General features: G+C 40.6%; 1 protein-coding gene and 2 pseudogenes across 3 annotated transcripts; 2 read left to right on the forward strand and 1 right to left on the reverse strand.

The window, feature by feature from the left end:
• Positions 1-15,186: 15,186 nt before the first annotated feature.
• CD28 (CD28 molecule) lies at positions 15,187-96,085 on the reverse strand. 3 transcript variants are annotated; one of them, XM_074399205.1, is made up of 4 exons: positions 93,977-96,085; positions 27,198-27,554; positions 25,097-25,221; positions 15,187-20,109 (listed from the first exon to the last, which is right to left on the reverse strand). In XM_074399205.1, exons 2-4 carry the CDS (start codon positions 27,523-27,525, stop codon positions 19,981-19,983), a joined length of 582 nt encoding a protein of 193 aa, XP_074255306.1. In that variant the 5' UTR covers positions 27,526-27,554; positions 93,977-96,085; the 3' UTR covers positions 15,187-19,980. The 3 variants fall into 3 exon arrangements, with proteins under 3 accessions (XP_074255306.1, XP_074255308.1, XP_003925679.1); XM_074399207.1 differs by lacking the exon at positions 93,977-96,085 and adding an exon at positions 50,625-51,209; XM_003925630.4 differs by lacking the exon at positions 93,977-96,085 and adding an exon at positions 50,494-50,646.
• Positions 57,685-65,016, forward strand: LOC141584687 (keratin, type II cytoskeletal 8 pseudogene; annotated as a pseudogene).
• Positions 96,086-127,492: 31,407 nt separating the features above from the next.
• On the forward strand, positions 127,493-129,206 carry LOC101043940 (BUB3-interacting and GLEBS motif-containing protein ZNF207-like; annotated as a pseudogene).
• Positions 129,207-144,179: the final 14,973 nt, after the last annotated feature.

The following is a 144,179-nucleotide window of genomic DNA, read 5'->3' on the forward strand; positions in this document are numbered from 1 at the left end:
CAGTGCCTGGTTTTATCATCATATCAAGGAAAGGGACACTGAAGAAGGTAATAAAGACAGTCTTGAATCACTGACACCACCCTTCCCCCATAGTCTGGCAGCATCAGAGAGAACATTTGTGTGCTTGAGGACAGTGAGTGCAGTGATTGCAGGACTTTACGTTGGAACTCAGTGCTGTTCTGTCACAGCAGAAAGCAACACAGGGCAGAATTCGGCCTGAACCCACAGAGGGAGCATTTAGGCATACCCTCGCCAGAGAATTACCCATCCCAGTGGTCAAAGCCTGAGTTCCAGCAAGCCCCAGCACTTCAGGCTAAAGCACTCTAGGATCCTAAATAAACTTGAAAAGCAGTCTAGGCCACAAGGACTGCAATTCCTAAGCAAGTACTGATGCCATGTGGCTTGAAGCCAGTGGGCTTGAGGGACATGCGAGCTAGTGAGATACCAGCAAGAGCAGCTAGGAGTTTGTTTGCATCACCTCTTCTCCAGCCCAAGGCAGCGCAGCTCACAGCCTCAGGAGAGGCTCCTTCCTTCTGTTTGAGGAGAGCAGAGGGGCGAGTAAAGAGGATCTTTTCTTGCAGCTTGGATACCAGCTCAGCCACAGTAGGCTAGGACAGCAGGCAGAGTCCTGAGGCCCCCCATTCCAGGCTCTACCTCCTGAAAAATGTTTCTAGACACATCTTGGGCCAGAACGGACCCCACTGCCTTGAAGGGAAGGACCCAGTCCTGGCAGGATTCATCGCCTGCTGACTAAAGAGCCCTTGGGCCTTGAATCAACATCAGTGGGAGCCAGGCAGTACTTGCCATGGGTCATGGGTGACACTCAGAGCCATGCTGGCTTCTGGTGTGACTCATTGCATTCCAAGCTATGGTGGCCACAGGGAACGAACGACTATTTCTGCTTAAGGAAAGGTGAAGAAAAAATTTTTATATGCTTTAAGTTCTGGGGTACATGTGCAAAACGTGCAGGTTTGTTACATAGGTATACACGTGCCATGGTGGTTTGCTGCATCCATCCCCCTGTCATCTACATTAGGTATTTCTCCTAATGCTGTCCCTCCCCACTCCCCCGATCCCTTGCTATTCATCCTCATCCCCTAGTTCCCCACCCCCCGATAAGCCCCAGGGTGTGATGTTCCCCAAGGAGAGGGAAAATTAAAGGGGACTTTGTCTTGCAGCTTGAAGACCTGCTCAGCTGCAGTGGGGTAAAGTACTGAGCAGGCTCTGGGGGTCCTAGATTCCAGGCCTTAGCTCCCGAAAGGCATTTCTAGACCTGCCGTAGGCTAGAGGGGAGCCCAGTGCCCTGAAAGGAGAGACTTGACCACGGTAGCATTCACCGCAAGCTGACTGAAAAGCCTTAGGCTTTGAGTGAATATCAGCCATAGCCTGACAGTATTTTGTTATGGGCCTGGGGCAGTGGTGGCCAGGGAGAGAGATTCCTTCTGCATAAGGAAAGGAAAGGGAAGAATGGGAAAGATTTTGTCTTGTGGCTTGAGTGCCAGATCAGCTGCAGTAGGATAGAGCACCAAGTAGATTCCTGAGGTTCCAGACTCCAGGCCCTGGGGACGGGATGGCATTTCTGGACCTGCCCTGGGCCAGGAGGAGCTCACCATCCTGAAGAAAAAGACACAAGCCTGGATGGATTCACTACCTGCTGACTGAAGAGCCCTTGGCCTTGAGAGAACATTAGCAGTAGCCAGGCAGTAGTCACTGCAGGCCTTATGTAAGACTCAGCACTGTGCTGGCTTTGGGTCTGACTCAGTGTAGTCCCAGTGCTGATGGCCACAACTGCTTCCCCAACTCCAGGCAGCTCAGCATGGAGAGTGGGACTTCATTTGTTTAGGGGAAAGTAAGGGAAGAGAACAAGAGTCTCTGTCTGGTAATCTAGGTATTCTTTTGGATCTTATCCAAGACCACCAAGATGGTACCTCTATGAGTCTGCAAGAGCCACAGCATTACTGAGCTTAGGGTGCCTGCTAATGCAGGTATGGTTATGATAAACAAAGATTTAAATCACGACACTCAATTTAAATCACAACATACCAAAATCTGTGGGATACAGCAAAAGCAGTACTAAAAGGAAAGTTTATAACAATAAACATCTACATCAAAAAGTAGAAAAACTTCAAAAACACAACCTAATAATACATGTTACAGAACTAGAAAAGTAAGAGCACACCAAACCCAAAATTAGCTGAAAAAAAAAAAAAAAAAAAAAAGAAACAATGAAGATCAGAGCAGACACAAATGTAGTTAAAACAAAAAAAATACAAAAGATCACTGAAATGAATAGTTGGTTTTTTGAAAAGATAAACAATATTGACAAATCTTTAGTGATACTAAGAAGAAAAGAAAGAAGACCCAAATAAATAAAATCAGAGATTAAAAAGGAAACATTACAACAGATACTGCAGAAATTCAAAGGCTCATTGGAGATTGCTATGAGCAACTATATGTCAATAAATTGGAAAAGCTAGAATAAATGAATAAATTTCTAGACACATACAACCTACAAGGACTGAACCATGAAGAAATCCAAAACCTGAATAGACCAATAAGTAGTAAGGAGATCGAAGTCATAATAAAAAAAACTCCCAGCAAAGAAAAGCCCAAGACCTAATGGTTTCATTGCTGAATTTTATCAAACATTTAAACAAGAACTAATACCAATCCTACTTAACTTTGAAACTCATACTACTAGGCCAGTATTACCCTGATACCAAAACCAGACAAAGACACATCAAAAAGGAAAACTACAGGCCAATATCCTTGATAAATATTAATGTAAAAATCCTCAACAAAATAGTAGCAAACAATTCAACAACATATTTAAAAAATCATTCATCATGACCAACTAGGATTCCTCCCAGGAATGCAAGGATGGTTCAGCATATGCAAATCAATCAATGTGATACATTGTATCAACAGAATAAAGAACAAAAACCAGATAATTTCATTTGATGCTGAAAAAAGCATTTGATATAATTCAACATCCCTTTATGATAAAAACTAAAAAAACTGAGGATAGTAGGAACATATTTCAACACAGTATGTTCAACATGTATCTCAACATATATATGGCATGCCCACAACTACTATCATACTGAATGGGGAAAAACTGAAAGCCTTTCCTCTAAGACCTGAAACACAACAAGGATGCCCACTTTCCCTACTGTTACTCAACACAGTACTGGAACTTTTAGCTAGAGCAAACAGACAAAAGAAAGAAAGAAAGGGGATCCAAATTAAAAATGAAAAGGTCCAGTTATTCTTGTTTGCAAATGATATGATTTTATATTTAGAAAAGCCTAAAGACTCTACCAAGAAAACTATTTGAATTGATAAACAAAATTCAGTAAAGTTGCAGGATACAAAATCAACATACAAAACTCAGCATTTCTATATACCAAGAGCAAGCAATCTGAAAAAGAAATTTTTTAAATTTCCATTGACAATAGCTACAAATATTAATAAAACAAGGTATCTAGGAATAAATTTAGAAATCACAGTGAAAAATTTCTACCATAAAAACTATAAAACATTGATGCAAGAAATTGAAGAGGACAGGAAAAAATGAACAGATATTCCTTGTTTATGAATTGGAAGAACATGTCTTGTTAAAACGTCCATACTACTCAAGCAATCTTATGCTTTCTGTTCAGTTTTACAGAGAATCTAAAACTGCTCTAAAATTGTCTTCTTATTATTATTATTTTAGCAACAGGGTCTCACTAGGTTGCTCAGGCTGGTCTCAAACTCCCGGCCACAAGCTACCCCCTCTTACCTCATCCTCCAGAGTTTCTGAGTTTATAGGACTGAACCACCACACCCTCTATTAATTTTTAAGGGTCAGAGATCAGCAGTTTCACATGGTTTGACCTAATGGTTCTACTCCCCTCTTCTCCAGCAGCTCCTTGAAGTACTCCTCAGGTTGACCTCCCTCAGTCCCTTACTTAGATGGTATTCTCCAGGGCCCTATGTTTTCTTCTCACTCTGAACACTCCTCATAGGAAAAATGCTTCTGTCTGTAGAATCCTGCACATTAGTTCCAGGAAATGTCTTTCACATCTCTTCTCCTATGACCTCAAAGTAATGGGTAACTACCTTCAAATACCATGAAGGTTGTAGGCTGTACCTACCAATTTCAGACACAGACACTGCTTCCAAGTTGAGGAAGATTGAGTGGCAACAAATTTTCATCAAGGGAAAAGAAAAATTAACCTTTTAATTCTTCCTCTCAAGTAGCATGAATGCAATAGATTCTTGTACAAGATACTACTTCCCACTACTGCTAAACATTCTTTTTCTTGCTTCTCTTTGAGCTCTAATTTGTGGTTCCAATTTCAAGTGCTCACAAATTAGCACGGTGTTTGCAACAGTTCCATGTGATATTTGGAACATTTTGCAATGTTACATAATTTAAATGACTCCAAAATTTGCATAAATGTAAGCATAGATACAATATGTAGGAAAATTGATGCCTATTCATTACTATTGGAGGCTAGATTCCCTGGAAACAGACTCTGAGACTCTGAAATTTATTAGAGTTTTTACAGAAAATACTCAGAGGGAAGGTGCAGTGAGACTAATGGATTAGGCAGAGGAGGGAATTGGACCATGATGCATTTGCAGTTAAAACAGAATCCTCAGTCACTACCACTGGGAACTCTGGAGCAGGTATGGATGTCCCTTCTGAATTGTCCTAATGGAGTCACCTCCAAATTGACCATCCATTGGACAAAGCCTTCTGAGGGAGAAGGCATAACCTTGGGTGAGGCAGCTTCCTTCAGCAGAGGCCAATCCCTGGGAAGTTACTCACTTGTGAGCTATTAGAAGCAAATCACTCCAGCCATTGCAGGAATGAGTGCCTTGGTCCTGCAAGAGATCTAGAGGGCACAGCTTAGCGTCCATTACATTTCCATTGAAAATTAAGTGGACATTAAGTGGTGGAATTACAAGTTGTTTTTATATAATATTAATATAATTATTTTCTTAAATTAAAATATTTTATATATTATTATCATTTATTTAAATCTTCAAAAATTAAAACAATTTTATTTTAATGTTTTTTTTTAGTTGGAGTCTCACTCTATCACCCAAGCTGGAGTGCAGTGGAACCATCTCAGCTCACTGCTACCTCTGCCTCCCGGGTTCAAGTGGTTCTCCTACCTCAGCCTCCCAAGTATTCGGAAATACAGGTGCCCGACACCGTGCCCAGAAATTTTTTGTATTTTTAGTAGAGATGGGGTTTCACCATGTTAGCCAGGCTGGTCTTGAACTCCTGACCTCAGTTGATCCACCCACCTCGTCCTCCCAAAGTGCTGGGATTACAGGCATAAACCACTGCACCTGGCTTCTAATTTTTTTTTTTTTAATTATCAAAGGAAAGCCTATGAGAATGGCATTACCATGGTTGGAAAGAATGTACATAACAATGTACATAAGTCAGAATTTTGGCCAAAGATACAGAAGCCACATATGATTCATCATTTGTATTTGGCACTAGGAGACATGACTTCAAATATGCTGATAATGACAATGTTCTTTAAAAAATTCAAAGATTACGCAAAATATTTTATAAATCTGCCAACAGATAAAAATCTTGATGAAACACATCAAATTTGACCTTTCAACTGCTTTTTGAAAACATGACTGTTTTGCATCCCACAAAATTCGTATGTTGAAACCCTAACCCCCAGTGGAGTGCCATTAGGAGGTGGGGATTTTAGGAGGTAGGTACGTCATTTGGGTGAGGCTCTGATGATGAAATTAAAGAGACTCAAAAGGGCTTGCTTCCTCTCTCTGTTTCATATCCTATAGAGGTACAAGAAGACAACCATCTGCAAACCAGGAAGCAGGTCCTCACTAGACACTGGACCTGGGACTTCCCAGCCTCCAAAACTATGAGAAATGAATCTGTTGCTTAATCCACTAGTGTATGGTAATTTGTTATGGCAACCCAAACTAAGACAGATGGGAATGCCAACTAAATACTATTAAAGCAATTAGATTTAACTTAGACAAGATATAGAATACATTAGCAGAGATAGGTAAAACAACAGAAGATCCTCAAAGAACAAATCGCAGTCATTGTCAGAAAGTGAAATTACTTCTATATTACTTTTAGTTCTGGTTATTTGCTATGAATTGTTACTATTTATTACAAAAAGAAACAAATCTAAATGTGGATATTTTATTTTAAAAAGAAATTTAATTTTTTTTAGAGTGAATGAGTTTTCTGCATAAAAAGAAACTACATGTAAAAAAATGCAACTGAAGTGTCATTTCAAAAAAACACAAAGAAATTAGAACAAAACATGAACCAATTTGCATGCATATGAAGGAGAAGATTCACCTATAAATTATCTTGAAACTAATTTCTCTAGACTATTTTGTGGTTGTTTGAGGTAAAGGAACAATCTCGATTGAGACTAATAACTACAATGAACTAAGAAAACTTGTCTAATTTATAACATTAAGTCAATAATACAGAAATTACATGAAAAGTCTTGATGACAACACATTTATGCTGAAATAAAGGCAAGAAAAATAAATTTTATGGGCCAGGCACTGTGGTTCACACCTGGAATCCCAGCACTTTGGGAGGCCGAGGTGGGTGGATTACCTGAGGTCAGGAGTTGGAGACCAGCCTGACCAACACATCGCGTCTTTACTAAAAAAATACAAAATTAGATGGGCATGGTGGCGGGCACCTGTAATCCCAGCTACTCAGGAGGCTGAGGCAGGATAATTGCTTGAACCTGAGAGGCAGAATATGCAGTGAACCGAGATCATGCCACTGCACTCCAGCCTGGTCAACAAGAGTGAAACTCTGTCTCAAAAAAATAAATAAATTTTATGACATAAGTATTTGATAAATTCTTTAAATCTTCTGCTATGGGATAGTAAATACAGAAAAGTAGACAAGTCATACATATACAGCCCAGAAAATTTCCAGAGTAAATAGTAATCAGCACACAGATCAAGAAACTGAATATTTTATCTGACTTAATTTTATTGCTCATCTAGTCATCTTAACCCATTAACAGAAGACCCGGACGTGTGTGATAATCACCAAATTCAGTTGTCATTGATATTTTGCCAACTTTCAGTTTTACTTTATGTATATTTTTCTATATGTCATCATAAAGGTGTATTTGTCAAGATAGAGGGATAGAACGTATGTAATAACACTTAGTTGTCTTGATTGATGATGTCTAGCTATTTAGTGGGTGTCTGTTGACTGTACTTTATCCTATATTTCTCCAACCAAGTAGTAAATTGCTAAGCTCAAAACTATGTCAAATATTTTTCTGTCCTCAGTGCCTATCACTAGACGGAACACATGTGTGGCCAGTTTGTGTTCTTTTCATAGGACACAAGCAGGAAATCCTCAAGCCATTCTAGAAGCTAATGTGTTATCCCAGGACCCCCAGAGAAGACTAATGTTGCATGAGGTGCCACTGCCAGAATCAAAGACAGACTGAAAGGATGAAGATCCAGGCCGAGTACATCTTTGATCTTATAACATTTCATTAGAAGAAGATTTTAAATATAAGTATACTTTGAATTTTTAAAGATAATATATTAAAATATTATTTTACAACTACAAAGACCAATCTCCTCTACAGGCCCCTGGAGTTTAGGCCAGCATTAGGTAACACAGGGGTAGAAAGAGACCACTGAACTAGGAGAATCACAGAAGATTTTACTGCTATGTTGTATTTTATATTACCAGAAAGTGAGCCAATGTTCTCATTTTTTCACACACGTACTTCAATTCAAAATACAAATCTTGGCCGGGCTCTGTGGCTCACACCTGTAATCCCAGCACTTTGGAAGTCATGTTGTATTTTATATTACCAGGAAGTGAGCCAGTGTTCTCATTTTTTCACATAGATACTTTAATTCAAAATACAAATACTGGTCGGGCTCTGTGGCTCACACCTATAATCCCAGTACTTTGGAAGTCTGAAGTGCAAGGATCACTTGAGGTCAGGAATTCGAGACCAGCCTGGCCAACATGGTGGAACCCCATCTCTACTGAAAAAATACAAAATTAGCTAGGCATGGTGGTGGGCACCTGTAATCCCAGATGCTCAGGAGGCTAAGGCAGGAGAATTGCTTGAACCTGAAAGGCAGAAGTTGCAGTAAGCAAAGATGGCACCATGTCACTCCAGCCTGGATGACAGAATGAGAACAGGTCTCAAAACAAAAAACAAAATACAAATACTTTGGTTCCTTCTTGGAGGTGTTCCTTCTCAGCAATGTGTATGACAAAAGGAAGGGAAGAAGAAAGTCTTGATGGCCTCTTGTGGGGGTCTTTGTATTCTCTGCTGTTCTGTGACTTATAATTCTTCCCAAAGAAGCAAACTGCCCAAATTTCGTCTGTCAGTGGAGGTGGATAGTGTGTTATATGTGATAATCAGGGTTATCAGCAATTAATAATTGAATATGTCAATAGAACAAGATACTATTGAGTCAAGTTCTTTGTGTCCCCAAATAATAGAATATATTAGCATTTATACACATCAATAAAAATGAAGGCGTTATCAGATAGAATACTCTAAACTTCATGCAGTAGAAAATCCAACTCAAAAGGGCTTAAACAGTCTCACATGACAAGAACTGGAAGGAAGGATAGTTTCAAGTTGGCTCAATCTGCAGCTCAATAATATCACCAAGATCCAGGTTCCTCCCCTGTTTCTGTTCTACTTGCCTCAGCATGTTCTCAGGCCAATTCCTCTCCTAGTCCCAAAGAGGTTCTATCAGATGCTGCTTGCAGACACAACATTCTATAACAGAAAGAAAACTGTTTATTTCCAAACATCTTTTTTAAAGAGCAAGGAGAGGCCAAGCACGGTGGCTCACGCCTGCAATCCCAGCAATTTGGGAGGCCGAGGCAGGTGGATCACTTGAGGTTAGGAGTTCGAGACCAACCTGGCCAAGATGGTGAAACCCTGTCTCTACTAAAAATATAAAAATTAGCCAGGCATGGTGGTGCATGGCTATAGTCCCAGCTACTTGGGAGGCTAAGGCACAAGAATTGCTTGAACCCAGGAAGCTGGAGGTTGCAATGAGGTTGCAGTGAGCCGAGAAGGCCCTACTGCACTCCAGCCTGGGCAACAGAGTGAGACTGTCTCAAAAAAAAAAAAAAAAAAAAAAAAAAAAAAAAGAGCAAGAAGAAAGTTTATCAGAAGCCCGTCAGGCAATTGGTCAGAATTTTATCATGTGTCCATGCCTAAACCAATCACTAATGAGAATGCTAGCACTACTAGTCTGGCTTAAACCAATCCTTATCCACTCCCTGAAACTCCCCAGAAGCACATGGAAAGTAGATAACTGAACACAATTAGAGTTCTCTTTGTTGCCAAGGAAGGATAAACAGTTTTTGCTTCTAAATGTCTAAACAATGTCTTAAAATGCATATTAATGAATACATTTCAACAATTTTAAAAAATAGAAATTTCCCAAGTCTTTTCATAGTATCTAGTTTACTGATTTGTCCTCAATTTTCCAAAGTCTTTTCATAATACTTATTTCATCTAATTTGTCAAAAACCAAAATAACTTGCAAATATTTATCAAATGAAAGATAGTCATTCATTTATCCATCCATCCACTGATTCACTCCGTTAAGATATTTTGAGCACCCATCATATGCAAGATGTAGTTTACTATGAAGACTTCAATAATGTATAAGAAGTTTATTTGGAAAATGCTAAGCTTTAAAAAATGATGTAAACGATTACGTCATTCTTATGCTATAATGTGAAGGTGCCTTTCAAATGAAATCCACAGAAAAAAAAAAATCCACAAATCCCACTAAGTTTTCAGTGCTTCTAGCCTAAACTTTAAAATTCATTATTTTCTCAAGAATAAGTGATGGAAACAATTTTGGTAAATTAGTAAACATAACAGTTATAGAAAAACTACAGATTTATTCAAATAATCCTGATTGACAAATCTCAAACATAAAATATTTATATCCATAGGACTTAGAGATATGATTGATGGTGGAGAAACAATGGTATTCATCCTGGGAAGATAATTCTAGAAGAGTTATAATATGGAGTCTGAAAACAATTATAGGAATGAGCCCTGAGATTATTTAGTCTGGCTCCCTCGTGTCCTGATAACTAGGAAATAAGAGTAGACTGCATTAACTGAAGGGTTCTAGGTACATCCCCAAAACTAACCCCAAACCCAGTGTCTTAGTCCATTTGCATTGCTATAAAGGAATACCTAAAGCTGGGTAATTTATAACAAAAGGGAGTTTATTTGGAACATGGTTCTGCAGGCCGTATACACATGTACCCCAAAACCTAAAATGCAATTTAAAAAAAAAAATCATCTGTGAAGCTGGAAAAAAAAAAAAAAAGAACCATAGCACTCGTTTCTGCTTATGGCAGGGACTGCAGGAAGCTTCCGGTAATGGCAGAAGGGGAAAGGGTAGCTGATGTATCAAGATCACATGGCAGGAAGTGAGAGAGAGAGTGAGAAGGAGAAAGAAATAGGCAGGGGAGAACGGAGGCACTGAATAAGATGCCAGACTCTTTTTGACAACCAGATCTCCCAGAAACTAAGAGTAAGAACTCACTCAATCCCGTAAGAATGGCACCAAGCCATTCATGAGGGATCCACCCCTATGACCCAAACACCTTCCACTAGACTCCATCTCCAACATTGAGGATCAAATTTTAAAATGAGATTTGGAGGGGACAAATATCCAAGCTATATCACCTAGCATTCTTGAGGTCACAAAAACATTTTCTGTTTTTCTTCTAAGAGCCCAACTAGGATACAAACTAGGAAGTTTCTTCTCTTATTACTTCCCAAAGACAAACGCACACAATGTAAGTCAAGAAAAGCCAACCAGCTAAAGTAGAGCATGTAGAGATTAGGTGAAGGAAAGACTAAAGAAGGGACCGAGGAGAGAAAATTTTGTGATATTTAGAACCCTTCCATTTTTGGGGGGAGGGGTAGTATTATTTGGTTTTAATTATTGCTCATCCTAGGAAATTCCTGCTTTGAGGATGGGGATATAACTTCTTCAATAAAGCTGAGCAACCAAGTGGCAGAAAGGCTAGCATTCCATCAGGGCCTCAATAGCTCATACATGAGGGCATTAGAGAAGATGCCCTCTCCTTTATTAAGCAGGTGCAGACCTTGATAAGGGGAGCTTGACTAGATTTCAGCCCCCTCCCTTCCCTTCACCTAAGGATCTTTGTGCACGGCACACAATGCCTAAGTGTACACAGTAGCCTTACTTTCTAGAGTAGAAAAATCTTGGGATTTCCCAAAGCTGTTCATCCCAACTCAGAACTGAAACACCATGTGCAAAGTCAGGAGACTTCATTCTGCCAGAAGCATTTTTCATTATGACATCCTAGACTGTTGGCACAATAATCTTAATCATATGACCTTTTAGAGGCAATTTCCTGATCTTGGCTGGACAGACCAGGCTAAATGCTCCATTTGGTCCTATTTTTAAATTGCCCAGATGGTGTGAATGGGTGTGTGGCTCAGGGTGCCCCCATATGCTGGGCTGCTTCCAGGAACAATTTGTACCTTGGGTATAACAAGCAGCTGTAGATGGGACAAGGGATGGGGCAAGGGATGGTAAGGGTTAAGTCGGTGCCTTTCTGATCTGAGTAACACTGATTTCATCAGCTACTTGCAAAATGCTGAGCCTTAATGTAGATTCATGAGGGGTTACTCTTAGTCACCCATAAATGGCAGCCAAGTGCAGATTGAAAAAATGAGATAGGTAGAAAGTAGGAGGCCAATTCTGAGACAGCTGCTTCTGATCTCTTCTCCACCCACCCGGAGTTGGATTTGGGTGTACTATGTAGGGAAGAATTGGCAGGGAAGTCAAGCCTGCTCATCACACAGAACACAGACATTTTCTGCCCCTTTCCTTCTTTGCATAGAAATTTGTTTCTTTGGAGATTACAAGGATCTGATGCCTAGAAAAGAGGGAAGAGTAGAAAGGACTTGAGAGAAAAGTGACAACAGTTCCCAAGACATTTAGGCTTTCATCAATAATATAGGCTGGGCATAGTGGCTCATGCCTGTAATCCCAGCACTTTGGGAGGCCAAGGTGGGTGGATCATTTAAGGCCAAGAGTTCGAGACCGGCCTGGCCAACATGGTGAAACCCCATCTCTACCAAAAAAAAAAAATACAAAAATTAGCTGAGAGTGGTGGCGTGTGCCTGTCGTCCAAGCTACTCAGGAGACTGAGGCATGAGAATTGCTTATGTCTGAGAGACAGAGGGTGCAGTAAGCTCAGATCATGCTACTGTACTCCAGCCTGGGCAACAGAGCAAGACTCTATCAAAATTAATAATAATAATAATAATAATAGAGAAGACTCTGTCATCCTGAAACAACTTCTCATACCCTTTACTTATAACTTCCCATTTCTTCCACCTCAAATGGCTTTCCTTAGATGAAAGGTCTTCCTTCCTTCTTCTTTATTGATCTATGTCCTTCTTTCAAAAGAGATACTAGACACTCATCACTTCCAAGAAGCCCTTACACACATTCAAACAGATCCCGTCTGGCCCTAAAAATGTAGAAGGTGGCTGGAACTCAAAAATAAGCTTATAGCTAAGGTTGCAGCTTAGATCTAAGTCAAAGATCAGCAAACCGTTGCCCAAAGGCCATGTCCAGCCCACCATCTGCCTTTGTACAGTCCATGAGCTAAAAATGGATTTTCCATGTATAAATGGTTGGGGGGAAAAAAATAAAGGGATAATAATATGAAAATCATACAAACGTCACATATAAATATCCATAAATAAAGGTTTATTGGAATGCAGCCTTGCTCATTTGTTTATATACTGTTTATGGCTGCTTTCACACTACAATGGCAAAATTGATTATCTAAAGAAGACAGTATAGTCACAAAGCCTAAATTATTTACTATCTGGCCCTTAACAGAAAAAAATTTGCCGATTCCTGGTCTACAACATTGAAAGAGTTAGAGATGTTAAATAGGAACATGTCAAAGAAATCAATCAGGCAAACCAACAAAGGCTATCAAGTAGCCATATTAAGTCCCACAATCAAGACTAAGCAGTTACTCCGAGGAGCGGGAAAAGAAAAAAAAAATGAAGGATTATACACTCTACACTTGGTAAGTGTAGAGGTAATATCTGTGCTGCTCACTGCCACATCCCTCCCTGTATCTAGCCTACTTCTTAGTACTGGGCAGGTGCCCCTTAACTAGTTCTAGAATGAATGAAGTGGAAGAGAGGAAGGAGAAACATAAAGGAAGTGAAACAAGCATTGCATAGGTTTGAGGGTAAGAGGCTGGCTCCCCAACAACAACCTAAAGTTTGTCTGCCCTGTGTAATATGTCCAGGTCTCAAAAGTTAGCAGAAATCCCCACTTGGGAAGCTAAGTGTGTGCCCAAGAGATTAAGGAAATGACTAAATAACTATGGTAGCCTGATACCCATTTAAGATCACCTTTTCCACCCCTTCCTCAGTCACCAGACACAAACATATTTAGTCCAGAAACTAACTTCAGACATGGAGATTAGCAAGGGGAAGGAAATCAAATATAACGCTCATGAAATAAACAGCACCACTTGTCACTGTTGATCTTTGATTAACTGGCTCTTCTTTCCGAAACAGGGCCTCCTTTTCTTCTTCCTCTCTCTCTCTCTCTTTCTCTTTGTTTCAGGTGACACCCACACATATCCTTCAGTGTTGGCAGAGATGCTCACTGAGATAACAACTGGAGTTCATGCTGCACATTTTCATCTTCGTGTGTCATCATCACCATGTAAAACCACAACTCTAGGAAAACAAAGCTGTTTGCTGCTCTTTTCAACTGACATTTCCACTCAGCTCATGATTTGTTCTTTGGAGCCAGAGGATAGTTTCAATCTATCATTGAAATAGCTCTGCCTGATTAAGTGTAAAATCCAGTCCACTCCCACCCTGGAATCCATTCACCTTTCTTCAATTTTTTGTCCCTTCAAATTCCCAGCATCCAAGGGCCTTTCAGATCTTTCAACAGGCAAATCAGATAGGAAAATGGGCTTTAAGAAGCACGCATTCTGGCCCTGAGAGCTGCACCAAGAATGAGGTCAGCTTGGAAGAGCTGATATATTCTTTGATCATCCAAATTTCATCTCAAGCAATTTTCAAGTGTTTGACCCAGTGTCAACATCCTGAAATGGACAAAAGTCACTCTGAGAAAATGTGTCACCTTCTGTTCTAGTCAGTGGCCTGAGTTTCTAAGTGCTAGGATCCTGTGAATCTTCAAAGAGAAACCACGTATTTCTTCTGAGAGGCCAAATCAGAGAAAGCTGAGAGGCCCCACCATTCACATGTGTTCTTGAAGGGGTACGATCCCAGTTCACTGCAGCTTCAGCCTCCTAAATAGCTGGGACTACAGGCCTGCGCCATCCCATTTGGCTAATTTTTTAAAAAAATAGAGACAGGGTCTCCCTATGTTGTCCAGGCTGGTCTTAAACTCCTAGACTCAAGTGATCCCCCTGCCTCAGCCTCCCAAAGTGCTGAGATTACAGGCGAGAGTGACCATGTCCAGCCCCAAACTTTCTTATGAGTGCCACTCTCAAAAAGTCAAGAGTTGGGCCTCAGTTTAAGAAACACAAATAGATGTTAGAAGCAAAGTTACCAGACAAGGTTCCGGTCTCCTGTCCAGACCATCCCACTTGCTGCTGCACAGTGTGGTGGTCAGGTCCCCATTACAATGGATCCAGAAGCTTCTTTAATTTTTTCTTACCTGTCCATTGTCTCTGATCCAGACAAGATAGGAGAGAAGAAAGGGTACTGCTTTAAAAAGGAATCAATCTGTTTTATCATACTGGAAGGAAAAAGTGAATTCAGGGTTATGGGCAATTGCAATATTCACCCAGTTACACAAGCTACAATGTGGTGGAGGTGTTAGGTGAGGTGAAGTTTGCATTTTACTTTGTTTTGAACTTGAGTTTCAAGGTACTAGAACCTTTTTACAGAACTTGGTTACACTATTTTTAATAGCACAGTAAAGGAGTGCTTATTGAGCAGATTCGTTTAATGGCTGCCTTTTTTTTTTTACCCATCTTGTTCCTTTCCAATTGATTTGATTTGTCCTATTGAGCTATCCATAAGTAACTAGCTGAGTTCAGTCTTTCTTAGAGTAAGTAGTAAGAGACATGTAAGCTCATTTTTTTCAAGTTTAATTACCTTTATTAAGTTTAATAAGCTTCATTTCAACAAAGAAAAGAATCAGTTGGGAGATGAACTCATTGCACACCCATTTAATTGACTCTGGGTCACCTTCAGAGTAAAATGTACAGCAAAGGAAACAGAAGATGTTACGTGGATTATTAGACCAGCTCCATGCCTGTTGTTTAAGTGCCTTTCCCTTCCCCTATTCACAAGATGCTGTGCATGTACGTGTGTGCGTGTGTGTGTGTGTGTGTGTGTGTGTGTGTGTGCTATTAGAGTATTCAGCTATAATATGAGCATGACAGGTGAAGAAGCTGAATTTTCTGTTCCCAGCATTTCAATTTGGAGTTCTTTTTGAATCAAAGCCAGAGAAGGCATTTACAGAATTTGTTGGGGGTAAAATCACCTCAGAAAAAAAGAGCAGCAGGTCAGTAGTAGGATGGGATTTCAACTACAAAGACAACTTTTCAGAAGTCTTAAACTAAAGATATGTTTAAAACACAGCCAGTACTCCATTAAGAGAGAATCTGGGAATTTCAATGGAAAATCAACTTACTCCTGACAGTCACTTAGTTGGCATGACTTTTCTCACAGTATTGGTTTTCCTCACTGCACAAAAATTTCCAAAATATAAATGAATTTATATTCATCAGATTTTCTTTCACCAGATTTGGTTATATGTATTTTTTACCTCCTGTTTTTTTTAATAAAATGTTTTTGAACTTCTTAACAGGAAAGTAGAAAATAGAACTGGCCCTCTCCCTCTCAAAGTATGATTATAACCCTTAGACTGATTGTTAATTCATAGGCCATGTAAAACTCATTCACTCAGTCAATAAATGTTTATTATATGCCAGGCACTGCTCTGGGCACTGGAGATACAGCAAGAAACAAAGCAAAGTTATTTCCCTCATGGAGCTTATAAACCATAAATAAATAAGTAAAATGTCTCATGTAAGAGATGGTAAAATGCTATGGAGAAAAATAAGGGAAGCGGACAGGGTGTAGGGGAGTTTATCTAGGGAGAAGATGACACTTGAGCAAAGACCTGAAGGGTGACGAAGCAAGCCAGGTCATCTACGGAAGGGCATTCCAGACAGAGGAAATAGGACATGTTAAGGTCCTGAGGTAGGAAAATGCCTGTGATGTTTGAGTAGGAATATGTCAGAAAGTACGCATATAGCTTAGGAAAGAGAGACTTCCTGAGCCTCAAATGGCCTTCCAGATAACACAGACTCCATCACCCCAGATCTTGAGAGAGTCTATGTCACTGTCTTTGATCTGGGTTAGTAATAAATCTATGGAAGTCGTGATCCTGGCTCTGGGTCCATTATTGGCACCATCTCCAATCCCCAGCATGTAGTTGAATTGAACACTTTGGAGTCAGTATCCAGGTCTGGTAGAGTTCCCATCTGGCAGTGCAAATGGCTGAGATGAGGATGAGACATCCATTTGACCACCAACAGCCTCATTAGAATAGCCATGTGGACTGGTGGCTCAGTTAGTTAACTTGAGGGACTGATGAGGTCAAGGCTGAAGTTGGATCTCTCTCAAACTTGAGAGCATTCACATCACACAGAATACATAGGTAAGCCTAGCCTGATATCTCAAAGAGGTCAACCATTGGTCTGATAAGAAATTGTGACTAAAGTCAAGCAAATAAACCAGAAATGTACCCTGCTTGAAGTGAAATTAGTATTCGAAAGTCTAGCTTTTTAAAAAAAGTCTAAACAGGAGATTTATACAAGGATTTACCCCACAGTTCTTTTAAATAGCAAATTCTCTCCAGATTCATTGTCAAAGCAAAGCATATCTAGTCTGAAAGCATATTTTTCTTAATACTGAAAGACAATATTAAAGTACAAATTTAAAACAGTCATATAGTAGTTTAGTAATTTTATCACTGAATATATAGAACATAATGTACACTTGGTGTCTTTAAATTGGCATGCTTAGCCCAAATAGGTGAGCTCACAATCAAAAATTACAGGAATACCATTAATTTATAAGACTCTTACAATAATAGCAGCAAATGACATTGTTTTCTTCATAACTACCATATCTGAAACTATAAAAGCGTTGCTCCAACCACTGTTTTTGAACCATTTCTTGGTTCATACTAATAGTGAAAACAGACTTCCTTGTATAACATTTCTTCTCTGTTTCTGTTCAGAGTGAGTAAGAAACATCTCAAGTGTGATTCATCTTTAGTAGGCCTACTTTTCCAGTCAGAAAACAAAATCATTTATTACCATTGATCAAGTCTTTCCATTTTAAAAAAATGTATTTATATATTTGCCACTGCCATTTCTAAACACTTTGCAGCTCTGTCATTTTCAAATACAATCTGATAACTTGGATTGAAGAACTCTGTATGCCCAAGAAGCTGGCAAGTGGCACAGGTGCCAGGGTAAATTCAACAGTTCTTCATCACCCAAGTGCTGCTGGGTTTGATCTTCTTGGGACTGATTAAATTCATGAAAGGGAAGCCCATTTTAAAAATCAACCAAAGTACAGTATTTTCTATCTGGAATCTCAAGATTCCTACTCCACCCCTCCTTCCCACAATGAAAAAAAATTTAAAGACCTCTTTCTATACATAAAAGTGAGGGGTGCCCTACATTTCATTACAAGATAAACTATTTCAAGAAACAGGAAAATGATGGAAGTTAAGAGGTCCTCATATTATAGCACCTCATCCCTGCATAGTGGGTTTAAATTTGCATTACAATATTCCCCTTTTCTTAGGCTATTCCCCTGTTTAATTTTTGTACATAATTTATCTACATGGCAATAATGCCAATAGCTAACGTTATATGTTAGGCATGCTACTAAGTGTCAGGGACAGGCAGAGACCAAGACAGACTTGGGCCATGCCCTCATGGAGATTATAGTATAGGAAGGGACATTTGTGAACATTATCTCCATTTTATAGTTGAAAAACTATCGTCTTAGGTGGGCAGTGACTTGCCTGAGGCTATTCAACTAGTTACGAGACTTGAACCAAGTCTATGTGCCTCTAAAACCTAAAGTCCTCCAACACTTGAATTAACTGAAGCACGAACAAATGGTGAGGGCCACCAAAGGGCCATTCTTCAAGGTCCCCAGGCATATTCTAGTTGACTCAAACTGGAGGCAGAAAAATATCCATGGTCATTCCAGGATCAGGCCCTACCCAGTCCCGCAAGAACTTTGATGATCTCAAAAGATACGCTCCAAAATACCTTCCCATGTGAATGGACCTCCAATGTACAGGAGCAGCTGAGTCCAGAGTTTTGGAACTCTGAACCCTAAACCACATAAAGTCCCTGTAAAGGAGCTCTCACCAAGACTCCTTCTGCCTGACATCTTCTGGAAGATTGTCACCCAATGATGGCCACCTCCTCAGCACATGGCAAGTATTCCATCATTCCATTCTGTTCTTCCTCCTTCTGGAGAAGATTCTTGGGACTCATCCCTCACACTCTAATGAATGCTAACATCCCTTCGTCACAGTATTCTCACTTCTCCTACGAACACTCTTTTCTCGTCCCACTTTGGATCTCCACACAAACAATAAAGAGACCAACTATGCAATCCTGAAGTATATGAAACAGGAAAGCTTCTGCCTGCTCTGATTGGAATGAGCTCTTAGACAAATAATCCTTCATAGTACTTCAATAACTCTGCAGTTTTGTTGTTGTTGTCATCATTTGAGCCAGAGTCTCACTCTATGGCCCAGGCTGGAGTGAAGTGGAGTGATCTCAGCTCACTGCAGCCTCTGCCTCCCAGGTTCAAGCAATTCTCATGCCTCAGCCTCCTGAGTAGCTGTGATTACAGGTGCCCGCCACCAGGCCCAGCTAATTTTTGTATTTTTAGTATAGACAGGGTTTCACCATCTTGAACAGGCTAGGCCTGGCCTCAAGTGATCTGCCCACCTCAGCCTCCCAAAGTGCTGGGATTACAGGTGCGAGCCACTGCACCAGGTCCCATGGTACTGAAATAATTTTGACGTAAAGTGACCTTATTTCCTGACAGATTCTTTCTTGGAGTAGGAGAACTATTTTATTATTTCGAAAGTACATTGTGAACATTAACACTGAAGTCCCAAACAAGGAGTGAAGAAAGCAAGTTGGTTTACCTGACATTACTTTGAGGGAATCTCTCATTTGACAAAATCCCTTATTTGGTCAAAATGACTAAATATGGTCAGAATTCATATACTAAAAGGAAATTCATAAACTAAAAGGAAAACAGCATTAAATAGGAACTAAGTGGCTCATTTCACGAGTGGGAGACAGTGTTTTAATGTTTTTTAAATATTTGTCTTCCTATCCCTCCCCTAATCTAACTTACCCCATCTAACCCACAGATTACACCCATTTAGCCTAAACACCTATTTAACCAAAAGAAATGATTTCCTAGCCTTTCTTCTCCAATTAAAATGTCCGTGGATACCACACTTTTCTTGACTGAGAGGTACAGGTGAGAAAGGAAAGAGGCTCCCAGAATCCACTCCCTTTTTGTTTTCTACCCCAACTTCTCAGTCAAGTCAATAAATACATAGTAAGTTTGGATGTGGGTCATCGCATGGTAAGACCTGGCCTGCCACAGGAAATCTCTTTTACTTCATTTCAGAGTCTCAAATGATCTTGATATTTGGTCTAGTCACTCAAGAAAAATCGGCATTGGTGGCTTAACAGGGGCCTGAGGTGGCCGGCTGGAGATGAGGCGGTCATTTCCTATCCAGAGCAGTGATGTTGAGCAGGTGGGGGCTGCCAGCCGGCTGGCTTCTGGATAGGCGTCCGTGTCAGGAGCGATAGGCTGCGAAGTCACGCGGCGGGGCGTAGGGCTGGTAGTGCCTGCGGGTAGGCCCGGGGCGGCGGGGAGTCATGTTCATGTAGTCACTGTGCAGAAGCCTGCTCCTTCTACTCCTCATCTGCAGCAAAGAGAAGTGTCAGTGTGGAGGAACAATGTCAGGGAAGGAGTTCTAAGACTTTGGGGACAACTATGATATTAACTGTCAAATGACAAACACTAACATTTTTTGAGTACTTTGGACTTGGGTAATGACTGATCAAACCTAACTACTGACTTCAAAATGAACTTGAACTTGAAAAATCTCAATGAAAGTATTTTAGAGAAATGCATCCCTGTTACTTTCAGTGCTGTCATTTGACCTGAATTCAAAATGCATACTAATTAACATATCCACTGTTGATATTTAATACACTCGAAGGCCCTTCTTCCTTTGACTGGGTTAAGCCTAACCCCCATTGCAATCTTCTTACATTAGCATTTGCTTAGCAAGCTGTGTTTTCATAAGTAACCAAAGAAGACCTTCAGCCCCTCCAGAGTCTGGAATAATCACAAATTTGTAAAGATGGAGTCCATACTAATGGCCATTTACAGTTCTAGACAACCAGTACATTCCTATTTCTTTAGGGGTATGTATTGCTATAAAGACAATAGCGTCACTCCTCTTTCTTCCATAGGCTTGGCTCCCTCAGGATGAATTCCCACCAGGAGTGAGGGAAGTAAGAGCAATAGTTTCACCCACCATGAATCTGAGCAAAGTTTTTGACTAAGGGTTAGGAGCATCATTTCTGGATCAATGTGATAGTAAATTTTACATTTTTTATAAATGACCCAGAAAACATCAAAAAACAGAAAGCCATCAGATTTCTGGATTCAGAATTCTCTATTATGAAAAAAGTACCTAATTCCTGGCACATAGGATTGATACCTAAGTAGATATGCTGTACATGAATGACATGATACCTGAATGAATAAATAAGTGAATGATTTCAGCCCTGGTTTTGTTTCCATACCCTCCTGCCTGAGCACTTCACACCTTCCTTGTCAAAGGGGCATGAGTAAGCGCTAAAGAAAGGTTTGAAAAACACTGACCCCATGTTACTAAACACAGCTAACGTGTTTTAAGTCCTCATCTTCAACTCTCAGCAGCATTCATACTATTGATAACTCTCTTCTTTTTATGATACTGTTTCTCTTTGTTATCTATGACATCCCAGCTTTTATCCTACCTGTCTGGCTGCTCCTTCCCTGCCTCCTTTGCAAGCTCATCCTTCTCTAACCAGAGGTTGGAATTTCTCACTGCTTAGTCCTAGGCCTTCTTCTCTACTCTATCCTCTTTTCCTAGGCAACCTCATTCACATTCACAGCTTCAATTATCACCTACTCACCCAAATTTATATCTTTGCACTAAACCTCAAAGGCACTCTAAACTCAACAGGTCTAAAATAAAACTCAAGAGTTCCCCCAAGTGCTGTTTTTTCACCAGTGTTTCTCATCTGAGTGAATGACACTACCATATATACAGTTACCCAAGACAGGCCTCCTAACCTCATCCTTGACACCTCAAGATCCCTTAGTCCCTGTCCCAGGGGACATTTGGTGAAGTCTGAAGACTTTGGATCTTCACAGCGCAGAGGGATGCTACTGGCATCTACAGGGTAGAGGTCAGAGATGCTGCTAAACATCCTATATTGCACAGTACAGTCCTCTGCAACAAAGAATTGTCTTGGTTCTACATCCTTTCTGTAAATGAAAGACTACAGCTGTCTTGAGCACAAGATCATAGCAGGGTTGAGGCCAAGGAAATGTCTATCCCCAGATGAGTGTAGAAAACAGCTAGTGATAACCTGGGAAGCCTATTTAGTACTTACTCCAACCATGATGACTCTCTTTGCCAAACCTCCAAGTGTCAGCCTTTGCCTCCGGACACTCAAACCAAACCACAGCTGGAAGAGAGGCCCCAGTAATAAAGGTGTCTTTACTCTCAGGTTCTTCACGTTGCACACAAAGATAACGAAAGGTCTATTGCAGTCAGCTCCCATGCTTATCCCCAAGTGATTGTCAAATGGCGGACTTACTTATTATCACACTAACTCTAAACACAGCAGTGGGATGAAAATGACAAATGCATGGCTGGGAACAAACACCAAGCAGAACCCACAGCGCCCATGTGCATCTAGCATGTGTGCATATGTGTGCAGGAAGTACCTACCCTATGTGTCTGTGCCATCTCCTTCAACAGTGAATGTCAGCTAATGATATGCAATTTCCGAACCACTCCTCCTTTACCCTTCTCCCCATACCACCCTTACCCCCTTGTCTCCTGGGAATAGCAGAGCACAGGGCATATGCAAGGTAGTCTACTTAAGTACATGGTCATCAAAAATCTAGTGGATTATTATAAAAAGCAGACACTACCTGTCCACATACTATTCACATTCCTCACATTGTGATCTGCAGTGGGAAACATAATGTTTTTAAAAATATTCCTTTAGACTAGGAAAAGGGGCAGCTTTACCAGCATAGCTGCCTAAGTGGAGAATTGAAAGACAGTGGCAGGTGCTGGTCTGTGGCAGCTTGACCAAAGGGAGTTCTTTATTTATTCAAATGTCAACATCAGGTCAAGAACTGAGATAGAATCTGCAGCTGCTCCCAGAAACCCACGCAGCCTAGAAACCCACTCAACCTAGAACTGCCTACAGTAGCATATCGTAGGCCCTCAGGAAGTTCCGGAAAACAGCAACTTTCATCAAGGCACGCTGCAGACCAGCCAAAAATAGGATCTCAGAAAATTACTGAGGAAATAGCTAAACTCCAGGGATCCATAATGGTCTAGATGCCCAGCTCAGCAATGTACTTGTTGCTTAAACAGCAACAGCAGAAAAAGATGACCCCAGAGTAAAAATACTATGTTGTTCAATGAAACATAAACAAACTTGTACTTATACTCTTTTGATAAGAGATTACAAAGACCCAGGTGTGAGATGCAGATAAATGGCGTTCTTACTGGGTAACCGAACTGACTGCAAGAGGCCACAAATGACAAGACTTCCCAATTCACAGGGAGTCTGTAAGACAAAGTAAAACAAAATAATTTTTTTAAGACAAAGCAAGATGAACCTCACTAGGAATTATTAGTGCTGACAAGGAGAAAACCCCAGAGTGTCCATGGTGTGTCTGAGTTGAAAGTGAACTGTGTAAACTCACTGAAAGTGAGAAGCTGCTTTTGCCCCTTTGGGTGACTCAAGTCACTCAGTAAATTGATGTCTCATACTAACTGACATTTTAATGCATATTTAGAATAAGTTTTCAATAATGAGCAGTGTCCCCTGGTCACTGAAGGTTAAAGTAGTTCCCAAAACTACTTTCTGCAGAGCTAGTAAATTACCTTAACCTAGGTCAGCATGTCACAGGGGAGTGCCTTTCCTGGAGGGGTACCCAAAGGGCCACTACACCTGGCCTTTAAGTTAGGAAGTTGAGATTCCCAATGAGAGAACTGAAAAGCCATATGGTAGGCATAAAAGCCAATGGCCAGAGACTAAGAAGAAACAAGAACTAAGAATTCTAAAAATTCTAAAATTATCAGCAAATACCACAGAGGATCAAAGCTAGAAGATAAATTGGATGAAGACACCAAGATCTGGAAAGATGAAAGTCAACTAGCATCAGAGGCAGAATTCGGGCAATGTTTACAATACCAATCCCCACCTCCAGGGTTGGGCTACTTGCAGAAGGCAAGCCAGGCAGATTCCTAAGATGATACCTTGTATGAGGAATTTCCAGGAACAAGCAACCACTTTGTGTTCTACCCTGCAGCAAGTACAGATTAGGCAACAGGCAGCCTGACAAATGTCCATCTGAGCCCTAAGGTCTTCTGAACTACAAGGACCATGTGGGGAACAATTGAAACTTCAGCAATAGACCAAGAAAAGTCTAAAAGAATCTAAGACTGGATAATGGGAAGCCATAACTATGGAGCCAGGTCTGTACCCCCAGTCATCAAGCTGACAGTAAACAGGATGGCTTCACATGGTATGGCTTTCAGAAATCACTGACCCATCTACGAATTAGGTAAATACATGGATTATGCCTTAAAGATGCTTATCATACTTCATGCAGATTCATTTAAATCCTTAATCTGACCTATCTGGAGGTTATCAATTCATCAATCCAATAAGCATTCATTAGCACCAAATGTACTTAATATCAAATGGAGAATATCAAGAGAAATAGTCTTTTATCCTCGAAGAGAATATGTTTTTCATTGAATAAGTGACTCATACATGCATGTAACTTCTAGAAAAAAATTCAAAGACAACATGGAATTCATACATGAGGTATTCTCTACCACACTGTGTGCATAAGAAGTTTCCCAGTAAGAAAAACATTGTCACTCAGGGATCCATTCTTAACTGTAGACACTTTCATCAAAATGTGTTCAAACCTAGGCCAAAAACTCAATGTTGAGGAAAGCAAAGAAAAATACACCACATTTATTACGTAAACATTTGCAAAAGTTGGTACTTCAATTCAGTGGTGAGAGCTCAGAAAATTCTAACTCCCATTATAGTTTCATAATGACAGCACCATACTCACACAATTCAACTACTTCAGAAGAGAAAAAAAATATGACTCAGATAAACAGATGTAGTTTCTTTGCTAGGTTTGAATACACGATTAGTAGCCAAGTTTCTCATGATTTTTGATCAAGCCAACATTGTACATTGGCTTTAGTTGCCTAGCTTCCCAAGTTGCCTAGCTGTTTATACATGCATACGCATTAACACTGTTTTATGTGTCATAATTACATCGCAAAATGGGAAGAAGAAAGATAACTACTCCTAATCCCCCCACCCTAATTTGCCCATTTAGCTTCTTATTCTGCCTGGCCACCTACTCAGTGCCTTCTGGGAAAATTAACTCATAACAGATTTTTAGCTCAGATAAAGTTGAACAGGCTAAAAGAAAACCTACTCATGCATGGGGAAAAGAAAATAATCATCATCATATATTAAACAGAAAATAAACCACATAGGCAAACTTCTTGAATATGTTCAGATTGCACGTGCAGTGGAAATGTTACATAAAAGCAGTGCTTCTTCTCTTACCCAGAAAACACTAAGGGCCACTGTTACTAGCAAGCTGTAGGAAGCCAGGACTCCACCAACCACTGCCAGTGCCCAGAAGGGCTGAGAAGGTCCAGAAAATGGGGGACCTGGACAAAGGTGTTTCCCTGAAAAATAAAATAGAGTGGATTAAATGATACAGGAATTGCAATTGAGTATATTTCCCTCCTTGCGAACGTCAGAGAAAAATGTGAAAGAAATACAAATATTTAAAATACCATCAGCTTAGAGTATATAGATTTCCGCTTTGAGACTCACCCAACCCCACCACTGACCATGACCTGGTCAGTTTTCATGACTACAGTTGAAAGCCATTACTTTAGGATAGTACCCTGGAGACTTGTGTTCACTTGACTCTGTGGAATCTACGGTGTGATTCAAAATGGTAACTTCCAATGGCCTTAACCTAACTTCACTCCTTTCTTCTATCAGAAGATAGTTAATCAGGACCCGAAACTGCATCCTTGGAATAAGTTGAATAAAATACATGTTTTCAAGCCTTAAAAAAATCATCAGCCTAATATGGTAGTAGAACACTGCACTGGTAATCAGAGGATAAATTTCTAGCTCCAAGTCCATCTAATAGATTATATGATGATGAACAAGTAGCTTTATATCTTTGGGAATCAAAAGGGAATGAGAAGGAACCTGTAGAGTTCTATTCAAAATTACAGAAAATTAGAACTAGAAAGCATACCAATAATCCTCTAGTCCATTGATTTTCAATTCTAGCTGCACATTAAATTATCTGAGAAAGTTTGAAAATATAACAATGTCCAGCACCCTTTCCTCAACCCATATCAATAACACCAGAATCTCAATGTCTGGAACTAGGCATTGATATTTCTTTTAAAACCTACTCAAAAGTATAATATGCAGACAGGATTGAAAATTACTAAGTACAGGATCATTGGTGTCCTTCCCAGTTCTACTATAAATGACATTTTATGTGTATATGTGTGTATTCATATATGTAAAATACTATCCTAAAGTAGTAGTATCATTCATATAGGAAAAAATATTTCACTCTTAACTACAAGCAAAATAGCATAATTGTTTAACCTTTGACCTGATACATTAAAATATTCTGCTTGGACATTGTAGATATTAGAAATCTAAATAGAATTTAGTAAACAAAATATTCACACATTAATTGTCTCTATTTTGCTAGAACACAAAAGCTAATCTGCCACAATAAGTTAATGGTTCTTTCCTTATTTAGTATCCTATTTTTCATCAGCACAGCTCTGTTCCAGCACAGAAGAAAAACCATTAATTGGCATTATGCTAGGATTCGATATAAAAAAAACATATATTTTTCTTATCATTCCACAAAAGGGAAAAGCTATGACGTATACACAATGTATGCCAAAAAAATCAAATTTTACTTGTTGCTGTCAATAAACTATATTCTTTTGAGTTGGGAATCATAATTTTTCTCCCCACCATTTAGAGAGAACATAACATCAACAAAAGCTCAGTAGACTTATGTTTACTAATTCACCAATATTGCTTAATAATTGTATTGAGTTTTTGACTATGAAACAGTTAGGTGACTTATCCAAGATTGCAGAGTTGATTAATAGCAAATTTCATGTCCCCTGGTTTTGAACATACAAAGTTCAGCATTCTTTGTATGTTTAAGAAAATGGAAAGGTACTTTTACAGAGGAAAATTATGGACCCCCAAAAAAGAATTACTTAGAAATAGAACTGAGTCTTCCTGAGTCTTAACCCATTAGATCCAGCTGTTACTTGAGGGCACCTGGGCTTACATTTTAATGGTAACCTTTTTTCTGCCATGACCCACTCAAATGGAGAAAAATGAATGATCTAGTCCCACATGCTGCAACTTTATCACTTACTCTCCCACTCAATGTCAGCAAAGGAAAATAAAGATATTCAAAATATAACCTTGAAACTCTACAGTAAAAGGAAAAAACTTTCTGAAAACATTATTTGTCTTTGTTAGTATCAAATCACTTAGGCCTTATTCAACCCTACCACTGACCAAGACCTAGTTTTCTGGACTGCATTTGAAAACCATCACTTTAGGGTGGTATATTAGTGAAGTTATATGTTACCTTTCACGTGGATAATGGTTCCATTGCTCTTCTCGCTGTCTAGGTAAGGAGGAGGATACATGAGTTCAATTTTGCAGAAGTAAATATCTGTTTGGTTAACATACAAATTCTGGAGGTAGAATGTCACTGATTCATTCCCCAATTTCCCATCACAGTTGAACCCCGTTGCTGAGTTAACCTGAAGCAACTGGGAGTAATTCCCATGCACAGCACAGACTTGCACGGCACTATCCACTCCTTTATGAAGGGATGCCTGGAACTGCCTTGAGAAGAGATTGCAGGAATACTTGCAGGTGAGGTTGACCGAGTTGTCATACGCCTCAAGCATGGGCGACTGCTTCACCAAAATCTTGTTTCCTGGGGGAAAAATTATTTGCTTACAACAAGAATATAAGGATAATTTTTACTCCTGAAAGCAAAATGTATTAATTAACTAAATGAACAGATCTCCAGCAAAGGTTTTCTCTTGGGAGAAAATGTAGGACCTCTTGGGGGGATAATTATACTGAGAGTTCAAAAGTTAACATTTTGATATTATTTTCGTCCTCTTTTGAATGGAACAATGGAGCATGTTTTCACCTGGAAGACAGCACATGACTTTCTTTTGGCAATGAGCACCACAGCCATGCACTCACAATTTTTGAATCTATTCCTGAGACATTAATATTAATTATGCATTGGGCCGATTTCCTGATAGAGTGATATACTTGGAGGTAATTTTATTGCCTGACAGACACGCAGATAGATTTGTTTGTTTGGTTGGTTGGTTGGTTGGTTGGTTTTTGAGACAGTCTTGCTCTATTACCCAGGCTGGAGTGCAGTGGTGCAATCTTGGCTCACTGCAACCTCCACCACCCAAATTCAAACAATTCTCCTGCCTCAGCCTCCTGAGTAGCTGGGATTACAGGCATGCACCACTACGCCTGGCTAATTTTTATATTTTTTTAGTATAGGCAGGGTTTCACCATGTTAGCTAGGCTGGTCTCAAACTCCTAGCATCAAGTGATCTACCTGCCTCAGCCTCCCAAAGTGCTGGGATTATAGGTATAAGCCGCCATGCCCAGTCTACAAATAGATTTGTTTTTAAGTTGTGATACGGGATTTTGTAAAGGAATTAAAATATTTTGAAAATATTTCATCCCATTCCAAGAATGGGATGAAGAGATAGGAAAAAATGTAACCCAAAAGTTTGCTTTAATTTGTTTTCCACACCAAATTCATAGAATAGCCTCCTCAAGAAATTCATAGATTTATGCCCTTAAATCATAAAAGGTGAAAGAGTCTTACAGGAGTTATCTCTCTGGTCCATCATCTACCTTTGCTCCTATCCCAATAAAACATCAAAGAACCTGGAGATTATTTAGTTCAATCTTTAAAAGCACGGAAACTGAAACTAGGTTATCAACTCCATAAGAGAAGAGAACACATTGTCTCATTTCCCATGGTATCCCCATTGCTGGCACATGACAGTATTATTTCTTTTTTTTCTTTTTCCTAATGGCTATATAAGGCCTAGAAACATTAGCTGGTTTGTCTAAAGTCACCAAACAAATGGTGAGCAAAGCCAGAACTAAAACCCAAGTTGTCTACAACCACCTGAGAAATAGAACACTGCAGCACTGAGAATCAACTTTGCAACCAAGAGAACTTCCAAAATGTTTCTACAACAAACCACTTTGTGTCTTTGATTCAAATTTCAACACAAACAAAAGCATTTTTTTGCTCTTGTTTGGGTTATGCTAATAATTATTTACCTACTTGCATTTTCTTTATTTGAAACAACATCCCATATACCCACACCAAAGAGCCAAATAGAATCAGATTCATTTTTAAATGAAATTTACAATTTCACTGAATTTGAATTCATACACACAGGTGTTTTGTTTTTGTTTTGCCAAGAAGGGACTGGCAGAGAACTAAATTAATAGTAGCTTTTTGTCTCCTACATAATCAACAATGCTGGTGGGCATGATGGCTCACACCTTTGTGATCCTAGCACTTTGGTAGGCCAAGGTGGGAAGATTGCTTGAATCCAGGAGTTCAACACCAGACTGGGCAACATAGCAAGACCCCATCTCTACAAAATTCTTTGTTAAAAAATCAGTGCTGTTTATATCAAGAACTTTAAAATGAAAAAATATCTGTGCTTAGGTCCTCCCACTTCTGGAAATTCTGATTTAATTGGTCTAGGCTGGGGAGACAGGAGGAGAAGGATTAAATTTTTTTCTTTATTTTAAATAATAACTTGATCGAGGTATAATTCAGTCACTATAAAGTTTGCTGTCTTAAAGTGTAAAATCCAGAGATTTTTTTAACATATTCACAAAGTTATGAATGAATCACCACTATCTGATTCCAGAATATTTTCATTACTTCAAAAAGAAATACTATGTCATTTACCATCACCCCTCTTCCTCCCTCCCTTAAGTCCCTGGAAACCACTAATCTACTTTGCTTCTATGAATTTGCCTACTCTGGACCTTTTTAATAAATAGAATCATACAATATATGGCTTTTTGTGTCTAGATTCTTTCACTTAGCATAATGTTTTCAAGGTTCATCCATGTTGTAACATGCATCAGAACTTTATCACTCTTTATGGCCAAATAATATTCCATTGTATTTTCCATTTGTTTTTCCATTCATCACTTTTCGGCTACTATGAATAATGCTGCTGTGAGCATTTGCATACAGATTTTTATGTGGACATACGTTTTCAACTCTCTTAGATATTTAGCAGGAGTGAAATTGCTGGATCATATGGTAACTCTGTTTAACTTTTTGAGCAATTGTTAAACTGTTTCCAAAGCAACTGCACCATCATACATTGTCATTAGCAGTGAATGAGGGCTCCACTTTATGCTTATCCTTGTCCACACTTGTTATTGTCCATCTTTTCTATTATAGCCATCCTGGTGGGCATGAAGTGATATCTCATCATGGTTTGATTTGCATTACTCTAATAACTAATGGTATTATTTATCTTTTCATGTGTTTATTAGCCATTGGTCTATTCTTTTTAGAGAAATGTCTATTCAGATCATTTGCCCATTTACTAACTAGTTATTTATCTTTTTCTTATTGAATTATAGAGTTATTTATACATTTTTTATCCTCTTTTTTTTTTTTTTTAACATAGTCTCATTCTGTCACCTAGGCTGGAGTGCAGTGGCACGATCTTGGCTCACTGCAACCTCTGCTGCCTGGGATCAAGCAATTTTCCTGCCTCAGCCTCCCGAGTAGCTAGAATTGGAGGTGCCCACCACCACCCTTACTAATTTTTTTATTTTTAGTAGAGATGGGATTTCTCCAAGTAGGCCAGGCTGGTCTCGAACTTTCGACCTCAGGTGATCCTCCTGTCTCAGACTTGATACAAGTTTCTTATCAGATATGTAATATGCAAATATTTTCTCTCATTCTGTGAATTGTCTTTCACATTGTCTTTCATATTGTCTTAAAAGTTCCCCCACTTGATTCTAATATTCTACTGGGTTAAAAGTCACTATGGCCTAGTGGAAATCTAAAAGCCTTCAGTTTTCCACGGCTAATTAAATCAGGTATAGGACTTGGGTATAGGACCCAGGCATCCATTCATTTTCCTTTTTTTTTAAGTTTATCTAGTAATTCTAGAGATGGCAGTCAAGTTTAAGAACCAGTGGTGTAACAGAGGAAAACTAACTTCTTATCCTCAAATAGGCCTCCACAGGCTTTTCCAACATCATTTCCTCAAAGCAAAACCCTCCTAATTAGGCAGATCATTTAAGCCAATATCCTAGGAACACACTGTGAGCATTCCTACCTCTGAGCGTTGTCTACTAACTCCTTGGCACAGAGCACCACTCCCTTCCCAGGTCTCAAAATGATTACTGTCAATATCGCTCACTTGACAGTTGGTCGAGTTCTCCCTTTTGAACAACTCTTGTTTCACATGCTTCAATTTGCTTAGCTTTGAATTCATGTGCATTTCCCCTAGGCCCCTGGTTTCCAGCCTCTTGACAGAAAAGACCACATATTATGCCTCTTTACCTAACACAGTATGACTAATAGACTCTCATTAAATAATTGTTAGAGTGAAAGATGGTTGATCCGACTGTACTATTGTCATCGGCAGCTAGGTCTGACTACCATCTCATTAAATCCTTTTTCAAAACCTATGTCAACAACTTTAACATCACGTATGATTTGTTCCACAAATATTTTGCAAAAGCACTGAAAAGTAAACATGCTAAGAATCAAAAATTCAACCTATCTTAATACAAACATCCAATTTGTATGTTGTTGTTGTTGCTTTTGATTTAGTTTGTTTCCTTTTTTTACTTAGAAGGAGTCATTGTCAGTTCTGATTGGAAGAGCAACCAACTCCAGCAAGAAATGCCAGTACCTCCCCTCCTTTTCAGAGAGTGCAGGTTAGGCATTTGTATTTCTGCTTGCTCACCAAACCCCCCAATTGTGTTTCTGTTGCTAATTATTCGGCTTCTGTTTTAATGCATATTCAAATTCTTCCTGATCTGCCTTTGTGAGCTGATATAAAGAAAAAGATGAGAATGAGAATAGGACTTCTTTATGGGGATAAAAAAGCAAGTGTGGGCTGGAGAGAAACCCCAGATGACTCCCCAGTTTGACTCCCTCTCCCAGCACCCACAGTGAGGTGGAGAGAAGAAAGGGAGAGGGAGGAAGGAAGAAAAGCTACGGCATCTTGAGTCCAGCGGTTTGCTGAATATGTCTTGTCTAACTTAGAGTGTGACATGCTCCTAAGATGCACATAGGAGAGAAGAATTGATTTCCCAAAAATGAATGGCACTCAGTTCCTGTCCCTGGACAGCTCACGATCTAGTGGGGAAGAAAGATATAAATAGACCCTACTTTAAACACAGTGACACCGTGATCTGCACAAAGCTTCTGGGGACAACTGGGAAACCAGCTAACGGATCTCCAGAGATGACTGTTGACCTGAGTCCTGAAGGATTATACATACATGGATTTGACCAACTTTTACTAAGTAAAAGTTAGCAGGGCTAAGATGTGTCTTTGTACTGGGGACTGGAGTAGGGTGGGAGAGTGTGGGTTTGGGCTGAGGATGAGTTAGGGAACTGTGGGGAGGATAAGACAAAGAGAGAATAAGGACAGTCTGGGCAATGGAGATGAGGAGGGTAAGAAAGAGTGTGGCAGACGTGGGGGATTACGGCTACCTCCTTTTTGCTGGTCCAAGAGTTATGAAAGACAAGATTGTCAAAGCAAGTATAGTTCATGCCATTAGAGAGCTTGAGCTGTCTTCTGCAGGTGACAAAGATCTAATGAAGGCTTTTAGGCAGAAAAGTGATGCGCATGAATTTTCATTTTATATAGATCACTTTAGCAACAACGTGGAAGGTAACTTTGAAGGATGCAAGAGTGAACACATGTAGACCAGTTAGGATACAGTTGCGGTAGTCTAGCCAAGAGGTGATAAGAGACTTGGCTATGGTTTGAAAGAAGTGAATAAACTCGGGAAATATTTACAGGCTACACTTTGAAAAACTCAACATTGGCTTAGATGTGGTAAGTGACGAAGGAGGAGTTAAAAATGGCTGTCCTTAGGCCACACAGACCAAACAGCAACTGTTTTCCCTTTGCCCTAAATCTCTTTTCACTCATCTCTTCTTCATTACAAGACCACAATAGGCAGCTCGGAAATCGAGGTGCACTTTGGACATCTGGGACGTGAAGAAGACATTCTTCCAAACTGAGTTATCATTGCAAAGAAAATACAAATTAGTTCAAAGTTTACTGAGAACACAGTGGACTCTTAAGAGCTTATTTCAGTATTTGTTGTTTTTCAGAAGGCAGAAGCAGCAATCCTTCTCTCCTGAAACTATTTTTCCTTCACAAGGCATAATTTAGTGAGACAACTAGATGATAGATTTTCCTTCTGTCCATAATGGGGACTCCAAATTTCAGCCTCAGCATTGTTCAGACTGATTGGATTTCTCTTGAACCTATTCTACTTCAGCACTACAGATTGAGCACTTCCTCAGGGAGGAGCAGTGCAAGGCCCCATTGTCTAGGCTGGCTGCTACATATTCAATATTCTCTTGGTTGATGGCATGTCCAGCAACTGAGCAAGGAAACAAAAAATGCTTTACTTTGTGACTCTTTGTCCTAAGATTTTGCTGGAAAAGAGCTTGAAAACCATGGGTTTTCATTAAGGCCATTTGATGAAAAGCCATCCAATTTATCGATTATGTTTACTTTCCTCCCTCTTCTGTGTCAACATAGATTATTTTTTAATTAGCTGGCTCTCAAACATAGATACTATGCTTGAAATAGTTTGCTTACTATGTGTTAATATGTAGCTAACAGCCTCCCAGTTTAGAGTTAAAGCTGAGTTCAAGGTGGCTGATAAAATCTCTTGTTTATCAATATTTATATCCTTATAGCATTTGGTCCCACCTTGGTTCACGTTAACAATTCAGACAAGCCCAAATGGGAAACTATCACATAGAACCTCAAAATCTATTTTTGCTTTGTGAGACACTAAATGAAAGAAATTTACTTTTGCTGCTGGAAAAAGATAACCAGTGACTCTAAGTGATACTGAGTATGTGTGATTCTTATGACTTCAAGTAAACACAGTAATTCTGATTTCTCTTATTTTCTTTTAAAATGGGGCATGTGTGAAAATGCACACCCCTTGCTCTATGACAGTGAAGTCAAAACATGGAGAACTCAAAGTAGCTGATAATCAGAATATCGGATGACATTTGGCTTTGTTATGTATTTTGGTTCTCTGACTTTTTGAAAATCCATAGTACTTCAAATAATGTAAGGACATATTATAAATGTAAGGACATATCACAAATGTAAGGACGTATCTAAACTCAGAAGAAACCCAAATATTTAGCTCCCTCATCATAACTTCTGTTTGATCCAGTTCATGCTAGCAGTGGAAAGCATTCTTCTTAGGCTGCTTGGATGTTAGCAGACCCTAGCCCTTTCCCTATGAATATTTGATTTTCCTTCTTGTGAGTATTCAAGTAAGGTCTACCTAGGTCAAACCTACTAGGTTAGAAGAAACATTGTCAACCCATCCATTTTCTTTGCTTACGTTATCAAAAGATTGGCCTGACTGACATGTCTCTAGCTGAATTAAGTTGTTTTGATGATGAATTTAGTGCTTTGCTTTTCAAAGCCTTTCCTAGCAGCTAAACCAGCTAAAGGTGTGGAGACAGGAAGCACTAACCTCAAACCTCTTTCCCTCACAGGTCCTGCTTAACAGGCAGCATGAAGAGTGAGATCGGAGGTGAGAAGGTGCTCATCTGCTGCTGTGAGCAAGGCAGTGAGAGCTAAAAGATTTCCCACAGATAATTTGTGAACCTTGTGATACAGCCGGCTTCGGGAAAATTGAAACTTGCTTGAACTTCCATGAAAATGGCAGTGGGTGGTGGGGAAGCTTGGTTTCAAAAACAACAACAACAAAACAAAACAAAACAAAAAACTTGCTGCTTACACCTCGTATAAACGGATCAATTACCATACTTAGTAACCAGGTCAACCCTCTGCACAGATGGGGTAGTAACCATCTCTAAGGTGTGGCTCCCAGCAACAAAGAACCCTGACCTTAAAAGGACCCTCCCACCAGCTCAGTTAATGCTTAGATTTCCGAAGAAAATGAAGCCTAAAATGCAATATGGGAAACACATTGGCTTAAATGAGTAACTATGGCTTACATTCACAGGGCTATAAAATGGTCTCTATTATTTTATCTCATCTGAACTCTGTATTCAACTGTGAAGTAAATAGACAGGACAGTCATCTTTATGCCTGTTTTACAGATGGGGAAACTGAGGTCAAAGAGGTAGGTGAGTTGTCCAAAGTTACAGGAAACATATATGATCCTTGAGATTAAAGCTCACCCCTCATGATTTCTAATCTATGGTTCACTTCCCTCTGCCATGTTGCATCAAAATTTCAACACAGTTTCAGTGGTTGGTTCTAGATCCTCTCAAAGTTGGACTTGATAGGGAGGATGCTACTAGATGTCTGGAGTAAGGGTTAGGGAAGAGATTACCATTAAGCAGGGGAGTGAATTGAATGGGAAGAGAACTAGAACAAAATAAATGTCATTTTCCCCACTGTTTTATTAGAGTCTTATCCTGGAAAAAAAAAAAAAAAAAACTCAACTGGAAGGAAACTTGAAGATGATCTATGCCAATCCCTTATTTTATAGAACAGGCCATTGGGGTGGGGATGAGGAAAAAGAAGGAAATGACTTTTCAAACAAGGTCACACAATTTATTTATTTAGGCACCTAGGAATAATGTTTTAAATCATAAATGGACAGAAACACAACTTCGTTCATTCAGCAAGACTGAATTTATTTCACGTTCATATCTAGAAAAAGTATGTTTCTGAACTTTTTTTGCATCTAATGCTCATATAGAAAACATTTTGCTTATAATTTCAAAGACTTCCTGAAGGTCATAGATGGATCCCAGATAAGGCCTGCAGAAAATATGATCACATCAAATGCATCTTACAAATTATTACTGAGTCACAAGTAATAATTGTAGCATTGAGATCCTCCATTCTAGCTTACCCAAGTGTACAAAAGGGATTGAGCATAGACATAAGTCAACACATAAAGTCACTTTTCAGTCTGGACTTCGCTAGGAAAATCCTTAACTTTAGGGCTTTGTGAATTACATTTGTTTGTCATGTTTAAGTTGATAATACTCTTATCTTTCCTTTTTTTAATCATAGCACCATAGAGAAATAAAATGGCACATAGGCACTAGTGAAACAGAGAGTAAAATCAGCAGCACTCAAGACTGGAATATGTACTGGGAAGCTAAAGAAGCAGAGAGCTGGAATGCACGTTTAATTAGCGATGTGATTTTCCTCCAGAACTTTTAAGAACTTTATCAGGTTCCATTTATGCACATCATAGACTTTCTTTTGCAGTTGAAAAATCAGGTTGTAAGATCCTAATCATCTCGTTTCCTTTTTAAAATTCTGACTGAACAGAATTTAACGTAAGAACTGAAAAAAAATGAAAGCTTTTATTTTCAGCCATCTTGCCCTATGATATTTGTGAGCAAACTGTGTGAAGGTGACGCTGATTTCCCTGGCACAGAAAAGCACCTCCCTCCTGACCACAGAGCTTGTTAAGTTACTGTAACTTTCCTTTGAGTACGTTTCCTGTTCAGGCCGAGGGTACCCTTCAACACGTGACCATCTGACCACTGGCTCCTTTTCTGGCTCTGGAAGGGGAAGTTTCCCCTACAAGATAACCCGCTGGTTGCTCAGGAAACTGTGAGACAAACTGTGCTCCCTGAGAAGAAAGGGGGACTCAATGGTCTATGGCTCCGATAACCTTAGCTGGTGGCCTGGCTTCCTTCTGATAAGAGAAAGAGGAGTACGAAACATTCACCAGACTGTAGCACCTTTCACCATCCTCTTTGAGCTTCATGAGCTACCATGCTTTGAATGGACCCAGCCTTTCTTTCCCAGAAATTCATGTTAAAATGAAAAAAATGGCTGGGAATGGTGGCTCACACTTATAATCCCAGCACTTTGGGAGGCCAAGGTGGGAGGATCACTTAAGTTTGAGACAGGCCTGGCCAACATGGTAAAACCCCATCTCTACTAAAAATACAAAAATCAGCCAGGCATGGTGGCAGGTGCCTGTAATCCCAGCTACTCAGGAGGCTGAGGCAGGAAAATCACTTGAACCAAGGAAGTGGAGGTTGCAGTGAGCTGAGATCACAGCACTGCACTCCAGCCTGGGTGACAGAGCAAGACTCCATATCAAAAAAAAAAAAAAAAAAGAAAGAAAAAATGGTAATAATAATGTTAATAATGCAGGTTATGGTTTAAAAATAATTCTGTGGTCAATTCACCAGTTTTCTGTTGACTGTTATCTTGGAACTCTGCCCATTTTCACAAGAAATGAAGATGTAAGGAAAGTCTCTCCCAAAAAAAAAAATGTGGGGGGCTTTGAATAAGCATGATAAACATGCATATTTAGCTGTCCTCTGGTATCTATGGGGGATTGGTTCCAGGACCCCTGCAGATACCACAATCCATGGATGCTCAAGTCATGCAGTTGTTGGTTTTCTTTATCCATAGATTCTGCATCCCACAAATACTGTTTTTGATCCATGTTTGATTGAATCCACAGATGTATAACCCATAGATACGGAGGACCAACTATACGTTGTCTTGTTCGAGATCCCAAATGAAAACAGACGGCACACACAAATTTGGGCAAGAGTAGAGGGTCGTTTATGAAAGGACTGTTAGCAAAAGTGTGGTGACAGCAGAACCAAAAAGAGTAGTGCCAGAGCCTGTGACCTGAAGCAGCAGAATTGTGACCACCATGAGGTCTAAAGAAGCCAGGGGAGGGTAAAATTACCGGAATCTGAAGGAAAGAGAGTTGTGTAGAGCAGGCCACCATGACAGAAGCAATGACTTCCATCAAGGGAAGCAGACCAAGCAACCAGCCTTGGCCAAGACTGTGTATGTCACAACTACCAGTTCTATCAAGCACATCAACTCCTCTTGACAGAAAGCATGGTTTATTAAAACAAAATCTAAAGAGGTTTTAGTTTGAACAAGGAAAAATGATTATAGGTAACAACAGAAATAGAATCCTGATTAATAAATTTACTAAAGGCCTGACACAATGGATCACACCTGTAATCCCAGCACTGTGAAAGGCTGATGCAGGTGAATCGCTTGAGCCCAGGAGTTGGAGACTAGCTTGGGAAACATGATCAGACCCCATCTCTACAAAAAATACAAAAATTAGCTGGGTGTAGGCGTACCTGGGTGTGGTGGCATGTGCCTGTAGTCCCAGCTACTTGGGAGGCTGAGGTGGGAGAATCACTTGAGCCCAGGAGGTCAAGGCTGCAGTGAGTGGTGATCGCACCACTGCACTCCAGTCTGAGCAACAAAGTGAGACCCCATCTCAAATAAATAAATAATTTACTAAACAAGTTGCTTTTCATCAGCACTAATCTAGGCCCACCTTTACCCTTTACCCTTTGTGTTCTTACACAGGCAGACACTATAATGTAGAGGACACTTGTCCTTGTCCTTTTAAAAAAATTATTGTGGGCTGGGTGTGGTGGCTTATGCCGGTAATCCCAGCACTTTGGGAGTCCAAGGGGGGTGGATCAAGGAGGTCAGGAGTTCAAGACAAGCCTGGCCAAGATGATGAAATCCTGTCTCTACTAAAAATACAAAAATTAGTTGGGCATGGTGGCGGCCACCTGTGATCTCAGCTAGTTGGGAGGCTGAGACAGAGAACTGCATAAACCTGGAAGGCAGAGGTTGCAGTGAGCCGAGATTGTGCGACTGCACTCCAGCCTGTGCACAGAGTGAGACTCCATTTCAAATAATAATAATAATAATGTGCTACATGTAACTGTCAGAAAGTAACTCAAAGGTCAGATAGTTCAGTAGCAAAAAGTTCCATCTGAGTACCAAGACCTAAGGTGTTCATTTTTGAGAGGGGAAACTTATCAAAAACAATCAATGAGTACTTTCTGAAAAGAAATTTTGATGTATCAGAGAATTGTTCTTCGGTAGTCTGACTTCTGCTGTGACAGTGTCATTCATTCATTGATTCATCAAATAAGTAAGGGACCTAATGTACTTGGTTCTTAGGAGATGGGAAAATGTAAAAGACAGAGCTGTGTTTTATCCTAATGTTTCATCCTAGGAGAAATCCTAAGGCAGGTACACAATCACCTACTCTCCAAAGCCATCTGTGGTACATGAACCCTATAAAGGGTCATTGATAGTCACATGAAAGAGGTTTTTTTTCCAGACAAGACGATTCTGTAGGCTTTTATTGAGACTTGGCATTTAGCTGGGACACAAGGTCTGGGGGAAATTTAGACAGGTTAAGATTTGAGGGTTTAGCCGGGCACGGTGGCTCAAGCCTGTAATCCCAGCACTTTGGGAGGCCGAGGCGGGTGGATCACAAGGTCAAGAGATTGAGACCATCCTGGTCAACATGGTGAAACCCGTCTCTACCAAAAATACAAAAAAATTAGCTGGGCATGGTGGCGCATGCCTGTAATCCCAGCTACTCAGGAGGCTGAGGCAGGAGAATTGCCTGAACCCAGGGGGCGGAGGTTGTGGTGAGCCGAGATCGCGCCATTGCACTCCAGCCTGGGTGACAAGAGCGAAACTCCGTCTCACAAAAAAAAAAAAAAAAAGAGATTTGAGGGTTTATTGGGGACTGGCAGAGCATTCTGTTTATGTAGGAGGGAAACAGGTGAAGATGGCTGATACCAGTCATGGGGAGCCTTAAATGCCAAGAAAAGGCATATGGATTTTACCAGAAAGGCCATGGGAGATGCTGAAGATGTCTGAGTTGAGAATGATGTGGTACATGCTGCTTTGGGAAGGTTAGCACAGCCTTGAGGAGTGCAGCAAGCAATCTTGGCTGCCCTTGGCTTTGAGCAAGGGCAGAGCTGAGGCAGAGACCAATCAGGAGGCTGATGCAATAGCACTGATGTAAGTTCATAAGGCCTGAACTGCAGAGGTGGAAGCTGGTATGAAAGAGCTGGACAAGCTATTGGTGCTTAGTTTCACAGACTGATGGTGAAAAGGAATGGAAACTGACATGGAGTTCATGCACTGGGTAAGAGTATGAGTGGAGGTATCATTGACAAAATGAAGTAAGTTAAGAGGAAATTTGTTCACCCTGAAGGAAAGATCCAGAAGGAGTTAGAAGTATAGGACTAGAGTTCGAGGAAGCCAGTCAGGGACAGAAATGCATATTGGGAAGTTCATTTGTGTTAGGATGACAGTTAATATTAAAATTGCTAAAAACCATCACCTGCGCTGTAATCCACCCTTACCACTCAGAGACACCACCCAGCAATGCAGGATGTGAGTGCTCTGGGACCAAAACTTTCTAAACTCAAAGCAACATAAACTCAGGTGCAGCGTGACCCAGTCCCTACCGTTCACAGGTCAGGTCTGCAATTTTCCTCTGATCTCCTAATGGTAAAAGGAAAATCGAAGGGGACAACATAGGAAGAGCACCTTAACTTACATGAAAGTGGAACCGATACCAAGAGCCACCATACAACTCCCCAAAATCAAGTCTTACTGTCCTAAAATGTTGCCTATAGTCCAAATAGGAAGTAACCAGGGAATTATGGCTTTCTGTACATATATATTATTATAGTAATTCAGTTAATGGATCAAAAGAAAACCCACAGGTATAAAGAGACTTCCTTTATTAATGTATTGTTTTCTAAATATGCTTTAGTCTAGTAACCAAATTTGAGAACCATATTTTCCTCCTGTGCCTCATTCAAAACAACTCTGTAATGAAGACAACAGTATATTTTTCCTGTCTGTTCTATTCTGCCTAAATCACCTACCTCTGAAGAGTCTGCTCAGGACCACCTTGTCATATACAGAACCTCCCAGGTAAATGTCATGGCCCAGAAGTTTGAGTAATTACTGTGTTGGACCTTAACATTGCATAGGAAAATAGGAGACAGCAAAAGCAGCATTGCCCCCTCAAAGTCCAGCAGTCATTTCTAAACACATTAGCGTCTAGGATCCTAGTTAGCAACTTCTGCAAGAGATTTCAGAGATGATTGGTTTGTAATTTCTTGTATTTGTTGTCAGGTCATGAGAACATCCACATAGGGATGGGGTGGTTGAGTCACCTTGTTAGAGCTGATGAAAGTTAGATTTTTTTTTAAATTCCGCTTCAGAAGCATTTTTAAGTCAGAAAGTAGACCTGAGATATCCTCCAGCCCAAACCTTTCATGTATCAGATGAAGAAACCAACACCTAGAAAAGTTCTGTTGAAATGTGACAGACTAATACTCCTAATCATATCCCCCATCTTGAGAAATCCTTGGGATTAGTTTTCAAGTTTGAAAAAAGAGAGAGTAAAAGAATAGCAGACTGGCCTCCCAAAACCCAAGGTCAAGCAACCATATCCTTGTTCCAAAACACACAGGGAGATGCTAAGATTAACATCCCTGACTGGAAACTGGAGCCCTGCCCATAATGTTGGGCAGGGTTGGTTTGAACCCTGTGACCCTGTGATCTCAGCCATGAGCTGAGGTCAAGCCTAGCCATAATGCGCATTGTTGAGGACTCAAGCAAGAATTTAAAGTACACATGGTCTAAGTCTTCAGAGTCAAGGTGTATATTACCCAGGTGCCCTTACTGATATAAGTTTAACATTATGACCTACTCTGAGAGGTTTGTTTTTAATCTCAGGTTTACTAGTATAGAATCACTCATCTACCCTAGCTTCATTCTAATTTATCTCTGCCCCAATAAATCTCTTCTCTTCCTCCTCATCTTAGAGATTTGTCCTCCTCTCTCTAATACGCCCATCTCCCATGCAACAAATTTCCCTCCCCATCTCCTTAAGAAAACTGCCCTTACCCTCTTTTTGCCCTTTCACTCCTCCTCCTTTCTTTGTTAATAACAGCCTTCTTGGCCGGGTGCGGTGGCTCACGCTGTAATCCCAGCACTTTGGGGGGTCGAGGAGGGCGGATCACGAAGTCAAGAGATCAAGACCATCCCGGGCAACATCATCTCCACTAAAAAATGCAAAAATTAGCTGGGCATGGTGGCACGCACCTGTATTCCCAGCTACTTGGGAGGCTGAGGCAGGAGAATTGCTTGAACCTGGGAGGTGGAGGCTGCAGTGAGCCAAAATTGCGCCACTGCACTCCAGCCTGGCGCCTGGCAACAGAACAAGACTCTGTCTCAAAAAAAAAAGAAAAAAGAGACTTCTTTACCCTCCAGCCCTGCAATACTACCCTCACCACACACACACACACACACACACACACACACACACACACTCAGGGTCACTTGGCTCCTTCCACATGTCAAACATACTTAAGTCACTCAGCCATTTGCAAACATTTATTATTACATGCACAAAATACCATAGTAGACATTTTAGGTGATGTAAGTTCCTAATTGTCTTCACCTTATCTACTTCCTCTCCTTTTCACTGTCTCTGTTTTGCCCCCCTCCACTTTTTCTTAACCCTGTCTTTCTTCTCCATATCTCTGCCTAAATTCAAAAGTCCCACCTGGCCTCCTTTCAGCCAAATCCCAAGCCGTTATTCTCTCCTCTTTCCCTCCTACATTTAATGCTATTAGCCACTACCTCTTTGAAACTCTTTCCCCTGTTGGCTTTAGCGATGCTCCACTAGCCTCACTACCCCCGTCCCCCACCTCTCTAACCACTTTCTCTCTCTCCTTCACTAGCTAATCATCCTTTTCAGCTGACTCCCATCACAGCCAGTTTCCAGATTCAGCTCCACCCTCTGCTTGCCTACCATTATGCTCTCTCCTTTTGACTCACCATCCATTCCCATAATTTTAGCTTCATTCCAAGGATAAGGATTCCGAAATATTTTCTTCTTACCCAGCCCATTACCCCAAAATTACTTGAAAATAAAGTTTGAACTTCTGAGATCAGTATTCAATCATTTGCTTAACTGGATTCTCCCCTACTTCTCCATGCCCTCACACATTCAGACTTGCATCTGTTCCAAGAGCATGAACCAGAACTCCTGGTTTAACTTCTAAATTAATCCAGTTTTTCTTTCCTGAAACAACACAGCATTAGTAAGAACAATGAACCCTGGAGTAAGGCCATCAGGATTTACATACTTAGTAGCTTTGTGACCATAACAAGATGCTCTACTGGCTCTGTGCTTCAGTTTCCCCATCTATGAAATAGTATAATCATAGTGATCCAATCATAGTAACTACCTCATAGGACTTGGGGGAAGATTAGATGATTTAATATAGGGAAAGCCAGGCAGAATAGTACCTGGCACATTATAAGTGCAAAATAAATGTTAGCTAGCAATTATTATTAACAGCAACATTCATTCAAATCTTGTCTACTGTCCAGTCTAATTCCCAACACTTCATAAAGGCTTATCTTTCTACATTAATCTTACCAGATTTATTTTATGTATTTATATATTTATTTTATGCTTCCTCATTTTGTTACTAATTCATTCATTTCCTTCTTCAACAAATATTTATTGAGTAACTACATGCTTATAGCATTGTGCCTAATACAGAGGTTATAAGAATGAATAAGACATGATTCTGCCCTGAAGGAGTTCATAGTCTAGTGGAAAAGAAAATAGATGTGTCAATATACAATAATAATCTGGAGAACTTGAGAGGGAAAGAAGTCCCTTTCTTTGCCATGTAGGATCTCAGAGAAGGCTTCTTCAGGTAAGAGGTGTAGAGAACATTTCAGATTATAAAAATAATATATGCAAAGTAAGTCATTAAGCCATCAAATAGTATGATGAGGTAGGAATTGCAAAGTGTTATCATTTATCTATTTCCAGATGTTACATCCTCCTGTTACATATAATCTGCTCGACTAAATCACAGAGGCTGTAAAAGCAGAAAGAACTAAATTAACTACATAGTTACTTGTACTACATAATACTTGTGTACTGCCTTTATTTTTCTTTTATTTATGTTTGTTTGTTTGTTTGTTTGTTTCGATGGAATCTCGCTCTGTCACCCAGGCTGGAGTCCATTGGCACAATCTCCACTCACTGCAACCTCCACCTCCTGGGTTCAAGCAATTCTCCTGCCTTAGCCTCCCAAGTAGCTGGGACTACAGGCATGCGCCACCACGCCCAACTAATTTTCGTATTTTTAGTAGAGATGGGGTTTCACCATGTTGGCCAGGCTGGTCTCAAACTCCTGACCTCAGGTGATCCATCTGCCTTGGCCTCCAAAGTGCTGAGATTACAGGCATGAGCCACCATGCCCGGCCTGTATTTCTTTTTATATTCTCTCAGACTCCAGTGGAAATTAAAATATGAGAAGTTTAATAAATATTTGTTAAGTTAAGCTACACCTCTATCAGAACTCCTCTTCCAAGACCAAAATAAAGGCTGAAGTATCCAGGAGACGCTTCTTCAAGGAGGTGGAACTTTCACCAAAAGTCTAAAGTGAAAGATGAGCAGGTACATGGTGGAATGTGAGCCAATGAGGTGATTCAGATGCTGCAGAAATGAGCTCACAATTAGATCAAAGGTCAAAGTGAACTATGATTGAGTAATTCTGAATGACACCATCAGGAACCATTAACCTAGTTATATTGTCAGCCAGAGTCCCCAAGACGATGAAGATGATGACAAAGAAAAAGATGACAGTAATGGTGATGCAGAGATAAGAGAGCAGCTCAAAGTTAAGAAATTCTTCACCACCTCGAAGGTTCTCTTCCAGCAATGAAAACAGAAGCATATATAACCTGCATGATGACACCAGACTACAAAAACATGCCTTTGAAATTAACATTGAAATAATGAGGTCAAAGAAGTCTAAACTCTATTTCCAAGCCTCTACCAAATGACTGAGTAGTTCTTGATTCTATCCAATGCACCTCTCCTCTAGTGTTTGGAGCCATCGAAATGAGATTAACAAGGAAAAAGTTAGACCCTTGCATGCAACCACCTCTCTGTGGGGCCTGGGTTACCTTGCCCCAGCTTCAGGCACCAATTCTCATGCCATAATTATGAGTCTCAAAGCTCCTAGTGAATTGTCTTGTTTTTTGTTTTTGTGTGTGTGTGTGTGTGTGTGTTTTGTTTTTTTTTTTTTTTTTTTTTTTTTTTTGGTGCTAACACCCTGTCATTGTTCAAAAGCAGTTACAGAAATCACTGTAAAAGAGACACACTGTAACACACCTTAACCAGAGACCCGTTCAGTCAGTCACAAAACCACCCTGATGTCATTTTTCCAGATGCTCAGCTAAACTATCTACTGACAAGAAAAGTTCCAGCTTCTGTGCTGTTGCATAAATAATAAATTTCTTGAAGAAAAAGGCAAACAAAAATTTAACCAACATGAAAAAGAGAAAAAGAGTCTATCCCTTGCCATGAGCTGCTGGAAAACAATTATGCTTTGAAGATGTGTCTGTCCTCTGATTTTCAGACAACAAAGTCTGAAATGAATTGTATCTCCTCATCAGTGCCTAGACTAGTGACTAAAGGGCTTTTGTGCTAGAGATGATAAACCACAAACAAAATTTTCTTCTGGGATGTTGGTGGCAATAAAAATTTTCATTTTGTAAATGTCAGCACACTGAATTCAGGAAATACTTGGAGGAAGATATCCACACAAGATAAAAGCCAAATGGTAATCATATGGCATTTCTCCACCTTGCAAAAAAAGAATAAAGATGTTAAAAACGAGGAGGATCTATGTCTTAAAGAAGGGAAGGCAGAGAGATCCTCTCCCCACCCATAGTAAAAGTTTGAATGTGAGAGCTTTGGAGTTAAAATCACAGATTCATTTCTATTTCTAATCTAACTGTAGCAATGACTCACTTCATTTCCTGGTATTGAGATATTGATATTAATTTTACAGTCCTTGCTGTAAATGACCTTGCTGGATGATTGCCTTAAAAAAATACATTGTGAAAAAAAATGGAGACATGAAAAAAATGATGGAAGAAAATAACAAACAAGGAGCCAACCAATATTTCATTTAAACCTGTAAGTAGGTATGATGTGGTACTGATAAGAGTGTGTATTTTGTGTATTTAAAGTGAAGAGTTCTAGAAATGTTAATTAAGTTTACTTGTTCCAGATCTGAGTTCAAGTCCTGGATATCGTTGTTAATTTTCTGTCTTATTGATCCGTCTAATATTAATGTTGAAATCTCCCACTATATTGTGTGGGAGTCTAGGTATCTTTATAAGACATATATCTGGGTATTCGTGTAGTGGGTGCATATATATTTAGGATCTTTAGCTCTTCTTGTTGTTGCATTGATCCTTTTATCATTTATAATGTCTTTCTTTGCTTCTTTTGATCTTTGTTGTTTTAAAGTCTATTTTATCAGAGGCAAAAATTGTAACATCTGCTTTTTTTTCATTATAAAGCACAATTATAGGCATACCTATTTTTAGACTGCATTCTAGCCCAGGCAATAAAGCAACACCCCCATTCTCTCTCCCTCTTCCTCTTTCTCTTTCTTCCTCTTCTTTATTCTTTCTTTTTTTATTATTCTTTTTTTTCTTTCCTTCTCTCTTTCTTTCTTTAAAGAAAAGAAAGAAAAGAAAAGGAAAGAAAAAAAAGAATTGAGGTATACATACACCATGGAATATTATGCAGCCATTAAAATGAGTGAGATAGCATACTTTCCAGCAAAAACAACAAAACAAAACAAAAAAACCACAGTGTGTTGACTGGGCGCAGTGGCTCATGCCTATAATTCCAGAACTTTGGGAGGCCAAGGTGGGCATATCACTTGAGGTCAGGAGTTCGAGACAAGCCTAGCTAACATAGTGAAACCCCGTCTCTACTAAAAATAATAATAATAAAAAATAATTAGCCATTCCTGGTGGTAGGTGCCTGTAATCCCAGCTACTCAGGAGGCTGTGGCAGGAGAATTGCTTGAACCCTGGAGGCAGAGGTTGCAATGAGCCAAGATTGCACCACTACACTCCAGCCTGGGTGACAGAGTGAGACACATCTCACACACACACACACACACACACACACACACCCCACAGTGTGTTAACTGGGCATGGTAGTAGAAAAAAAAACAAATCCTTAAGCAATGTCTATATCTTTGAAATATTAATCAAATTTACTTGAAATGACAAAAACATCCAATTTCTTTTAACAGAAAAACTGGCCACAGTGCATTGGAAATCATGTAAATATGGCATTCTGTTGATTTTTTTTTTTTTTTTTTTTTGATGTTTGTTTTTTCACCTTGCTTTCCCAAGCCCAGCCTTGGAGCAACACTTAACTGTGAGAATCAATCCAGTGGAATTGTAAAAGAAAAATTAAATTAAAAAGTTTAAAAGAGAGAGAGACTGTGAGAAACAAATTACTTCTTTCTGTATACAACTAGCTCAGGGGAGTCATTTGCTGAAGACTAAAAATAAAGTTTTTAATTACTTTGCTTTGCTGATGACTTTTTATTAAATGTCAGTTATTTTCCTGCCTTCTGTGCCTCTCTCAGAAAAATAAGAGCTGAGGGGAAGGCATTGGAGAAATTAGCTGTGTCCAAACTGGCAATTTTTACAGTTTTTTGCCAAAGTTTTGGAGAAATGAAAATGAATGACCTCATGGAAAAATAAGTGGTGTTATGCCAATTTTCCTCTTGATGCTGGATGATTAGGCTTGTTAAAAAGTAGTCAACATATCCTGAAACATGTGGCCGATGCCATGTATTTTGTGCATATTATCCTTCTATCATCAATCCCAGATCATTTCCCTTTTAAGGGTCTGTAGTTTTGGGCTGGACTCATATCCGAAAGTCCAGCAAAATCCTCTCTGTGGATCTCAGTTGCACAGTTATCCAAGTCTAGTAGAAAACATGCAAAGGGCTTGTCTAAGTTAAGGTTTCCTCACTCTTCCTAAATCATACTTCTTTAATTTAGCTATAAGTATCTCTCTACACTATCATCCAAATCATAGGGAATCAGGTTAGACTTAACCTTTATAGAATAAATATTTTAAGCTATGTTATGAACAAATAAGTTACATTATTAAATTAATGGAAAAAGAAAAACTATTCTTTATATACATGTAGGCACACAGGCGCGCAAACAGTCACACATCTCAACACAGGCATAACAGTGGTTCTCAGACCTAGGCAGGACAATTACACTTTGACCAGAGAATTTCCTTATCTATAATTTCTTAATGGAAGGTAAATACAGAGAAAGAGAAAGCACACAAGAAGCTTTGCACCATTTGATTAGAACGGATCATAATTTTTTTTTTTCTCTTTTGCCCAGGCTGGAGTGCAGGGGTGCCATCTCAGCTCACCGCAACCTCTGCTTCCCAGGTTCAAGCAATTCTCCTGCCTCAGCCTCCCAAGTAGCTGGGATTACAGTCGTGTGCCACCACATTATTTTGCATTTTTAGTAGACACAGGGTTTCACCATGTTGGCCCGGCTGGTCTCCAACTCCTGACTTCAAGTGATCCACCCGTCTCGCCCTCCCAGAGTGCTGGGATTACAGGCGTAAGCCACCATGCCTGGCCGGATCATACATTTTTGGTGTTATCATTATTTTCTTGCTCAAAAGTTTTCTTACTGGAAAAGACTGTGTAAAAGTGTTCCCTTCACTCCCATCCCTTTCCTTCTTTATTAGATAGCTACTCAGTATCTAATGCTAAAAGGTATTGGGAAAGTGAATTGGCATTTGAAAAGTCAATCTATTTCAAAGTGAAAAACAAAGACCCTACGTTTGTGAACTCTCCAACCGCTTAGCTAGCTAGCCCCCTTTTAGTAAACTTTCTAAAGAAAACATACAAAGCTTTGAGTCTTACCAAAACCTTTTCAAAAGAGAGTGAAAAAGTGGATGACAGGTAAGTGTTCCCAAAGCACGTCAGAAAAGTATTTAGTGTACCAGTACCATTGTTAAATAGTTTTCGGTCAGGGTAGCCTTCCCTTGACTGTCTAACAAATTAAGAAATTTCAACTATTTACTTTAAAATAAGTTTGAGGGGTCTCTGGGGAATGGAGGCAGCAAACCACCATGGCATGTGTGTACCTATGCAACAATCCTGCAAGATCTGCACATGTACTACAGAATATAAAGTACAAAACTAAAATAAATAAATAAATAAAATAAAAACAAAACTAAAATAAATAAATAATAAAATAAAAAATAAGGTTTAGACCTTTTTAAAATAAATTTTAAAGACTCCTAAGAATATATCTGGTAGCTGTAAATGCTTGGTACCGGATAAGAGAATACCTTATCTCATTGCCAACTCATGTCTTTCATTATATCAACACGTTTTATAAATATACGCAATTTTTGCTCACTGGTACATCAGGCCATAAAATAAATGGGTATATATGTAACTACTGTACCAAGAGATTGGGGAATCATACTCTTTGGGCTATATACACTTAATGTTTAAGAATAACACCAAATACAGCAGTGCAGGAACTGCCACAATAAATAACAAAGAAAACTGAAGATACTGGCTTTTCAATGTATCTTTCAGGGAAAAATAATTGTCCTTATTTAAGCAGGACTGTTGACCCCTATCAGTCCAGTTGTTGAGCCACGTGGGGACCTTTTTCTAACTCTGAGAACAAGTTGAAAGAACATCTTACTCCAGCCCACCAAAGTAACAAGTTCTTTCTGTTAGGAATTGCGATTGTGATTTTCTGAAAATTTAATCGTGGATTTACCTGGGTCCATGAAATTACAAATCACAGCATGTTAGATGAAACAGCATAATAATCAACAACACCGGCTCTGGAGTCAGACTAAGGTAATCCAGACCCTGTCTCCAAGAGCTGCCACCTGTACATCCCTGGGCAAATTCCCTTAGCATGCCCACCCCTTAGTCTCTTCAGCTGAAATGAAGTTAACTGCAATATCTACCTCCTAGTTATGAGAACTGTGTGCTGCTCAAAGTGCAAGATATATTATCCTCCTCATCATCTTCATTGGGAACTTAAAGAACTTTAATCTAAGAAAATAGATTTTGGCCGATTATAAAAGAAAACTAATTTATTAATATTGGTATTGTAGCAGCTTCTGTGGTGACTCCAGGATTCACTTTGGAACTCATTCAGTTAAGGTAGCTAGAGTAATTACAATTCGCATTTATCTTGAGAGCCAAGCACTGACTGAGCTAATCCATTCACATGGATTATTTCATTTTATCCTCACAATGACTTTGAGGTGAGGTTTATTATCATTCCACTTTACCGATAAGGAAACTGAGGTTTAGAGAGTTTAAATTGTAGCCTAAGTTTAGCTAGTGAGAATTGGACCTGTGGTAGGAACACAGGCAGCCAAAATCCAAATCTTCCAGAACCAATCAATTTATGGCAGCTCTCTTAAATTAAAAAAAAAGAAGAAGAAAGAAACTATACATAAGTTAAAAAATTCTTGGCTGGGTGTGGTGGCTCATGCCTGTAATCCCAGTACTTTGGGAGGCAGAGGCAGATGGATTGCTTGAGCTCAGGAGTTCAAGACCAGCCTGGGCAACATAGTGAAACCCCGTCTCAATGTAAAAAATAATAATAATAATAAATTCTTGGGACACTATGAACTAATAGCTAGAAAAACATCATTTATTTCCAAGGGACTTTTGTTAAGAGACTATATTGTAGTCTGAGAATCAGTGAGTTTCAAAATAACACATTGCCATATTACAGCAAAACTACACTTCAAATGTTCAAATTTCACACATTATTAGAAGTTTAAAATAAACCAAGCCTACTGCAAAACCTCAAAAAAAATTTTTAGAGAAGGAAAGAAATTAAAATTGTTTACCTGTTGCTTGAATTGAGGGGAATAAGTTGAGAACCAAGAGCAGCCTGAGCATCTTTGTCCTGACGATGGGCTAGGATTCCAGCTCCTCCTCCTTGAGGAACCTGCAGTGTGAGGGGAACTGAAAGACGCACCTGCCAAGGCCTGACAGTCTCCGTCATCCACGGCCACCACCACTGCCACCATCCCCTTAAGGCACATGATCAGGGGACTCAAACCACAAGGCATCCTGACTGCAGCATTTCACACAGGATATAACATTGTTTGATGACTTTAGACTTTTACTTCTGTTTATAAAGACCTTTCTATTCTGTCACTGAAAAATTGTGGGTAATTACATGATGGGCTCATGGGAATTATTCTTTGTTAATGGATATCAGAGTTGTGGAAAAGGAGTGCTTGAAATCCAGGAGAGATTAAAGGGGAGACAAAGCGTTCTTAAGATAGAATAGGCTGGGAGCGGTGGCTCATGCCTGTAATCCCAGCAATTTGGAGGCCAAAGTGGGTGGATCACTTGAGGCCAGGAGCTTGAGACCAACCTGGCCAACCTGGTGAAACCCCGTCTCCACTAAAAATGTAAAAAATTAGCCAGGCATGGTGGCAGGTGCCTGTAATCCCAGCTACTAAGGAGGCTGAGGCAGGAGAATCACTAGAACACAGGACATGGAAGTTGCCATGAGCCGAGATCATGCCACTGCACTCCAGCCAGGGTGACAGAATGAAACATCTCAAAAAAAAAAAAAATGAACGAATGAAGTCTCTCACAGAGGAGAGATTTTCATAGGATGGGGACAGGTTGTGTAGAAAAGACAATGGTAAGAACTCTATTGAGGAATTGGGAAACGTCTGGATAAATGTTTAAAGAAGTTATAAATATTAGGAATGTAACATTTGTATGGGACATAAGGTAGCCCTCTGGAGCTTTTGGCACACAGTGCTTGATTTATGTCAAGCTTCCTCTAACTCACTTCTAGGAACTTTGCAAAATCCATCCCACTTGCAAGCAACCAGCCAGCTGAGTATCTGGCGGAGGTTCCCTAAGCTAAGGGAAAGTCAAAACAACACTGTGTGTTCTTAGCAGGACGGTAAGGCAACCAAAAGTCCCTTGGCAGCTCATGCTCTGTATGTCCCTCAAGGTTAAGTAACAGGGCACAAAAGGAGGCGGCTCCGTGGCAGGATTTCTGAGACTCATAACCACTCCTCTGCACTCTGCTTCAACTCCCAGGCCCTTTGCAGAGAAAGTTATTCCACCAGCATGGCCAACTGCTCTCCTCTTGTGGTACTCAATAACTTCCTCAAGAGTTTTCCAGTAATTTTTTTTTCTTCTTTCTTGATAATCTAAGCTTTGTGTAACTACTCCAGCTGGGGGTTTTGTGTATGTGGGTTTGTGGTTTGTTTTTTGTTTGTTTGTTTTTTGTTTTTTTTTTGTTTGTTTGTTTGTTTTTTTTGAGATAACTTGTGGCTAGGCGCGGTGGCTCATGCCTGTAATCCCCAGCACTTTGGGAGGCCAAGGTGGGTGGATCACGAGATCAAGAAATCGAGACCATCCTGGCCAACATGCTGAAACCCCGTCTCTACTAAAAATACAAAAATTAGCTGGGTGTGGTGGCACGCGCCTCTGGCCCCAGCTACTCGAGAGGCTCAGGCAGAAGAATCACTTGAAACCAGGAGGCGGAGGTTGCAGTGAGCCGAGATTGGACACTGCACTCCAGCCTGGCGACAGAGCAAGACTCCATCTCAAAAAAAAAAAAAAAAAAAAAAAAAGATAACTTGAATTGCTTTTTATTCTGACTATAAAATTAAGACATCTTTCATAGAGAATGTTTAGAAAAATTATAAACATTAAAACAAGATTCATCCATAATCTTACCACCCTAATATAGATAATGCTAATATTCTAGTCCACTGCCTTGCATCTGTCTATTAAGATTTTTACATATTTAATATCATATTTTGCTTATAATTTTCAACAGATATGTACTATTATCTGTTATATCTTGAACATTTTCTCATGTCATTTAAGTATTCTTTATAAACATCATTTGTAATTGATACATCATATTCCATTCTATAATTCCATTCTATAATTATATCACAAATTCTTTAACAAACCCCTAGTGTTGTTACCTTTTTTTCTTTGCTATTTTAAAGTGCTATAGTCAAACTCTCTGATGACCTAGTTGTAAGAGGAGGCAGGCTTCACATCCTTCTCTCCTGATCTGATAAATGACAGATCAAAACTATTTCCTCTCCTGGTAGACCTTCTTTGTTCACAGTTCAATTTTCTCACAGACACAGTCTTTGTGAACCTCCCTAACACATCTTTCTGCCCTTTGGAGAAATTTGTCCTTGGAATGATTCACTCACACTTCTGAACTGTAGGTAAGTGACAAAACCATGCTCCAAGTCCTGGAGGAGATTCATTTCTAAAATTCTACTCAGCTATTCTGGCTCTGACCCTCCATCCAGTTAGGGGAATCCATGCCTTACCCAGGGCCTGATGTCTATCTGGGGAAAATTTACAGATGGCAAGGTGACCTTTTCTAAAAGGTCATCCCCATTCCAGAGCCAACAGCCTTCCTAGATCTTAGAACAAGAGGCTCTGAGACTCATTATACAGGCTGAGAATAGATGTAGTAGAAACAAAGATGCCCAGTAGTTTTCTACGACCAACAACAAAAGACTAAGGAGTAAGTTAATAACTGTCTTCAAGCATATTAAAGATGACTATATAGCATCTAGTTAATATTACATAAATAGTAGTAATCAGGTGAAACTTAGCTGAAAAGAAACAGTTCACTCATTTGGTCTGCCTTATCTTGCAAACAAGGAAGCTGCAGTCCAGAGAGGTCAGTTGACTTACATGAATTCACAAAACAATAATTAAGTATAGTTGGCCTTATTATTTGACCAGCCATATTTGATTTTCATTCCATAGAATAAAAAGAAACACAAACTTTGACAGTTGCCTTCCTTTGTTTTAACATGTATGACCCTAAAGAGGCAAATCTTTATACATTTGCTTGTGAAATCCAATGGCATTCACATATACCAAGAGTAAGAAATGACAGGGATAAAATAAGAACCTTAAGCCCATCAATATACAGGATACAGAGACCCTACTACATTTTTAGTAAAAATAATAGCTAGCATTTCCATACCAAGAACTTTACATTCCAGATCTCATTTAATACACAACCTGTGAGGAAGATTATTATTATTATTATCCTATTTTACATATGAGAAAACTGATCTGAGGAAGGGTTAAGTATTATCAGAACAAAATAATATCATTTTTCACAGAATTAGAAAAAGCAATCTTAAAACTCTTATGAAACCAAAAAGAGCCTGAATAGCCAAAGCAATCCTAAGCAAAAATAACAAAGCTTGAAGCATCACATTACCTAACTACAAATTAATGATAAGACTATAGTAACCCAAACAGCATGGTACTGGTATAAAAATAAGAAAAAAAAATAGATACATAGAATAATGGAACAGAATGAGAACACAAAGATAATGCCACATACGTACAACCAACTGATCTTCAATAAAGTCAACAAAAACATATGCTGGGGAAAGGACTCTCTATTCAATGAATGGTGCTGAGAAAATTGGCTAGCCATAGGCAGAAGAAAGAAACTGGGTACATACCTCCCACCATATACAAAAATTAACTCAATATGCATTAAAGCCCTAAATGTAAGACCTGAAACTATAAAAATCCCAGCCACCTTTTTTTCAGTTGAACAGGCCACTCTGTCTCCCAGATGTTCCAGTCACCAGTTGAAATGATGCCCGGATTTGTGTGAGTTTTTGTGTGGAAACCTGCTGCACTGGCTGAAACAGCTGTGCTGGAGACTCGTGGCACATTTCTGGAAAAAAAGGCTGCTGAAACAGGGAGCCAGCTGATCTGGCTCAGCTGGTCCCACCCCCCACAAAGACCAGCAATCTGAAACACTCTGGATTGAGAGTTTCACAGCAAGTACAGCTAGACCCAGGACAGTCCAGGTCTGTCGGGGGGAAGGGCAACACTGCCACTACCAAGGCAGTCTGCCATTACTGAGGCAGTCCACCATTACTGAGGCAGTCAACCATTATTGAGGCAGTCTGCCATTAATGAGGCAGTCCGCCACTACAGACATTCTGCCATTACAGAGGCAGATCACCATTACCAAGGCAGTTCTAACTATACCCCTATAAATAAAACTGCAAGGAAGTTCACACAGCAGTTGGGCAGAGCCCATGGCAGCTCAGCAACACCTCTGCTGGCAGACTGTGACTAGGCTACCTCCTCTCTGGGCAGGGCATCTCTGAAAAAAGGCAGCAGAATGACAGGACCTTATAAGTAAAGCCCCACCTTCCCAGGACAGAACACCCAGGAAAAAAAGGTAGTTATGAGTTCTGCTGCAGCAGACTTAAACATACCTGCCCAGCAACTCTGAACAGAACAACAGAGCTCACAGCTCAGCACTTGAGCTCCTATGAGGGACATACTGTCTCCTCAAGCAGCTCTCCAACCCCCGTATAACCAAAGAGACACCTCATAAAGGAGAGCTCAGTATGACATCTGGTGGGTATCCTTCTGGGACAAAGATAACAGAAGAAGAAACTGGCAGCAACCCTTACTGTTCTGTAGCTGCGGTAGGTGATCCCCAGGCAAGCAGGGTCTGAAGTGGACCTCCAGCAGTCCTACAGCAGGGGGGCCTGACTGTTAGAAGGAAAACTAAGAAATAGAAAGAAATAACTTCATCAGCAACAAAAAGGATGTCCACTCAGAAACCCCATCTGAAAGTTACCAGTCACACAGACCACAGGTAGATAAATCCACAAGGATGGGAAGAAACCAGTGCAAACAGGATGAAAATACCCAAAATCAGAATACCTCTCCTTCTCCAAAAGATCACTACTCCTCATCAGCAAGGGAACAAGGCTGGATGGAGAATGAGTCTGATGAATTGACAGAAACAGGCTTCAGAAGGTGGATAATAACAAATTTCTCTGAGCTAAAAGATCATGTTCTAAGCCAATGCAAAGAAACTAAGAACGTTGAAAAGAGGTTTGATGAAACGCTAATGAGCATAAACAACTTAGAGAGGAATATAAATGAATCAATGGAGCTGCAAAACACAAGAACTTCACGAAGCATACACAAGTTTCAATAGCCAAATCAACCAAGCAGAAGAAAGGATATCACGGATTGAAGATCAACTCAATGAAATAAAATGAGAAGGCAAGATTAGAGAAAAAAGAGTAAAAAGAAATGAACAAAGCCTCCAAGAAATAGGGGATTATGTGGAAAGACCTAATCTACATTGGATAAGTATATCTGAATGTGACGGAGAGAATGAATCCAAGCTGGAAAACACTCTTCAGGATATTATCCAGGAGAACTTCCCCAACCTAGCAAGGCAGGCCAACATTCAAGTCCAGGAAACACAGAGAACACCACAGAGATATTCCTCAAGAAGAGCAACCCCAAGGCATGTAATCATCAGATCACCAGGGTTGAAATGAAGGAATAAATGCTAAAGGAAGTTAGAGAGAAAGGTCAGGTTACCCACAAAGGAAAGCTCATCAAACTCACAGCAGATCTCTCAGCAGAAACCCTACAATCCAGAAGAGAGTGGGGGCCAATAATCAACATCCTTAAAGAAAAGAACTTTCAACCTAGAATTTCATATTCAGCCAAACTAAGCTTCATAAGCAAAGGAGAAATAAAATCCTTTATGAACAAGCAATTGCTCAGAGATTTCATCACCACTAGGCCTGCTTTACAAGAGCTCCTGAAAGAAACACTAAACATAGAAAGGAGCAACCAGTGCCAGCCACTCCAAGAACGTACCAAATGGTAAAGAGCACAGACACAATGAAGAAATTACATCAACTAATGGGCAAAACAACCAGCTAGCATCAAAATGGCAGGATCAAATTCACACATAACAATATTAACCCTAAATGTTAATGGGTTAAATGCCCCCATCAAAACACACACACTGGCAAATTGGATAAAAAGTCAAAACTCATCAATGTACTGTATCCAGGAAACTCATCTCACATGCAAGGATACACATAAGCTCAAAATAAAGGGATGGAGGAAGATCTACCAAGCAAATGGAGAGCAAAAGAAAAGCAGGAGTTGCAATCCTAGTCTCATAAAATAGACTTTAAACCAACAAAGGTCAAAAGAGACAAAGAAGGGCATTTCATAATGGTAAAAGGATCAATGCAACAAGAACTAACAATCCTAAATATATACACACCCAATACGGGAGCACCCAGATACATAAAGCAAGTTCTTAGTGACCTACAAAGAGACTTAAACTCCCACACAATAATAGTGGGAGACTTTAACACTCGACTGTCAGTATTAAACAGATCAACAAGACAGAAAATTGACAAGGATATCCAGGACTTGAACTCAGGCCTGTACCAAGCAAACATAATAGACATTTAAAGAACTCTCCACCCCAAATCCACAGAATATATTCTTCTCAGCACCGCATCACACTTACTCTAAAATTGACAACATAATTGGAAGTAAATCACTCCTCAGCAAATGTGAAAGAACAGAAATCATTACAAATAGTCTCTCAGTCCACAGTGCAATCAAATTAGAACTCAGAATTCAGAAACTAACTCAGAACCACACAACTTCATGGAAACTGAACAACTGGCTCTTGAATGTTGACCAGATAAACAATGAAATGAAGGCAGAAATAAAGATATTCTTGGAAACCAATGAGAAGAAAGACACAACATATCAGAATCTCTGGGACACATTTAAAGCAGTGTCTAGAGGAAAATTTATAGCAATAAATGCCCACATGAGAAGCAAGGAAAGATCTGAAATTGACACCCTATCATCAAAATTGAAAGAGCTAGAGAAGCAAGATCAAAAAACTCAAAAGCTAGCAGAAGACAAGAATAACTAAGATCAGAGCAGAACCGAAAGAGATACAGACACAAAAAAATCCTTCAAAAAAATCAATAAATCCAGGAGCTGGTTTTGAAAATATTAACAAAATACACTGACCACTAGACAGATTAATAAAAAAGAAAAGAGAGAAGAATAAAATAGATGCAATAAAAAATGATAAAGGGGATATCACCACAGACTCCACAGAAATACAAACTACCATCAGAGATTACTACAAACAACTCTATGCACATAAACCAGTAAACCTGGAAGAAATGGATAAATTCCTGGACTCTTATACCCTGCCAAGCCTAAACCAGGAAGAAGTCAAAACCCTGAATAGACCAATAACAAGGGCTGAAGTTGAGGCAGAATTAATAGCTTACCAACCAAAAAAAGCCCATGTCCAGATGGGTTCACAGCTGAATTCTACCAGACATACAAAGAGGAGCTGGCACCACTTCTTCTGAAACTATTTCAAACAATCCAAAAAGAGGGAATCCTCCTCAAATCGTTTTGTGAGACCAACATCATCCTGATACCAAAACCCGGCAGAGACTCAACAAGAAAAGAAAACTTCAGGCCAATATCCATGATGAACATAGATACAAAAATCTTCAATAAAATACTGGAAAACCAATTTTAACAGCACATCAAAAAGCTTACCCATCACTATCAAGTAGGCTTCATCCCAGAGATGCAAGGCTGCTTCAACATACGTAAGTCTATAAATGTAATTCACCACATAAACAGAACCAAAGACAAAAACCACATGATTATCTCAATAGATGCAGAGAAGGTGTTTGACAAAATTCAATGGCCCTTCATGCTAAAAACTCTCAATAAACTAGGTGTCAATGGAACATATCTCAAAATAATAAAGGCTATTTATGAAAAACCCACAACCAATATCATACTGAATGGGCAAAAACTGGAAGCATTCGTTTGAAATCTGGCACTAGACAAGGATGTCCTCTCTCACCACTCCTATTCAATATAGTATTGGAAGTTCTAGCCAGAGCAATCAGGCAAGAAAAAGAAATAAAAGGTATTCAATTAGGAAAGGAGGAAGTCAAATTGTCTCTATTTGCAGATGACATGATTGTATATTTAGAAGACCCTATTGTCTCAGCCCAAAATCTCCTGAAACTGATAAACAACTTTAGCAAAGTCTCAGGATACAAAATCAAATGTACAAAAATCACAAGCATTCCTATACACCAAGAACAGACTTAAAGAGAGCCAAATCACGAACGAACTGCCATTCACAATGCTACAAAGAGAATAAAATACCTAGGAATACAACTAACAAAGGATGTAAAGGACCTCTTCAAGGAGAACTACAAACCACTGCTCAACGAAATAAGAGAGGACACAAACAGATGGAGAAACATTCCATGCTCATGGTTAGGAAGAATCAATATCATGAAAATGACCACACTGCCCAAAGAAATTTATAGATTCAATGCTATCCCCATCAAGCTACCATGACCTTCTTCACATAATTGGAAAAAACCACCTTAAACTTCATATGGAACCAAAAGAGACCCCACATAGCCAAGTCAATGCTAAGCAAAAAGAACAAAGCCAGAGGCATCATGCTACCTGACTTGAAACTATACTACAAGGCTACAGTAGTCAAAACAGCATGGTACTGGTACCAAAACAGAAATATAGACCAATGGAATGGAACAAAGGCCTCTGAGGCAATGCCACATATTGACAACCATCTGATCTTTGACAAACCTGACAAAAACAAGCAATGGGGAAAGGATTCCCTATTTAATAAATGGTGTTGGTAAAACTGGCTAGCCATGTGCAGAAAGCAGAAACTGGACCCCTTCCTGACACCTTACACTAAAATTAACTCCAGATGGATTAAATACTTAAACATAAGACTTAACACCATAAAAACCTTAGAAGAAAACCTAAGCAAAACCATTCAGGACATAGGCATAGGCAAGGACTTCATGACTAAAACACCAAAAGATTTGGCAACAAAAGCCAAAATAGACAAGTGGGATCTAATTAAACTACAGAGCTTCTGCACAGCAAAAGAAACAATCATTAGAGTGAAGCAGCAACCAACAGAATGGGAAAAAAAAAATTGCAATCTACCCATCTGACAAAGGACTTATATCCAAAATCTACAAAGAACTAAAACAGATTTACAAGAAAAAAAAAAACAAAAACACTGAAAAATGGGCAAAGGATATGAACAAACACTCTTCAGAAGAAGACAGGTGTGAAGCCAACAAACATATGAAAAAATGCTCGTCATCACTGGTAATTAGAGAAATGCAAATCACAACTACATTGAGATACCATCTCATGCCAGTTAGAATGGCATTCATTAAAAAAATCTGGAGACAACAGATGCTGGAGAGGATGTGGAGAAATAGGAACAATTTTAAACTGTTGGTGGGAGTGTAAATTAGTTCAACCATTGTGGAAGTCAGTGTGGCAATTCCTCAAGGACCTAGAAATAGAAATTCCATTTGCCCCAGCAATCCCATTACTGGGTATATATCCAAAGGATTATAAATCATTCTATTATAAGGACACATGCACACGAATGTTCATTGCAGCACCGTTTACAGTAGCAAAAACTTGGAATCAACCCAAATGTCCATCAATGATAGACTAAACAGGGAAAATGTGGCACATATACACCATGGAATACTATGCAGCCATAAAAAACGATGAGTTCATGTCCTTTTTAGGGACATGGATGAACCTGGAAACCATGGTTCTCGGCAAACTGACACAAGAACAGAAAATCAAACACTGCATATTCTCACTCATAGGTGGGTGTCAAACAATAACACATGGACACAGGGAGGGAAGCATCACACACTGAGGTCTGTTGAGGTGGGGACTAGGGGAGGAACAGTGGGAGTTAGGGAGTTGGGGAGGGATAAAGTGGGGAGAAATGCCAGATACAGGTGATGGGGATGGAGGCAGCAAACCACATTGCCATGTATGTACATATGCAACAATTCTGCATGTTCTTTATATGTACCCCAGAACTTAAATGCAACAAAACACACACACACACACACACACACACACACACATATATATATATATATATATATATATATTTATCCTGGAAGAAAACCAAAGAAAAAAATCTCTTTACATCAGCCAAAGCAAACAATTTATGAACAAGTCCTCAGAAGCAAAGGCAACAAAAACAAAATAGACAAATGGGACTTAAATAAACTAAAAATCTTCTGCACAGAAAAAAGAAAAAAAAAACCATCAACAAAGTAAACAGACAACCTACAGAATGGGGAAAATATTTGCAAGCCATGCATCTCACAAAAGGCTAATAACCAGAATCTACAAGGAACTGAAACAAGAAAAAAACAACAACCCAGTTAAAAGTGGCCAAAGGACAAGAACAGTCCTTTTTCTTTCTTTTTGTTTTTTTAATTTACTTTAAGTTCTGGGATACATGTGCAGAACATGCAGGTTTGTTCCATAAGTATACATGTACCATGGTGGTTTGCTGCACCTATCAACCCATCATCTAGATTTTAAGCCGCACATATATTAGGCATTTGTCCTAATGCTCTCCCTTTCCTTGCCCCCACCTCCCAACAAGCCCCAGTGTGTGATGTTCCCCTCACTGTTTCCATGTGAACCTAGTGAGGGGAACATCTCCCACTTATGAGTGAGAACATGAGGTGTTTGGTTTTCTGTTCCTGAGTTGATTTTCTGAGAATGATGGCTTCCAGCTTCATCCATGTCCCTGAAAAGGACATATACTCATTCTTTTTTATAGCTGCATAGTATTCCATGTGCCACGTTTTTTGTTGTTTTTTTTTTTAAGTCCAGTCTATTATTCATGGGCATTTGGGTTGGTTCCAAGTCTTTGCTATTGTAAACAGTGCTGCAATAAATATACATGTGCATGTCTTTATAGTAGAATGATGTATAATCCTTTGGGCATATACCTGGTAATGGGATTGCTGGGTCAAATGGTATTTCTGGTTCTAGATCCTTGAGGAATAGCCACACTGTCTTCCACAATGGTTGAACTAATTTACACTCCCACCAACAGTGTAAAAGTGTTCCTATTTCTCCACAGCCTCACCAGCATCTGTTGTTTCATGACCTTTTAATAACCACCATTCTGACTAGCATGAGATGGCATCTCATTGTGGTTTTGATTTGCATTTCTCTAATGACCAGTGATGATGAGCTTTTTTTCATATGTTTGTTGGCCACATAAATGTTTCTTTTGAGAGTTGTCTGTTCATATCCTTAGCCCACTTTTCAATGAGGTTGTTTGGTTTTTTTCTTGTAAATTTGTTGAAGTTCATTGTAGATTCTGGATATTAGACCTTTGTCAGATGGATAGATTGCAAAAACTTTCTCCCATTCTGTAGGTTGCCTGTTCACTCTGATGACAGTTGTTTTGTTTTTGTTGCTGTGCAGAGTTCTTTAGTTAATTAGGTCCCATTTGTCAATTTTGGCTTTTGTTGCAATTCTTTTTGGTGTATTAATCATGAAGTCTTTGTCCATGCCTATGTCTTGAATGGTATTGCCTAAGTTTTCTTCTAGGGTTTTTATGGTTTTATGTTGTATATTGAAATTTTTAATCCATCTTGAGTTAATATTTGTATAAGGTATAAGAAAGGGGTCCAGTTTCAGTTTTCTGCATATGGCTAGCCAGATTTCCCAGCACCATTTATTAAATAGGGAATTCTTTCCCCTTTGCTTGTCTTTGTCAGGATTGTCAAAGACCAGATGGTTGTAGATGTGTAGTGTTATTTCTGAGGTCTCTTTTCTGTTCCATTGGTCTATAACTCTGTCATGGTACCAGTACCATGCTGTTTTTGTTACTTTAGCCTTGTAGTAATGTTTGAAGTCAGGTAGTGTGATACCTCCAGCTTTGTTCTTTTTGCTTAGGATTGTCTTGGCTATATAGGTTCTTTTTTTGGCTCCATATAAAATTTACAGTAGTTTTTTTTCTAATTCTGCAAAGAAAGTCAATGGTAGCTTGATGGTAATAGCATTGAATCTATAAATTACTTTGGGCAGTATGGCCACTTTGATGATATTGATTCTTCCTATCCATGAGCATGGAATGTTTTTCCATTTGTTTGTGTCCTCTCTTATTTTCTTGAGCAGTTGTTTGTGGTTCTCCTTGAAGAGGTCCTCCATGTCCCTTGTAAGTTGTATTCCTAAGTATTTTATTCTCTTTGTAGCAGTTGTACATGGGAGTTCACTTATGATTTGGCTCTCTGCTTGTCTATTATTGGTGCATAGAAAAGCTTGTGATTTTTGCACATTGATTTTGTATCCTGAGATTTTGCTGAAATTGTTTATCAGCTTAAGGGGTTTTGCGCCTGAGACAATGGGATTTCCTAAATATACAATGATGTCTTCTGCAAACAGAGACAGTTTGACTTCATTTCGTCCTATTTGAAAAAACCTTTCCTTCTTTCTCTTGCCTGATTGCCCTAGCCAAAATTTCCAGTACTATGTTAAATAGGAGTGGTAAGAGAGGGCATCCTTGTCTTTTGCCAGTTTTCAAAGGGAATGCTTCCAGCTTTTGCCCATTCAGTATGATATTGGCTATGGGTTTGTCATAAATAGCTCTTATTATTTTGAGATATGTTCCATCAATGCCTAGTTTATTGAGAGTTTTTAGCATGAAGGGATGTTGAATTTTATTGAATTCCTTTTCTGAATCTATTGAGATAATCATGTGGTTTTTTTCACTGGTTCTGTTTATGTGATGGATTACATTTATTGACTTGTGTAGGTTAAGCCAGCCTTGCATCCCAGGGATGAAGCCAACTTGATCGTGGTGCTGGATTCACTTATGATGTGCTGCTGGATTCAGTTTGCCAGTATTTTATTGAGGATTTTCGCATCAATGTTCATCAGGGATATTGGCCTGAAATTTTCTTTTTTTCGTGTCTCTGCCAGATTTTGGTATCAGGATGATGCTGACCTCATAAAATGAGTTAGGGAGGAGTCTCTTTTTTTCTATTGTTTGAAATAGTTTCCAAAGTAATGGTACCAGCTCCTCTTTGTACCTCTGGTAGAATTCAGCTGTGAATCTGTCTTATTCGGGGTTTTTGTTTGTTTGTTTTTGTTTTGGTTGGTAGGCTATTAATTGCCTCAATGTCAGAACTTGTTATTGATCTATTCAATGATTTGGCTTCTTCCTGGTTTAGTCTTGGGAGGCTGTAGGTGTCCAGGAGTTTATCCATTTCTTCTAGATTTCCTAGTTGATTTGCAAAGAGATGCTTATAGTATTCTCTGATAGTAGTTTGAATTTCTGTGGGATCAGTGGTGATATCCCCTTCATCATTTTTTATTGTGTCTATTTGATTCTTCTTTATTTTCTTCTTTATTAGTATGGCTAGTGGTCTATCTATTTTAATCTTTTCACAAAACCAGCTCCTGGATTCACTGATTTTTTGAAGCGGTTTTGTGACTCTATCTCCTTCAGTTCTGCTCTGATCTTAATTATTTCTTGCCTTCTGCTAGCTTTTAATTTGTTTGCTCTTGTTTCTCTAGTTCTTTTAATTTATGTTAGGGTATTGACTTCAGATCTTTCCTGCTTTCTAACATGGGTATTTAGTGTTATAAAGTTCCCTCTTAACACCGCTTTAACTGTGTCCCAGAGATTCTGGTAGGTTTTCTGTCTGTTCTCATTGATTTCAAAGAACTTATTTATTTCTGACTTAATTTTGTTATTTACCTTGTAGTTATTCAGGAACAGGTTGCTCAGTTTCCATGCAGTCGTGCGGTTTTGAGTGAGTTTCTTAATCCTGAGTTGTAATTTGAGTGCACTGTGGTCTGCGAGACTGTTATGATTTCCATTCTTTTACATTTTCTGAGGAGTGTTTAACTTCTAGTTATACGGCTAATTTTAGAATAAGTGTGATGGGGCATTGAAAAGAATGTATATTCAACTGGTCCCAGATCTCAGACACTTCTGTGGTGCTGTCCATGGACAACAGCCGCTCCCTGGACGTGGAGAGCATCATCACTGAGTCAAGGCACAGTATGAGGAGATAGCCAACCACAGCTGGGCTCAGACTGAGAGCATGTACCAGATAAGTATGAGGACCTGGAGACTCTGGCTGGGAAGCACGGGGATGACCTGCGGGAAGGCATCCCTGGAGGCCACCATCGTAGATGCCCAGAAGCATGGGGAGCTGGCCATTAAGAATGCCAAAACCATGTCCGAGCTGGAGGCTGCCCTGCAGCAGGCCAAGCTGGACATGGCGCAGCAGCTGCATGAGTACCAAGAGTTAATGAACACCAAGCTGGCCCTGGACATCGAGATTGCCACCTACAGGAAACCGTTGGAGGGACAGGAGAGCTGGCTAGGGTCTGGGATGCAGAATGTAAGTACCCATATGAAGACCATCAGCAGCTATGCAGGTGGTCTGGGCTCGGCCTAAGGGGGCCTCACAGACCCCATTCTCAGCTATGGCCTGGGCTCCAGCTATGGCTCTGGTGCAGGCTCCAGCTCCTTTAGCCACAGGAGCTCCACCAGGGCGGTGGATGTGAAGAAGATTGAGACCCGTAATAAAAAGCTGGCATCCAAATCCTCTGACATCCTGCCCAAGTGAACAGCTGTGGCAGCCCCTCCCAGCCTGCCTCTCCTGTGGCTGCTCCAGAGCCCAGGAGGGAGGCCGCTGTGCAGGGGAGCACAGGGAACAAGAGACCCACCTAGGCTCAGCCCTAGCCTTCAGCCCACCAGAGGAGAGTTTACTGCGTGGGGACCCCTTGTGCCCATGCCTCCAGCTACAAAACAATTCAATTGCTTTTTTTTTTTTTTTTTTTTTTTTTTGGCAAAAATAAAACCTCAGCTAGCTCTGGAAAAGAAAAAAAAAAGAATGAATTATTCATAGCAACATGGATGAAACTGGAGGTTATTATACTTAGTGAAATAACTCAGAAACAAAGTCAAACACCACATGTTCTCTCTTACAAGAGGGAGATAAACAATGGGTACACATGAACATACAGAATAAAATAATAGACATCAGAGACTCCAAAAGGTGGGAGGATGGGAGGGGGGGTGAGGGTTGAAAAATTACCTATGGGGTACAATGCTCATTATTTGGGTGGTAGGTACACTAAAAGCCCATACTTCACCACTAAGTCATATAAGCACGTAAGAAATCTCTACTTGTTCCTCCTAAAGATATATTTTTTTAAAAATTTATTTTAAGAGCTATCAGAACAAAAACCTATGTGTATTCATTACCTTTCAGTTGTGAGACATCTAACATGGTATTGCTTCAGAGCTTAAGTGGAGTAACAGGAAAGGTGGAGTGGCCCAAATGGCACTGAGAAGTCATGATTAAACTGCATTTCATAAAAGTGCTCCTGTATTTTTCTGGAGAAATTCCAGATTTGTTAAATCCACACAAGCCCTTGATATTCAAGGACATATGCATCATGATGAAACAAACAACCTGAATCAATCAACAAGCAGACTGAAGTCTCAACCACATTGCTTGTTAGAGAAAAATATAGTACAGGTGACCAAGTTCTACAGGCTGTTTGAAACATAACAAGAACTAAGGCTGAAAGTAAAATCCTGTGAGGGAGTTGAGTGAGGAATGAATCTCAGGGCCTTCACCTCTCACTGGCCTCTGGTCAGGAATTTTCTCTCCAATCTGAATAAATTGCCCTCATTCTTCTAGGTTCAGAGTAAACAGAACCTCTTCAAAGATGCTGACTCCAGCCACCATCACCTACATACACACACTCCCCACCTCTGACCCATCTAAACCAGGTCTCCCTGCTATAATCCCCATTGCACTCTTTATACAGTGTGGTGGGAATGCCAAGAAGAAAAAGTAACTACAGATGTGTTTGTGTCATTGTGTTTAATGTCTATGTCCTCCATTACACTATAAACATTATGAGGGTGAATCCATGTCTCTCTCATTTCCAGCTGTATCCCTTGTGTCTAACTCATAGTAAGTGCTCAATAAGACATTTACTGAAGGAATGAAATGCTCCACCATTGCTTTCTCTCTCTGGTACTCTGGCCATGGCAACCTTCCCACCACTGGCTTCCCAAGGATATGATACTAGGAATATTCTTTCTGAAAATAGCACCTCTAGGCTAGGACATCTGCTCTATATTCCTGTCTGTTCCCTACCCTGAGCCATGCTCAATGATATAGAAGACTCAAAAACCTAATACCTTCACAACTCATTTCTCTTACAGCCAAGGCCAGAGTCATGCCTAGCCACTTAGCATGTCCTTCCTCTTTCTCCTGGACCCCCTGTGGTTCCCACCTGTACCTTGAGAGATGAGGAGCTTCCTGCACAGAACGCATTCCCAGGCTCGGTTTACCATTTAGTATGCAGAACAAGAAAGGTAACTGACTTGGGAGTTATAGTAGCTAACACACAGGACTTGAAGTCCCACAGATTTAGTAATCAAATCTAGTTGGACCACTTTCTAGTTCTGTAATAATCTCAGAAAGCCACAGCCTCAATTCCTCATGTATAAAATAGGGAAGACAATACCTCACTTAATATGTTGTCCATGTCTCACACAATATGTAAATCTCCCCTGCCTTTAAGACAGAAAGAAGGTTTGATGAATCTCCATTTCATACTTATTGTAGGGGCTGAATAAATGTTTGTTGGAACAACCACAATGGGTTGTTGAATATATGTCCAATATATTTATGTGGATTGATTTTCCTCTACAGCATGAATGCCACCAGAACACTGATTTTTAAATTAAAGTAGTATTCCTCCTTGATGTACAATCCTCTAGTATCATATACCAGTATAAACTGCAATGTTTCACTGAAGAGTCTTTAAGAATTATTGTGGTCAAGTTGGTCAATGAGAAGCCCTGTGGCTCTCTCTCGTACAGAGCAAGCCTACCAGGATAATATCTTCTTTGATCTAAATTCCAGCTAGAAACTTGCCTTTCGTTTCCGTTTCTAATCTTCCCCAAAGCTCTGCCTTACAAAGAGGTTCAAATTCTCACATGGTGATTGTAGGGAAATAATGAAGCCTGGGATTTTCTGTTTGAGCTGTGTGGTATTATTCCAGCTGTTGCTATGAGAAACTTTGTCAAAAAAATAGACAAAGATGAAGTTAAGAAAGTCATGCATATTATCACAAACCAGCAGGACCAAAGCCTGAAAAAAATTTTTGCTAAGCCTAAGAGAAATAAAAATAAGAAATAATGATCATATTGATTGACTAATCCCACTGAATAAACAAGTATTACAAAAAGATGTATTTGCAGGAACAATCCATGAGGGTTTATCAAGGATTACATGAAAAAAAGTTGTTACATTAAAAATATGGTTAAAAGTAGCTTAAAACAATTACCTAAAAACCTTTTGATCACTTAAAGAGACAGGCCTATTACTCTAAGTTATAAAAGCTGTAGCTAACATTTATTAGAGGCATCCTGCAGCCAGGTACTGTGCTAAGATTATGCATGCATTAACTCATTTAATTCTCATAACAACCTAGAGAGATGGTACTACTATTATCTCCATTTTATAAATAAGCTAATCTAATCTTATAAAACTTAAGTAATTTGCTCACAGTGATATAGCAAGCAGAAAAGCAGAGATTTGAACTCAACTTCATCTGACTCAAAAAATGGAACTCTAGATTTGAGAATCATGGGAAAGGTAGACACAGTCCTGATGAACTAGCAGCTTGATCGTGTGATTGACAGATAGTGAAGAGGTTAGGAGCAAGGTTTCTAAAGAGAAGTGTACCTTCTGTATAGGCAATCTGACCTTCAGCCACCAACTTTATAAAGATTCAGTTAGAAGTCTATGTATGACTTGCAAAGTCTTCCTTTAGTCCGGGATATGATTGATGCAGTTTTGTTTGTTTGTTTGTTTGTTTGTTTGTTTGTTTGTTTGTTTGTTTTGAGGTGGAGTTTCGCTCTTGTTGCTCAGGCCAGAGTACAATAGCACGATCTTGGCTGACTGCATCCTCTGCCTCTTGGGTTAAAGTAGTTCTTCTTCCAAGTAGCAGGGATTACAGGCTCATGCCACCATGTCTAACTAATTTTTAGTAGAGACAGGGTTTCATCATATTGATCAGGCTGGTTTTGAACTCCTGACCTCAGGTGATCCACCCTCCTCAGCCTCCCAAGGTGCTAGGATAATAGGCATGAGCCACCACACCTAGCCTGATGCAGTTCTTATTACTTCCCTACCGACTTCATATTCATGTAGACCCAGATAAGAAAAGATGCAAAACTTGTGAAGTTGTGACATCATCCTGGAGAAATTAATCCTCACCAGACCATGAATTTGTGTACTGTCAGCAAGAGCAATACACCACGAACCCAGGGAGTGCTGAGCTGAGCTTTAGGACCGCTCCATGACAAAAGGTCCATTCACTTGATCCTCTGAAAAAAAGCAGAGGCAGGTGGCAGATATTTAAAAACATCAATTGTCATCATTAAAGGTGGGAGAAAACTATTGCCAATAATACTCCGTCTAAACTATTATGACAGGGTAAACTTATAAGTCTTAGGTCCAAGGAGGAAGTCAACTTTTCTCAAAAATCCTGTAATTCTGAAGCTCACTGAGCCATGCTCTTTCTGGGCTCACTGAAGACCAGCTACCTGTCTTATTGCTGACAATCACAAAGGTATCAAGAACTCTGTGTTCGGCTGATTTTTTTTAATTTTGTGAAACCACTGGGAAACTTGGATATTTTCTGGAAACGGGAATGTTAATTAAATATGACTGGGGTTGAGAGGGCAAGGTAAGAAATGTGTTTCCCTCCACATCTTGTATTGAACCTGATTTGACCCTCTCTGATTCCCTACTGTGCAATCAGTGGAATGGTAAGGAAGCCACCTCTGACCCCTGCAGGAACTGCAATCTTGTCCTAGGCTTGGGAAACGTTCATGCTTGGTTTTCCTCCTTTTGGAACAATTTTAAGGGCTTTCATCCCCTAACATGTTATTTAATGCAGCACCTCCAGGAAATAGAACTTTTAACTTCAACATTGCTCTCAGTGGTCTCTCATGTTACCAGGCCCCCATGGGAACCTTCTCATCCTCCCCATTGCTGTATCTTCCTTCCCCCTACCCCTTCCCACCAGTTCCCACACTCACTGAGTAAGGAAGGTCAATCTGAATACATCTGTCCACATCTCCGGAATGTCACAGAGGAGTAACAGCTGTTGACCTCTGTTCTGAACACATTATCCTGTTTGTCCCAAAAGAATCTTGGGCGAGTTCCAGCTAATATATGCAACCTCTACTTCCTATGGGGAGCTTAGGGCCTGCACAGTATATTCCCCACACTTGCTTTTTGGCACTGGTATAAATACAACCTGCTTTCAAGTACCAAATCCTGTCATTGCTATTAATAACATTAATAATTATAATAATAATAATGGCCAAAATTTATCAAGCATTTGCTAGATGCTAGATATAGCACAAAGCTAAAAGCATCCCAAGTTTCTAAGCTTTAATTTTTCCTTTAAGTTTTAGAAAAAGCAGTAATTTTCTTTCTTCCTAAGTGACTATACTTCCACTTCTTAATATACGCACACACACAAAACCTTTATTAACCTCTCATGGGCACAGACGATAAAACTGAAGACTGTGTGCTTTCTTCTAGAAATATCAGAGGAAAAATAAAGGGACTTGATGAGAAAAAAATACCTGAATCTGAGATGTTTCAAGATACCCAATCGTAAGGTAAAGAGCAAAAGTAAAGGGGCTACAGCCCAAGGCAAGGTCCAAACAAATCTAATATTTGTCTGAGAATCCATCCAGAAATACCTATTAACACCACAGTGCACATGATGTCATGTGTGCATTGTCTCGAGGAAAATTTCAGGCTAAACTTGTTCTTACAGAATTTAGCTTCCATAGCTGGATGGTGGCAGGCGCCTGTAATCCCCAGCTACTCGGGAGGCTGAGGCAGGAGAATTGTTTGAACCCAGGAGGCAGAGTTTGCAGTGAGTCAAGATCATGCCATTGCACTCCAGCCTGTGTGCCAAGAGCAAGACTCCATCTCAAAAAAAAAAAAAAAAAAAAAAAGAATTTAGCTTCCATTATATTACAGATGGCTCAGATTTGGAATGATTGGTACTTGGCTCATCATTCTCTTCATTGAGGGGCCAAAGTCAATAGTGGAAACACAAGGAAATCTCATCCCTTTCAGGAATCTAATCTAGGCTGATCTCTCACACTATTGTTCATTGTGTGAAATTCACCCAGCTTTGTTATATCAAATTGTTACATGACTTTTCTAGAAAAATTGGAATTGTGTAGCTGGCCTCTAAGCCGAACAAATGACAGTAGAAAGGCCTAGAATGAGCTTGACACTGCATTGGCTCACCCAACAAACCTGTGTTCAGAGACTATAACACAGCCCGTGTTACTCTACACCGTGGTGCCTGGTCTCCAGGGCGCTCCAGTCTGGAAGAAACACTGAGGAAGAAGGCCCTAACTTGCCTGAAGAGGCTTCTAAGGGCAGAGATGCTAGGATTTGGAGGATAAGCAAAACTGGCCAGAACAGCATGGCGAAGAGAGGACCTTCCCTTCCAAGCAACATATACACTACTTGGAAAAGCTTAAAAGTGCATGGCTTGCTAAGGGAACCACAAGGAGGTCAGTGTGAGTGAAACAGAAAAGACACTGAGGATGGGCCCAGGAGATGACAGATAGTTGAGGCCAGTGACAAAGGACCTTTTATGCCTTGCTAAGGAGTTTGCTGTTCGTACTGAAAGCAATGAGGAACCATCATGACATGGGTCAGCACACAGGTCTGGGTTGCCAGTACAGATTTAAGAGGCAACAGCGTATAAAAGCCAGGATTTCAAATAGGTTGAATCTCTTACAGCAATCCCAATGGACTGAAATCAGCTGTCTGACTCACTGTGTTGAACAGAATTTCTGAAACCTCATATCAGTTCAATGGGAGCATAGGAAGGGGAGGAGGTTCATAGGAAATAGCACTCCTGGGACTCCCAGGTCAGCGTGAGAATAAAGCCATGAATCCAGATCAGATTGCAGGCTGCTGTTCCCCACCTGTTCCTTAAGTCTTGGCATTTTTCCATTGTTGGAGTTCGGGTTGGCTAACAAATTACTCCTTTCTACTTGCTAACTCAGTTCTAAATCCTATAAGACAGGCCAAGAAAGACAAAGGAGTCAGGCAGATGGAGATGAAAATATCACTGATTGAGGACTACCCCACGAACATGGCTGAGCTATGCAGCCACAACAAGCACCCAGAATTATTAGGCAGACCTTTCCACTTGTCACAGTTCTTGCCCAGAAACCACAGGTCCCACCTCAAAGGAGAGAGTCTTTACCACTAAGCTACCATGTGGCCCAGAGCAGGACACTTGCTCTCTTCAGGGAGGCAGGTCTCAAAGGTGGGTGCAGGTGGCAGCAGGAGGCAGAGGGAGAAAGACTGAGACATAAGAGATAGAGCATAATCTGCAGGAGAAAAAAACAAGGCAATGAGAAATGGCCCTAGGATGCCAGCTAATACTTTAGCATTTATTAAGCAGAAGCAAGCTTCCTTTGAGACGGTCACACTTGTCTAGGAAAACAGAAGTTTTAGCAATTACAGATTAAGAAGCACTGTTCAGGCGCTTTCAATTCACACACATTATCTCATAGAAACACTGTGTAGGAGTCATTGTTATTATTCCATTTTATAGATGGGAGGATCTAGTAAGTAGCAGAAAAGGATTCAAACACAATCTTTCCAGTCTAAGACTGTAATCTTGGAAAAGCTGATGGATTCTTGGACTCTGGCTTCTTGCTCTTTGCCATTAAACTATCACTTCAGAATGAGCTTCCGCTAGCCTGTGTGAATGAATGAAAGGGGCATTATCAAAAACTATCATTCCACTTGTGTGGTAGAGGGTGGGAGGTGGAGGATGGGGGTGAGTGAATGGCCTCATAAACTTGCAAGTTCAATTTCTAAAATCTCTGAAGAAATGAACAAACATTTCTTCTTCCCTCTCTCCTCCCTCCCTTCAAGCTGCAGAAATAGAAGCATTTTAATTTCAGCAGCGGGGACTAAAGGTGTAGTGTTTACTCTGGGTGCCATCCTCAGACATTTGGAAAATCAGGCTAACTTCTCAGGGCTTGCTGTTAATGCTGTGTCTCTATTGAGAAATTCAGACTTCCTAAAAATAGCATCCATAAGATGCTAAGCAATGAGAGGTGATTTGCATTCCACTTGCAGATGTTGTCCCTGAACACTCTGAGGCTACCACCCAAGGGAATAGGGAGGGCTCTGGCTGGCTGAATGGACTTTCTCCAGGTCCTAGAGGTCAGAGTTTCGAGAAATTGTGTCGGTTCTTTTTCCAGATCTTTACTTAGGGAAGGTTTATGGAAGTGTAAAATATGTACCCAAGATTGTGGGCATGTTCTCTTGGATCTCTCTCTAAGCTCTCTAGAACCATTAGTCTCTTTTTATTTCTCAGAAATTCGGTCTCTGAATTAGTCAACAAGCTGGACAAAATTACGTATGTGTTTCTGTGCAAACATGAGGTTAAGTACTTACTGCCTCTTCCCTTTTTCTACTCAGTCAGAATGCAAAAAATGTCTCACATGAAAGTGGCTGTGTGAGTATTCTATCCGCAACATTCCCATTATATCTGATTCACGAGACTGTCCAATAAGTCTGACAGCTCTTAACCTTTTTTGTGTCAGGGACCTCTTTGGTGGTCTAGAAGCCTAAAGATCCCTTCTCACAATCATGTTTTAAAATGCATAAAATAAAATACATAGGACTGCAAAGAAAACTGAAAGTTTTGAAATGTAGTTTTCAAATTTTGTAAACAAATAATCGTGATCTAGTAATAAATATGCTTTTTTAACATATTAAATAAAATCTAGCTATGGTGTGATACTACCATAATTTTGAAGCAGTGGTAAACATAAGTAACATTTTGAGACACCTGCAACAACTATAATGTGACATGAAAATATCTGTAATTCTATTGATGACAGAGTGACAACTGCTGCAAAAATTACTGTGGTTTGTTACTTAAATATATCATTGAAATCTTAAAGTTTAGTTAGAGAGGATAATGAAAATGAAAGTGTAATTTTTTCTTAACCAGGTTTATGCTGGACCCCTAGTTAAGAACCCCTGAATACATCAGTATATCTGGTTCCCATCAGCATCTCATCTACCCACATGTGGATGACACACACACGCACACCACTGCATTCCCTATGGTCTCAATACGGGAATCTGGCAGCATTTTAATGACAATCATAAAGGACACTTCCCAGATGGTTTATGCGGTGAAAGATCAAGGAGCAGAAAGGGCAAATAACACTGTAGACCTCGGTAGCGGTATTCTCTGTAGCCTCCACTTCCAAATACTAGTTGGGTAGGAATGGCCACTCCCAATCACAGTTTTCTCCTTTCCTCATGATACCTGGACCAGAATGATAAACTGTACACTTTTACCTGTACTTGGTTTACTCCCACACTTTAGATAGAGTCCAACATTCCATACTACTCACTGCTGCTCTGCAGGGTGAACATGTGGTAGCTGAGACGAGGCTCCACGTGCAGTGGGAGGACCGCACTCAAGCTCGGACCGCTTGCTGTGGAGAATGATGTAAAGCTTCCTGAGTGCTCTGCAAACATTCCATATCCACCATTTGGTATCACGTCCTTGACAACAGATCCAAAAATCCTTAGAGGACTTCTGCCAGTTAGGACACATTCTCTCCCTCACTCACTCCGCTATAGACTCATGGGCACTGTTTTTTAGCCTCTGAAACACCAATTGATTTTAGGCCTGGTCTTTAACATGAGTTTTTTTCCTCTAAAATATTTCTTCCCTTTACTCATCCCAGGCCTTTTCCTTCCTCCTGAAAGTTATTTCTGACCACCCTATGTACTTCCATTTAATTCCTACCTCAATATCTAGTTTACTTTTTATAACTGGCCACATAAAACATAATTTTTTTTTTTTTTTTTTTTTTGAGACAGAGTCTTGCTCTGAAACCCAGGCTGGATTGCAGTGGTGTGATCTTTGCTCACTACAACCTCCACCCCTCAGGTTACAGCAATTCTCTGCCTCAGCCTCCCAAGGAACTGGGATTACAGGTGTGCCCCACCACGCCTGGCTAATTTTTGTATTAGTAGAGACCGGGTTTCACCATGTTAGTCAGGCTGGTCTCAAATTCCTGACCTCGTGATCTGCTCATGACCAAAGGGCTGGGATTACAGGCATGAGCCATTGCGCCTGGCCACAAAACAAAACATAATTATTTTATGTATTTTGTTTATTTGTCTGCGTCTTCCAGTGAAGGCTGAAATTTTTTTTAGACAGAGTCTCACTCTGTCACCCAGGCTGGAGCACAGTGGCACGATCTCAGCTCATTGCAACCTCTGACTCCCTGGTTCAAGCAATTCTCATGCCTCAGCCTCCTGAGCATCTAGGATTACAGGCATGTGCCAGCAGGCCCAGTTAATTTTTGTATATTTTAGTAGAGATGGGGTTTTGCTATGTTGGCCAGGCTGGTCATGAGCTCTTGGCCTCATATGACCCACTCACCTTGGCCTCCCAAAACACTGGGATTACAGGCATGAGCCACTGCACTGGGCCAAAGGCTGAACTTCTTAAGGGCAGGGATTATGTCTGGTTTGTCCACCTCTGTATTCCAGCAACAATACAACCCTTGGCACATAGCAGGCACTCAACAAAAATTTGGTAAGTGGATTAATCAGTAATAAGTATTCCCTTTTATAATAGGGGAGTATTCTCTGTAATACACAATATACACTCTAGGCTCCTACACCAGAGCAGTCATGGAAGGTAGTGAGTGGGGTGAAGTATCAAATACTCATAAGCATCCTCTGTTTTATGGACAAGAAGTGATATCTCGTTTGGCCTAGTTTGTCTGTCACCTGTTGATCCAGCTGCCACAATTCACCCTACTTGCTGTGCCAGAATCTAACAACTGGTGTGAATAATTCTGTGCCTACTTCTCTGATTCCAGGAGAGATTATGATATGAAGCACAGAGCTGTTGTTTGTTTGTTTGTTTGTTTGAGACAGGGTCTCATTCTGTCACCCAGGCTGGAGTGCAGTAGCACAATCTCAGTTTACTGCAACCTCTGTCTCCCGCATTCAAGCGATTCTCCTGCCTCAGCCTCCCTAGAAGCTGGGATTACAAGCACCTGCCACTGTGCCTTGCTAGATTTTTTTGTAATTTTTAGTAGAAACAGGGTTTCACCATCTTGGCCAGGCTGGTCTTGAACTCCTGACCTCATGATCCACCTGCCTTGGCCTCCAAAGTTCTGGGATTACAGGTGTGAGCCACCATGCCCAGCCTAGAGCTGTTGAATCTCTGGAACCATGCGTGGAGTTTGGCACCTCAAGGATGTTCCAATCCTGGCTGGCTAAGCACCCCTTCTGGCAAACTCTCTAATGTCAGTGTCATGGTACAGGTCAACTATGGGGTGGTAGTCACCTCCCTGGAATTCACTTCCTTTGCAAGCCATTCATTCATCCAACAAATGATTACTGAGAATTTTACTCAGCGATAGGCCCATTAGTGTGAGCTGGGAAGACAAAGACAAATAAAGCATGCCCTCAAGTGGCTCATAACAGACAAGTAAACAATGACAACTTGCACAAGGTGAGTTTCTACTTTCACATTGAGGGAAGCAGAGCGTATTATCCTGGCTCATAAAGAACTACCTTTCAAAATATCTATAAAACTTTTCAAATGAACCAGCCTGCTAAGCACACCCACAGACATGTTCATGTGTATGTGTACATGTATGTATACATTCACATTTGCTCTCACAAGATCCTGAAAGTATCAAAGAGAAAATGAATCTCCCTCCTAGGGTCATATGAACCAGACTTTACCATTCAGCACAATTACTGTTGCTTTAAGAGACTCTGGAGCTCCTGCACTGCCCAGCCCAGTAAGCACAATGGAACATTTTCCTTGGGATTACCTCACTCCTACTGACCCACACAGGAAATAATTATTTTTGTAGTCACCAGTAAACAGTGAAACACACTTACTTGAAAAATAAGCTCTTTTTGACCCTGCAAGACAGTGACTTTACAAGTATGGCTGAACCTAGTTTCCATCCAAATTCAACAATGTTGTACGTAAATGGTGCCTTATTCTTGGATTGTGGGTTCCCAGATCCAGACCACAGTTCAGAGTTCTGCCAAAATGGCACAGCAAACAGTGATTTCCTTGTATTTCTGGCTAAAGAAGAATGTAGCATCAAAGAAATATCAGATTTCTTTCCCAAGATAGAATATGAAAACTCCATAGATGCCCTAGCAACACATTCAAACACCATAGTCATGTCTGAGAAAGTGCTGCTGCTCTTTCAGATGTCAATCATTGGGTGCGCCAGAGAAATATGCCAGCATTTAAAGGAGTCAGTGTCAGTGTTGGGCAAGATTTTTGAGTCGAAGTGAAAAATCCAGATCTCACTCCCTTTTCTGGGGCCTAGTATCATAGCCATGTAAATATAAGTGATGCCATTTCTGGGTTGCACCCTTAAAGGGAAGAGGCAGGCCATATGGGTCCTAGACCCATATAGGTCCTAGGCTGGCAGAGTTATGTGATAGAAGCCACCTGGGTTCCAGATCCTTGAGCTATCATAGCAGTCCAGGACTCCTTAGGTCCAGATTTTTAGATGAGACAAGAGAAGCCATCCTATAGTAGTCCTCAAAAGCCTGCACCCTAAATGGAAACTGCAGAGTGTCCCAGGAACCAATCTCAGAGAAGTAAGGCTACCTGTTGAAAACAGGTAACTTGGGGTAATAAGGCAATGTTCTCAGTTATCATTGACTCTATTCTACCGAAATCCGAAGTCACAGAATTAGGATAAATGCTTGACTTCCTTGACAGAGACCCAAATAATAGCAGTTTAGGCACACTAGATGGTTTTTCTTGTTTCATCTAACAATCTGGAACTAAGCAGTCCAGGACCGGTATGGCAGCTTAAGGGTCTGAAATCCAGGTGCCTTAGATCATGTAACTCTGCTGACCTCGGACCTATATGGGTCTAGGACCCGTATGGCCATGGCTACTCCCAGCTACATGTTGGGTATTCTGTTACTATAGAAAAAAGGAAAATTAATGTTGGGGGATAGCCGATAGTTTTCTACAGTCATCAATTTTCAGATAACTCCTTTGAATGATTGACAAGACATAGACTCTTGCTGCAAACCTATTGCAGTGTGCCTCCCTCCAAACCTGCTCCATTTATCAGGCTAGCTGCACCATTATGACAAACTGGTTTGCCTAAGCAAGGAAAGGCTGTGAGAGTAGAGCTACTGCGTGTGGTAATCCCTGACCAGTTGAGTAAGCAGGGCTGTCCCTTCTCCTGGGAAACTCCCTTGATGATGCCTCTGCTGGGTCTAAGAGTGTTACCTTTTTCCTGTAGACCAAAGACTCTGCTTTGATGACCATAAGCCCCAGAGGTTATTCCATGGTGTGAGAATGACCTTGTCTCACTCTGTCTTCTCTACAGCCCTAATAGGAGAACAAGCTAGTAGTAAGTCAGAGTCTCAAAGCTCCCAGGCAGTTTCAGCCTTGGAAAAGAGAGAGGGTTTCTCCAACCCTGAAACCCCAAAGGAGTAAAGTACAAGAAAGGGGTGAAGGCGAGGCACGGTGGCTCACACCTGTAATCCCAGCACTTTGGAAGGATCACCTGAGGTCAGGAGTGACAGCCTGGCCAACATGGTGAAATCCTGTCTCTACTAAAAATGCAAAAAATTAGCTGGGCACGGTGGCACGTACCTGTAATCCCAGCTACTCAGGAGGCTGAAGCAGGAAAATCACTTGAACCCAGGAGGTGGAGGTTGCAGTGAGCCAAGATCACACCACTGCACTACAGCCTGGGCAACAAAAGCAAAACACTGTCTCAAAAAAAAAGAGGCTACATGTCAACTTGGAACTTTTGTGTGGACTTCTGAGGTCACTCCAAGAATACTATTTCTTGGAGTGAATACTGTATCAAGAGGAAGCTTGGGAGTAACTGATCCAGCCTTCTTCTTGGGTCATTTTGGAATGAGACTCACTGACTGCTAAAGCTATAGAGAATTCCTAAGCAGGGACTTCCCAGAGATTTTCCTTCACTACGGAGGAAAAAATGAGGGGCTCTGTGCTGGATGGATTAGAATCCCACCTGGTGTTTACCGAACTGCAGGATATGCTTAATATCCTGGCATGAATAGACCATCACTTGGCGGCAGCAGACAGCACCTGTTTGTAGTGTCTAGTCTGTTCAAATAAACTCAGTGACGCTCCAATACCAAGTAATATAAAAATACCAAAGGTACGGGTGTTCAATATCTCAAAGATAAGCTGAGAAATGAATCAGTACGGGGTGTCAAATTGAAACAATTTCTGTTGAGGGAGAATGAAACATAGAAGTGAGTCTGTTTTTGTGTTATTAGCAGAAATTGTAATATATTATCAAATTATGATTAAGTCATAGCAAAAAAAATTTGAGTGGAGAAATATTAGTTCTACTTTATGAAAAAACAAAATATTTTCATTTAACATAGATCTACAAACTATAGAAACTTTGAGATTTAAGCAATCCCACAGTCGATTTTAGTGATTGTCTGTAATGCATGTGTGATGGCTGATACATAATGTTCACACACACACACTACAGAGTACAGGACAATAAAATCTTAACAATGATTTTAATTACAAAACTATTCCAAATTCCAATTTAGGTCTCTGGTCAGGGAACATTAGGACATCCTTTTCCTGTTTCTGCCTTGTCTAAAAGCTGGGACAAACTCTTGGAAGGGGTCCAGGAGGTCAGGAAGAAATTATTTTAAGTGTTGTTATGTTTGGGAGAGGCAGCAAGGCAACATGAATTGAGCTCTATATCTGCATCCCTGTATAGTAAAATAAAGCATGACCCAAAAAGATTCTCTTTTGTTAATTTCTGGCAGTGGGCAAGGGAAATTGCACAAATGTCTTACACAAGACCTTAGTCTCTCCTTCCTTCACTCCCTTAGCTCGGTGTATGCCCCTCCATTAGCACTTACCTCATTCATTACACTGTAATTACTTGCTCAAAGGCCTGTATCCAGCACTGGCCTGTGGCATGGGAAGGAGTTAAGAATACTAGCCCTGGAGCCAAATTGCCAGGATTTGAATCCTAGCTCTGTCATTAACTAATTTCTGTGACTTTGAGCAAGTGCCTTAACTTTGCCAAGCCTCAGTGGCTCCATCTGTAAAATGTTAGTAGTTATAGGTCTAATATGGTGCCTATGAATGTTTTATGACAAATGAATGAAAAATACATCCCATTTTAAGGCACATCTTAAATAACTGTTAGCTGTTCTTAGCATTATTATCTAGAGAGAAATTGCATCCTTTTCATCTTTGCATCCCCAGCCTTCATAGTGTGGTTAACTCCTGAATGTCTATAAGCTGAATGAACTAATGAATGAGAAAATGTGGTGGAGAAACGGCATTCCCCTCTAATGTACCTCTCACTTTGCTCCAGAGCAGCAGAAAAGCCTGGTAAGTTTTGAAAGGATAACTAGGTATGTGTGGCTCAGTTCCAGCCGGCTTCCTCTAGAGCATAAGCTGCCTTCATGGGGCTCTTGCCAGACTCTACCCTTACAGCTTTTCCCTGCTGGGTAGGCCTACCCCTTGTCTCCCTATCTTCCCCTGGGGGGCCAACTGTCCACAAAAAGCAAACACTCTAGGCCGGGCATGGTGGATCATATCTGTAATCCCAGCACTTTGGGAGACTGAGGCAGGCAGATCACTCGAGATCAGAAGTTCGAGACCAGCCTGGCCAACAAGACAAAATCTCATCTCTACTAAAAAATACAAAAATCAGCTGGGCACAATGGCAGATACCTGTAATTCCAGCTACTTGGGAGGCTGAGGCAGGAGATTCACTTGAACTCGGGAGCCACAGGTTGCAGTGGGCCAAGATCACACCTCTGCACTCCAGCCTAAATGACAGAGCAAGACTCCATCTCAAAAAAAAAAAAAAAGTAAACACTCTATACTTCCCTCCAGGAATAGGCCCTCCCTGACATGGTTTGGTGCCATCAGAGACAGGGTCGGAAAGACTGATGAATTCTGGACTCAGCTAGTAAGTTTATAGGTCCTCACACGAAGCTATTCCTCCAGCCTAACCTGACCAATCACAAACATGGTATTTTGGCTTTCACCTGCCATTCACTTGGTTCATTCCCCATATGTTCTATTTATTGGGCCCTCTCCAAAACTCTAACAGTGGCTTAATAACAGGAAGTGTTTTTTCCTAATTTTAATTTTTCAGAATTTTAATACATGGCTGCTCCTGAGAGAAACTGAAAGTACACAGATTTCTGGGGGACTTAACAGTCAGAAAAATAGGGTACTGGTTGTTCTCTTTTTGCCTGTCCAGATCTATTTTTAGCTTTTCTCTTCTTTGCTGCACCTCAGGAGTTGACCACCTTGGACCACATCATCTAGGCTTTCTTGCCTCTGGCTTCCAGCTGGCCTCTACCAATTGCAGGAGATTCAAGGGTGAAAAGACAGAGAGAGACCAGAGCATTTGTTCTGCTACTCTTTCCCTGACTGTTTGCATTCCTCTACTTACGGCCACAGCTCATCTTCAATGCCCGTCTCCCAGGGCTACCATTCTTTCTGGGTCTCTAACACCGCTCACTCTCCTGCAGGGGCAGGCCTCGGAGCAGAAGTGACAGCTTCCCAACGTTGCTAGTCGCCTAGGTGCTTCGTCATATTTGTTAGTCTCCTTAATCCTGCCTGCAGCTCTACAAGGAGTCCCTTTGTTGAAGTCTCTTTCTCTCAAGGAGAGCTTTGACTGTGCCATCTCTTTCCCACTTGGACCATGATTGAAATAACTGATGAAGAATGACAGGAAGACCCTTTTGGGGGTGGACACAGAGGTCATGCAAAAATCCAATGTCAATACCCATTTGTCCTGTCCAGAAATATTACCCTTATTTTGATTACACCTCACCTAGCAACCTTCTGATAGTCTGACTTCATGTTGTTCTTCAATGTTGTTGTAGCTAAAGATATAGAAAACCTTGGTCAAACCCTATATACAGATTCTTGCGAGAGTTCAGTATCTCTTCTCAAATCAGTAGGTACTAAATGGTAAGTCAAAAGGAAGTGGTTGTGACAGAATTAGCTCAGTTTACTTTTTTTTAATTCTCCGGAAAAAAAAATCATAAATTTGAAGGGGTGGCATTCTAAGATAAAGAGCTCTAAGATCTGGGTTCAAAGATAAAGAATCTGAAGGTTAATAGGCATAAGTTTCTGAGAATACAGCCACTAATTGAACTTGGATATAGACTCAATTTTTATAGTCCAACTTTCTGATCTATTTCCATCTGTCCCTTTGTATTTTAACATACATGACTATTGACCTGTGTTTACAAATGAAAGCAATTTCTCACAGCCTAAAATTTTAATACAAGAATAAATTCTCACTCAAAAGAAACATCCGTAAAGATTAGTTCATTGACACTGAGTGTGACGGCTTATGCCTATAATTCCCGCACTTGGCGGGGGCTGAAGCAGGAAGATCACTTGAGGCCAGGAGTTCAAGAACAGCTTGGGCAACATAGTAAGGCCCTGAGTTTACAAAAAAAAATTTTTTAATTAGCCGAGCACAGTCGTGCACACCTGTAGTCCTATCTACTTGGGAGGTTGAGGTGGGAGGATCACTTGAGCCCAGGTTACAGTGAGCTATGATGGAACCACGGCACTCAGCCTGGGTGTCAAGGCAAGACCCTATCTCTAAGACACAAAACAAACAAACAAAATTAGCCCATTGAGAGAATTCTAAAAGGTAGCAGCCAAACAATAATTACTTTTCTATAGAAAAGGTGGAAAAACAGCTGGGCACAGTGGCTCACGCCTGTAGTCCCAGCACTTTGGGAGGCCAAGGTGGGTGGATCACCTGACGTCAGGAGTTCGAGACTAGCCTGACCAACATGGAGTTTTCAGCGAGCCGAGATCGTGCCATTGCACTCCAGCCTGGGAACAAGAACAAAACACAGTCTCAAAAAATAAGAAGAAGAAAGAAAGAAAATGTGGGGGGAAAAAATCCCAACCACCTTGTTCTAGCATTCCAAACGTTTTACAATCCAAAGCCATTATACCTTCTAAGCTCACTGACATCAAAAACACATTTTGCTGCTTCCTGCCATTTGGCCTTTGCTCACTCTGTGACTCATAACTGGAAACACCTTCCCCTGACCTCTCCATCTATCTCGCCTGATTCTCCAGCCTTCAACAGTCAGATGCAGTCTCCATTCCTCCACGATGCTTTTCCAACCATGGCAACATATAGTGTTTCCTGTCCTTTGAGTATTGCTGGCACTTACTGACATCACTTATCAAATTACATGACACTATTTTTTGACCATTTCACTGTCTTCCTCCAATTATATTCATGGGTTAATTCTTGGTGATTTCAGTATCCTTCCAATAACCCAGCTTCTGCTGTCTTTTTATTTACCCCTATTTAGTTGCCCTTTACAGCACTTTACTACCTAATCCCTTCTTGTCATTATCATTATTACCATTAACTGAACCCCCTTCATAATCTTAATTTCAAGCAGTTCATTCTCTAATCACAACCTCCAATATTTCAGATGACTCTGACTATAACCCAATGCCTTCCTGTTGACAAAGCCTACCATCTTATCATCACCTCTCAAGACCTTCATGTTCTTGTTTTTCTCCTTAACCAGCTTAAAGTCCAATATTCATTAACCTATTAGACACACCTTTAATTCTCCATACCTTCTCTACCTCCGTCATGCTCTGCCTGTTCTGTACCTGCATTTGAACATGGCTGGGAGCAAGCATAGAATCACTTTGTTCTCAATTTAGATTGTGACTTTCTTTATTGACTCTTTCTTAAAGCATTCAATTTGGGTTTCATAGAAACAATAATCCTCTTTCCTTTTGCACTCATAGGCTTACCTCTTATTTCATTAAATAATAAGTAAGTATAGTAACAAATGCAACTAACTGGTATAAACAAGTTTGGGAATAAACCAGGTTTACTCTTAGTGAGCATAAAACTGAAGAGTACAGAAGCATAGGGTATAATGGTGAGTAGCCTACTAACATAGAATGTGCAAAGTGCCATGGACCTCAATGGGATGCATTACAGAGGATGTGGAGAACCTCTGTTAATCTGGCAAGTCATTAAGTGAGAGTCAGTTACAAAAATGTCTACTGTACATGTATGCATAAAACTATAAATTCTGTAAATTAAAATCTGCAGGCCAGGCACAGTGGCTCATGCCTGTAATCCCAAAACTTTGGGAGGCTGAGGCGGGTGGATCATGAGATCAGTAGTTTGAGACCAGCCTGGCCAACATATTGAAACCCCGTCTCTACCAAAAATAAAAAATAAAAATTAATTAATTAATTAACTGGGTATGGTGACATGCACCTGTAATCCCACCTACTCGGGCAGCTGAGGCAGGAGAATTGCTTAAACCCGAGAGGCAGAGGTTGCAGTGAGCCAGATGGTACCACTGCACCCCAGCCTGGGCGACAGAGCAAGACTCCATCTCAGAAAAAAAAAAAAAAAAAAAAAAAATCTGCAAATAAGCAAAAAATGATTTACCTCTTACCACTTCTTTATTTCCAATATAAATAGTCTATTTGGGGCTATATTTGTTGGATTTATGGTAAGGCCATTGAGAAGCCTATCCATTTGCCTCAAGCTTCTCCATCGTTTGGTAGTCATGCCACCATTTTGGCTTCATTCAATAATGGTCATTTCTTTGTTGGTATTGTAGCATAAATATCAAGTATTTAAGATTAAGTAGCTTCACCCAGAAGTAAATTACCTCCTCCACAAAGCATGAAGATACCATTAAGGGCAGTGTCTCTGAATCGTTCGTTTTCATTATTGTTGTCCCCCTAAAGAACACTTTCAGACATTTTTTCTTAATTGCCCCCCATGAAATTTTAATATCATGCATACTGTATATCCATCTGTATGTTTTATGCATATATAGAGAGAGTTATACACTAAAAAGTAAGATTACATATACTCACAATCAATTTTCACTTCCTTGGGGGAAACATAGCTCCTGTTGAGAATGCATGACTCAGGGTATATGAGGTGCAACCTGTATAAGGTTCTCACTGAACTGTCCTCTGCTGTGACAAGGTAAACACAAATGGGACACTCATCTGGGAAAGTTGTGAGTAGTGTCCCATACTTCTATTTATTCATTTCTTTTTTTTTCTTTTTTTTTTTTTTTTTTTTTTTTTGAGATGGAATCTCGCTCTGTTGCCCAGGCAGGAGTGCAGTGGTGTGATCTCAGCTCACTGCAACATCTGCCTCCCAGGTTCAAGCAATTCTCTTGCCTCAGCCTCCTGTGTAGCTGGGATTACATACATGTACCACCATGCCTAGCTAGTTTTTCTATTTTTAGTAGAGATGGGATTTTGCCATGTTGGCCAGGCTGGTCTCAAACTCCTGACTTCAGGTGATCCACCCACCTCAGCCCCCCAGAGTGCTGGGATTACAGGTGTGAGCCACTGCGCCCAGTTTATTTCTTTTATTCTTTCTTTCTTTCTACCTCTCTTGCTGTCTTTATTCTTACCAATTCAGCTCTCACATTTTTTTTTTAATGGTAAGCAATTCAACACCGGACTATGAATAAAGAAGACAATATTTTCATCAAACATTGCACAATATTAAACAACAGTAGCAAATATGCCTTTTCTTTTCAAATTATTAGCAGAAATAAAATATCTGTGAATACTATTATCCAGTGTTATCACACCATTTTATGTGCCCTCTCATCTTCATACTTGTATTGTCAACAGCATAGATATCATGTGTGTTAGCAGCACAGTCCAGAGATCCACATGATAGCATTCAGAAAAAAAGAAAAGAAAGGAAATCAAAAACGAAAAGAAGATGGAAAGAAAGGGAAAGAACGCTAGGTGGGGGAAGAGGGATCCTGATTTACATGCAAAAATTTCACAGAGAACTATGAAATATCAACTTAATAGTAGTTTAATGTCCTACTACGTTAAGGAGGTCACTTTGTTCCTTCAGTGTTAGTCTTCTAATACTGAAGAGTTGTTTTCTTAGATCTGGAGCCAGAAAAAAAAAATGTGTATCCTGTTCTGTGTATAATTATTTCATAAGCTTCTGAGAGTAGTCTTACTGATATTTGGAGAGCAATGCAAATTATTCTTACTCTTATTTTCTTCCTCTAGATCCATCTGTAATCTCATTTGCTTTTTGGGTTTGTTGGTTTGTTTGTTTTCTTTCTTACATTTCCCTTTCCTGGTATGTCCTCTCATACTCTTGATGTGCAGGAATCACACCTCTGACTATAGACTATGATAATTTTTTAGAGCTCCAAAACTTCCCTGCAAAACTGGATTCTGACTTGCTTGATAGTTTCAAGAACACTAGAAAACAACTTTGGGGAAAATCAAAGTACCACTAATGATTAGCTGCTGTTTGCCCAAAACATGGGGTTTGCTATTAACAGTTGGGCCAACCTAGGCAGCTAAAATATCTAGAATGAACAGCAATTTATTTGCTTTTCCCTGTAGAAATTATACATCTTAATGCTGGGAAGATGGCCACCTAAGAACAGCTCAGGACTTCAGCTCCCAGTGAAAGTGCAGACGGTGAGTGGACGCCGCATTTCCAGACGAACTCTTATTGCCCACAGACCAGGAGATACCCAGGCAGAGGGGTCGCCAGCATCGCAGTCCCAGCCGGTGCGGCTGTTTTGGCCCCCGCGGGGCTGATTCCGCCTGCGCGGCTGCTGTGACTACTCCCTGTTGCTGCGGTTCTCTGTACAAAAGCCACTGGTCTGGGAGCCCTCTTAGCTGGCGAGCAGAGCCCTGAGATGGCAGAATAGCCCATTCATCTGAAATAGCGAGCCAGGCCAGGAGATTCCTAGGCAAAAAAACCGCCAGGAGCCGGCGCCACAGTTCGAGCTGACTCCGTGAGTCGCAGCACGGGAGATCCCGGCGCCTTTTCAACAAGCGACCAGAACGCGGGGTCGTTCAACTTAAAAGAAAAGACTCTTGAGTCAGGGAGCCAGGTGATCAGGCTCGGTTGGTCCCACCCCTCCACCCCCAACAACAACGAAAACAAAAACAGTAATTGGAAACCCTCTGGGTTGAGCCCTTCAAACCAAGCACAGCTGAACCGGGACGGTCCGGCTCCGTGGGGGAGGGGTTTCCGCCATTACTGAGACTCTCCACCGCTACGGAGGCAGGCTGCCGTTGCCGAGGCAACCTGCCACAACAGAGAGAGTCCACCATAACAGAGGCGGGGCCACCATTGCCCTTATAAAAAGGACTACAGGGAAGAGCTCAGGGCAGCTGGGCGGAGCCCACAGCAGCTCAGCAAAGCCCCTGTGGGCAGGCAGTGGCTAGGCGTGCTGCTAGTTGGGCGGGTCAGACCTGAAAGAAAAATCAAAAAAGGCAGTAGTGCAACGGAAACTCATAAAGCTCCAACTCCCTGGGACAGAGACAGACAACAGGTGGATAAACCCACAAAAATGGGAAGAAACCAGCGCAAAAAGGATGAAAACTCCCGAAACCAGAACACCTCTCCTCCTAAAAGGGATCACAACTCCTCACCAGCAAGGGAACCAGACCTGATGGAGAAGGAGGGTGATGAAATGACAGAATCAGACTTCAGAAGGTGGGTAGTAAGAAACTACAGTGAGGCCGGGCGCGGTGGCTCAAGCCTGTAATCCCAGTACTTTGGGAGGCTGAGGCGAGTGGATCACGAGGTCAAGAGATCGAGACCATCCTGGTCAACATGGTGAAACCCCGTCTCTACTAAAAATACAAAAATTAGCTGGGCATGGTGGCGCGTGCCTGTAATCCCAGCTACTCAGGAGGCTGAGGCAGGAGAATTGCCTGAACCCAGGAGGCGGAGGTTGCGGTGAGCCGAGATCGCGCCATTGCACTCCAGCCTGGGTAACAAGAGCGAAACTCTTGTCTCAAAAAAAAAAAAAGAAAAAGAAAAAAGAAACTACAGTGAGCTAAAAGAACATGTTCTAACTGAACGCAAAGAAAATAGGAACCTTGAAAAAAGATTGGATGAACTGCTGACGAGAATGGACAGCATAGAGAGGAGTATAAGTGAATTGATGGAGCTGAAAAACGCAACACGAGAACTTCGTGAAGCATGCACAAGCTTCAACAGCTGAATTGACCAAGCAGAAGAAAGGATATCAGAGGTCGAAGATCAACTCAATGAAATAAAAAGAGAAAGCAAGAACAGAGAAAAAAGCACAAAAAGGAGTGAACAAAATCTTCAAGAAATGTGGGACTATATGAAAAGACCTAATCTATGTCTGATAGGTGTACCTGAATGTGATGAAGAGAATGAATCCAAGCTGGAAAATACTCTTCAGGATATTATCCAGGAAAACTTCCCCAACCTAGCAAGGCAGACCAATATTCAAATCCAGGAAATACAGAGAACACCACAAAGATATTCCTCAAGAAGAGCAACCCCAAGGCACATAATCGTCAGATTCACCAGGGTTGAAATGAAAGAGAAAATGCTAAGGGCAGCCAGAGAGAAAGGTCGGGTTACCCACAAAGGGAAGCCCATTAGACTCACAGCAGATCTCTCAGCAGAAACCCTACAAGCCAGAAGAGATTGGGGGCCAATATTCAACATCCTCAAAGAAAAGAACTTTCAACCCAGAATCTCCTATCCAGCCAAACTAAGCTTCATAAATGAAGGAAAAATAAAATCCTTTGTGAACAAGCAAGCACTCAGAGATTTCATCACCACCAAACCTGCTCTACAAGAACTCCTGAAAGAGGCTCTACACGTATAAAGGAACAACCAGTACCAGCCACTCCAAAAACACACCAAATGGTAAAAGAGCATCAACACAATCAAGAATCTGCATCAGCTAACCAACAAAACAGCCAGGTAGCATCAAAATGACAGTATCAAATTCACACATAACAATACTATCCCTAAATGTCAATGGACTAAATGCCCCAATCAAAAGACACAGACTGGCAAATTGGATAAAAAGCCAAAAACCCATCAGTGTGCTGTATCCAGGAAACCCATCTTACATGCAAGGATACACAAAGGCTCAAAATAAAGGGATGGAGGAAGATCTACCAAGCAAATGGAGAGCAAAAAAAGGCAGGAGTTGCAATTCTCATCTCTGATAAAATAGACTTTAAAGCAACAAAGATCAAAAGAGACAAAGAAGGACATTACATAATGGTAAAAGGATCACTGCAACAAGAAGAGCTAACAATCCTAAATATATACGCATCCAATACAGGAGCACCCAGATACATAAGGCAAGTTCTTAATGACTTACAAAGAGACTTAGACTCCCACACAATAATAGTGGGAGACTTTAACACCCCATTGTCAATATTAGACAGATGAACCAGAGAGAAAATCAACAAGGATATCCAGGACCTGAATACAGACCTGGAACAAGCAAACCTAATAGACATTTACAGAACTCTCCACCCCAAAACCACAGAATATACATTCTTCTCAGCACCACATCACACCTACTCTAAAATTGACCACATAATTGGCAATAAATCACTCCTCAGCAAATGCAAAAGAACAGAAATCATAACAAACAGTCTATCAGACCACAGTGCAATCGAGTTAGAACTCAGAATGCAGAAACTAACTCAGAACCACACAGCTTCATGGAAACTGAACAACTTGCTCTTGAATGTTGACTGGATGAACAAGGAAATGAAGGCAGAAATAATGATGTTCTTCAAAACCAATGAGAACGAAGACACAACATACCGGAATCTCTGGGACATATTTAAAGCAGTCTCTAGAGGAAAATATATAGCAATGAGTGCCCACATGAGAAGAAAGGAGAGATCTAAAATTGACACCCTATCATCAAAATTGAAAGAGCTAGAGGAGCAAGATCAAAAAAACTTAAAACCTAGCAGAAGACAGGAAATAACTAAGATCAGAGCAGAACTGAAGGAAATAGAGACACAAAAAACTCTTCAAAAAATCAATAAATCCAGGAGCTGGTTTTTTGAAAAGATCAACAAAATAGACAGACCACTAGCCAGATTAATAAAAAAGAAAAGAGAGAATAACCAAATTGATGCAATAAAAAACGATAAAGGGGATATCACCACAGATTCCACAGAAATCCAAACCATCATCAGAGATTATTACAAACAACTCTATGCACATAAACTAGTAAACCTGGAAGAAATGGATAAATTCCTGGACACCTGCATCCTCCCAAGCCTAAACCTGGAAGAAGCAGAAACCCTGAATAGACCAATAACATGGTCTGAAGTCGAGGCAGCAATAAAGAACCTACCACCCAAAAAAAGCCCAGGTCCAGATGGGTTCACAGCTGAATTCTACCAGACATACAAAGAGGAGCTGATACCATTCCTTCTGAAACTATTCCAGACAATCCAAAAAGAGGGAATCCTTCCCAAATCATTTTACGAGACAAACATCATCCTGATACCAAAACCCAGCAGAGACTCAACAAGAAAAGAAAATTTCAGGCCAATATCCATGATGAACATAGACACAAAAATCTTCAATAAAATACTGGCAAACCGATTGCAACAGCATATCAAAAAGCTCATCCACCATGATCAAGTAGGATTCATCCCGGGGATGCAAGGCTGGTTCAACATTGCAAGTCCATAAACGTAATTCACCACATAAACAGAACCAAAGACAAAAACCACATGATTATCTCAATTGATGCAGAGAAGACTTTCGACAAAATTCAACAACACTTTATGCTAAAAACCCTCAATAAACTAGGTATTGACGGAACGTATCTCAAAACAATGAAAGCTATTTACGACAAACCAACAGCCAATATCATACTGAATGGGCAAAAACTGGAAGCATTCCCTTTGAAATCTGGCACTAGACAAGGATGCCCTCTCTCACCACTCCTATTCAATATAGTACTGGAAGTTCTAGCCAGAGCAATCAGGCAAGAAAAAGAAATAAAGGGTATCCAAATTGGAAAGGAGGAAATCAAATTGTCTCTATTTGCAGAGGACATGATTGTATATCTGGAAGACCCCATCATCTCAGCCCAAAATCTCCTGAAACTGATAAACAACTTCAGCAAAGTCTCAGGATACAAAATCAATGTGCAAAAATCACAAGCATTCCTATACACCAGTAATAGACTTCAAGAGAGCCAAATCAAGAACGAACTGCCATTCACAATTGCTACAAAGAGAATAAAGTACATAGGAATACAACTAACAAGGAACGTAAAGGACCTCTTCAAGGAGAACTACAAGCCATTGCTCAACGAAATAAGAGAGGATACAAACAGATGGAGAAACATTCCATGTTCATGGTTAGGAAGAATCAACATCGTGAAAATGGCCATACTGCCCAAAGTAATTTATAGATTCAACGCTATTCCCATCAAGCTACCAATGACCTTCTTCACAGAACTGGAAAAAAAACACCTTAAACTTCATATGGAACCAAAAGAGAGCCCGCATAGCCAAGTCAATTCTAAGCCAAAAAAACAAAGCAGGAGGCATCACACTACCGGACTTCAAACTATACTACAAGGCTACAGTAATCAAAACAGCGTGGTACTGGTACCAAAACAGAGATATAGACCAATGGAACAGAACAGAGGCCTCAGAGGAAATACAGCATACCCACAACCATCTGATCTTCGACAAACCTGACAAAAACAAGCAATGGGGAAAGGACTCCCTGTTTAATAAATGGTGTTGGGAAAACTGGCTAGCCATGTGCAGAAAGCAGAAACAGGACCCCTTCCTGACACCTTACACCAAAATTAACTCCAGATGGATTAAAGACTTAAACATCAGACCTAATACCATAAAAACCTTAGAAGAAAATCTAGGCAAAACCATTCAGGACATAGGTGTAGGCAAGGACTTCATGACCAAAACGCCAAAAGCAATGGCAACAAAAGCCAAAATAGACAAATGGGACCTAATCAAACTCCGCAGCTTCTGCACGGCAAAAGAAACAGTCAGTAGAGTGAATCGGCAACCAAAAGAATGGGAAAAAAATTTTGCAGTCTACCCATCTGACAAGGGGCTGATATCCAGAATTTACAAAGAACTAAAGCAGATCTACAAGAAAAAAACAAACAAGCCCATTCAAAAATGGGTGAAGGATATGAACAGATACTTTACAAAAGAAGACATACAGGAGGCCAACAAACATATGAAAAAATGCTCATCATCACTGGTCATCAGAGAAATGCAAATCAAAACCACATTGAGATACCATCTCACACCAGTTAGAATGGCGATCATTAAAAAATCGGGAAACAACAGATGCTGGAGAGGATGTGGAGAAATAGGAACACTTTTACACTGTTGGTGGGAATGTAAATTAATTCAACCATTGTGGAAGACAGTGTGGCGATTCCTCAAGGACCTAAAAATAGAAATCCCATTTGACCCAGCAATCCCATTACTGGGTATATATCCAAAGGATTATAAATCATTCTACTACAAGGACACGTGCACACGAATGTTCATTGCAGCACTGTTTACAATAGCAAAGACCTGGAACCAACCCAAATGCCCAATGATGATAGACTGGATAGGGAAAATGTGGTACATATACACCATGGAATATTACGCAGCCATCAAAAACGATGAGTTCACGTCCTTTGTAGGGACATGGATGAACCGGAAACCATCATTCTCAGCAAACTGACACAAGAGCAGAAAATCAAACACCGTATATTCTCACTCATAGGTGGGTGTTGAACAATGAGAACACATGGACACAGGGAGGGGAGCACTACACACTGGGGTCCGTTGGGGGGAAATGGGGGAGGGGCGGGTGGGTGGGGAGGTGGGAAGAGATAGCATGGGGAGAAATGACAGATACAGGTGAGGGGACGGGAGGCAGCAAACCACACTGCCATGTGTGTACCTATGCAACAATCTTGCATGTTCATCACATGTACCCCAAAACCTAAAATGCAATTAAAAAAAAAAGAAATTATACATCTTAATTTTATAAACTCAATTACTGCAAGAGGCTAGAAGGGAAAAGAGGAAGCAAATGCAAGACACATTTCTTATAGGCATCCAAAAACCTGCCAAAACTTTACATTTTCCTGCCACTTTCAGCTCAAATCCTTTATTTCAGTATTTTTACCTACATTGTTTCTTTTGAAAGAATTAGGAATTAAGTATTTGAGTGATTATTTATATAAAGTTTGTCTTCCTCCATCAGACTGTACACTCCACAAAAGCCAATGCCTTGTCTGTTTTGCTCACCTGTGTATGGTAGATGCTCAATCCATTCGTGTTATTGAATAGACTGGATGGGAGATTCGGTTGTGCAATTAAATCAATTGGATGGGAAGAACAGTTTGATATGACACTTTTCTCTATGCAAAATGATGCCATAAGAACAATTGTTATAGGCCGGGCGCAGTGGCTCAAGCCTGTAATCCCAGTACTTTGGGAGGCCGAGGCGGGTGGATCACGAGGTCAAGAGATCGAGACCATCCTGGTCAATATGGTGAAACCCTGTCTCTACTAAAAATACAAAAAAAAAGTAGCTGGGCATGGTGGTGCGTGCCTGTAATCCGAGCTACTCAGGAGGTTGAAGCAGGAGAATTGCCTGAACCCAGGAGGCAGAGGTTGTGGTGAGCCGAGATCGCGCCATTGCACTCCAGCCTGGGTAACAAGAGCAAAACTCCGTCTCAAAAAAAAAAAAAAAACAGAACAATTGTTATCTTTTTTTCATTCATCTTGATTCCTTTATTCATCCTAGAGCTATGTGGTGCCTGAACAAAGACTATTAAGACATAGTCCCTGGCCCTTAGTGACTTACAGTCTATAGAGACAGACAGACATAAACCAGTAAATAGTAATATAATGAGAGATAAGAAATAATAAATATCAAGTCAAGGGAGAGAGAAAAATAGCAATCCAATTGTCTCTTGTTGAAATCAGAGTTGTATCTCAGGCAGGCAACCAACCATCTGAGGTAGAAAAAAATAAAGGATTTAGAACTGAATTTTTGTTTTGTTTTGCTTTGTAATGCAGCCATCAAAAATGAAGCCAAACTAAAATGGGAGCTTGTCCACCTAACCCTATTCAGGTCTTGGTTTAAATATCACTCCTTCAGAGAAATCTCCTCTGATCCCTTGCTGCACACACTCACTGGGTTAGGTCTCCTCCGTGCCCTTTCGCTGGACTGAGAAGTCCAAAGAACATGTTTGTCTAGTCCACTGACTACTATATCTCCAGTGACTAGAACTATCTCTCGCACATAGTAGGTGCTCAATAAATGTTAAATGAATAAAGTCTCCTTTGCAATTATTTCTTTTCTCTTTTCAAACCAATTTGTCTCACTTTTCCACTCTACAAACAGAAAAAAAAAAATCTTCTCCTCTCCAAATAATGTTCTTTGCCTTTTCCCCTTCAAGATGATTATTTTTCTAATATTTCAAAACATTACCATTCAATAACTGGAAGTAAACTACATTTTGTATATCTACATCCAGGAGGGAATTGGACCTGAAGAGATACCTGAGGCTTCTTCCTCCACCGCTGCCGAGCATCCTCAAAGACTAGGCCTGTTTGTAGATTTCCAGTTTGCCTATGAGGTTTCTCCACGCTTCATATGCACAGTTTCCACAAGACATGGCCTGAAGAAGGGAGACTTTGTTTTCGATAGTAAAGTGTTCTCAAGGGAACAATGAAAAGTCAGCATTTACTGTCTATGCCCGAAATTAATTCTACCCTCTGCTTTCAGCAAATCGAGAAGAAGAAGCACAAAATCCCAGTTTAAGGCTTGATGTGCTTCAGATATTTAGAAACAAAAATTTCAGAAGGACCATAAAAAGCCTCCAGTCCTAAAGCACCAAGTTCTGAGGTCAATGGATCCTGTGTTTGGTGCTTCCCCAGGCCGTCTGGCGGCCAGAGAGAGAGATATTTTAAGTCATGGCAAGATATGTGGCAACCTCAAAAACCACACCCTTTGCATGTCAGCCTCCTCTACCAACATGGGGTAAGTCTGACATGGAGCAAGAAATAAACACCGTGCCATGAGGATATCAGCCTCACTGAAATGCTGTTGACTTAAAAATATATATATGCAATTTGTACAAGTTCCTTATTCTTTTATTTGCTAAATGTTCTGCTGAAAACTGGAAAACTCAGTCAAATTTGGACATTTCCAGATGTCCAGATGTGTCCTAGATACAGCCTAGATGTTAAGAAGAAACTTGAATTGATTTAAATATGCAGTATTTTTTTCACTGTAGAAATATCTCTTCTGAATTATACACAGTTTTTCATATGACCTGGTAGGAAACAAGAAAATATAGTTACTGAGGAGAGATATGGTTGATGCTCAAAAATATTGGCTAAAAGTAGACATAGGATTAGAAAAAGAAAAGTTTCAAACTTTCTTTTAATAGTGTCCTTTTCTCACACACACATATACACATTAAAATGATTACTAAAAGAAAATATGGGGACTTTTTACAAGCTGTAAAATACATACTTGCTGTTTTCATTGTAACAGATGTTATATCATTATGTACCAATTGTAACAACTGACATAACTGATATCTCCTGGAATTTCCTGGTGGTTCTTATTTCATCTAGAAATAAGGATTTCTTTTGCGGTTTGTTTTTTTGTTTGTTTGTTTGTGATGGAGTCTTGCTCTGTCACCAGGCTTGATGGAGTGCAGTGGTGCAATCTCGGCTCACTGCAACCTCCACCTCCCAGGTTCAAGCAATTGTCCTGCCTCAGCCTCCAGAGTATCTGGGACTACAGGTGCATGCCACCACACCCAGCTAATTTCTGTATTTTGAGTAGAAACAGGGTTTCACCATGTTGGCCAGGGTGGTCTCAATCTCTTGACCTCGTGATCTGCCCACCTCGTCCTCCCAAAGTGCTGAAATTACAGGCATGAGCCACCGTTCTCTGTTTGTTTGTTTGTTTGTTTGTTTGTTTTAAGTAAAATAATGCACCGTTGGAAGAGGAGTACCACCTTCTGAGATCCTATGTTGATGGCAGCAGACAGAGCATCTCTGGATGACCTGGTTCTAGAACCAGTCCTGCCACATATTATTCACCAGAAAAATAGACCAAAGTTCTCACCATTAAAAAAAGATAAATATGTGAGGTAATTTATATGTCAATTATCTGCTTTAGCCATTCCACAATGTATGCATACATCAAAACATCATGTTCTACACCACCAATATATACAATTTTATTTGTCAATTAATTGATTTTTTTTTTTTTTTTTTTTTTTTGAGACCGAGTCTGACTCCATCAACCAGGCTGAAGTACAGTGGCACAGTCCTGGCTCACTGCAACATCTGCCTTCTGGGTTCAAGTGATTCTCCTGCCACAGTCTGCTGAGTAGCTGGGATTACAAGTGCCCACCACCACTCCTGGCTAATTTTTGTATTTTAGTAGAGACAGGGTTTCCCCATGTTGGCCAGGATGCTCTTGATCTTCTGGCTTCATGATCTGCCTGCCTCGGCCTCCCAAAGTCCTAGGATTACAGGCATGAGCTACCACACCCAGCCTGTATTATTAATAAAATTCATTTAAATCTTCAAAAAATTGAAACAATTTTATTTTCATGTTTTGTTTTTTTTTGATGGAGTCTTACTCTGTCACCAGGCTGGAGTGCAGTGGCACCATCTCAGCATGATCCACCTGCCTCACCCTCCCAAAGAGCTGGGGTTACAGGTGTGAGCCACAGTGCCCAGCGGATTTGTGCACTTTTCTATATGTATATATAATATTAAATTTTTGTTTAAATAATAATTGGAGGTATTAAAAATAAGATGGAACTGAAATTCTAGAGAGCAACAACATGGAATACCAGATAGGGATGTCAGAGCTCAATTATTCCATAGTGGTTACATTGTTCTGAGACAGACTAGAAACATTTATTAATGTTAGTTAAATAGGCATGTTAAAATTTGTAAGGTAACAAATAAAGAATAAGAAAAAAATGTAAATTTTTACAACAAAGAAAAGATACATTTATTTTTTAAAAGTGATGCTAAAAATGTAAAAGCAAAGCACAAAGAAAAAACATAAAATTTCTTTCAAATGATTATATAAATATACCCAAATAAATCAGTAATCACAATAAATATAAACAAGTTAAACTCACCAATTTAAGAAACAGTTATTCTCAGATTGGAATAAAAACAAGACAAAATGCAGCTATAGATGTCTTACAAGAAACACACCTAAACATGGCAACACATATATAAAGTAAAGGGATAAAGCTGTTGTATTAGTCAGGGTTCTCTAGAGGGACAGAACTAATGGAACAGATACATATCTAAATGGGAGTTTATTTATTAACTCACACAATCAAGTTCCCCACAATAGGCTGTCTGCAGGCTGAGGAGCAAGGAGAGCCAGTCCGAGATCCAAAACTGAAGAACTTGGGAGTCTGATGTTCAAGGGCAGGAAGTATCCAGCACAGGAAAAAGATGGCCAGTTTCTCTTTCCACATTTCTCTGCCTGTTTTATATTCTAGCTGAGCTGGCAGCTGATTAGATTGTTCCTAGCCAGATTAAGGGTAGGTCTGCCTTCCCCAGCCCACTGACTCACATGTTAACCTCCTTTGGCAATACCCTCCCAGACACATGCAGGAGCAACACTTTGTATCCTTCAGTCTAACCAAGTTGACACTCAGTGTTAACCATCACAGCTGTCTAGTCAGATGTTGGATGATCTAGGGTTGAGGAGTTGGTGGGTGAGTGCAATGGAGGGACAAAGTGTCAGAAAAGTAGAATAAAATGGTGAGAGGGTGGTCAAATGTCAGGGACCAGCCCTGACATAGACTGTTGGGGTTGCAAGGGATGGCAGAGACAAAGAAATGAGAAAAGACAAGTTAAGAGTGCATAAAGTGGGGACCAGGGGACCAACACGAGTTTGGAGGCTGCAAAGGCCCCAAGCTCTGGAGACCCACACCATTTATTGATGTACAACACAAAGCAGGAATGTGGTAGGGGTGTAGGGGGAGATAGCTAGGGTGGTGTGGCATTTCCTTTGAGGGATATAGAACAAATTCTATTCTACATTTAATCATTAAACAAGCTAGAGGGGTCATAAATAGGAGCCAGCAAGTCTGGTCACATTCTTGTGCTTCCAGGAGGCGTTCCTCCCTTGAGCATGGAGCATGATGTTCTAGAAGGTTTTTCTTTCTGCGCCAGATAAGCAGGTCATGCCATGACCTTCCAGCAGTCAAAGCGGTAGGTTACAAGTCTAGGGTGGCTTGTAAGGAAATGATACCAGAAAACTGCTGATGGGGGAAACAGAACAGTTGAGGAAGTGGGACAGTCAAGTAAATGACAATCTAGTGGGTTCCAAAGCAGATGTGCTAACAGAGCAAAGGAGTAAGTTTGGGTCCCGTCAAATTTAAATATAGATCTAAAAAGGCAATTCGATCTCTTCTGTATCTTGCCCAACTTCCTCATTATAAACAATCTATAGGGTTCTGCAAGATGTAAAGAAGAGAATCCACAGCAATGTCCTCTAAAGTTGAAGATATCAGTCTTTAAACTATAGTCAGCCTTGAATTCCATTTCAGAATTGTGCAGACAGGGCCAACATAAAACCAAGCATCTGGTCAACAACCAAAATCTCACTGGGTCTTAAAGCAATCAGGGCACAGACATTAAAAAGTATATATATATCTAAGCAAACATTGACCTTTCATATAACAAAATTTAACACATATTTCCTTTGGTAAAGTTCATTTCTATTTTCCTGTGTTATATACCACTTACTTGAGGGAAAATAACCCTTACAATGTTTGTGAGCTCCACTAAGTGGAAACTTTAGTTCTAGTATAGTAAGTACATAGCTACAAACTCCTTAACAGGCCTCCATCTACTGAAAGCCTTTTTTTTTTTTTTTTAAGAGACAGGGGTCTCACTCTATTGCCCAAGCTGCAGTACAGTGGTGTGATCATAGCTGACTGCAGCCTCGAGTTCCTGGGCTCAAGCAATCCTTCTGCCTCAGCCTCCCAGGTAGCTGAGACTACAGGTGCACACCACCATGCCTAGCTACTTTTTTTAAACTTGTTTAGAGTTCTGGGACTAGGGGAGGGAATCTTGTGATGTTGCCCAGTCTGGTCTTGAATTCCTGGCCTCAAGCAATCCATTCACTTCAGCCTCCAGAGTAACTAGGATTACAGGCACAAGCCACCACGCCCAGCTCTGAAATCTTCTTAAAGTCTCAGCCCACATGCCACAGCCTCCTTAAGCCATCGCCAACTTCCTCAAGTAAAATGTATTATTGTTTCCTCTGCATTCCTTCTTCACATTGGTAGTATGGTCGATACATCAATTATTCTATTTTGCCTTTAGCATAATTATTTACATAAATCCTCATCTCTCTTAAAAGGATACATATCCTGAGGACAAGAACCACTCCTGAACTCTCTCCAGAATATAGCACACTGTCCTAGAGTGAAGAAGGGGCCATAAACTGGAAATAGACAGTTGATCCACTTTCCAGATAAGGAAGTATGATTTGGTTTCATGGCATTTTACTTTTCTCCTTTAGACTGAAGAGGCTGCTCAGAGAACAACTGATCTTCCAGAAAGCGCTGCCAACATCTCTCCACTCCAAAGAGCTAGAATACCAATAAACCAGGCCAGGCTCAGCAGCTCACACCTATAATCCCAGCACTTTGGGAGGCTGAGGGAGGCAGATCCTAAGGTCAGGAGACAAGACCATCCTGGCTAACATGGTGAAACCCTGTCTCTACTAAAAATATAAAAAGTTAGCTGGGCATGGTGGAGCATGCCTGTAATCCCAGCTACTCAGGAGGCTGAGGCAGGAGAATTGCCTGAACCCAGGAGGTGGAGGTTGTGGTGAGCCGAGATCGCGCCATTGCACTCCAGCCTGGGTAACAAGAGCGAAACTCCGTCTCAAAAAAAAAAAAAAAAAAAAAAAAAAAAAAAAAAAAAAAAAAAATATATATATATATATATATATATATATATATATATATAGTTACTACAGCTGTGGCAGACCTTGACAATGCAAAGTCCATAGAAACACATTAGCACCCATCATTGTCAAAAAAAAATAGTATTAAATGTGCTAAGGCACAAAAACTATAAGCTAAGAGACAGAATCCAAGTCTTAAATCTCTAATTCCTGTTTTCTGAAGCATAGCAAAGTAATTTACTCTCAGGTAAAACAATCTTTCTAGATCAGTGGTTCTCAAAGGATGAGGTTCCTAGATCAGCAGCATTAGCATCACCTGAGAGCTTGTTAGAAATGCAAATTCTCAACTATGCAGCCATAAAAAGGAATGAGATCCTGTCCTTTGCAGGGGCATGGATGAAGCCGTAAACCATCATCCTGGGCGGACTAACCTAGAAACAGAAAACCATGAGGCCAGGTGTGGTGGCTCACACCTGTAATCCCAGCACTTTGGGAGGCCGAGGTGGGCAGATCACTTGGGGTCAGGGATTCAAGTCCAGACTGGCCAAGATGGCCAAACCCCATCTCTACTAAAAATACAAAATTAAGCCGGGCATGGTGGTGGGCGCCTTTAATCCCAGCAACTCAGGAGGCTGAAGCAGAAGGATCATTTGAACCTGGGAAGCAGAGGGCGCAGTGAGCCAAGATTGCACCTCTGACTCCAGCCTGGGTGACAGAGTGAGAGACTCTGTCTCAAAAAAAAAAAAACAAAAAACAAAAAAACACAGCATGTTCTCATTCATAAGTGGAAGTTGAACATTGAGAACACATGAACACAAAGAGGGGAATAACACACACGAGGGTCTTTTGGGGAGTGGGGGATGCAGGGAGGGAACTTAGAGGACATGTCAGTGGGTGCAGCAAACCGCCGTGGCACACCTAGACCCACAACCGACCTGCACATTCTGCACATGTATCCCGTTTTGTTGTTGTTGTTGTTTTAGAAAAAGTAAAGAAAAAATTAAAAAAGGAATGTAAATTCTCAGCCTCACCCACCATCTGCTAAAGCCGAAACTCCAGGTGTGAGAGTCGGCAATCATGTTTAAACAAGCCCTCCAGGAGATGCTGGTGCACAGTGAGATGTGAGAACCACAACTCTAGACCGGACCAAATAGTGGTCTGTGGAGCACAGCATTAGCATTTCCTGGGAGCTCATTAGAAATGCAGACCTACTAAATCAAAAACTGCATATGAACCAGATCCTCAGGTGATTTGTATACACATTCAAGTTTGAGAACAGGATCAAGGATCAAACGGAGAAAGTTTAAAACCTGAATAAATAGGCCGGGCATGGTAGCTCACACCTGTAATCCCAGCACTTTGGGAAGCTGAGCGGAGTGGATCACCTGAGGTCAGGAGCTCAAGACCAGCCTGATCAGCATGATGAAACCCCATCTCTACTAAAAATACAAAAATTAGCTGGGCTTGGTGGCGCAAGCCTGTAGTCCAGCTAATTCTCCGAGGCAGGAGAATTGCTCAAACCTGGGAGGCAGAGGTTGCAGTGAGCCAAGATGTCACCACTGCACTCCAGCCTGGGCAACAGAGTAAGACTCTTGTCTCAAAAAAAAAAAAAAAAAAAAAAAAAAAAAAAAAAAAAACCTGAATAAATAAATATGTCACAGCAAAATTTATAATACACTCTCTTCCTCATATAATTCTCTCAATAACCTTGTGGATCAGGTATTATGACCTCCATCTTAGGTGTGAGACACAAGGAGAGTGGATAATTGGCTTGACGTCACAAAGCCAGCAAACAGAAGAGCAAGTTTCAACCTATGTATTATGACTGTGAAAGGTAGGCTCTTAGCCAGCGCCTACACTAAGTTCTTCTGATTGTGACTCCAATAAGGTCGTGTTTCTCTCTCTCTTTCACATCACACTGCCTCTCTAACAGCAATTACACTCATTGCAAACAATTAAGCCTTTCCCCTAAAACTAAAAATAATATGCATCTATTTTAGTTGAGCAAATATTTATGGAGATCTATTTTTCAGCAGAGAAGCCTGACCTGGTGGAGCTTATGGTGCTAGGTTAATAAGCGTAGGTGCTCAATAAATATTTGCTGAACCAATGAATCAGTGAATAATTTTATTATAATATACTAAATAATTCAGGAAGAAAGATGAGAGCCCTGTGTACATTCTGGGACCTCAGACATTTCCTGTAAATGATGAATGCTGAACTGAACCCATAAAGAGGAAGTGTCACCCAGACAAAGAGTAAGAAAAAGAGGATTTCAGGCATGCTAAAGTGCTGGGGCTTTATCTGAGGATGACAAAGAATCACTGAAGTATTTAAGAGAACCATATGGTCACCCAAATAGATATGTGTGAACACATATACATAAACAGTTATACAAAAAAAAAAATCAAAATATCAAGAATGCACTCCCCAAAGCCATTAGAACTTCCAGTCTGAAATAAACCACCGGGATTTAGATTGTTAGCAATCATATTCTGTCAGAGTATATAAATATGTGGTTTGTAATTAAGGTTTTACCTCCCTGTACATGGGAATGGAGAGAAAGAGCTTAGTGGACTGAGTTGCATGCAGGATTCTGAGGGCCAAAAAGAGATAGAAGAAACAGACCGCAGGCCTGGGAACCTTCAGAAAATAATGGGAAGCCCCCTGCTCCTGACTTAGTTTCAGTATCAACTCTTATGGAAAATAGGAACAAGAAGGATAAATTTGAGTGACACACCATTTTTCTTTTTGACACATAAATGACTCACCACTAAGATGTCTGCTCTTGAGAATTCCTCAGAAAGTGAAATTCTCCTCCTCCTTGGCTTCATGGTTTTTGGTTTTTGGTTTTTGGTTTTGGTTTTGAGACGAGTCTCACTCTATCACCTAGGCTGGAGTGCAGTGGTTCGATCTCTGCTAACTGCAACCTCTGCCTCCTGGGTTCAAGCAATTTTGCTGCCTCAGCCTCTCCAGCAGCTGGGATTACCACCGCGCCCAACTAATTTTTTTGTATTTCTAGTAGACAAGGGGTTTTATCATGTTGGCCAGGTTGGTCTTGAACTCCTGACCACAGGTGATCTGCCCACCTTGGCCTCCCAAAGTGCTGGGATTACAGGCATGAGCTACCACGCTCAGGCATGTGTGCTATTTTTTAACACAGATTTCCTGGAATTTTTATTAAGAATTATAGACACCCAAGCAATAATTTCCATATAGTAGTGTTTGTAAACCATAGAGCAAATACATATTTTTTCTTTCTCTCCTATTTTTGCTTACATTTTGCTTTATCTACAAAGAATTCAAATTATTAAATAAATTAAATAACAATATTTGGGGAGGGACAGTTACTTGTATCCTCTGTTTCAGGAATAGGTATCAAGGTACTTCCTCATCAAAAAAATCTAATTTTCTTGTTTATTAGGGTTCCAGTATTAAAAGCATTTTTCTTGAGGTGTTTTGTAAAAACGGAAAAAAAAAAAAAAACCTTTGATTCTTAGTCGCCCAAACCAAAGTTCAGACTTGTAAGGATTCCTCTTCAGTAGGGTGTGTTGGAATGTTGATAAATTGGGCCATGCAGCCAAGGTCTCCGCAGTTGGGAGTGGAGGGACAACGTTTCTTCCTTGTCCAGACACCAGCATGAACTGGGGATCCTCAAAGAAAGACATGACCCAAGAGATCAGGGTCACTTGTCCGTCCAGCAGAGATCAAAGCAGACTTCCTTCTGAGAAGCACCCTCCGCTCCCCAACCTGTCCTTAGAGAACATCATCAATAATCTGCACAGGGGCAGAAGGAAAAGAGGCAAAGGGTGTGTGGGGAATGGCGGTTCACTTCCTGCCAAGACATGAAAGCAACGCAAGAATGTGCAATCACCTGCTATAGCCTTGTTTGCCCTTAGACTTTTTCCATCTGCATCTTGGCGTCCTCAGTCAAAAATATAATAGGTCACCCAAATATTTTAATAAAACATTTTCTAGGGCAGACTCAAGAGTATTAAAACTACCTTAAACCAAGCAAGCATAGCAATGAGAAACCTCATTTCGACTGCTCCTTATATAAAGATTTGGTTCAAAGATAAATTCTTGAGATTTTCTTTTTGTCATAAAAGCATGAACTGCATTGAGGAGAATTTTGATGAATAAATTTTTAAATTATTCATAAATATCTACTAATTTAATACAAATGTTTTCATGGGCATATATTTGCTGCAGGCTTAATTATATGAGAAATAGATATTTATATACACAGTTATGGGTCTATTTTTGAAACTGCTTGTGAAATGTTCTTCTGTTTTACAAAGTACTAATTCCAAATAAAAAGGGCATATAGAAGCCGGGTGTGGTGGCTCACTTCTGTGATCCCAGCACTTTGGGAGGCCAAGATGGGAGAATTACAGGAAGTCAGGAGTTCAAGACCAACCTGGACAACATAGCAAGACCCCATCTCTACAAAAAATGTAAAAATTAACTGGGCATGGTGGCATACACCTGTAATCCCAGCTACTCTGGAGGCTGAGGCAGGAGGATTGCTTGAGCCCAAAAAGGGTGAGCTGCAGCGAACCATGATTATACCACTGCACTCCAGCCTGGGTGACAGAGTAAGACCCCCATCTAAAATAAAATATAGGGCATACAGAGGTTGTACCTACATTACACTGAAATTACTATTCATTTCTATTACCCCCAATGTTTGGAGACTTTTTAAGAAAACAATTATTAATAGATAAGCAAACATTCTATAAACATCATCTGCTTGATTTCCCACTCTTTAGAAAACCATAAACAAATACTTGATTTTTACCACTTAGCAGTTTAACATTTCTTGGTCATATAGAGAAGTAGGTTATTGAAGAGACTGATATACTTGCATTTCCTCTTTTAAATATGACCTCTGAAATAAGCAGTTTGAAAATTATAATTGCCATACCACGTCGTGGCTGATCATCCAGTGTGATATTTTGTCTCTGAGTACAGTCCAAACACGGACTGTGTGAAGCTATCATTATTCCCCATAATGGCAAAAGATGAATGTCTCTCCTCTATTTCCCATCTCAGAAAAAAGAAGCACAGTTCCCCCTACTAAAGGCAAGCCCCTCCTTGCATGCTCTCAACCCTAGTTTCCCCCATCTCCTCTGAGAGCTTTTGAGCCATCTCTTATCCCAACCCCCTTCCCACCCCACCCCCTGCCATTTATCTACACAGATCCCCAAATCACATAAATGTCTTACCTCAACTCTCGGCTACTGTTTCATCTCTCTCTTTCTTCTCTTTATGAAATCTCTTGGACTCTGTACTCTCTGCCTCTACTTCCTCTTTATCCCAGCTCAATCCTTGAAAGTTGGTTTCAAAATCCATAAATAGGCTGGGCCCAGTGGCTCACATCTGTAATCCCAGCACTTTGAGAGGCCAAAGTGGGTGGATCATGAGGTCAGGAGATTGAGACCATCCTGGCTAACACAGTGAAACCCCGTCTCTACTAAAAATACAAAAAATGAGCCAGGCATGGTGTCATGTGCCTGTATTCCCAGCTACTCAGGAGGCTGAGACAGGAGAATCACTTGAACCCAGGAGGCAGAGGTTGTAGTGAGCCAAGATCATGCCACTGCACTCCAGCCTGGGCAACAAAGCAAGACTCTGTCTCAAAAAAAAAAAAAAAATCATAATTATAGGCCAAAACAGTCTCTTCTCAACAGTCTCTCAATGACCAAATCCACAGGCCCCTCCCTAGTCCTCATTCTCATCAGCTTCTCTTCCTGTATGAAGCTGATTTCTCATCCCATTTTTAGGAAACTTCTTTGCACTGTCTGCCACCTCCCCTTTTCAAACTCTGGTTTCTTTGTCTATCTCTGTCTCCTTTGCAGACTCTACTTTCTTTTCTTGTCTTTGGAGTAAAGCATTATACATGGATCTACTCGGGCTTCTCATCTCTCTGGGCCTCAGTCTTTGAAGATCCTTTATAGGTAAAAGATCCCAGGTATGCCAGTTCTGATCTGAACTCCAGGTCCACATTGCTCCCTGCCTGCTAGAGATCTCCACCTACATACATCTCAAACTCAGTATGTTAAAGCTCTACTTAACCTTCATGTCAAGCCTGTTCCTCTTTTCCAGACACTAGGGAAAAAATCTAGGGGTCACCTTCAGTTATCTTCTGTTTCTCATCTCCCATATTTAGTTACAATGTCCTATTTGTTAAATTATTTTATTTTATTTTATTTTATTTTATTTTATTTTATTTTATTTTACAGAGTTTCACTGTGTCACCCAGGCTGGAGTACAAAGGCACGATCTCAGCTCACTGCTACCTCCACCTCCAGGAATCAGGTGATTCTCCTGCCTCAGCCCCTGGAGTAGCTGGGATTACAGGAACCCACCACCACACTCGGCTAATTTTTGTATTTTTTTTCTTTTTAGTAGAGACAGGGTTTCAACATGTTGGCTAGGTTGGTCTTGAACTCCTTAGCAAGGTAATCCACCCGCCTCAGCCTCCCAAAGTCACCCAGGCTGGAGTGCAGTGGTGCGATCTCAGCTCACTGCAACCTCTGCCTCCTGAGTTCAAGTGATTCTGCTGCCTTAGGCTCTGGAGTAGCTGGAACTACAGGTGTGCACCACCATGCCAGGCTAATTGTTGTATTTTTAGTAGAGACAGGATTTCACCATGTTAGGATGGTCTCGATCTCCTGACCTCGTGATCCACCCGCCTCAGCCTCCCAAAGTACTGGGATTACAGGCATAAGCCACGGTGCCAGGCCCCTATATGTTCTTTTCACATGTTCCCACTTTCACTATTGCCTTCTGTTTGGATTGTTCCAAAAGCCAAGAGATGGTCCTACATATCCAGTTTCCTTCTCTCTTAACCCCCAATATACCCTATATACTGCTTCCAAAGTAGCCATTGAAAATATGGTTCTTTATGGTGTCACTGCCCTGTAAAATGAAGCCCCAATAGCTTGAGATGCTATTCAACCCCCTACAAAATGGCCTGCCTTTGATTGCACCTGCTCATGAATCCTTCCCTGCAATAATACTGGATGCTTCAACTACCAGAGTACCCCACTGACATTGTCTAAGGCTGTTGCTTCTGCCCAAAATGTTCTTCTCCGCCTCTGAAACTCTCTCCACCCATTAAAACTAAGGAACATTTCAAATTCTGCCTCTTCTGTGAAAACTTCTCTCTTCTCTTAGAAACTTCTCCTTTCTCTATGAGACTTAGAACTCAGTGACGTTAAGGTAAAGAAATGTCTTTGCAAACTTGCAAACGCATGTTGTGCCAAACCTTGTATTCAGGATGTAGAGAATACACAGTTCCTGTTTTTTGGAAACTTTGGCTTCAGAAGGAGAGAGAATACTTAGCATACTAAATTGTAACTGTGGCTCAACAGTTTGGGAGGCCAAGGCAGGCAGATCACCTGAGATGAGGAGTTCCGGACCAGCCTGGCCAACATGGCGAAACCCTGTCTCTACTAAAAATACAAAACTTAGCCAGGCGTGGTGGCAGCACCTGTAATCCCAGCTATTCAGGAGGCTAAGGCAGGGAGAATTGCTTGAACCTGGGAGGCAGAGGTTGCAGTGAACCGAGACGTGCTATTGCACTCCAGCCTGGGCAACAGAGCAAAACTCTGTCTTTAAAAAAAAAAAAAAAAAATATATATATATATATATATATATATATATATATATATAACTGTGTGTGCATTCTCTGCCACAGATGCTCTCAGAAGCACAGGGAAAGGGCACTGAACCCAGCCTCGGGTGTCAGGATGACTTTCCAGAGGAGCAAAACAGGTGTTGAAGAAAGGACAGTTGTCGGCCAGGCACAGTGGCTCTCACTTATAATCCCAGCACTTTGGGAGGCCGAGGCAGGCAGATCACCAGGTCAGGAGATCGAGACCATCCTGGCTAACACAGTGAAACCCTGTCTCTACTGAAAATACAAAAAAAAAAAAAAAAATTAGCTGGGCATGGTGGCACATGCCTGTAGTTCCAGCTACTGGGAGGCTGAGGCAGGAGAATCACTTGAACCCTGAAGGCGGAGGTTGTGGTGAGCCAAGATCACGCCATTGCACTCCAGCTTGGGCAACAGAACAAACCTCTGTCTCAAAAAACAAAACAAAACAAAACATACAAAACAAAAACAGAAAAAGAAAAGGACAGTTGTCCAGACAGAGATAGGGGTGAAGAACATGTCAAAAGTAAAATATTACATAGGGAAAGGCATGAGAAACCATGTTCCATTTCAGAAATTCAGGTAACTCAGTTGCCTGAAGTATAAAGTGCATGGGTGGGCAGGTGTGATGGCTCACACCTGTAATCCCAACACTTCAGGAGTCCACACAGGCAGATCACCTGAGATCAGGAGTTCGAGACCAGCCTGGTCAACAGGGTGAAACCCTCTTTCTACTAAAAATACAAAAAAATTAGCCAGGCATGGTGGTGGATGCCTGTAATCCCAACTACTCAGGAGGCTAAGGCAGGAGAATCACTGGAACCCAGGAGGCAGAGGTTACACCGAGATTGTGCCACTGCACTCCAGCCTGGGCAACATGCTGTCTCAGTAAAATAAAATACAAGGCATGGGGGAAGTGGAACAAGAAGCTGGAAAGGCAGGGACCACTTGCAAAGACGCTTGAGTGCCAGTATCAGTTATCTACTGCCACAATGGTGCTGCATAAAAATCATCCCAAATCTGTGGCTTCAAACAATATCCATGCCTGATGTGGTGGCATGTACTGATAGTCGCAGCTACTTGGGAGGCTGAGGCAGGAGGATCACTTGAGACCAGGAGAGTCAAGGCTACGGTGAGCCATGATTGCACCACTGCACTCCAGCCTGGGCAACAGAACAAGACTCTTGTCTTTAAAAAAAAAAAAAAAGGTGACTTATTCTTGTTTATAAATCTGTGCATCAGCAGTCAGCAGGGTGGTTCTGCTAGTCTGAACTGGGGTCATGTAGGCATATGCAGTCAGACTGTGCATTAGGAAGCACTCCTGCTGATCTTGCCAGAGCTGTCTTGTGTGTTTGGGAGTCAGCTAGCTGTGATGGGTTTAGGATGGCCTTGAATCTCCTCCACGCGTGTCTCACATTTGGCAGTACGTTAGCCTAGGTGAGTCCTCATGACAAGGAAGAAATGATAAAGAGAACATACCCAATCATGCAAGAGGGCAAGAGGAAACGCATGTGCTTTTCAAGCCTCTGCTTGCATCATGTTTGCTAACATTCCAGGACCAAAACAAAGCAAGTCACACCATGAGCCCAGAGTCAGAATGGGAGGGAACTCAAAGGTTCAGGGAAAGGCTGTGAAAACTGGGAGGGGCTGTTCATGTAATTAATCTACAACAGTGCCCTGTAAAGGAGTCGGAATTTTTACACTTATATCATGTCATCATTCCTATTGATTAGAAACTCTTGAGCACCAGGACTGTATTTTATTCATTACTCTATCTGCCATAGCAGTTAGCACAACAATATATCCAAAGTACACATTCAATTAATTTTGGTAGAGTATAACTGAATCCCTAGTTTATGTAATAATTTATTATATATACTAGCTGCAAGTTTTCTAAACACTTATCAAGTACATTTGTATTTTCAATCTATATTATCCTTGGAGTGCCAATTTCTATCCATTTATTAACTGGTGTGTAAAATAGTAATTCCTGTTCACTGCCTAAACACCACCTCCTTTAAGCTTAACCTGGCTAATTCTAATGTTGAAAGGAAAGGTGAAAAAATATGTGGGGTTTTTTCCTCCAGTCCTTCATTATTTTCGAAATTTCATACTGGCCCTCCTTCAAAAAAAAAAAAAAGACTTCAAGCTTCTTGGCCCCTCCTCCAATTGTTTAAACAAAAATTTTTCTTCTCTCTACCCTTTTCTCTTTCTTGAGAAGGAGCAATTAGAACTGCCCCCAGGACAGCAGAGGAAATGCTTTGGTTTGGTTCGAGGCTTTCCAAATATCATTGCAGACTCAGGGCACCAAATATGTAGCTGACAGCAAAACAGTTTATAATTACGCAACAAGAAACAAGCCACCGAAATCCCTTTTCTATGCATATCCTGTCTCCCTGTGGCCTCATTTCTGTCTCCACAATCCCACACAGTTGTCATCTAGAAAGGCCCAGGGAACTGGCCTTTCTCTGGGCACCAAGTGGCAAGTGGCAATACCTTGGAATCATCTTTGACTCCTTCCTTTCATTGTTTTTCGTTTGTTTGTTTTTGTTTTTTGAGACAGTCTCTTTCTGACACCCAGGCTGGAGTACAGTGACATGATCTTGGCTTACTACAACCTCCACCTCCCCAGTTCAAGCAATTATCATGCTTCAGGCTCCAGAGTAGCTGGGACCAAAGGCATGTACCACCATAGCTGGCTAATTTTTGTGTTTTTAGTAGAGACAGAGTTTTACCATGTTACCCAGGCTGGTCTCAAACTCCTGGCCTCAAGTGATCCACCTGCCTTGGCCTTCCAAAGTGCTGGGATTACAGGCATGAGCCACCACCTCAGCCTGACTCCTCTCTTTCTTTCACACTCCACATCCAGTCCAGCAGCAAAGCATGTCAACTCCATCTTCAAAATACATCCAGAGTCTGACCATCTCTCATCACTGTCGCTGCTATTATCCTGGTCCACACCACCATGCACTCTCACTTGAATGATCAAAATAGCCTCCTACCCACTTTCCCACCCACCATGTCTTCCACACAGAAGCCAAAAGCATAAGCCTGGATCATGTCATTCCTCTGCTCAAACTCTTCCAGTAGATTCCTCTTACTCAGAATAAGAGCCAGATTCTCATCTCAGTCTGTAAGGACCCACATGATTCCCCTGCACCCTCATCTGACCACCTTCCAGTGCTTTCTTGGTTCACTTTGATCCCGCCAGAAAGACAATGGTCTTCCTGCTGCTCTTGAATGTGCCAACTGTGCTGCCTCCTCAGGATCATTGCCTGTGATGTTCTTCAGCCTGAGTACAGTTGCTACAGACACCCACATGGCTCACCAGTTCCCTGTTCAAATGTCACCTTATCAGAAATCCTTCCCTACCCACCAGTTATGAATTAGCACTCATGGCTCCTTCCCCACCCATCACTCTCGATTCCCTCCTTATTATAAATGTTATATATTCATGTGTATACTTGTTTATCATTCGCCCTTCCCACTAAAATTTAAGATCAGCAACAGCAGAAACTAATCTGTCTTATTCACTATTTTATCCCCAAAGACTAGAATATATATTAGGTAGATGGTAAACCATCAACAAATAATTTGAGGCCAATTGCAGTGGCTCATGCCTGTAATCCCAGCACTTTGGGAGGCCAAGGCAGGTGGATCACTTGAGGTCGGGAGTTCGAGACCAGCCTGGCCAACATGGTGAAACCCTGTCTCAACTAAAAATACAAACTTAGCCGGCTATGGTGGCGCATGCCTATAATCCCAGCTACTTGGGAGGCTGAGGCAGGAGAATCTCTAGAACCCAGGAGGCAGAGGTTGTGGTGAGCTGAGAATGCACCATTGCACTCCAGTCTGGGCAACAAGAGTGAAACTCTGTCGAAAGAAAAAGAGAGAGAGAGAGAGAGAAGAAAGAAAGGAAGAAAGAAAGAAAGAAAGAAAGAAAGAAAGAAAGAAAGAAAGAAAGAAAGAAAGAAAGAAAAGAAAAGAAAGAAAGAAAGAAAGAAAGAAAAGAAAAGAATAGAAAAGAAAGAAAGAGAAAGAAGGCAGAGAGGTAGGGAGGGAAGGAGGAGGGAAGGGAGGAAGGGAAGGAAAGATTCTGAATCAGGTAGGTATGCCCTACCCACACTGCACATAAGCATTAGGCACAGCCTCATTCTGAATCAAATTTGTTAGGTTTTATTCATTTCTTCTCTTTTTGATTCATTCCTCCAAACTATCCAGGATTTACATTTGCCCATGATACTAAGAAACTTGAGGAAAATGAATGCTGTAGTATTTAAAAAGGATCAACTTTAGATATTTGCTTTAAGAAAAAGGGAAAGAAAGTTTCCAGCCAAATTCCTAAATTAATGTGCATGATAATAAAATAAACTTGCCTAATCTTCCTGGAATCACTTGGGTAATTCTGAACATGGAGTGATAATACCACCAGCTTCTCTAAATGCAAGGCAGATGCTTGCAAACCTGAGCCTTTAATACCAAGCAAGCGCTAACTTGAAAGTATATATATAATGTTAGTCTCCACATATCCACACCTCTACATCATCAAACTATAAAAGAACCCACTGAAATTCTGGGACATCATCCAGGCTTCACCAGGCTACTTCATGTCCATATGTCTCCCAGAGCAGCCAACTCTGTAAGTGTCACCAACTGGAAAAGCAGCTTCGTATTGTCATCCTATAAGGAGAAGGGCAAAGGTCTGCTTTCAGATGCCAGTGTAAAGCCATTGGGCAAGGACCCTCAGATGCAGTTCCGATTTTTTCATTCTGTTCTTTTTTTTTTTTTTTTAGATAGTGTCTCACTCTGTTGCACAGGCTGGAGTGCAATGGTGTGATCTCAGCTCACTGCAACCACCCTCTCCTGGGTTCAAGAGATTCTCCTGTCTCAGCCTCCCAAGTAGCTGGGATTACAGGCACCCGCCCCCACGTTCAGCTAATTTCTGTATTTTTAGTAGAGGCAGAGTTATATCATGTTGGTCAGGCTGGTCTCAAACTCCTGACCCCAAGTGATCCACCCTCCTCAGTCTCCCAAAGTGTTGAGATTATAGGCATGAGCAATCACACTCGGCCTCATTCTGCTCTTTTTTTAAGGCAGTGGTTTTCCAACAGTATGCTGTGGCACCCCATTTGTTTGGCAAAATAAATTTTGTAAAATCCGGTTTTGCTGTAACTGAGTATACATATGGTTATACTAAGGTCTATCAAGATTCATCCCGCAAAAAGTAAAGGGTGTGGCATAATGACAGATTGCAACAAAGAACAATTACATGTTTTCCAAAACATGGCAACACTGTTCTCCAAACATGTAAGATATCAAGGTAAGGGCAGTAAACTGAGCAGTCCTCAGACCTAGACATGGCCTGGAAAGAGAAGCATAGGAGCTGTGCCTTTGCTGTATGTACTTGTATGTATGCCGTAAGATGCTGTTTTATCATAATAGCATACTGAAGATAGTGGTGTAGTTTCAATTCCTTTAAGCCCTTATTTGTGTTGCCAATACTTACAGCCCTTGAAAGTTTCTACCAACACCAGAGATTGAGAGCCTCTAGTAGTAGAGCGGAAAGCTTTATATTTGTATGGAAGACCAGGGGAATGGATACAGATTTATTCTGATTTACATTACCTAAGGATACTCCCTCACACAGAATATGAAATTAGAGGAAGCCTTTTCTTTCTTTTTTTTTTTTAACCGAGTCTTGCTCTATTACCCAGGCCGGAGCAGTGGTGCAATCTCAGCTCACAGCAACCTCTGCCTCCCAGGTTCAAGGCACCACACCTGGCTAATTTGTTTGTATTTTTAGAGGAGAGACAAGGTTTCACCATGTTGGCAAGGCTGGTTTCGAACTCCTGACCTCAAGTGATCCACCCACCTTGGCCTCCCAAAGTGCTAGGATTACAGGCGTGAGACCCCATCTGGCCAAGGGAAGGCTTAATTTAAGGATGTATTCTGTATCCCACAAGCAATTTTCAGAAATGAGTAGCCAAAGAAAATTAGACCAACCTGAAATCTGATGTCTGTATAACAGAACGTTCGATAATCTCGAGAATTATCTTCAGTTTGTGCTTTGAGATGTAACTATCCCTCAGGATTCCAAAAGTAAAACACAATGGCTCTCACAGTACTTGAAACTCCTAAAAGTGTTCCTCCTCCTTCTGCCTCTCTGTTTTTCAACTATGTTTCACTGGCAGCAACTTTTTTCCCAAAGGTTTGTGTCTGAACCAGAGGAAAATGCTGGGACCTCTTTTGGGGAAATTTTGGCTTTAGTATATTTCATAAGAGAAATAAATATGAGAGCTTCCCATCTCTGTCAATCATATTCATTCAAAATAATAGCACTTGCCAGGACCGGGGGTTGTAGGGAGGGAAGAGGAAAGGGGGAAGGTAATGTCATGAATTGTTCCCCCGCAGCTGGTTTTTCTGTCACAACCGTACATACAAAACAAAAGATCTCTTCAGAAAACCAGGGACAGACAGAGAGGCCAACAGAAAGAGATCATTATAATCATATTTTAGAGCTCAAACAGCTTGAATTACATTTGCTTGAGCCCAGTTAAGTTTCCTGGTTGTTTCATACAGAACATAGCAATTTAGCATAACCTAACATAAGAATATAATATAATGGCAAACATATACAATATTATCTCCAGGCATGTACCGTGTAGCAGGTTTTTTATCTTCTACTTCTTATCTTCCACAGTGCTGGGGATAAAAGATATTCTAACACAGGGAGGCAGTATAGCACAGTGGTTAAGAGCACAGGCTTGGGATCACATCAGGATAGAGACCTAGCTTTGTCTTAACTACCATGTTACCTTAGGCAAGTTTCCTAACCGCCCCAAAGGCTCAATGTCCTCAATTGCTAAACAGAAGTTGGGATTTATCTACTTGGTGGTTATGATAAGAATGAAGAGAGAGAACACCTGTAAAACACTGAGCACAGTACCTGGCCTACAGAGAGGACTTAGTAAATGCTTGCATTTAGAATCCGTAAATGTCTGAATAAACAAATACTTTCTTTTTCCTTAGACCTCTCATTTTCTATCCTCATTCTACCCCCAATCTAAGCAAAAAGGAGGGACGTATTTGGAAGTCATTGCAGCATGTTTGTCATGTCATATTGCTAAAAAGGAATGAGATAATTAACTTGCTAGGCTTAGTTTTGCTGTTGGATCAAAGGCCTGCTACACAGCTGTGCTCCTGCCAAGGACTCTTTCCCTCTCTCCTTCTAGCACGTCCCCTTTACCACTACATGACTCCAGGACACAGCAGCCACCAACACTGTTCACAGGAGAGGTGAGTGTCACATGTAAGCAATCCGTTGGCTCCCCTCCAGGAAGTAAGGCTTACGAAACATTTATGCAGGCAGTAGTCTTCCAGGGCAAAGGTCCACAGTGCTATCCACAGGCAGGTACGTATTGGGAGTCAGATCAGTAGGCTTCAGGAAAAACATTCTTGTCTTTTTTTTATTAAATAGACAAAAATATGATATGTGCCTAGCTTTAGAGCTTGGCCAGTTCCCTAAGATATTTCCTTAACTGTCCATAACTTCTTCAAAACAACATTAAGAATGACCACACATTGGAGCCAGGCGCGGTGGCTCACACCTGTAATCCCATCTTTGGGAGGCTGAGGTGGGCAGATCATGAGATCAGGAGATCGAGACCATCCTGACCAACATGGTAAAACTCTGTCTCTACTAAAAATACAGAAATTAGGCAGGAGAATCGCTTGAATCGAGAAGGTGGAGGTTGCAGTGAGCCAAGATTGTGCCTCTGTCTCCAAAAAAAAAAAGAATGGCTGCACACCACATAACCAGAAAAAAAAAAAAAAAAAAAAAAAAAAAAGAGGGAACTCTTATTTCAGTCCACATGAACAATGAAATCAAGGAGGAATTTTACAATTACAGGTTTCCTTTGACAAAGGGATTTTATGACTGCTTCGGCCTCAGAAGTGGGTGGTGCTTTCACTCTCAATGCCTCAAAAACTGAATGTTCACACGGGGGATAAGAAATCTGGTCACATGCAAAGTCCAAATGCTGCTTCTAATGAGATGCTGTTAAAACCATTTTTTAAAAATGCTTCCTGAAAGCATACAGAATGCATAAACATGAAGGTATTTGCCTGTGTCAGAAACTGCAGAAGTGCTAAACAACACTGAGTTTAACTGGCCCAAAGCCAAGTGAAGCACTTCACCCTGACAGAAATTATAGTACTGTCATTGTGTTGTAATAACCTTCTATAAAATGGAGCATTGTGTTTCTGCTGAGTCTTGAACAGAAAATGAATCAGGATCTGGCATCCTTAGAGGAATGGGGAGAAGCGTATTTTTGCTTACAGAGAAGAGGATATTCACTATGTTCCATGAAATAAACGTTTTGCTCATTTTTTTAAAAAAATTCTGCCTTTAAAAAGGAGCTATCTCTGACTCACATTTGAAAATGCTTATTATGTTCAGAAGATGTTACCATCTTTTGCTCTACAGACTTTTAGAAAAGCACTTGTTCGGTTTTGGGGTTTTTTTTGGTTTGGGGTTTTTGGTTTTTGTTTTTGGGTTTTTTTTTTTTAGATGGAGTCTCACTCTGTGCCCCAGGTCAGAGCAACATGGCACAATTTCAGCTCATTGCAACCTCCACCTTCCAGGTTCAAGCGATTCTCCTGCCTCAACCTCCTGAGTAGCTGGGACGACAGGCACATGCCACCACACCCAGTTAATTTTTTTGTATTTTTGGCAGAGATGAGTTTTCACCATATTGTCCAGGCTGGTCTAGAATTCCCGGGCTCAAACAATTCTCCCAGCTCAGCATCTCAAAGTGTTGGAACTACAGGTGTGAGTCACTGCGCCTAGCTGTTCTCACGTTTTTAAGACTCAACTGTTACATGGAAAATAAGCTCAGGTACATATGCTCAAGTGCAGAAAGGTAAGCCTGGTAAAAAGCACTAACAATCCTACTGCAGAAAGACTCAAGTAGGCTGTCATTATGAAAGGTTGGTTGCTAGTTGGAAAAGAACAAAGGTCACTGTAGTTCAACTTTTACATTTTTATTCTTTTTATTCCCTGGAATTGTACAATGTGGTGCTTTAGGCTAGATAGTACCTACAGCTTTCTTTTTTTACCCTATTAAAATACTCTTATGGTTATTACTACCCATCCCAATACTCCAAGCACCTCTTTGTTTTGAAAACTTTATAAAAATCTAATTTTAATCAACTGACATATGTTCCAAATTGAGAGTCTAAGCCCCTAATCTTTATTAACTTTTAGGTTTTTGCTGCCTTCAACCCAGAAGTTGATGTGTCCACTAGAATGGAAGGCAAGAAATAGCCAATGACATACACATATATATATGTTAGAATATCTGTACCTTTGAGGAAATAGCAATAGTTATTATCCTTCCTCAAGTATTACAATAGGCAACTTGCTAAAGGCTTTATAACATGATCTCCTTTAATCCATACAACACTTTTTTAAGTAGAATCTATTATCTTCATTTTACAGAAGAGAAAATTAGACCTTAAGCAACTTGCCCAGGGTCATAGATCTAACAAATCAGAGAGCCAAGAGTGAAATCTGGCCAAATTAATATCCATTACACAATACTGTCTCCCAAGCTCCAAGTCTGTTTACCCTGGGCAAATATTACACGTATATTTCAAAAGCAAAGGGAAAAGAGGGAAGTGGTGCTTCTAAATGGGAGAGAAGCAAATGGAAAATTTTGTGTGGCTATTTATTCGTCCACTAAGTTTACTAAGAGGCAAACATACTGTATGAGATCAGCTTCAGAGAGCTAACATTAACTGGAAAGACACCTAAGAATCTAAGTTAAAATGTTAAAAGTGCTCCAATAGAAGTATACCCAAAGTACTGTGTATAGGGGCATAAAGAAAAAGGATTTTTTTCTGACTATTTGACAAATATTGGATAGACTTGTTTTTCCTTCTAATCATTACTATCACGTTCATTTTATCTACTCATTAAGAACATTTGACACCTGTGTGCCAAAATTAATGCATATTAATTCTGAATATTTGAAGACTTTCAAGTCAGTGAACTCAAAATTCTATATTCTATATTCTATGCTTCTATATTCTCAGATGTTGTTGGTAGCTAGGAAAGTTGGTAAAATATATATATATATATATATATATACATATATACATTTGCATAAATATTTATATAAAATAAGGTTTTAGAAAGCAAACTAGTTTTGGAAAAGCAAATCAGTAACATGAATCAGACTTCTTGGAACTTATCTGCTTTACTGATAAGCTCTTGGGGTAAAGTGTTAATTCAGTCCTTGCTTATTATACAATAAATTGATGGCTCTAATGTCCATCAGTTGGGGATTAATTAAATTCTGATACATCCATATGATGGGTTGCTATGCACTTGCTAACAGAAGCTAACACTCATTAAAGAAAAGAAAACCTCCATGGAAGATTGTTAAATAAAAGACAAAGTACAAAAGAATATTATATATTTACATTAAAAATATATATGTATACATGTATATTCACACATACACACACGCACACATATCATGGATAAAATAAATGCATGGAAAGATATCAGGAAGGATGTTTTGAAAATGTTAACACTGGGAATTAGGATAACTTTATTTCTTAATACATCTCTGTTTCTTGAATTTTCTGCGTCGGTGTATTATTTTGGTAATCAGAAAGGAAAGGAAAACCATTATTCTGAAAAAGAGAGGAAATGTAGCTGCTTTTAGAGTTAAATATAAAATTATATATTCCAGAAATAATATATATATATATATATTTTTTTTTTGAGACATAGTCTCACTCTGACACCCAGGTTGGAGTGCAGTGGCACAGTATCAGCTTACTGCAACCTCTACTTCCCAGGTTCAAGCAATTCTCCTGCCTCAGCCTCCTGAGTAGCTAGGAATACAGGCATGTGCCACCACACCTGGCTAATTTTTGTATTTTTTAGTAGAAATGGGGTTTCACCATATTGGACAGGCTAGTCTCTAACTCCTGACCTCATGATCCACCTGCCTCTGCCTCCCAAAGTGCTGGGATTACAAGCGTGAGCCACCGCACCCAGCTTATTTCAAAATATATTTCTATTGAAGTAGTAGCAACTCATTTTGAACAAAACCTTTTATTCATCAGATAATAAACTTGAACTTACTTTATGGATTTGTCATCATCAGAAAGTCATAACCATGTTGATAGCAGCAGAAAATAGACAAATACCTAGGCAGACAGGGGTGGGTCCCCAGTGAAACCTCACTTTCAAGCCAAAAACAACCTGAAGCCTGAAAGACCAGGCTGCTGGTTCCAGATGAAACTCATGACCCAGAGTGAGAATTTCCGTTCCTGTTTGCCCACACTTTCCCAATTCATTCTTTCCAAATAATGTCTTTTAATCAATTGAATGTTACCTTTCCAATACTACCTATGGCCCACCCCTCCCCCATTCTGTGCCAATTAAAAACCCCAGACTCAGCCACACTGAGAGAGACCACCAACATCAGGTTGGGCGGGGGGACCACCCTCACATCACCCCTCTACTGAGAGCTGTTTCATCGCTTAATAAAACTCTTTTCCACCCTTCTCGCCTTCCAATAGTCAGTGTGATCTCATTCTTCTTAGACAAGGGACAGGAATTTGGGACCCCAGTGAACACCAGTACAAAGAAGGCAGTAACACTATAGTAGCCCCCCACACCCCTACCAGCACTCCACAGCTGCCCAACATGACAGGAAGCAGTGGCAGGGCAGACCAGCCCCGAAACCATGGACTGGAGCAGGACAATGGGACTGACAGGCTTAACACACCCCTATTCATCGGGCTGTGGACTGCAGGACTAAAAGAGCTGTTAGCATGCCGTAACACCCCCTAGGGAGCTTCAGGATTGAGGACTTCCTTGTTTGGGCACCACCATGTTCCCCTCGTCTGGACACTGGAGTCTACCACAGGAGTTGCTTGCAAAACACCTGGTCTAGCTGCAAGCCCCGCACAGAGCCCACTCCTGTGCCAACACTTGGAGTGGCCTGGCTGGGCCCTGCACTCATTTGCTCACACACTCCCCTCCCACCAGGGGCTGAGTGTACAGTTGCAGTGACCACGGGATCCATGCTGGAGTGCAAGCTAGGTGCGACCCAGTCAGTTGAGAGGGTGGGGCACTCCTATGGCAAGCCCAGGCCTAGCAAGGCCCAGGAAGGGGCATGGCTGGCTAGAGGTCTCCAAAAGTGGCTGAAGAAAATCTTGCATCAATGTCAAAACTTATGAACATGAGGTTGGACTTGACTATCTTGTCCAATGTAGAGAAACAATCAAAAAGAGCCAAAAGTTCCATTTAGCATATGAAGTATATTCTAGCAGAGAAAAACACAGGTCTATGCTTTTTGAGTCTACTCTAGAGGCAACAAGGAATATCACTAACTTTGGTGGTCTTTTTTTTTTGAGACAGAGTCTCACTCTGTCAGCAGGCTGGAGTGTGGTGGCACAATCTCAGCTCACTGTATCCTTCACCTCCAGGTTCAAGCAATTCTCCTGCCTCCGCCTCCCAAGTAGCTGGGACTACAGGTGTGCGCCACCATGCCCAGCTAATTTTTGTATTTTTAGTAGACACAGGGTTTCACCATGTTGGCCATGATGGTCTCAGTATCGTGATCTTGTGATCTGCCTACCTCAGCCTCCCAAAGTGCTGGGATGACAAGCATGAGTCACCCTGCCCGGCCAACTTTGGGGTTCTTTCTAAGATGATTCTGGTAATTTGTAACCTGGCTTCATGCCAGAGAGCCCAAGTAGCTGGAAGAAATATGCTAATTTTTTGTTCTCCATTTTTTCTTTCTTTACCAGCGGTTCTATGTTTACAAACTAAATGACAAGAGAATCTAAAAAGCATTCCCAACGTTGCATGCATTATAATTCATACCTCCAAAACCACTTCCACTAAGGAAGCAGGCATTATGGACTCATGTAAACAATAATATAAAGAAACATCATTTACTTTCTGTTGTATGAGTCAGATTGCTGACTGATTAAAGAAACCAATTTGCACAAAGATTCCTGGTCTTTTGTTTCCTCCTATGCAAAATTAGGCCTCTTCCATGGCTAACGTTCTAAGATTCTATTATTTACAGTTCTAGGAAATGTACTATTGAGGGCATAGTTCCCAATAGATGATATTTCAGAATAGAATTTATTCCAATTATGAAAATAAACTGATTACATTAGCAGTATGTGTTTTTGTTGCATTCCTGTGATTACTAAAAAAGAATAATTATGAATTTCTAAAAAATAATTAAGTGGATTTGATGTAAATAATCTCATGCCAAGTGCTGAGATTTAATGGAAATATATGTAACTCAGTCGTGAGAAGTAGGAAAAAAAATTATGGAGGAGGAGAATGAAGAAAAAAATTCTTTGTTTTTTGGTTTTTTGGTTTTTTTGAGACAGCATCTTGCTCTGTCATCCAGGCTGGAGTGCAGTGGTATAATCTTGACTCGCTGCAACCTCCACCTCCCAGGTTCAAGTGATTCTCCTGCCTCAGCCTCCCGAATAGCTGGGACTACAGGCATGCACCGTTATACCCAGCTAATTTTTTTTTTTTTTTTTTTTTTTTTTTTTTTTTTTTTTTTTTTTAGTAGAGACGGGATTTCACGGCCTAGGCCTCTCAAAGTGCTAGGATTACAGGCATGAACCACCACACCCAGCCAAAAAAAAAAAAATGTTTTTAAAAATATTTTCAAAAATGAAAAGTGTAGAAAGAGGAACTTACTTTTTGTTTTGAGATGAAATCATGCACTGCTGCCCAGGCTGGAGTATACAATCTCAGCTCACTGCACCCTCTGCCTCTTGAGTTCAAGCTATTCTCCTGCCTCAGCCTTCCAAGTAGCTGAGTTATAGGTGCCACCACCACGTCCAGCTAATTTTTTCAATTTTTAGTAGAGATGGGGTTTCACTATGTTGATCAGGCTGGTCTTGAATTCCTGGCCTAATGATCTGCCTTCCTCGGCCTCCCAAAGTGATTACAGGCATGAGCCACCACCCGTAGCCCCCTTTTTTTTTAATGAATTAAACTGAGACGTAGCCAGAAACAGGAAAAACAGTCTCTATAACCAAAACATATAACAGTCCCTATAACCAAAAACAGTCTCTATAACCGAAACAAACAAATTCTATAACATAGAAATTTGTGCAATTCATACTTTAGTATGAATTCTCCTAAATTGCCCCCAGGTGCTCCTTGGTCAATTTGAACAATTCTAACCGCCTTTCAAATAACTGATATATCATCCACAACTTCCAAAATATGTAAAGTCCTTAACTTTCATACACATATGTGTGGGTAAAAACCAAATCATTTTCCATGAAAGCATATAATTTTCACGTTGCTCTAGGGCCAAAATGATAAGAATGTTCTCAGGCTTTCAAATAGTTTAAAGTCACCCTTTTAAGAATATTAAATATTTGAATCTTTGACAGTAGGAAATTTCTAGAAGTTTCTCCAACAGTAAATCCTTACTTAACATATTTTCATCTAGGATCTAAAAAAGAATAACATTATGGAACATTCTGAAAATTAAATGGAGAGGAAGTTGGTTGTTGCACAGAAATGCAGCCGGGAGCTGGGCATGGTGGTATGCCCCATAGTCTCAGCTATTCGGGAGGCTCACGTGGGAGGATCACTTGAGCCCAGGAGTTCAAGATCAGCCTGAGCAACATAGTGGGACCCCATCTTTTTCAAAAACTACATTTTAACAAAGTATAGTGGGCTAGAAGATGAGTGGATTTGACATGATCCTGGGCAAGTCACTCAGCCTCTGAGCTCTACTTTCTTAAACTTTAACAGCCTCTTTTCAGAATTACATCCAGAACTTTAGAGTTAGAATGATCTTAGTTCAACTTTTGTTATTTACCAAGCATGTGCCAAGGCAAACTTACCGTTTTTTAAGTCTATCTTTTCATCCACAAAAATGGAATGTGAATATCCACTACTTCAAATGATAAAACCACTACAAGAAAATATTGGAAAAATCTCTAGGACACTGGTCTGGGCAAAAATTTATTGAGCAAAACCCCACAAAAGTACAGGCAACCAAAGCAAAAATGGACAAATGGGATCACATCAAGTTAAAAAATCCTCTGCATAGCAAAGGAAACAATCAACAAAGTGAAGAGACAATCAACAAAATGGGAGAAAATATTTGCAAACTACCCATCTGACAAGGGATTAATAACCAGCATATATAAGGAGCACAAACAACTCAATAGGGAAAAAAAAAATCTAATAATCCAACCAAAAATAGGCAAAATATTTGAATACACATTTTTCAAAAGAACACATATAAATGGCAAACAGGAATAGGAAAAGGTACAACAACACTGATCATCAGAGAAATGCAATTCAAAACTTCAATGAGAGATCATCTCACCCCAGTAAAAATGGCTTATATACAAAAGACAGTCAATAACAAATGCTGGTGAGGACATGGAGAAAACGGAGCCCTCATACACTGTGTACAGCTATTATGGAAGACAGTTTGAAGGTTCCTTAAAAAACTAAAAACCGAGCCACCATATGATCCAGCAATCCCACTACTGAATATATACCCAAAAGAAAGGAAATCAGTATATCAAAGAGGTATCTACACTCCTATGTTTGTTGCAGCACTGTTCACAGTAGTCAAGATTTAGAAACAGCCTAAGCGTCCATTAACAGATGAACGGATAAAGAAAATGTGGTACTCATACACAATGGAGTACTATTCAGCCATCAAAAAAAAAAAATGAGAACCATTCATTTGCAACAACATAGATGGAACTAGAGGTCATTATGTTAAATGAAACAAGCCAGGTACAAAAAGACAAGCATTGAATGTTCTCACTTATTTGTGAGATTGAAAAATCAAAACAGTTGAACTTATGGACACAGAGAGTGGATGGTCACCAGAGACTGGGAAGGATAGTGGAGAGCTGAGGGGAGGTGGAGATGGTTAACAAGTACCAAAAAATAGCTAGAAAGAATGAATGTGTCCCACTATTTGATAGCACAACATGATGACTATAGTCAATAATAACTTAATTGTACATTTTTAAATAACTTAAAGAGTATAATTGCATTGCTTGTAACTCAAAGGATAAATGCTTGAGGGGATGGATACCCAATTTACCCTGATGTGTTTATTTCATATTCCATGCCTATATCAAAATATCTCAGGTACTCCACAAATACAAACACCTCCTATGTAACCACAGAAATTAAAAGAAACTTGTTGGGCACAGTGGCTCACACCTGTAATTCCAGCACTTGGGAAGACCAAAATGGGGAGATAACTTAAGCTCAGGTGTTCAAGACCAGCCTGGGCAACATGTTGAAAATCTATCTTTACAAAAAATTTTAAAAAAATTAACAAGATGTGGTCAAGCACTCCTGTAGTTCCAACTACTCAGGAGGCTAAGGTGGGAGAATCACTTGAGCACAGGAGGTTGAGGCTTCAGTGAGCCATGATTACACCTCTGCACTCCAGCCTAGGCGACAGAGTGAGATCCTGTCTCAAAAACGAAGAATACCCACTCCACGGAGTTGTTGATGTAATATGAGAAATTACGTAATACACAGGTAGGAGGTGCTTAATAAATGTTAGCTCTCTTCCTCCCCACCTCTCCTTTTCTGCATCCCTATTTCTTTAGAAATAAAGTTTAACGCTTTATAATATCTTTAAAATGTGATGATTCTAGTTCACTTTAAAAACTTTTGTTTTGGCCTGGCGCAGTGGCTCACGCCTGTAATCCTAGTACTTTGGGAGGCTGAGGCAGGCTGATCACAAGGTCAAGAGATCCGAGACCATCCTGGCCAACATGGTGAAACCCCATCTCTACTAAAAATACAAAAATTAACTGGGTGTAGTGGAGCGCACCTGTAGTCCCAGCTACTTGGGAGGCTGAGGCAGGCAAATTGCTTGAACCTGGGAGGCAGAGGTTGCAGTGAGCTGAGATCATGCCACTGCACTCCAGCCTGGCGCCTGGCCATGGAGCAAGTCTCAAAAACAAAAACAAAAACAAAAACAAAAAAACTTTTGTATTGAGGTATAATTTACATACCGTAAAGTATGTAAAGCATACAAATGACAATTTTTATATATGTGTATGCACTCATGTAATCACCCTCAGAGCCAAATATAGAACATTTATTTATAGCATCCTCCCAGGAGATTCCTGCATACCACATCCCACCAATACCCCTCCAAAGGTAACCATTATTGTGCCTTCAGTATTATTACTAAAGTATTTTTAAATGATATCAAAAATAAATGACAGTATATCTATACCAAAGAATAAATGAGCAGTGGTTAAAACAAAGAAAGTATAGCTATACACAAAAACATGGAAATATCCCAAGATATATTGTTCTGCAGTACTAAGATAATTGAAAATTAATAACAGCAATGCTAATGGAAAGGATGGTAGATGGAAAAAAAGAACAGAAATACGATGGGTAAAGCTCTTTGAGTCTTTCTGAAATCCTCACTAAGGCGGGGTGGGGGGGGTGGCTCACACCTGTAAACCCAGCACGTGGGGAGACCATAGCGGATATACTGGAGGTTAGGAACTCGAGACCAGCCTGACCAACATGGTGAAACCTTGTCTCTACTAAAAAACAATACCAAAAAAAAAAAAAAAAAAATTACCTGAGTATGGTTGCGCGTATCTGTAGCCCCAGCTACTTGGGAGGCTGAGGCAGGAGAATTGCTTGAACCCAGGAGGTGGAGGTTGCAGTGAGGTGAGATCACACCACTGCACTCCAGCCTGGGGGACAGAGTAAGACTCTGTCTCAAAAAAAAATTCTCACGAAGCATGCCCTCACTTTGTGGCAGAATTCAGTCACCTAAATTGGAAGCATAGCAGGAAGCATTGAGAGACCACATATTTACAGAAACAAATGTACTCCTCTCTCTCTCTAACTTGGACACCACCACATCCTGAGCTGAAACTCCTCATAATCCTTGCAGGGCTCCACCTTTTCTATTGCCAGCCAAAGTGCCAAAATGAAAGACAGAGAGACCTGCGGGTTCAGATCATTGCAGCCTTGCTGTGCAATAATATGGATGCCAGCACTGGGGTTTATCCGACTCTTCCCAAAAGTCACAACCAAATATAGTTTCTCCTGAGATGTAGTGAATAAGCCTGGCCTAAAAGATTGTGCTGGTCAAAACCAACCTAACAAGGCAAGTCCTTATCTAGAAAGTTCGGAACCCATCTAATTTGCATCTAGACCTTCAAACTAACTTTTTGTGAATACCTGGATTTAAATAGTAAACAACTAAATGAGTTCAGATGAAGAGGAGACAACAGGTTTCTTTTCAAAAGTACAGAGGTATCTCTGAAATCACCTTCACTCTCCCTTCACAAGTCAATGTGAATGAATGGGTGGACACACAGTAGTTACACTTTAATCCATTTTCTTTTTCAATTGCCAGCAGGAAGCTTGAGAGCCTCCTTGTTAACAATTCTCACAGCCCAAACCCTTCTCCAGTGCAATGTGAGCTGCTTTCCTCTTGTCCTGTTGTTTGTGAAGATGAGAAACAACCCATGTCTTTCTGTTAATGACCCTTCAAATCAGTTAGACCTTTCTTGTCTAAGCTAAATAACCCTACAGCTTTCTGGTCTTTCCTCACAGCCTTTATTTTCCAAGCCTTAATTACATTTTTGCTCTTCTCTGGAGCTCTGCCAGTTCCCAACATCCTCCTTAAAAGGGAGACACAAAGTAGCCACAGTTGAGGTCAGCCCAGTGCTGGGAAAAGCTGACAAGCCACTTCCTGCCCTTTGCCTTCCATGTGTCCCACTATCTTACTGACTTTATAAATAAACAGCACTTAGTGAACTCATTCTAGCAGGGCTGTCACAGAAGCTGAAGCCCACCTTTCCCACCTTGCATCTCAGCATTTTGATTTTGTCCTGTAAACTTTTTGTGCTTACCCCTTTTGAGCTTTTCTGTCTAATTCAAAATGTTTCACCCAATGAATTGTCTGAGTCACTTTACATTTGATCCCTCCTTTCTCTACTTCCTCACAAAAACTTTTCTAAATTCCGGAAGTGTCTCTGCAGAAGCCAAGCCAGTGATCAAAATCTACTGAGATTTCCTGTCTCCACGACACCATCCCCAAGGCAAGTACTGCTCACACAGTGGTAATAAAAACTACCAGGAAATGTGACATACACCATTTCATTAGTTCCTCACAACAACCAATCTTATCACTCCTATTTTACTGAACAATTTGAGGTTAGCTAGATTAAGTTATTTGCTGTAGCCACAAAGCAAGCAAGTGCTAGATGTGAATGTGAATCTCTCTGCCTCTGAACTCACTGGGTCACAATGTCACAAAATCAGTGCTCACTGGCATTTGGATATAATCCGCTAGGGAAATGTGACTCCATTTGTAAAGTCTACGCTGTCTCTTTTGGAGGTGAGGCATCTTTCTCCTGCTCTTCAGTGTCAGAACTGCAGGTTCTCTGGGCTTTTGGACTCTAGGACTTGCACCAGCCACCTCCTTGGGACTTGGGCCTTCAACCTTAGACTGAGAGTTATAGATTCCAAGGCCTTCAGAACTGAACTGAGTCATGCTGTTGGCTTTCCTGGTTCTCCAGCTTGCAAACAGCCTATCATTGGACTTGTCAGCCTCCATAATGGAGCCAAGTTCCCCTAATAAATCCCTTATCCTTAATTCAAGAAGAAGATGTTAAGAAAAAAATAATAATAATTTTAAAAATCCCTTATCCTCTCTCTCTCTTTCTCTGTCTATATATATGCAAATTATATATAATATATAACTGATTTTATATATAATATATTTTATATATTATAAAAATATTTATATAAAAATTATATGATAAATATGTATAAATTTTTATATATTATATATAAAATCAGTTATATGTTATATAATATAAATATAAGTATAGGCCAGGCACAGTGGCTCACAGCTGTAATCCTAGCACTTTGGGAGGCTGAGGCAGGTGGATCACGAGGTCAGGAGTCGAGACCAGCCTGGCCAACATGGTGAAACCCTGTTTCTACTAAAAATACAAAAATTAGCCAGATGTGGTGGCATGCATCTGTAGTCCCAGCTACTCGAGAGGCTGAAGCAGGAGAATTGCTTGAAGCTGGGAGGCAGAGTTAGCAGTGAGCCAAGATGAGGCCACTGCACTCCAGCCTGTGCAACAGAGCAAGACTCCATCTTCAAAAAATAAATAAAGTATATTTATAATACACTTATAATACTTACAAACACTCTTAAATATACTTATAAGTATGTATTTATAATGCAATATAGCATTTTGTGTCTGCTTCCTGCGGGACGCGGTGGTAACCACTGGGTTGGGAACATGAGTGATTTTTCACCGTGTTTCTCCTGCTGCTTTTCTCCTCTTTTTTACTTTGTTGGTAGAGCACAGTATGGGTCACAAGAAGAAGAAGAAACAGCTGAAGCCATGGTGCTGGTATTGTATAGAGATTTTGATGATGAGACGACCCATATACAGCACCAAAAAGCAAAGCATTTTAAATGTCATATATGTCACAAGAAATTGTATCCAGGACCTGGCTTAGCTATTCATTGCATGCACGTGCATAAAGAAACAATAGACGCTGTACCAAATGCAATACCTGGGAGAACAGACATATGGTATGGACATATGCCATATATACAGCATGGGCATGGAAAAGAGATCCATTAAAAAGACATGAATAAAGGCCAGATGCAGTGGCTCAAGCCTGTAATCCCAGCACTTTGGGAGGCCTAGGTGTGTGGATCACGAGGTCAACAGATCAAGACCATCCCGGCCAACATGGTGAAACACCATCTCTACTAAGGATACAAAAATGAGCTGGGTATGGTGGCACGGGCCTGTAGTCCCAGCTACTTTGAAGGCTGAGGCAGGAGAATCACTTGAACCCGGGAGGCAGAGGTTGCAGTGAGCTGAGATCACTCCATTGCACTCCAGCCTGGCAACAGAGCAAGACTCCTTCTCAAAAAAAGAAAGAAAAGAAAAAGACGTGGAGGAAAGATGATGACTTTTTGAACAGAAAACACAAGAAAGTCAAGGAAAGAAGCAACAAGATGATTCTGATGAATATGATGATAACGATTCTGCAGCCTCAACTTTATTTCAACCACAGCCTGTTCAACATCAACAAGGTTATATTCCCCCAGTGGTGCAGCCAGGACTGTCACCAGTACCAGGAGCACGAGGAATGCCTCCCGGCATAGCTCCACTAATGCCAGGTCATCCTCCTCTGATGCCAGGAATGCCACTAGTTATGCCAGGCATGCCACTTAGATTGCATCATCGGAGAAAATGCACCCAGTCACTTTGCGGTGAAAACATAATGATGGGTGGAATATGCCACCTGGGCCAGGAATATACCATCTCTGATGCCTGGAATGTTACCAGGTATTCCCCTCACCCCCATTCCCGTCCTGGAATTCCTCCAGTGACCCAAGCACAGACTGTTTCAGTGCCAGGTATTCTTAATAGACCACCTGCACCAACAGCAACTGTACCTGTTCCACAGCCTCCAGTTACTAAGCCTCTTTTTCCCAGTGCTGGACAGGCTCAGGCAGCTGTCCAAGGACCTGTTGGGACAGATTTCAAACAAATAGTACCCCTGCAACAACTACAGAACCCCTACATTCCCTGCTTATACATAGTCTACAGATTCAACCACTAGTACAACAAATAGTACTGCAACTAAACCAGCAGCTTCAATAGCAAGTAAGCCTGCTACACTTAGAATAACCAAGGCAAACAGTAAGTTTATACATCCAGGTGAGGCTGTATACCTGGAAGAGAGAAGGGCACAGTTACCTCGATATCAGCGTAATCTTCCTCAGCAAGGACAGGTCCCCATATGTAATCTACCAGTTGGACCAATTGGAGGTATGATACTACCATAGCCAGGCATCCCATAGCAACAAGGAATGAGACCCCCAGTGCCACCTCATAGTCAGTATAGCGGTCATCATCAAGGCATGCCAGGATACCTTCCTGGTGCTATGCCCCTGTATGGACAGGGACCGCCAATGATGCCCCCTTACCAGGGTGGACCTTCTCGACCTCCGATGAGAATCGCAAGGTGGCTATTACTGATCTTACCTCACCCAGTCTAATAGGTTTGAAGATAAAACCTTTTCTCAAGTTGTGCTGTTTATATAGCCAACCTTCTGTCAACAAGGCTTCATTGTGACTTTAACAAATATTATCTTCCCATATACCAGGAACTATTGGACATTTATTTTACATAGGAAAAATTATTTGGAATAATAAAGCAGGAAATTTTCCTGAAGTTGCAATTTATACTGTATGGCTTCTTTTTGATGTTTCATCTAGGTTTTTAGAAGCAAAATATAGTAAATTTAGTTTATTAAATCGTGAAGATATTGGAATTACATGAACATGTCACCTTAATAAAGGCAAGTTCTGTAAGCTTGCATTGCTATTTGTAAAGTTATGCCTTCACAGCATTTCAGATGCTGTTGGACTTCATGTCACCAACCTAGCTTAGTGAGGGCCATAACTGTTTCCAAGAACTTGTACATTGAAGTCTGAATGTGTAATAATATTTAATTTATTTAGAGTTCCTCATGTTGCAGGGTTCAAGAAATCTGACCCACCAATGTCATGTGACTTTTCTATACTGGTAAACTTCATTGTAATAAAATGAGAAAAAAAGTATGCCTTTTTATTCATAACCCAGCTGTGGACCACTGCTTGAAAGGTTTGTACAGATGCATGCCATGGTACATGTCCACATAATAAAATGTATAGTTATCAATGCAATCGATGCAATATATATAGTAGGAAGTAGAAAAGTTCCTCTTCAAAGTTTCCTTTCTTGTCTAAGAACAATTCATAAGTGTTAGAAATAATAGTTTGTTTTAAACACTTTCTTCAAAAGCCTTCTTGCTTGTTTGCTAGAAGCCCTATCCTATAGCTGTTATACATGCCTACAGGCATGTAGTACATTCTACGTCCTTGTACTTTAACCAAGATTATCTGTGCTGGATGTGCTCACAGGTATGTCCCAGTTCACAACCTGTGCCCCTTCCTTATTTGGACTTCCTTTTTTTTTTTTTTTTTTTTTTTTTTTTCTCTTGCTTTAACCTGTTTAGAAGAGTTTCAAGTTATTAAGTTATTAGCCAACCAGGTTTTAGTTTAGATTGTGAGGTCTGGCTCCAGCCAATGGAGATCAGACATAGCAGTAAGGACAACCCCAAATTCGTAAGAAATAAATGTGTCTGCTTTCCTTTGTTCGTTGTACTCTCGTGGCAGGATTGCTAACAAGAGTACCCTTTCTGCAGGAAGTAAAAAGAATTGCTTTGCTGAGAGATCCTTTGTCCCAGTACTAATTTTTCTTTTTGGCACCAAAAAGAAAAACTTTACACACAACATATATAATATAAATATTAATTATATATAGTAATATAGAGACACATTATATATAAAGACATTTTATAATTAGATATGTATATATTATATATAAAATTATATATTTATATACATATATAATTAATTCTGTCTCTCTGAAGAACCCTCACTAAAATGGATTCTGGGTTTACCCCTAAAATCAACAACAATCATGGATTCCTAACAAACAGGAAAAAGAAAAAGAAACGAATGGAAGTAAAGAAGAGGGGAAGAGAGGGCAAGACAGACAGGAAAGGAATGGTTGAAAGTCATCAAAATCTGTTTCAGGTGACCCTCTCTGTAAGGTTTTCAAGAGCCCTGGTCCTCTTGATCATAGAAATAATAACATGAGACAGAAATAAATTGTTTATGGTCCTGACAATGTAAACAGAATGCATCTCTAGATTCTCCTGAACACGAAGAATTTCCCGACAGTGAACAAGAGTAATACAGCCAGATGAAAGAGTCCCTAATGAGACATAATTGTTTAATCAGTTGCTTCAACTGTTTTTTTGTTTTTGTTTTTTTGAGACTGAATCTTGCCCTGTAAGCCAGGCTGCAGTGCAGTGGCGTGATGAGGACTCACTGCACCCTCCACCTTCCCAGTTCAAATGATTCTCCTGCCTTAGCCTCCTGAGTAGCTGGGATTACAGGTGCCTGCCACCACACACAGCTAATTTTTGAATTTTTGAAATAGATACAAGGTTTCACCCTGTTAACCAGTCTGGTCTGTTAACCAGACTTCTGACCTCAGGTGATCCACCCACCTCGGCCTCCCAAAGTGCTGGGATTGCAGGCATCAGCCACTACACCCAGCTGCTTCAACTGTTAATTTACCTCTAAACTGTTGATTTGGAAGAGACAAGCATCATTTATCATATCAAGTCCATTAAAGGTTTATCAAAAAATGAATGTTATGAAAATAAAATAGATATGTGGGGGAAGAGGGAACTGGGAAGTACTTTGTCCACTTGTCAACAGAGCTGTGTGTGTGTGTAAACCCCTCAGGATGTATCATGAGGATGGGAAGCGTGCTGAGGGGACCTTTCATACAATATCACTGAGTCTTTTATTACAAGATGTTTGTATACAACATGGGTCTAAAATTTTAAGAAACAGATTATTTTTAGGATTTCATCAGCCAAGGCCGGGTGCAATGGCTCAAGCCTATAATCCCAGCACTTTGGGAGGCCAAGACAGGCAGATCACGAGGTCAGGAGTTAGAGACCAGCCTGGCCAGCATGGTGAAACCCCATCTCTACTAAAAATACAAAAATTAGCCAGGTGTGCGCCTGTAGTCCCAGCTACTTGGGAGGCTGAAGTAGGAGAATCACTTGAACCTGGGAGGCAGAGGTTGCAGTGAGCTGAGACCATAGCACTACACTCAAGCCTGAGCAACAGAATGAGACTCCTTCTCAAAAAAAAAAAAAAAAAAGATTTCATCAGCCCAAAACCCATTTTAAAGAATTTTATTATTTAAATGAAAAAATAACCCTCAAGTGTGTGGGCAAAATATTAAGAAAAATACAGTAAAATAATATAAAGTAAAATGTAATAAGAAATGTGGATTTGGAGAAGTTTGGCTTTTAAAAATTTATTCTCTGAAATCAATTTTTTAAACTCCTAAGAAGAAACAGAATACTTAGTTCTCGATCAATATCAGTTCTACAAACTCAATATTATTAAGAAGAGTGACCTAAATGTTAAACTTCTCCTCAAAGATTTGATGAACTTTCTCTATTGTTAAAAAAAAAAAAAAAAAAAAAAAGTCGCCGGGTGCGGTGGCTCAAGCCTGTAATCCCAGAACTTTGGGAGGCCGAGGCGGGTGGATCACAAGGTCAAGAGATCAAGACCATCCTGGTCAACATGGTGAAACCCCGTCTCTACTAAAAATACAAAAAAGTAGCTGGGCATGGTGGCACATGCCTGTAATCCAAGCTACTCGGGAGGCTGAGGCAGGAGAATTGCCTGAACCCAGGAGGCGGAGGTTGCGGTGAGCCGAGATCGCGCCATTGCACTCCAGCCTGGGTAACAAGAGCGAAACTCCGTCTCAAAAAAAAAAAAAAAAAAAAAAGTCCTACTTTTTAACTAAAATGAGACCCATACTAAATCAAATAGGGATTACTTAAAATTATTTAAACTAGTTTCATGAGCTTAATATCCTTGACGTTGGCAGGGCGCACTGGTTCATGCCTGTAATCTCAGCACTTTGGGAGGCCGAGGAGGGTGGATCACTTGAGGTCAGGTGTTCGGGACCAGCCTGGACAATATGGTGAACTCTGTCTCTACTAAAAATACAAAAATCAGCTAGGTGTGCTGGCATGTGCTTGTATTCCCAGCTACTCTAGAGGTTGAGGCCGGAGAATTGCTTGAACCTGGGAGGTAGAGGTTGCAGTGAGCTGAGATTGCTTCATTTCCATTGCACTCCAGCCTGGGTGTTGCAGTAAGACTCAAAGAAAAAAAACTTTGATATTACAGATTTTTTTTTTTCTCTGAGACAAAGTCTTGCTCTGTCACCTAGGCTGGAGTGCAGTGGCACAATCTCAGTTCACTGCAACTTCCACCTCCTGGGTTCAAGCCTCAGCCTCCCAAGTAGCTGGGACTATGGGCATGTACCACCACGCCCAGCTAATTTTTGTATTTTTAGTAGAGATGGGGTTTCACCATGTTGGCCAGGTTGATCTCGGTCTCTTGTCCTCCTGATCTGCCCACCTCAGCCTCCCAAAGTGCTGGGATTACAGGCAGGAGCCACTGCGTCCGGCCTCAGGAACATATTTTTATAGAAAATTGACAAGTGTACTAACGCATATTTAAATGTTAACAACTAGAGAACTGCTTGTGCACCCACTCTGATTTAGATGTTTATCTTATGAAATAAAGACATTTGTTTAACTTTCCAAACAAAATGATTTCAAGATTTCTCAATAGTCCTTCTAAGGCTGCTTGCCTCTGTAATCTGCTTACTTGCAAAAATAAATCTATTTCAATCACTGCCTGGCCAAAGTTTAAACTTAAAAAAAGACTCAACAATTAATCAATAGGTTGATCTGCTGATGCAGCAGAATGTAGCTAGGCCTGACCTCTGAGTAGTACAGAGGTCATCCTACTAAAACAGTAAACAAATTATTCTTGATATAACTCAGAGAATGCAACCTAGCAATAACACCTCACCATGTGGATTCAGTTGTGTGCATAACCTCAATACATGTTTTGCTGAAATTAGTGTCAAATACGTGTGTGTTAAGCTCCTCCATTGTAAGAGATGATGACAAGAATTCGTAAATAGTTTAGGTCTGCAATTAAAGTATTCTCTGTTTTTCTACGACTGAATTCCTCTAACACTAACACTGTAGCATTTATTATTAGGAAGGAAGTGTAAAAAGAGTAAACATAATTTAGAGTCCTAACCAAAATTAATGTTAAGTTCATAACTATCTTTATACAGAAAAATTTCATAAAGATAAAAGTAAATAAATTATTCTATGCAACCTGTATGGAATTACCTTAATTTAAACATAATCTAATTAGGTCACCTTCTGGTTGACTCTGCAGTAGGCTTTTAATTTGTTAAGAACAAATGTATTTTTAAAAATTTCAATGGCAGGTCGGGTGTGGTGGCTCACTCCTGTAATCCCAGCAGTTTCAGAGGCCAAGGTGGGCAGATTACTTGAGGTCAGGGGTTTGAGACTAGCCTGGCCAACAGGGTGAAACCTCATCTCTACTAAAAAATACAAAAATTAGCCAGGTATGATAGCACATGCCTGTAGTCACAGCTATGTGGGAGGCTGAGTCACAAGAATTGCTTTAACCTGGGAGACAGAGGTTGCAGTGAGCCAAGATTGTGCCACTGCACTCCAGCCTGGGCAACAGAGTGAGACCCTGTCTCAAAATAAACTTTTAAAAATTAAAAAAATCAAAAAATCATGGTAAACATCTATTCTTGGTTTTATTTTTACAAGATTGTATTTGCCTGGATGACCTACAGGCTCAAAATGTTTGGGATCTTTCACAGTAGCTTTGAAAAAACATGTAGTCAGTTCAAGTTCACAATAAATCTCCATCTGTTGGTAACAAAAGGATGCTGGTAAAACACTGAACAATTTAAATTACATGGGCTCCTATTCGCCCATCTGGGAAGTAAATGCATCTTAAAACCACTGAACCAAGGCCAATGAGGCCAGGCAAGTGACATCATTAATGTCCAATGGCAAGCAACAGGGCAGAAAGACCTGAATTTCCTTTCTTCTTCTACTAGGATGTGGTGAGCAGTCATGAGGGATATTTGCGTGGTATTTATGTTTCATCTTTTCCCCTTCTTTGCTCACAAGTTTCCTTTGAAATAGATCGAAGCCTTGGCAAGTGTTTTGAGTTTCTTGAAGTTAATACCTGGGCAAGGGTGCTGTCTGAGGAACAGATCTGTGGACAAACAAAATAGACAATGAGGCAGGGTGATAACAGTCCCAGGCTGGGTCCCAGCCTTACCACAGTGGCAGAGGAGAACCAGGGTCTGGGACCCTCGGCTACAAGTAGCTGAAAGTCATTGTAGAGCTTGACTGAATGCAAAGGCTCTAAAGCCAGACTACCTGGGTTTGAATTCCAGCTCTAATACTTCTTAGCCTTAGATGAAAGTTGCCAGGATTTTAAAAATTAGGAAATGAAATTTTTTTTAATTTAGAAAAATATATAAAAAATAATTCTTAGCCAGTTAACATTGAGCAAGTGTTTTCACAGCTCTAAGCCTCAGTTTCTTTATATGAAAAAGAGTGATATTTACTATCATCCACCTCTACATGTTGTTGTAAATATTAACTAATGCATATAAAGCACTCACTCACAACACATATGGACAGCATGCAGTTAATGTTAGCTATTCCCCACTGTAGCTCAGTATCCTATTGTCAGTGTTAAGTCTTTTTTTTTTTTTTCTTTTTCTTTTTCTTTTTTTTTTTTTTTGAGACAAAGTCTCACACTATCGCCCAGGCTGGAGTGCAGTGGCACACTCTTGGCTCACTGCAACCTCCGATTCCCAACTTCAAGTTATTCCCTGCCTCAGCCTCCTGAATAGCTGGGATTATAGGCTAACTCTGTGTGTGTGTGTGTGTGTGTGTGTGTGTGTGTGTGTGTATTTTTAGTAGAGACAGGGTTTCACTGTGTTAGCCAGGCTGGTCTCGATGATTTAATGCTTGAATTTATCATTATTATTGATTTCCAAGCCTCTAGTCTGTCCCCTTCTGAATCATCCTGCAGACGTCTGCCTAGTTAAGCTTTCCAAAACCCTCTTCCATCATTTCTTTTCCCTACTCAAAATCTTTCATTGGCTCCCTACCTCCAGGAAAATATCTGAACTCCTCCGTCTAGCTAGCAAAACTCCTATTGTCTGGCTCCCTCCCACTTTCCTAACCCTTTACTGCAGCTAGTCTAATAGCCCTTTTCTTTGTATCACCTGGCTGATACATATTTCTGTTTCACTTTTTACATACATAGTATACTAGATACACCATAAGTGGTTGGTAACTGTTTGCTGGTGTCGCTTTTACTGTGGTAGGCTGGAGCATGGGTATTTATAACTGTAGCAAAAGATCCTGAAGGCTGTGGTTTAGCCAGAGGAAACATTTGCACAGATGTGCTTAAGAATATATACTATGTATTAAAGATATTTTTTAGTAATATTCTTATTGAGGAGTTTAGAAAGAAATTCTCAGATGAAGGATCTAAAAATTAGGCTCTAGAGCCTTAGAGGACTTAAAAGGCCATAATTGCAAACTTGTCTAAATATTACTATCCCTACTGTAAATCATATCCATTCAAACTTCTCCCCATAGGAGCACCCACCTTCAGAGGAATTTATTTTGATTTATTTATACAAAGCAACGAAGTAATCTCTCTTATCAACAAAAACTTTTGGGCTTATTCACAAAACTGACTTAAAACTCACTGTTATGATGGTTTGCTTCCTTTACATTGCCACTGGGATTTGGGAAGTAAATAGCAGAGCCTAGTATACCTGGGATTAAGGAGCAATTCAGAGTGGTGTGCTGATAACTCCTGAGGTTGGGGCAGGGTGGGTGAGGGAGGGACTGAGTAGTTACTGCTGGCTATTCATTGAGAAAGTGAAGGGCAATAAAAAAAAAATAATAAAATAATTTTAAAAAAAGAAAGAAAAGTGAAGGGCAATCCCCACCTAGCAATTTCCAGATGAACATCTTTCTTCCAAGGACACTTCATTTAATGGCACTGGAAAGGGGATAGGAAAATTGTTTTTACATAATTTTAGAACATGCAGAAAGTTTGGACAATCGCTTCCTCTTGTATAAAGGAGTTTTGCAAGCCACTTTTTTTTTTTTTTTTTTTTTTTTTTTTGAGAAGAGTTTTGCTCTTGTTGCCCAGGTGGGAGTGCCATAGTGTGATCTCAGCTCACCACAACCTCCACCTCCCAGGTTCAAGTGACTCTCCAGCCTCAGCCTCCCAAGTAGCTAGGATTACAGGCATGTGCCACCACGCCCAGCTAATTTTATATTTTTAGTACACATTTTCTCCATATTGGCCAGGCTGCTCTCGAACTCTTGACCTCAGGTAATCCACCCACCTCAGCCTCCCAAAGTACTGGGATTACAGGCATGAGCCACTACGCCCAGCCAGCAAGACACTTTTAACAAATTAAGTGCAACCCAAAAATTCAGACCTTCAACGTTGAGCTCTAACTAGATAGCAGGCACAAATTTGTAGCCCTTCAGCAAAAAACAGCTCACAGGTATGCTTTGTCTGGTTAGCACAGTGTTTTTACTTTTCAAAAATTTATTTAATTAAAATGTCTTTAGACTAGATATATGTTCTGCAATTTGGCACAGTCCCCACTATTTCCTATGGTCTTATACCCTCTCATATTTATGTTAGCTAATAGTCCTGCCTGGAGACACTGTTTACAATTCCTACCAGAGCTTGCCTCTTTGTCTGACCCACCTCTTATGCATGAACTTTGGTGATACATCCAGCATGTGCCTCACTTCCCTCTACCTCAGCACGTCATTCTCTTCAATGCTCCATCATGAGTTTATACTTGGTTCCTTTTCTGAGCAATCCACTGGAGGTTCTTTTAAAAAACACACACACACACACACACACACACACACACACACACACACACAATAAAAAGGGCCTACCTCCACTTCATACTCATCCATTATGCTTAGCTCAACCCTCATTTTACCCACAGGGCTCAGCTAGGATTCAAGACAGATAGGGTCTCCAGAAGTCAGTTTCTGCTTTCCTTTTCGGTATGAAAAATCTAGCCTTGAATTTGCCATCAGTCATCCAAGCTAGAGTGCAGTGGTCTGATCATGACTCACTGTAACCTCAACCCCCCACCCCAGGCTCAAGTGATTCTCCCACCTCAGCCTCCCAAGTAGCCGGGACTACAGGTGCACACCACAACACATGGCTCATCTGGCTCATTTGTATATTTTTCGTAAGGATGGGGTTTAACCATGTTGCCCAGGCTAATCTCTAACTCTTGGGCTCAAGAGACCTGCCCACCTCGGCCTTCCAAAGTGCTGGAATTACAGGCATGAGCCACTGTGCCCAGCCTTCACAATATCTTAATTAAGGATAAGAAATTACCTTCACTAGGCTGGGAGCGGTGGCTCACACCTGTAATCCCAGCACTTTGGGAGGCCAAGGTAGGCAAATCACAAAGTCAGGAGTTCCAGACTAGCCTGGCCAACATGGTGAAACCCCATTCGGTCTCTACTGAAAAAAAAAAAAAAAAATTAGCTGGGTGTGGTGGCATGCACCTGTAATCCCAGCTACTCAGGAAGCTGAGGCAGGAGAATTGCTTGAACCCAGTAGGCAGAGGTTGCAGCGAACTGAGATCACGCCAATGCACTCCAGCCCAGAAGACAGTACGAGACGAGACTCTGTCTCAAAAAGAAATATATATATATATCTTCACTGAAAGGAGCTGGGCCCTGCACTTTGGGAGGCTGGGACAGAAGGATCATTTGAGGTCAGGATTTTGAGGCTGCAGTAAGCTAGGAACACACCCCAGCATTCCAGCCTGGGTGACAGAGCAAGATGCTGTCTCTAAATAAAGAAATAAAACGAGGTGCTTTGTAGGGACATGGATGAACCTGGAAACCATCATTCTCAGCAAACTGACACAAGAGCAGAAAATCAAACACCGTATATTCTCACTCATAGGCGGGTGTTGAACAATGAGACCATATGGACACAGGGAGGGGAGCACTACACACTGGGGTCCGTTGGTGGGAAATGGGGGAGGGGCAGGGGGTGGGGAGGTGGGAAGAGATAGCATGGGGAGAAATGACAGATACAGGTGAGGGGACGGAAGGCAGCAAACCACACTGCCATGTGTGTACCTATGCAACAATCTTGCATGTTCATCACATGTACCCCAAAACCTAAAATGCAATAAAAAAAAAAAGAAATAAAAGGAGGTGGGGAGGGTGGTAAGCTGAAATCTTAGTTGTTCATAAATTTAAGCCTGTCAAGAGACTTCTCCACAACCTTCAAGTACCACCTGCCTTGTCCAGCTCACCAAGAAAGTAAAGTGGTCATTGTTGCTTTGGGTTTCACCAGATCATTTCATATTAGGTAAAATGCATGGGATTCCATTTCTTGACCATGATAGGGGATAAAGGACAGAGTCAGACTTTGACATAAACAGGACTCACCCAGTAAGCAGCCAGTAGGAATGTTGGCAACGTGTAATTAGCCAGCTGGTCTGTTTAAATCCACCCTCTTCTGTAAATGCCAAGTGTTGAAGAATTAAATATTTTAGCATGCCAGGCATAGTTCAAAACCGGATTTTTGAAATCCGTTTTCATGTTTCCTCCTTTCTCCTTAGCCAGTTTTATGTACAAACTAGGGGTCAAGTAAGTTAATACTTCCAACAAATGGGCGCTGAAACTTTTGGTTGGAGCCAGTTGTGAAGTCAGTATAAACTTTTCCTGAACTCTTGCTCAAAAAGAAAACTTGTTGAGTCTTAATGATCTTTGAAACCAGAATGCTCAGAGCCCATCTCACAATCTCGTCCAGCTCCTTCAGTAGGACACATATTTTTCCTTCTTGCCTGGGTTACAAAAGATATGTTGGTTATCAAAACAAACCCAAGGTATTCATGAAGCAACTGAAAATCATGTTGCTTGACAAGGCCCAGCTCTCATCGTTTTCGCCTTTGCAAATTCCAATCTCCTGTTCTGGAGTCTGGAAGGTAAACAGTCTTTCCTGGAATTTTGATACGTCCGCATCCCAGATCTCCCACTCTGATTGGTTCACCCTTCTCACATGCTGTCTCTTCCGTATCTTTCTCCTTGGCTTGTTAATGTGTTTACTTTAATTAAACTAAACTCAAACGTCATGGTCAAAGTAAGAGCACTTCAACCCATTAATTTTTCCTTTTGCCTTCTGATATTCAAGCCTAAAATCTGCATTAGCTTGGATATTCTTGGACAAGTAATTTAGAGTAAAGGATTATAAGAATAAGGGCATAAGTGTCTTACTGCAGAAGTGTTAAGGTTCTGTCCTACCTCCCTCTCAGATTAAGCAGTGGCCAGTTCCTTCGAGATTTTTTTTTTTTTTTTTGGTGGTGGTGCGGATAGAGTCTCACTCTGTCACCCAGGCTGGAGTGCAGTAGCACAATCTTGGCTCACTGCAACCTCCGCCTCCTGGGTTCAAGCAATTCTCTTGCCTCAGCCTCCTGAGTAGCTGGGATTACAGGCTCAGGCCACCACACTCGACTAATTTTTTGTATTTTTAGTAGAGACGGGGTTTCACCATGTTAGCCAGGATGGTCTTGATCTCCTGACCTTGTGATCCACTCACCTTGGCCTCCCAAAGTGCTGGGATTACAGGCGTGAGCCACCGCGCCCATCCCAGTTCCTTTGAGATTTTAGGAAAAAATGTTCTCACAAAGGACTAGCTTATAGGAACTATTCCACCTTGGGGCATTTATTTACTGAGATAATTTCCCATTTTGATGTTACTAATTACTCTTTCCAATGAGTAATAATATGTTTTTAAATTCTGTTTTCAAAGAGAAACAACAGCATGTATTTTGCTCTTCATATCTCAGAGTTCTATGTTAGATATAAAATTTACCATATAGCCATATATTAGAATTTAATCTTTTGTTGTTGTTGTTGTTGTTGTTTTGAGACAGTCTTGCCTATTGCCTAGGCTGAAGTACAGTGGTCTCGGCTCACTGCAACCTCCACCTCCTCCACCTCCTCCGCCTGCTGGGTTCAAGCAATTCTTGTGCCTAAGACTCCTGAGTAGCTGGGACTACAGGTGCACACCACCATGCCCAGCTAATTTTTGTATTTTTAGTAGAGATGGGATTTCACCATGTTGGCCAGGATGGTCTTGATCTATTGATCTCATGGTCCACCCACCTCAGCCTTCCAAAGTGCTGGGCTTACAAGTGTGAGCCACTGAGCCCAGACCCAGCTAAATTTTTTTTTTTTCCTGAGACGACTCACTCTTGTTGCCCAGGCTGAGATGTAATGGTGTGATCTTGGCTCACTGCAACCTCTGCTTCCCAGGTTCAAGCAATTCTCCTCACTCAGCCTCCTGAGTAGCTGGGACTACAGTCATAAGCCATCATGCCTGGCAACTTTTTGTATTTTTAGTAGAGACAGGGCTTTGCCATGTTGGCCAGGCTGGTCTCAAACTCATGGCCTCAAGTGATCCATCTGCCTCGGCCTCCCAAAGTTCTGGGACTACAGGTGTGAGCCACAGTGTCCAACCTAGAATTTAATCTTGCCAAATATGCTACCAATTCTTAGAGGCACTATTTGTCGGAAAGTAAAATGTACACTGAGAACAACTGTAGAGTGTAGAGTTCAGTGTGTTCCCCTCAGACCCTGTTGTAGTACACAGAGCCAATACATTTGTTTTTCTTTTATGGTTCCTAGGAGAAAAATCCTTTGCTTTTTCCTTACATGCTTCATTTTAGTCCCCAAATCCATAATCTATGTGTATCTGGGGTCTGATACTAAGCAAATATCATGAGTCAAAAACCAACACACATGTGCAGTGGTTAAACGGCCTAGGAAAAGTCACTGGGTGGACTTCAGCAATCTGCTCTTTTCCTCCATTCAACCCAAATTCGTATCTCCCCATGCCTGGCAACATTATCCAATTTCTGAAATTCCCTTTCTTCCTTCCTTGTGTTTAGTATCCACTTGCTCGGCTCTCCAAATTCCTGCCCAGCTATGCCTTATGGATTTCATGTTGAACGAGTCTCCTGCTCCCGGTTACCCAGGACTGTGTCTCACGTGCCCAGTCTGCCCATTATGCAATAATGCTCTGTGAAAAACGCAGGTTACAAGATTGTTTATAGAGTACAAACAAACAAAAGTAAAACTATGCATAAACAATAACCTCGTAGAAAATCCATATATATATAATGTTCTTTTTTGAGATGAAGTTTCGCTCTTGTTGCCTAGCCTGGAGTGCAATGGCACGATCTCGGCTCACCGCAACTTCCGCTGCCTCCTGGCTTCAAGCGATTCTCCTGCCTTAGCCTCCTAAGCAGCTGGGATTACAGGCATGAGCCACCATGCTGAGCTAATTCTTGTATTTTTAGTTGAACGGGGTTTCACCATCTTGGCCGGGCTGGTCTTAAACTCCTGACCTTGTGATCCACCCACCTCTGCCTCCCAAAGTGCTGGGATTACAGGCATGAGCTACCCGGCCCAAAATCAATTAATCTGAATTACACACCCGGCCCAAAATCAATTAATCTGAATTAAAAGCATTTTGTCCTTCAAAGGGCAATGATATCTACAAAAAAAAAAGGGTATTGCACTAGCATTTCTAATTATATGACCTCTATGTACAAAAGGCAAAAAATAAACAGATTCTCCCCCAAAAACTCAAGCCTCAGAAGAAATGATCTTAATTTTTTTTGTTTTCCCATAAGATCCAACTGACGAGAAACTTCAGGTCGTGGAAAAGCACTAGACAATCATAATATGGTGCAACATGGCTTTAATTTTGTCATTTAAACCCTCTCGCTGCAGGAAGAGACTGCTTTAGCGATGGGTGTGGCAGAGACACTGAGACACTGTCTCATACTAGCCTGTGGATTTCCTTTCCGGAGTAAATCTTTTTTTTTTTTTAATTGCATTTTAGGTTTTGGGGTACATGTGAAGAACATGCAAGATTGTTGCATAGGTACACACATGGCAGTGTGGTTTGCTGCCTTCCGTCCCCTCACCTGTATCTGTCATTTCTCCCCATGCTATCTCTTCCCACCTCCCCACCCCCCCGTCCCTCCCCCATTTCCCGCCAACGGACCCCAGTGTGTAGTGCTCCCTTCCCTGTGCCCATGTGTTCTCATTGTTCAACACTCGCCTATGAGTGAGAATATGCGGAGGACCTAAAAACAGAAATCCCATTTGACCCAGCAATCCCATTACTGAGTATATATCCAAAGGATTATAAATCATTCTACTATAAGGACACGTGCACACGAATGTTCATTGCAGCACTATTTACAATAGCAAAGACCTGGAACCAACCCAAATGCCCATCAATGATAGACTGGATAGGGAAAATGTGGTACATATACACCATGGAATATTACACAGCCATCAAAAATGATGACTTCATGTCCTTTGTAGGGACATGGATGAACCTGGAAACCATCATTCTCGGCAAACTGACACAAGAGCGGAGTAAATCTTTTAAGATTCTTCTTAGGCATGATCTCTTCCATGACATCTTCCCTTTACCCTGAGCTGGAATAAATGTCCTCCTTGCTTCCTCAGTACCCCGTCCAGGCCTCCTTCCCTGGCCACATCAAATGACATAATCTCTCCACAAGGCTATAAGAGTCTCAGAGCAGCAGCAACAGTGTTGTTGTGTTTTTTTGTTTGTTTTTTTTTTTGTTTGTTGAGATGGAATCTCTGTCGCAAGGCTGGAGTGCAGTGGTATGATCTCTGCCGCTGCAACCTCTGCCTCCTGATTTCAAGCTATTCTCCTGCTTCAGCCTCCCAAGTAGCTGGGATTACAGGCGGGTGCCACCACTCCCAGATAATTTTTGTGTTTTTAGTAGAGACTAGGTTTCACCATGTTGGCCAGAATGGTCTCAATCTCTTGACCTTGTGATCTGCCCACCACGGCTTACAGGTGTGAGCCACCACGCCCGCCCACAACAGTGTTTTATTTTCAGTGCTCTTCACAGCACCTAGCAGAACTGGCAGATCCTGTGTGCTGAATAAATGTTTGTTAAATGAACTGAGTTATTCTCCCAAAGTGTAAGAGAAATTGTGTTTGTTTCCTAAGGCTACCATAACAAGGAACTGAAAACTGAGTGACTTAAGAAAAATGTATTCTCTGACAATTATGGAAGCTAGGAGTCTCAAAATCAATGTGTTGGTAAGGTTGGTTCCTTCTGGAGAGCTCTAAGGCAGGGCAGGGGTGTTCCATGCTTCTCTCAGCTTCTGGTAGTTGCAATCCTGGGTGCTCCTTGACTTGCAGTGGTATCATTCAGCCTCTTCTTGCATCTTCATGTGGTGTCTCCCCTGTGTCTCTGGGTCCCTGTGTCCAACTGTTCTTCTTCTTCTTCTTCTTTTTTTTTTTTTTTTTTTTTTTTTTTTTTTTTTTTTGAGACAGTCTCACTCTGCCACCAGGCTGGAGCACAGTAGCACAAT

Source organism: Saimiri boliviensis, chromosome 5, assembly GCF_048565385.1.
Source record: "Saimiri boliviensis isolate mSaiBol1 chromosome 5, mSaiBol1.pri, whole genome shotgun sequence".
Taxonomy (NCBI): domain Eukaryota; kingdom Metazoa; phylum Chordata; class Mammalia; order Primates; family Cebidae; genus Saimiri; species Saimiri boliviensis.

Excerpts from the sequence above, each read along its gene's own strand:
- CD28 (XM_074399207.1), bottom strand. The coding sequence starts at position 50,718 with ATGCCTTGTGGTTTGAGTCCCCTGATCATGTGCCTTAAGGGGATGGTG. Across the intron at positions 27,555-50,624 it reads AGACTGTCAGGCCTTGGCAG|GAAACAAGATTTTGGTGAAG; the intron begins GTGCGTCTTTCA and ends TTTTTCCCCCAG. Across the intron at positions 20,110-25,096 it reads TGGCCCTTAGTGTTTTCTGG|ATGAGGAGTAGAAGGAGCAG; the intron begins GTAAGAGAAGAA and ends TCTTTGCTGCAG.